General features: G+C 38.4%; 5 protein-coding genes across 7 annotated transcripts; 3 read left to right on the top strand and 2 right to left on the bottom strand.

Annotated features, from left to right (window-relative positions):
- Nucleotides 1–11,211: 11,211 nt before the first annotated feature.
- On the bottom strand, nt 11,212–28,638 carry LOC139936976 (uncharacterized). Its single transcript, XM_071931874.1, has 16 exons — nt 28,369–28,638; nt 25,054–25,223; nt 23,196–23,328; nt 22,150–22,298; nt 21,541–21,686; nt 21,101–21,214; nt 20,262–20,503; nt 19,665–19,852; nt 18,662–18,889; nt 17,865–18,288; nt 17,308–17,453; nt 16,353–16,522; nt 15,786–15,975; nt 14,966–15,119; nt 14,357–14,454; nt 11,212–13,303 (listed from the first exon to the last, which is right to left on the bottom strand). Exons 1-16 carry the CDS (start codon nt 28,402–28,404, stop codon nt 12,934–12,936), a joined length of 2,958 nt encoding a protein of 985 aa, XP_071787975.1. The 5' UTR covers nt 28,405–28,638; the 3' UTR covers nt 11,212–12,933.
- Nucleotides 28,639–31,387: 2,749 nt separating this feature from the next.
- Nucleotides 31,388–62,118, top strand: LOC139936979 (cytoplasmic dynein 1 intermediate chain 2-like). 2 transcript variants are annotated; one of them, XM_071931876.1, is made up of 17 exons: nt 31,388–31,465; nt 32,861–33,005; nt 37,699–37,813; nt 38,384–38,471; nt 41,080–41,204; nt 43,106–43,123; nt 46,557–46,646; nt 46,975–47,131; nt 47,586–47,685; nt 48,960–49,085; nt 49,701–49,847; nt 51,319–51,432; nt 52,544–52,677; nt 53,315–53,459; nt 54,265–54,405; nt 56,461–56,586; nt 58,427–62,118. In XM_071931876.1, exons 2-17 carry the CDS (start codon nt 32,907–32,909, stop codon nt 58,529–58,531), a joined length of 1,830 nt encoding a protein of 609 aa, XP_071787977.1. In that variant the 5' UTR covers nt 31,388–31,465; nt 32,861–32,906; the 3' UTR covers nt 58,532–62,118. The 2 variants fall into 2 exon arrangements, with proteins under 2 accessions (XP_071787977.1, XP_071787978.1); XM_071931877.1 differs by lacking the exon at nt 43,106–43,123.
- A 1,143-nt stretch (nt 62,119–63,261) lies between these two features.
- LOC139937449 (macrophage mannose receptor 1-like) lies at nt 63,262–100,839 on the top strand. Its single transcript, XM_071932592.1, is given in 29 exon segments — nt 63,262–63,420; nt 65,344–65,526; nt 66,560–66,726; nt 67,901–67,997; nt 68,832–69,079; nt 69,711–69,900; nt 72,279–72,527; nt 73,483–73,653; nt 75,042–75,209; nt 76,547–76,728; nt 77,980–78,085; nt 79,661–79,914; nt 80,881–81,043; nt 81,973–82,245; nt 83,195–83,374; nt 84,148–84,168; nt 85,149–85,318; nt 85,796–85,875; nt 86,542–86,633; nt 88,276–88,533; nt 89,780–89,946; nt 91,317–91,416; nt 91,850–92,094; nt 94,481–94,655; nt 95,055–95,193; nt 95,195–95,307; nt 95,909–96,082; nt 96,653–96,709; nt 97,748–100,839. Coding segments are annotated over 29 exon segments (4,773 nt in total). The 5' UTR covers nt 63,262–63,380; the 3' UTR covers nt 98,059–100,839.
- Nucleotides 100,840–101,756: 917 nt separating this feature from the next.
- Nucleotides 101,757–124,843, top strand: LOC139937068 (uncharacterized). 2 transcript variants are annotated; one of them, XM_071932055.1, is made up of 8 exons: nt 101,757–102,122; nt 105,572–105,841; nt 111,722–112,036; nt 112,836–112,892; nt 113,859–114,051; nt 115,693–115,871; nt 117,804–117,861; nt 118,928–124,843. In XM_071932055.1, exons 3-8 carry the CDS (start codon nt 111,863–111,865, stop codon nt 120,829–120,831), a joined length of 2,565 nt encoding a protein of 854 aa, XP_071788156.1. In that variant the 5' UTR covers nt 101,757–102,122; nt 105,572–105,841; nt 111,722–111,862; the 3' UTR covers nt 120,832–124,843. The 2 variants fall into 2 exon arrangements, with proteins under 2 accessions (XP_071788156.1, XP_071788155.1); XM_071932054.1 differs by lacking the exons at nt 101,757–102,122; nt 105,572–105,841 and adding an exon at nt 109,666–109,835.
- Nucleotides 124,844–131,123: 6,280 nt separating this feature from the next.
- LOC139937057 (AN1-type zinc finger protein 6-like) lies at nt 131,124–143,969 on the bottom strand. Its single transcript, XM_071932036.1, has 4 exons — nt 143,830–143,969; nt 141,767–142,021; nt 137,943–138,245; nt 131,124–137,393 (listed from the first exon to the last, which is right to left on the bottom strand). Exons 2-4 carry the CDS (start codon nt 141,981–141,983, stop codon nt 137,245–137,247), a joined length of 669 nt encoding a protein of 222 aa, XP_071788137.1. The 5' UTR covers nt 141,984–142,021; nt 143,830–143,969; the 3' UTR covers nt 131,124–137,244.
- Nucleotides 143,970–144,179: the final 210 nt, after the last annotated feature.

The following is a 144,179-nucleotide window of genomic DNA, read 5'->3' as shown; positions in this document are numbered from 1 at the left end:
GTATCAAGAAGTCTGGAAGCCGCTCTAAAACTTTGAAATTTGAATTCAGGGACATGCCTGGATGACGCCCGTATAAACTGCGTCTCTCTAGCGTTTTTAGTTCCAGAATGATTCAAAAGCATAGCTGAAAGTTTTTTCAAGTCCGGGCTTTTTTTTAACGCATATAATTGTTTTCTCCAATAATCACCACATGCCGTGTATATCATGCATTAAATGTCCCATATTTATGGGGTGTGTTGGGTCTACTCCTTGGCCTCTAGCGTCGTTTTGAGAATCCCCATAGCACTAATTTTTGTACGAGAGGAAAGCCCTTGAAATTGTCCATCCAATGGTGCTAAACTTGTTTAGATTGGGCAATGATTTTGGGTCAAATTGACCCGTTGTACTTTTGACTTTTTCTGTGCACAAAAATCCCGTAGGGAGGCTTGTTGAGTTCGTTTCGGAACACAGCCAACTACTTTTAATTTTCGGTATCAAGAAGTCTGGAAGCCGCTCTAAAACTTTAAAATTTGAATTAAGGGACACGGCAGGATGACGCAGGTACAAAATGCGTCTCTCTAGCGTTTTTAGTTCCTGGATGATTCAAAAGCATAGCTGAAAGTTTTTTCAAGTCCGGGTTTTTTTTTAACGCACATATTTGTTTTCTCCAATAATCACCACATGCCGTGTATATCATGCATTAAATGTCCCATATTTATGGGGTGTGTTGGGTCTACTCCCTGGCCTCTAGCGTCGCTTTGAGAATCCCCTTAGCACTAACTTTTGTACGAGAGGAAAGCCCCTGAAATTGTCCATCCAATGGTGCTAAACTTGTTTAGATTGAGCAATGATTTTGGGTCAAATTGACCCGTTGTACTTTTGATTTTTTCTGTGCACAAAATTCCCGTAGGGAGGCTTGTTGAGTTCGTTTCGGAGCACAGCCGCCTATTTTTAAATTTTCGGTATCAAGCAGTCTAGAAGCCGCTCTAAAACTTTGAAGTTCGAATTCAGGGACATGCCTGGATGACGCCCGTAAAAACTGCGTCTCTCTAGCGTTTTTAGTTCCAGAATGATTCAAAAGCATAGCTGAAAGTTTTTTCAAGTCCGGGCTTTTTTTTAACGCATATATTTGTTTTCTCCAATAATCACCACATGCCGTGTATATCATGCATTAAATGTCCCATATTTATGGGGTGTGTTGGGTCTACTCCCTGGCCTCTAGCGTCGTTTTGAGAATCCCCTTAGCACTAGTTTTTGTACGAGAGGAAAGCCCTTGAAATTGTCCATACAATGGTGCTAAATTTATTTAGATTGAGCAATGATTTTGGGTCAAATTGACCCGTTGTACTTTTGATTTTTTCTGTGCACAAAAATCCTGTAGGGAGGCTTGTTGAGTTCGTTTCGGAGCACAGCCGCCTACTTTTAATTTTCCGTATCAAGAAGTCTGGAAGCCGCTCTAACACTTTGAAATTTGAATTCAGGGACATGCCTGGATGACGCCCGTACAAACTGCGTCTCTCTAGCGTTTTTAGTTCCAGAATGATTCAAAAGCATAGCTGAAATTTTTTTCAAGTCCGGGCTTTTTTTTAACGCATATAATTGTTTTCTCCAATAATCACCACATGCCGTGTATATCATGCATTAAATGTCCCATATTTATGGGGTGTGTTGGGTCTACTCCCTGGTATCAAGCGTCGCTTTGAGAATCCCCTTAGCACTAATTTTTTGTACGAGAGGAAAGCCCTTGAAATTGGCCATCCAATGGTGCTAAACTTGTTTAGATTGGGCAATGATTTCGGGTCAAATTGACCCGTTGTACTTTTGATTTTTTCTGTGCACAAAAATCCCGTAGGGTGGCTTGTTGAGTTCGTTTCGGAGCACAGCCGCCTACTTTTAATTTTCGGTATCAAGAAGTCTGGAAGCCGCTCTAAAACTTTGAAATTTGAATTCAGGGACATGCCTGAATGACGCCCGTACAAACTGCGTCTCTCTAGCGTTTTTAGTTCCAGAATGATTCAAAAGCATAACTGAAAGTTTTTTCAAGTCCGGGCTTTTTTTTAACGCATATAATTGTTTTCTCCAATAACCACCACATGCCTTGTATATCATGCATTAAATATCCCATATTTATGGGGTGTGTTGGGTCTACTACCTGGCCTCTACCGTCGCTTTGAGAATCCCCTTAGCACTAATTTTTGTACGAGAGGAAAGCCCTTGAAATTGTCCATCCAATGGTGCTTAACTTGTTTAGATTGGGCAATGATTACGGGTCAAATTGACCCGTTGTACTTTTGATTTTTTTCTGTGCACAAAAGTCCCGTAGGGAGGCTTGTTGAATTCGTTTCGGAGCACAGCCGCCTACTTTAAATTTTCGGTATCAAGAAGTGTGGAAGCCGCTCTAAAACTTAAGAAATTTGAATTCAAGAACATGCCTGGATGACGCCCGTACAAACTGCGTCTCTCTAGCGTTTTTAGTTCCAGAATGATTCAAAAGCATAGCTGAAAGTTTTTTCAAGTCCGGGCTTTTTTTAACGCATATATTTGTTTTCTCCAATAATCACCACATGCCGTGTATATCATGCATTAAATGTCCCAAATTAAAGGGGTGTGTTGGGTTTACTCCCTGGCCTCTAGCGTCGCTTTGAGAATCCCCATAGCACTAATTTTTGTACGGGAGGAAAGCCCTTGAAACTGTCCATCCAATGGTGCTAAACTTGTTTAGATTGGGCAATGATTGTGGGTCAAATTGACCCGTTGTACTTTTGATTTTTTCTGTGCACAAAAATCCCGCCTACTTTTAATTTTCGGTATCAGAGTGGAGGTTTTTGAAATCGTTTCTGAGCAACCCGCAAGAGCGATAGATTGAATTTCATTTTCTCTGTCTGAATTTTATTCCCGTCTTCATTAAAAAAAACATTCAAAAGTGAATACATCAAATGTTGGGACATGCATCCAGGTAATGACAATATTCGAGTGTTTTCCATAACATTTACCTAATTGCTATAGGTAATATTTATGCGTGAAACTTTACATCAACAGTTCAGCTACGAAAGTATCCCATTCCGTGTGTACTATACATTTGTGCATTGAAACCGACTTAAACACAACCTTCAAGGAAAAACGTATTTAGGACTTAAAATGGAGGCCATATTGAATTTTGCTAGGTATATTTTAAACAGCTGGAATTTGATTTTTATTTTTTTTTTACCCGTATTCCCCTTAACCTTAAACTTTTTGGGGCGGAGCCTATAGCCCCCGCACCCCCATTAGATCCGCGCCTGTGCTGATTCAACACTTTTGTTTAAAAAAATTGTCGGCGTTTTCCACGAATTGCTTCCACTGTGGCAAGCAACCGAAACCAAGTTGAGTTTTGCCCGACATGCCTAAGTGGTGGGGTGTGCCTTGGGGTGTGTCCACAATGTTCAAAATCTTTAACACACTATTTTTCTCATGTACAAATTTACCCAATCCCCTTCTAAAATCCCCGAGAGAATTAATTTCTAAGTTCCACAGAACACAGCGAAGACAAAATATGGGGGGGGGTAACACATATTTCGATCAACGAATGGCTCTGCATTGAAGGGGTGGGGGTAATTACTATTGCTTTTACAATGAGTCGACCATTATACTGTTTCATGATTTGGTGGTGGCGTTTGACACGAAATGCCGCCACTTTGCACTGGCCGAAATTTGGCAGGAGGTGTGCCCATAATGACCTCATAAGCTAACATACTATCTACTCTTGTACAGATCTATTCACAACCTGTAAACTCATGGAAATAAATAATTATCGACATACACAGAACATAATGAAAACAAAATAAGAAGAAAGGGGGGCTTGCGATTGCTTTCACAGGGAGTCCACCACTCATGAAAATTTTGTGCTGACGTATGCCATTGAATTGCCACCACTTTGGCAAGAAACCAAACGCTGAACACTGCTGGTATGTGACAGATGGTGACCTTATGGCTCTAATTCACACTATTTCCCATTTGTACACAAAATACCAAACCCTCTAAAAAATCCTCGAAGGAGTTCATTCATGAGATCCCAAAACACAATGGAGACACGGTAGGAGGGTGTTGGGGGGTATACATACGTCTCAAACACCAAATGGCTGTGCAGTATGCCAACCTTAACAAAAGAACATTCTTGGTTCGTCATACAAAGAAATGCGAAGTTAATTTACTACAATACCTGGTCATCTTAAACCGTACTTCAGGTGGGTGAATGCTCTCGAAGTCACTGTATGTATTAAGTTCAGCTTCCCAGTTCTTTAAGACAAAGCCTTCAGTGCCGACACTAGTTTGTTTGCAATCTCCCTGGACCAGCCCGTGGGTTGACTTTTGATGGTATTCTTCGTAAAACCTGTACATTTGCGTTACGAGGAAACAAAGGCAACATCACGGTCAGAATGGCAACCCAAGTGGACAGGATTGTGATGGCCGAATGATGTGAAGTCCTTATTTCAATATTCAACTGGATCAATTTGTTTGTCTTTGGTAAGTTTCCTCTGTTCATTTGGACACAGAGCAAGCCCTTGCTTTGGCACACCAGGGACACAGTTTGCTGGGTTCAAGCTTCCTGGTCTCACTCATAGATGCTGGGACGGGCGCAGATGCTGGGTAGGGGCGCACAGATGCTGAAGGGTGCAAGTGCAATACGGCATTATGTTTTTGTACGTGAGGGCATGGCAATTGTTGCATTTTAAACTTGTTGTGCGAGTTAAAATGTCTTCATCAATGATTACACAAAGCACACAATTATGTGAGATTCTGTGAAATTTTCGAGGTGGTTCACTGCGTCTGAAAACAACTCGTCCCTGCAATTGCGCCAGAGAGCTAAGTTTGCTTTGTTTAGCTGTAAAACCAACAGATATCAAAATAGCCCATTGCCCTACCTCACCAAGCTTCTGAACACCTAAAACCATTTTAATGTCTTGCTAAGTTTTCTGGTTTTAAAGGGTTTGGGTACTTTTTGTACACAAAACACAGTGTCCACATATTCACATTAAACTTTGGTCTACAAAAAGTATAGACCCTTTAAATATATGTAGTCAAACTGTTTGTACATTTCTGCCAGGCGTTTTGTTTTTGTGATTTTTTTATCATATTATTTTCACTTTGTTATAGAAAAACAAAGCTGCACAGGAAAGATATGGGGAAACGCGCGCCGATGGGCCATAATCGGCTGTATTTTCGACTAAAAACGAAGCCCTATTAATAAGTTGAATGTTGTACTGTTGATTTAAATCACTTTTGCTGTTTGATATTTCAAGTATTCTTCTACAAAACGGGTTCTTTTGAGAGTATTGTTAGATTACGTAAATTACTGAGGTTATAGCGAGCTCACGCGCCGTGGATTTTGTGCTGTACACGGCGTGAAGTAGGGCTGGACCAATGGCCGAGACCGCAATTATTTTTAAGGCGTCCGACTCTACCCCTTCCAATTTAAAATAACTTGAGGGTGAAAATAAATGAATTTGCAGCTTCTTCAGGAGATTTGTATTTACAATATTAGCAGCAAAATCATTACAACGAGGGCAATGAAACCACGCTTTCCGTGCATAAACACATGACATCGTGTTAACATTCTCGTGGAATTTCCTACTTGGGCGACTGTTTGTTTAACCTGTTACTGGCATTGTTCAGCCATCCGTAAGGTCTCAAATAATGACAAAATCCGGAATATTCTTCGAATTGAGTCTTTATTGAGCTAGAAATTGCAACAGTAATCGTGTCTTCTTATAGCACGTTTATATGCAGTACGCCGTGTTTGTTTACATTTTACCCACTATGTCACGTGAGGCACGGAGCGCAATCGGTCTATTGATTATGACCATGAAAACACCAGTTTTTAAGCACCAACACTGTAGCGCAGTGCGTAAGGTGCTGGGACTGTTTCAGCAACTCGGATCACCCGGTCCGGGTTCGAATACCGTCTGTCTCTAATATAGATTCAAGGCTTTTTGCTGCCCCTGATGGGACAGTGTGATTGGGATCTGCCTTGTTTTCTCCCCTAAAGGGACAGGGCCCGCGTGGTGGCTAGGGTTCGAGGCAGGGGGGGATGTGCTCTGGGTCGGATGCAAATCCTGAAGGGTTCTATATGGCAAAGGGGAGGGGCCAGTGTGTGCCATTAACTGAACCGGCGCCTGAATGCCTGACACTTCCGGAGCGTAACCTTTTATATTTTCCCACCAGATTAAATTTGCATTCTTCAATTTCTTTATTGTTCATTTTGTCTTACCCGCTGCCAAAACATTAGGACTCAAACTTCCTCTAGTTATCGGGCAACGTCGGTAGCCTAGTTGACAATACACTGCTCTTGAACTTCAGGGGTCCCGGGTTCGAATCCCACCCGAGGAACATGATATTTTGATCACGGAATATGTTTTTTCACGGGACTCGGGAAAGTATCCTGAGTTTACAATGCTAACACACATCGGTGTATGGGTCAAAAACAAAATAAATTTTCTCTATAATATTTATTATTGTTGTTATTATTTATCACGCATACTGGTATAACTGGTATGTATCTGGTAATTGTTTTAAACAGTGTTTACATTAATTAACTAGGTCAGACTTGTTCTCTCTAATACGAAGGCGGGTTCACTTTTGTTTGAAAAGGAGGGAGCTACTGCCTTAGTGAAAAGACATTGTTTTCGTATCTAATCTTGTTGGAAACTCTTGGTTTTTTTGTATAGAATAGTATCCTGTTTAAAGGAACGTTACAGAATTGGTAAGAAACAAAATCGTGAAAATCACAGATTTACATAAAACTTACACGGTCTAATGATAATGATTGTTGAAAACATCCCTTGAACTATTTATGTCTGAAATCTCATATTTGATATGAAATAAATAATTTAACTTTGCGTTTGTTAATTTTTTTTTTTGCATCAATGTCATGCAAAATGTGTAATCGTTTTTTTACTATTTTCTCGTGACCCAGATGGCCGATCAGTTTGAAACTTTAACGGATTTGTCAGTTTATGTATATGGTGGATTACATAAAGTGCTTACACTGCCAGCAACTATTTTGACTTTAAGATCAAAAGGGGGCCCTTGATATTAAAAGGAACAATTTTGTTTTAATTTGTTTTAAGGATCCGTGTTGAGAATATTGAAAGAAATGCAGGATTATTGTTTGTTTGCGGAAAAAAATATACTAATTTCTGTCAAAAAACAAGGTTTGATGATGACGAAATACAGTTCATGCGTCATTAATTTATCTCTTTGGTACGAGAATAAAGCCCTTGAAAATGGCGATCCGATTGTGGTAAAATTGTTAAGATTGAGCATGAAACTGGGATCGAATTAACCCGTTGAAACTGTTTTTTTTTTTTTTGTCGGACAGCTCTGTGCACAAAACTCCCATAGGGGAGGCTGTTGAAATCGTGTCTGAGCAACCCCGCTTACTGGAGCTTTTTGTTATCATTCCTAGTTTTGTTTCTTACCAAGTTAATTTGCCTGAAAATTTGCCCACATTTTCCTCCCCTATTTTTATGCAAAATGGCGGCCATATTGAATTTTGAAATACTTTAAGTGTAAAAAAGTACCAACCTAACTTTATTAGCAAAATTTTGGCAGTCGGCTTGTTCTTTGTAGTTATGTCAATGAGAGATTTGTGTACGGTTTAAGGGGGAAAACGGCGGCCATTTTGTTTTTGACGTAAAAATGCACTTTCGCCGGGTAAAAATTGTATACACTATCTTGACTGTTGTTCAAAGTGTATAACTGCACATTTGCATGTAAAAATGAATAAAACACACCGAAAAGTTAAGGGTGCCACCCACCAAAAAATCTCCCATAGCACATTATGCAAATTGCTAAATATTCAAAAAAACACAAAAAATACTTAAAAGTCTTAAAGCCTTGAAAGGGAAAATTATTGATAGATTCTTTAAATCTGTATTCTCTGCTCAATTCTATATGGGGAGTCCCTGGGCCCGTCGAGTTATTCTCCCTCCAAGAAAAAACACCCCTTCACAAGTTTAATTTTAAAAACGTCCGAACATCAACCTTGAAAAATGTCCCTACACCTCTCTGCAAAGAGGACCACTTAGTTCAGGGCCTAAGTCATCCAACATACCTCAAGCTGGAAGTCAACAACCCCCAGGTCACAGGTCGTTTCTGAGCAACTCCGCATACTTGAGCTCTTTGCTATCAAGAAGTGTGCAAGTGACCCTAAACCTTTAAGAAATTGATGCAGGGACATGCTAGGATGACTAAGGTACAAACTGCATCTCTCTAGCATTTTTAGTTTCACAATTATTCCAGAGCATTGCTGAAAGTTTTTAATTGTCCGGGCCTATTTTTGAATGACTTATATTTTTGGTTGGATTCCAGACTGCGCCGTGTGGTTGTAATCAGTGTAGACACGCACAGTGTACGTCAATTTCTAATGGGTGTCTGCTCACGCCGTCGCATCTAGACCCGCCTTAAAAATCGTTAGAGCATTAAGTTTTGTACGAGAGGAAAGCCTTTAAACATGGCAATCCGGTGGTGGTAAAATTTTGAAGATTGAGCATGATACTGAGATCGAAATTACCCGTTGTGAATTTTGTTTTTCTCTCTGACAGCTCTGTGCACAAAACTCCCTTGAGCACCACGAACTTGTTGCGGGCTCCCCTAGATGAGCTTTGTTCTATCAAGAAGTGTGCAAATCGCCCTTAACCTTTAAAAAATGGACGCAAGGAACATGCCAGGATGCCTAAGGTACAAACTGCATCTCCCCAGCATGTATTGTTCCAAAGTTTTTCCAGAGCGTTGCTGAAAGTTTTTAATTGTCCGGGCCTATTTTTTGACTGACCCCCTTATTGTTGGTTGGAATCCGGACTGCGCCGTGTATTTGTATACGTTGTATCCACGCACAGTGTTCGTCAATTTCTAATGGGTGCCTGCTCACGCCGTCGCATCTGGCCCCGCCTTAAAAATCGTCAGAGCATTAAGTTTTGTACGAGAGGAAAGCCCTTGAACATGGCAATCCTGTGGTGGTAAAATTTGAAGATTGAGCATGATACTGGGATCGAAATTACCCGTTGTACATTTTGTTTTTTCTCTCCGAAAGCTCTGTGCACAAAACTCCAATAGTGGAGGTTTTTGAAAACGTTTCTGAGCAACCCCGCCTACTTGAACTTTGTTCTATCAAGAAGTGTACAAGTCGCCCTAAACCTTTAAAAAATGGATGCAGCAACATGCCAGTATGACTAAGGTACAAACTGCATCTCTCTACCATTTTTTTGTTCCAGAGTTATTCCAAAGCGTTGCTGAAAGTTTTTAATTGTCCGGGCCTATTTTTTAATGACTATTATTTGGTTGGCATCCTGACTGTGCCGTGTGTTTGTATACGTTGTATACACGCACAGTGTACGTCAATTTCTAATGGGTGCCTGCTCACACCGTCGCATCTGGCCCCGCCTTAAAATCGTCAGAGCATTAAGTTTTGTACGAGAGGAAAGCCCATGAACATGGCAATCCTGTGGTGGTAAAATTTGAAGATTGAGCATGATACTGGGATCGAAATTACCCGTTGTACATTTTGTTTTTTCTCTCCGAAAGCTCTGTGCACAAAACTCCAATAGTGGAGGTTTTTGAAATCGTTTCTGAGCAACCCCGCCTACTTGAGCTTTGTTCTATCAAGAAGTGTGCAAGTCGCCCTAAACCTTTACAAATGGATGCAGGGACATGTCAAGATGACTAAGGTTTAAACTGCATCTCTCTAGCATTTTTTGTTCCAGAGTTATTCCAGAGCGTTGCTGAAAGTTTTTAATTGTCCGGGCCTACTGTTTGAATGACTATTATTTTTGGTTGAATCCTGACTGCGCCGTGTGCTTACATTGTATACACGCATAGTGTAGGTAAATTTTTAAATGGGTGCCTGCTCACACCGTCGCATCTGGCCCCGCCTTTAAAATCGTCATACGAAAATGGCAATCCGGTGGTGGTAAAATTTTGAAGATTGAGCATGATGCTGGGATCGAAATTACCCCTTATAATTTTTTTTCTCTCCGACAGCTCTGTGCACAGAACTCCCATAGGTGATCTTGATTGTCGTTGTCACATTCGTCATCAAATCAAAATGGTAAGTTTTTACAATTAACTTTAACAAAATCAAGCACAATTTAAAAGTAACTTACAATCACTGTTGGATATTATGCTACTTATAAAATTGTATTCTCTCTTATCTATCTTCTGTATTTTGTGTCAGTGTGTCATGATGTTCGTCTGTACTTTTGTTTGCGTGTCTGTCTGTTTTATTTTTGGTGTTTATGTCTTGCTGTTCTCTAAAAATCTGCAGATAAAACAGCCGGCCCATACTCTTTCTTCTTACTCATATGTGGAAACAAATCATTTATGAAAACAAAATATGTATCTGGATTAAATTGAGTTGAAATGACGCCACGCACTTATAGTATAAGTGCAGTGCAGTCTGACAGTCCAAGAAAGTCAAAGAAACATGCCTTTAGAGAATTGTACTGGAAAAGGGCGACTGAAACGCATTTTGTCACATTTTGCTTTACGAATCATGGGTCCAGAACCAGACCAAGTCAATATTACCTTCAAGCAATTTTGTATCATGTTCCCTTTTACGCAGGCGCAACTTGACCATGTCTGTCAAACCAGACAAGACTCGACATGATGTCATCCAAACCTGCATGGTCAGCTCTTACCCGGATGTTCACAATCCAATCTTCAGTACACCCAACCATCAGCCAGACGTTGTTTACATAGACACACAAGACAGGATGGTAAGCGATGTTGAAGATGTGTTCAGTTATCAGCAACATATGCTAACCGTTGTACCACTTGACAATTGATGTGAGAGCAATGATATAACGCTGTTACTATAACGCTATTTCCCTAATGGAGTCAACATAGTCTCGTTCGAAAGACTACATAAACAACGAACTGTGTTTAAGTTGTTTTCATACTCAAGTTTGAAAATGTGAATGAACAGCAAATATGCATCGATAGTGCCCAAGAACGTCAAAAATAGAACGTGCTGTTGATCCAGTGCAAATGAAAATCTAAAATTCTGAAAACGATATCCGTCTTTCTATTACGTATATATAAACACCGTTGTGTCGTCTAGTAGCAACAATTATTCTGAGCGGATTTATAATACCTGAACAAAAAAAAACAATAATACGAGACACAACTACAATAAACTAACAACAGCTGGTTGCCCATTATACAAAAAACATCCAAACTATTTAATGAAACAGCAATTTGAAATCTTAATACAGCAACATGATTATAATACAAAGTAATTAATGTAAACAAAATATACAGTAACACTGTGCGTATAGATGTTTAAAATTCAGTAATATGTTGCTTTATTATGGTTTATGTTCAATTATTGGCAAATATAGTCGTATAGTTTTTATAATAGATATATACATATAGAGTTTTTTTTTTTTTTAAATCTCGTTATTAAATTTGCATATTTACAAATATCAACTTTCGAAATTATATTTTATACTTACTATATTACAGTTACTTACGTCGGAATCATTATGTGAGACTTCGGTTGTTTTTTTGGAAGAGTTCGATGATTTCAATCCCATATAAATTTGCCCATAATACAATAATACTGACCTGTAAAATCTAAGTTAATATCAAAAGATGGTAGCGTTACTGAGATATCGACAAAAAACCGTTGTGGTTATATGCATGAAGAAAAATCGGAAATTGGAATTCACAATCTGGCAGAAAAATTTCTCAATTTTCTTTACTCTGAAATGAAATGGTTTTTAAAATGGTTCATACTATCCGATAGCTACGTACTGTATGTCTTACCGAGTTGTTTTGCCATGAATTTTAAAAGTGATTGCCAAACGTACACCTTCCGTTTTACCAAAATTTATGAGTCTTACAAAAAATAACTGGGGCAATGTATAGACGATGTGACCTATGACGTCACTCGAAAACCAGAACATGATTCGCGCGCATACCGTCGGGCAAAACCTTGGTGTTTCGGCAGCCAGCTAGAAAGTGTATGCAATCTTACCATGACCACGCGTCTTTTTGCCCGGCGACACATGACGTATACAGTGTTTTTTTTTTAAACAGAGGGCGGTTTGAATGTAAACATAGGTCACATTCAGCACAATCGGTCGGTCGGGGCGTGAAAGAGTTGTTCTAGGTGTATACGCAACGCAGAGATTTGTAAACCTACCTGAGTTGTTATCGTTCCCGTTAACGATAACGTTCAAGGCAGACAGTACAAAGATCGGATACTAATAAGTCCTTCACCCTAAAAATATGAAATTTTGAGACAGTGTTAAAAAAGTGTTCCCACTTGACATCTGGGTATCATAAATCATTCACCAAGTCATTGACAGTTTTGTGACCGTTTTACTTTCATTGGGCACAAATTATAAAATTATCAAATATTTCAGGATTTTGTTACCTCAAACCCTTTTGTACACTGACGATGGATCGGTGGCAGTAGAGTTATAATCGTGTTGTACTAAAACAGAACTACAAGTTTATTGTGATATGCACGTTTCTGTACAAAATGCGCACATCATTGAGTGTTTCTGTAACAGAGGTGGGTTTCACAAAGAGTTAAGACTGAACTCGTCTCGAGTTACAGGACGAGTCTCGTCCTAACTTAGGACTAGCCTTAGGTTTTATTTTATTCCTAAATCGTTCTAGAAATAGTCCTTAAGTTAAGACTATCGTTATGAAATCGACACCAGTTATCTAATTATCGAGCTGCATGAGTTACTAACTTAGAACTACTCTTAATTTTTGTATAACGTCGAAATAGTTTTTTGCATAATAAGTTAGGACTATCTTTGTGAAGTTGACCCTAGTTATCTTATCTTATGTTGTGTATGTATTCTCAAGCTGCATGAGTTACTCGTCATAAATAGTCGTAGCATGGATGTAGAAATTTACCCCCATGTATCTTAAGTTCTATTATCAAGCAAGCTGCATGATAATTTAGTTCACGAATAAATACGGATTTTCGACGCCCGAAGCCTCTCCTGACAATGCGGGGATCTCGTCATAGATGTTACTCGCCCGTGCCTCGCCCCCCGTGGCACCAAGAAAAAACTCGGGTTCGGTGCTAGCCTCGCCCCTGTCACCACCGTAACCCTCATCGGGCTGCTGTTTGTCGAAGCAGCTCGGTATGTACGCGGGGTTGATCGAAGCTGTCATGTGTGGGTACGATGCTGTGTCTGCTGTTAGAGTAGTGAAGTCGTTAGAGTCGTTGATGCGTGTGCTGTACGTTGCATCTGGCGGATTAAGGCTTGGTAGACCGGCCGGCTGGCGTGGTGTCCTAAAAGGATTTTTCCCAAAACTGGTGGTGCTGTGATGAAATGAATGTTAGTGAACACTTTAAATAAAATACTAACAATGATTCTTTAAAAAAACTGAAAACTTAAGTGACCATTTAAAGCAGCAATTATGGTCTACCATGTGACAGATGCACCCTGAAACCATTCCTCTACCTATGGATATGTCTTGGTTTCGAGGCCTTTGCATGGACACTTCCAACATTAGGTGAGCTTCCTAGTCGCCAGCACTGATCTCATAGAGATCAGTGGTTGTCAGCCGCACCACAATAATCTCAAAAAACGAAGAACACGCCCTCTGTCGGGTTGTCACGAGTATTAAAAGATAGTTACGTTAATAAGATAGTGACGTCATGGACCTATACCACTGATTTCTGATATTGGGTGCGTTCGATTAGCTTCCCTGGGTCGACCCCGCGGTGCTCACTCGGGTGAGCCCCTAACAAGAGCTAAACGAACGATCACTCACCGCTCTCGTAGTGACGTCATGCACCTGGGCCTGCCCCAAAGTGACCCACTTCACAAGCAGGGCACAAGGGGCTGACCCGGGTGAGCCCCTATAATGACGTCAAAGCTATATGTATTCGAACGCACCGGAGGCAGACCGGGGTCGACCCAGGGGAGTTAAAGGAACACGTTGCCTTGGATCGGACGAGTTGGTCAAAACAAAAGCGTTTGTAACCGTTTTTTATAAAATGCACATGGTTGGAAAGATGTTTTAAAAGTAGAATACAATGATCCACACACGTTTGCCTCGAAATTGCGTGGTTTTCCTTCTACTGTGCGAACTAACATGGTCGGCCATTTATGGGAGTCAAAATTTTGACCCCCATAAATGGCCGACGTGTTAGTCGACGAGGTAAAAGGAAAACCACGCAATTTCGAAGCATGTTTGTGTGGATCATTGTATTCTACTTTTACAACATCTTTCTACCCATATGCATTTTATAAAAAACGGTTACAAACGCTTTCCAAAGACCAACTCGACCGATCCAAGGCAACGTGTTCCTTTAAACGAACGCACACATTGAGATCAGTGACTAGACTAATAGGTGACAAATACTCACTGTCCTCTGCGCCATGCAATGAATCCACCGACGACGACTATTCCAATAACAGCGGCAACTATCAGAAACACGTACCAATTCGACTTCGTCTCTGGATTCTGAAAGGGAAAAGAACGATCGAGAATTAAAGGGAATGATACGTTTGATAACCATATTAAGAGCGAGGAAAACTTATTTGGCTAGAAGTACGGAATATGGGCCTATTTTAACAGTTTACAAAATTTGAGAATCATGTCACTTCGAAGTAATGTGGTTAAGGAAAAAGATGGGCAGTTAAATTAAAAAAAAAAATTATGAATTATTCTTCCTACGTCAACTAAACAGCTGGATTTCGGCGATATCTCAAAAATTGTTACCGCCTTGTGAAATAAAATGTTCACAGGTAGGGTTAGTTGTGTCTGCATTTATTATGATTAAAAGAATCCAACTGTTATCTCTTACAAATCATAGAGGTATAACAAATATCTTTTGTTTCATACATTTTACGCAAAAAAAATCCTAATTAAAATCCCATCAGTCTTACCCTCTTCCATGTCAGTCTCACTATAAAATTAGTTGGGCCCCACGGAACAAGGAAACCGGGTCAAATCTTTGTTAGAGTGTGCTTACCACGCCATTGAGCGGTTCAGATTCTCCATTGAAAACCGAATACCCAAGATCTGCATCCTTCGTTGGGGCATTACCAAGCAAACCGTGTATGTAATCTTTGGAGAGGTACCCAGACTCTGTCCACGCGATGAAGGTGACCTTTGTCAGAGCATCACTGTCGGGAGGAAAAAGAAGAAGAGGGGTTTAGCATTTTTGGAGGGTGGGGGTTGAGTGCATCTGACTCAAGTTCTTTTGGCTAAGGCATAAGGGTGTTGGTTCGAATCCTGGGAGTGACACTTGTGTCCTTGAGCAAGATACTTTAATATAATTGATTCTCTTCACCCAGTTGTGTAAAATTGGTTGATTAGAGATTTTTGTTTTAAAAAGATCCATTCGGAGGACCACTGGTAGCCCAGGGCCGTAACCACCTCCGGGAAGCTGAGAGAGATCTCATGGATGTTATTGGCCCAATCTAACTTGGGCACAAAATGCAAAAACTATTAGACACTGATGATTTGTATTGTAAATTTCGCTGTATGGTGGTTGGAAAATATACCGTGCAAGTCTCGTGCATAATTAGACAAACTTAACCACTTCTGGGCTCGATTTCACAAAGCATTAAAGTTCATTGAGTTAAATTGTCAGTATTACCAAAGTAGTTTGTATTGTGACATCACACTTTGCTTAGCAACTACAATTGATTTGAGATCCATCTTAGCTCTGTGCACAGTCTTATACTGTAAGTAGTAAGCTAGGGCCTATGTATAGAAAATGAAAATTGAGTCAAGTTCAGTTTTGATCTTTTTTGGAGTAAACGACAGTCATTCCTCATTTGGCTTACCCGTTGGTAGACCCGACATAGTCCTCTGTCATAACAACTTCCACATGAACAGTATCACTATCAGTATCACGGACATGGCGTAATGAAGATGACATTAGTCTCTGCAACAAGACAGCCATTCTCAGTTGGAATTCTGACTTGTTGTCCAGTCTACCTTTTATCATTATGGAAGCACCGTTCAGTTTCATATCTTGGTGTAGAAATAGAAAAATCAAATTATCAGTCAGACAACGAGGCATAGGATCGGGCCCATGTCATGAAAGGATTTGTAAGAGTTATTGCATAATCAACCATTTGAAATTTACTGAGCAAAGTCGTAATATTATGATAACTTTTTTATGTAAAAACGTGCGTCTTTTTTCTTGATGCGAAATATTTTTAGAATGTAAAATTTAGAGTGTATAGAGGTGGTAGGCCTACTTATGTACAAGATGACTGGTTTAAAGTACATGTGAACATTGGGAGTTCCCCCCTGCCCCCAAATCAAGCATGGTATAAATTATTTACGACTTGGTGCACAAGGTATGAAACCATAATGAACCAAACATATTTCACCAACTAGCTAACCTGCGTCACAATGTTTCCCAGCGAAGCCAGGATCGCATGTGCACTCAAAGGTGATGCCACTCGGAACTGATGTTTCTTTGCACGTGCCTTGATCACACGGTGAAAAGAAACACGGGTCGTCGACCACGCTTTCGCAGTTTTTACCGGTAAACACTGGGTCGCATTCACACCTAAAGGAAAAATATGAGTGTCAAAAAAAAAAAGATTATCTGCTTTGCCTACCAAATCTGCAGCAATAATTGACTGTATACAAGTATTCAAATGAAGGGAGTCTATGAAGAGGTTTAAATCTTGTAAATCGTAGTAAGTTTTGTCTTCACTAAGGTTGAGACCAGACTAAAGTTGGAACAACAAGTGGCGGATGAAATAGTCAATTATTAGAAATAATTTCAAAATGTAATTAAAAAAACATAAATGGGAATGGGCATTTAAAATGAAGACCACGCAACTGTTTTGTATACTTTAATTCCATTGGACACTTTTGGTATACAGTATTGACCAAAGGCCCACACTTCGTGTATCACAACTTATGACATATTATAAAATGAAAAACCTGTGAAAATTTAGGCTCAATCGGTCAACGGAGTCGGGAGAAAATAACGGGAAAACCCACCCTTGTTTCCGTACGTTTCGCGCGTGTCATGACGTGTGTTTACTATAATCCGTAATTCTCGATGTCGAGAATTGATAATTGTTGTATTTTTTCTCAAAAAAGAAAGCATTTCATGGAATAATATTTTAAGAGAAGTCTTTTACCATTACCATCTGTAAACCCTGTAAGTTGTTTGTAAATCTATGAACTGTTATTATTTTTTCTATTCCGAAAGTGTATAATGGCTTTAATCCCGTGGTCTTAAACAATGTAAACATCGTCTGCTCAGCCGGCCTCCTAACTAAGTTTTCTGGATCTCAAGAATACAAACAAACCATGTAGGCCTTATTATTAACTACTTGCCTGTATGAGTTCAATGAAGGGATACACGTTCCTTGTGAGCAAGGGGAGCTACGGCAAAAATCAGTTTCCACGGTGCAGTTGTCACCCTCGTACCCAGGGTCACAGAAGCACACTCCGTCATAACAGTGCCCGTAAACACAAGATACCTACATCATCAAAAGCCAATGTGAATGTTAGAGAATATTATAGATACCGACTTGTACAATTCTGTAATTATAGGCATGCTTTAGTGTTGACAGAAGTTAAATATGATCGCAATGCATAACTATATAGTGTAGTATAGTGTCCCCAAACGGCATGATGTCAACAGGATTGATTGTGATCCGTAGGCATACTTTTAAAAAGTACAATGTCTAAAAACTGCGATGTCTTACAGGATTGTGAAACAGTAAATATTATAACATAATTATTTTATAACACAAGAGAGGTTACACCATGTGAATTATCTCTTTTGAGTAATGTTAGTTCTGAAAAAACGTTATCAAAGAGATGTTTATGTGTTACCGTAAACCTCTCTTAGTTGTACTCTCTTTGTTTTGGGGAAATTAAAAACTTACAATGCATTCGCATATGTACTCGTTGATGCCGTCCACACATCGCCCCTGTTCACACGGTGAACTCGCACACTCATCTATGTCATTCTCGCAAAGTACACCCGTGTATCCAGCTGTGCAGTTACACACAAAACCGTCTATTTGGTCATCACAAACACCGTTATCACACGGAGAACTGAGACACTCATTGGTCTCGCTGCGACACATCTCCCCAGCGAACCCCGGGGAACATAGGCAAGAGTATCCGTTCAGATGGTCGACACAGGTGCCGTGCAAGCAAGGCGAGCTTTCGCACTCGTCTGTGTCTTCATCGCAAGTCTTGCCCCCGTAGCCCGACGGACACACGCAAATAAACCCCGGGTAGTCGTCGACACATGATGCGTTGATCTGACATGGTGTGTAATCGCACTGGTTTACTCTGAGACATCTGTGAGCAAATTCAAAAATGATTGAAGCTCAGTTAGTCAAAGACTACAATTGCACCTGATGATTTCATTACTCGAAATCGAAAGTGCGATTGATTTAGCAATGTTCAACCCTAATCTGTTGGGAATGCTCTTCTCAGCTAACTACACACACCTAAAGAAAGTTGGCTCTGAGAAGAGCAAGTGTGGCCTCGACGGAGTTTCAAGTGATAAACTTTGCCGTCAGGGTGATTTTCCGTGAACAAGTTTTCTGGCTGCGTTTCAAACCAGCCATTGTGGTGTGATTGAGGTATAAACCGTACTTGTGGGGTGTTTTGACATTTTGGGGAGAGCGCAAAGATTTTAAAAAGGGACCGTAGACATTAACACCATTACCTATAACCATTGATTTCATCCATACACGTCTCGTTGGCATAGCAAGGACTCGAGACACATTCGTCTGTGTCGGTCTCGCAATGGGCACCTTCAAATCCATCTATACATAGGCACTGATACCCGTCGAACTCATCAAAGCACGTTGCGTTATTCATACACGGGGAACTAAGACACTCATCGGTCTCGGCTTCGCAGTTGTCTCCCTGGTACCCGCTCTGGCATGTGCAGCTTAATAAAAACAAAAGCAAAGAAAACACTAAGCATTGTTTTTAACTTTGACGTAAACATACAGTAGGATTTGAAACTTTTTAAGAGTTGTGGTTGTTCTGGAGAGAACAGGTCGGCCCTTCCATGGCAAAACTGCCTGCCTGGATAATGTTAGTGGTGTTGTTATAAATAGGCTAAGATCATTTCTGTGTAAATTGTGGGCGTTTTTTGTTTTCAATTTCAAAGTTTCAAAGGCGTAGTATGTATGGATATAAATATAAATATCGTATCTCGGCCTCTTGTTAAACTTCATCTCGTTTTGTATGGCGAGGTTATAACAACTGGACGTTTCGATCATACCAGAGGTATTCTGATCATAATCTTCATGGGAATTATGGACTCTGTTGCTGTATGATGCTGAATTATTGCCGATGAGGCTTAATATCTGGCATAAGCATAGAGGAGCACACTTAGCCTAAAAGTGCAAGGCTATACTATAAGCCCTGATAGTATCATTGAAATGAAAAGTCACATGGCACATGTCAGCCATGGACTGCCACTTGAGAGTAAAGATGACGGTGAGCTTGTAAAGGCGCGCATGAGTACACATCCGTCATCCTGTCTGCCATGTTGTGAGTCAAAATTAGACAAAAAGTGTGGAAATGGTACACGTGCAATTTGGTCGGGGTGAGTTCCGCTTTAATAGGGAAACTGACTCCCAAACTGGTGGGGCAACCAAGATTTCTCATGATGGTTTTACGACGTGACGTTAATTGGCTCAATATATTATGCTTACTTGTAATTTCCAATGAGGTCTTGACACGTTGAGTTGTGCATACATGGCTGACTGGCACACTCATCTATCTCCGTCTCGCAAAAGGTACCATTAAAGCCCGTCTGACACAGACAGTGAAACCCGTCTATTCGATCGACGCACGTGCCGTTGTTCTCACACGTTTTGTTGATGCAGTAGTCTACGTCAAGCTTTGAACGAAAAAATAAACAGAACTAACATCAAAGTTTCAACCCAACAAATGTATACAGTAACCATTAAACTTACAGGTCAAAATTCAGTATTTAAATTAAATATTCTTTATCCCCGATGCAATTTTAACACATAATTATTATTAAATCGCTGTTGAAGTACCCGCTGCGATTCGAACTGCCTCTAGACATGCGAACTCGTTAGTCTAGTTGGTAAGACACTAGTCTAGGCACAAGGGTCGTGGATTCGAGTCCCATCACTGGAAATATGACTGCGATTGTTTTCACAGAGCTCGGGAGTGTATACCTGGTGTAAAGTGCTCACATACATCGGTGAATTAGGTATGGGTAAAACAGCACAAAACAAAATTAAAATTTATATTTTTGTGTGACACGTCAAGCACTTTACCTCACACAAATCACCAAAGTAGCCCAACGGGCAAGTGCATTGGAAGGTGTCGATGAGATCAATGCAAGTTGCGCCATCGTGACAAGGCTGTCCTGCGCAGTCGTCATACTCGCAAAACTCGTCGGCGTACACGTGACCGGTCGGACATGAACAAGTAAAATACGCCACGTGGTCGAGGCACGTGCCGCCATTTTTGCAGGGATCTGAAACACATTCGTCAATATTCTCATCGCAGTGTGTTCCTGAAACAAAATGAATCAAATGTAATCATACTTAAAGTGGCTAAGTTGAACAATATGGAGGATTTTCCACAGACATCAACCTGTCCGAAACAAGTAATAACTAACAATTGAACCTTTAATTGATTGAGATTGAACCTTGGCTTGGTGATCATTTTGTACATTCGCTCCTTTACAATATGCGTATATTATAAGCTACAATTTCCACCATTTTGGCCGGGAGTCGATACCCTTTGTGTTATTACATTTGAATCAAAAAACGGTGGACAGGATGGCGTGTAAGTGCGCTGCAGGTTGTGCAGTAGGTCAATAGCAAACATAGTCGTCAAAAAATTACGTACAAAACTTTCCAACGTGTAATTTTTAAAACATAGAAACACAAATTTAAAACATAGGTTTACTACTTCATGCAGTTCAAAGAGTGTCCAGTTATTCACAATGGTCCTTTGCATGTGACGTCTTTGTCTAGAGATCAAAAGGACGTTATTCATTAGCTATTCATGTCCCATGTTTTTCAGGCTTATGTACAATTTTTTTGAATTTAGAAACTATTAATTTGGTCTGTGATCCTTCGTGAACTAAAACCAAAGTTTCTCTTACCTGTCCATCCGTCAGTACATGTACATTCGTATCTATTTTGAAGATTCGTACACATGGCACCGTTAGCACACGGAGAGGACTGGCACTCGTCTAAATCTAGGTTACAGTTGGTACCTGTTAAAACATAACAAAATATGTATTCATACTCTAATATCACAAACGACTTTTTATAAGACTCTCGAATAACGGAAATAGTCAATGATTAGACTCTAATGATTAGACATAATCCCATTTTGTTGTTCGTGGATGAATATTCCCCTGCTAATGACTTACAGGTTACAATAAAGGCACAACTGTTTGAACTTCTCTTCGGTTTGGAATACCGAGTAAAGACCGAGTAAGCAACCGTGCTTTAGAAAAAAAAGTTTCTAAAAGGGTGTCACGCCTAAAGCCAATACATTGTCTCTACTATTAATATGTACATGTATACCCATCCATACCTTCCCATCCACTGTAGCATAACTTCGCACCCGTACCGGGGTCGCATCGGTAATGGCCGTTCTGGTTGTCCGTAGGGTAGCAGTACACGCTACAATCCGACGAATAGTAGTTGAGGTTGCAAAACACCCTCACTTTAAAAGTAAATCTATAATGGAAAAATGGCAGTAGTGAGTTATTTATGTGAGTCGTCAACAAACTTGTCGGCTTTGGTGAAAACAAGAAAATGGGTCTCGGTTAACATTTAAGGCACTGGAAACTACTGGTAATTACTCACAATAATTGTCAGCATAAAATTAACGAGCAATGGAGAGCTGTGTATATAACACTATGGGAAACGGCTCCCTCTGAACTTGTTTTTTTAGTAAGAGATAACTTCTCACTCAAATATTAAAAGACTTCAAGCCTGAAGCCTTTTTAAGCGCATCTAAAAGCACACAAATGTTATGCAAAATGGTGGATACACCAAGTGAGATAACTAGTCTTTGAAAATATTACCAAAGGTAGGCATGCCTTTAAAATAAACGGATTTTTGTTTAAATGGGCAAGGAAAACTTATAAAAGAACATGTGTGTAATACTTGAATTCCTTTTTTTTTAAAGCATACGTACACAGACTGCTGCCCAAGCGTGTACTGCTGCCAAGTTGCACTGGACAATGTTCTGGATGCTGATTGGTCGATAGTTCGGTAATCCTCATCTACTTTGTCGTCAGCGTTGCCGTCTACATCCCAAACTTGAACTTTGACCCTCATTCCACCCTGTACAGCACAATACCAAGCAGATTGATTTGCATTTTAGGTTCAGGCATTACACTCTTAACTAAATGCAAGTCGCTCGCACTGTATACGTCTGTATACGTTTATGACTCTGAAAATTAATGGCACTAACAACTTCATTGTAAGACAGCAGCTTTAAATAGTACGAGTTTTGAGACACATTTGGAAGTGTCGTTGCCAAGCGGTTAAGAGTACCGATTTCAAACTATGGTGGTTCCTATTCAGCAGGACTGTGGGTTCGAGACTCAGTCGTGACACCTGTGTCCTTAAGCAATACACTAATAACCATTGCTTCGTCCTTTGGATGGGACATAAAGCCGTTGGTCCCGTTTGTTGTGTAACACAAGTAAAATAACTAAGTGCACTTTTCAAAAAGATTAGGGGTTCGCAGCATATTGCACCACATCACCTTGTAAACCTTTACATGGACCTTAAAGGACTAGGTATCACTTCAAAATGTACCTCTACATACCTTGCAGGACAAAATACTGAGCGCTTTGATACGCCCCTGGGGATGTGGTAAAGCGCTATATAAGAACCTAGTATTGTTACTGATTAAAGTGTCTGTATGACTCTGAAAATTAAAAGCACTACAATTTACGTTGTAGACAGCAGCTTTGGATAGCATGAGTTTTGTGATACATTTCTTTTGGAAGTTCGATTATAAGAAGCGTTCTCAGATTGTGTATTTCTATTCTTCCTGTGCGAACATGTTTGCTCCGGAGTTTCGGTGCCCCAAAACGCAAACTTACCTTTTTATTTTGAACAGAAACTTCAGACTTTTTTTACTTCAAAACGTTATTACATTTGTTTGGATTTTAATATATCACTAATCTTATGCACCCTTTAATAGAACGTATTCAAGTTTCCAGTACTTACGGACCAGCTATCCATTTGCCTGCTAATTGGGTTGGCTATTCCTGATGGAATAGTGCCAGGGAAGGTTATGCTGTCGTCATCTTGGAACACTCCCGTTGACTCGTCAGCGATGTCACACTGGTTAAAATCGGATCTGTGTAATATGTATGGATTTAAAGTTAATGCACGGTTCATTCAAAGAGGAGATTTAACCAAAAATGATGGAGACAAAGTTTACAATTTACAATATTGGCAAAACAGATTTTTATATTCTAACTTTAGAAATTAAAGCAAATAGTTGCCATTTTAAGAAGGCTACTTTGGGTCTTGAATTTCCTTTTGCTTATTTTTATAAAGAACTCTGGTAAGTACTGAGTGCTTTACAATGTATTAGGGTGAGGTGTAATTAGGCTAAAAATAGTTTTGAGTGTAAAAATTAACGATATCTGTTCAATGATAACTTGATCCTGTGAACAGTACAGTTCAATGTCAACAATGCTGTAGCTGAAAAAAAATCTTTGTTCAACTTTGCCGTCCCTTATCTTCCAACAAGAAATGTTTAAACACTCCATTCGCAGTCGGTCCTAAACAAGTGTCTTTCGTCACCCGCGAAGTGTTAACAACGAAACTTCGAAATTTTGAACGAAAACAAAACACAATTTTATTTTAAGGCAAACATGGTAAGGGTTTCGGAAGCTTTATAGGCAAGCTTCAGAGTTCAATACTGTTTGCCCCTTTTTTCACTTCGTGCAGTGTGCAAGTTGTTGAATAACCAAAACCAACACTTAAAAACCAGGGTGTGATGTACCGTGTATGGGCTTATTATGTTTAGGACCATAGGGCAAGTGGTAGAACTCGAAACGACTCTGTCAAGTTACAATGGCCCAGCCATTTTGAAGCATGGTTGTGGCATTAAAAGGCTCGCATAAGCGGTTTTTCCCCTAGGCCTACATCTGAATAGTTGGTTTTCTAACATGTAAACCCATTAATAATACACTATTTCGCTTGCTGGCTGACGTCAACCGTTGCATGGAGGCACTTTTTGACCAACCAAGCTACTGATGATGCACATGCCTATCCTTACAGTGTGAATTGGGTAACCCTGTCTTAGCCCCAGGAGTAGGTGGCAACGTGCCCCTGGTGGCAGTTGATTTGGGTCGATCGCCCGAATCAGTGAAGTGTTTCTACCACCGTGGTCAAGTGGTTTGACAGCAAAACTTGCAATCACAAAGTTGTGGGTTCGAATCCAACCAAGCTAACCGTTGATTTCACAATGATTGTCACTATATTGTCGTCTAGTTACGGAATCACAATATCTTCATTTGTGCAATTCGTAATCATATGATGAGAGAGACGGTTGTTGTCAGCTTGGTGGTTGATATCCCCTTGTGGTGGGAGTTTGCCGTGTTCCCTTGACGGGAAGATCATCCCAAACACACAAACAAACCTAAGGTTGTGTTAACACTTCAAGCCAAATAGTTGTGTGATCAGTATTTTGGACTCGCTGTTTCTTGTATTTGTATGGTAAATTTTGTTATACACAGTTATTTATGAAAAAAACAATGCACACTTTTAAAGGAAGTTAACAATTTCTGTTAAACTTTTTGACTGTGAGATATTTGAGTAAAATGCATGGTTTTAACATGAATAAAACCGAAAATATGAGCATATTTAAACCGTTTTGAAGAAATTCAGCCGTACAAACTGGAAACACCCATTTCCAATTTTGTTGAAATGTTTCCAATACTGTTCCTTACAAGTGACATGTCTGCCATGTGGTGTAAGGCGATCTTTCGTAAAAATGAGAGGTAAATTTAAGTATTTTAAGAGACTCAGTAAGGTGAAACTGCAATAACTTCGATGTAGCCTACTTGCTTACCCAGACGACGAGTCCTCATCGAGACATACAATGAACCTATTATCACAGAAGTCATCGCATCCACCCCAGATATCATCGCAACAGTCTCCATCCAGCTCTCTGTGGTTTGGGTTACTAAAAGAGTGAAGCTTGAATTGTAGTGTGGCACTAGACCTCACTGGTGGACATGCCTGTAATAAAAACAAAATATAAGGTTTACGTTTGGTAATCTGTCTTACAATTAATGGTGCTACAAACGTACTTGGTTTGTACGGCAGCTTTCAATTGTAGTCAAGCATTTTAATAATAGTGTAACAAATAAATCGTATCAGTTGTTATCCCTCAACTTTGAATCTGTGAAGTATTGTGTATAATTCGGCCAATCGGATATGAACAGGTATAGACCTAAATTGACTATAGTAAATTTGAAGAAATGAAGAAAGAGAGAGACAGAATTGGCACCCAAAAGGCAATTAGGGGTGAAAACGAAGGAGGATGAATGAGTGAAGGAAGGGTTTGGGGATAATATCTGTGGAAGATATCCCCGACCACCCCGGTGTTGTCATTTATTTTGTAGGTTTCAAGAAAGACTAAACTCAGGTTGAAACGTCAGCTCATTATAAAGACACTGGACACAATTGGTAAGTGTCAAATACCAGTTTTCTCACTTGGTGTATCTCAACATAAGCATAAAATAACAAACCTGTGAAAATTTGAGCTCAATTGGTCGTCGAAGTTTCGAGATAATAATGAAAGAAAAATCAGTACCCTTGTCACACGAAGTTGTGTGCTTTAAGATGCTTGATTTCGAGACCTAAAAATCTAATTCCAAGGTCTCCAAATCAAATTCGTGGAAAACTACTTCTTTCTCGAAAACTACGTTACTTCAGAGGGAGCCGTTTCTCACAATGTGTTATACTATCAACAGCTCCCCATTACTCGTTACCAAGTAAAGTGTTATGCTAATAATTATTTTGAATAATTATTTATACCAATAGTGTTCACTGCCTTTAACTACTTTGTGCATTTATACTATAGATAATTTTGGTTTAAGTAGTTTGCAAAAGCCAATTGTAGAACTTATCTATTTACAAACTTGTTGATTTGCAAACTTGTTGAACTGACGTCACCGACCTTGTGTGTGCCCAAGACCATAGGAACGAGATATGATAGTTACCAATAAAATGCACTTCGATGACGTACTCAATGTACTTGACCTCACCCGATATTTCCCTCCAATCTGGTATTTTATTAGTTATAATTTTATTATTTATTTTGTGTTATCATTGTTTGTAACACTGTATTTATAACCGTTGTCACTGCCAAATAGTAGAATACAGTCCTGTTTATTACGCAAATGCTAAACCATATCATTTCATGGTCATTTGTTTCGAATTGTGGTTAAGTGTCTTATGTTTGGATTTTAATCCACTCGTCAAAATGTAAGCATGTTTTATTGACTGGTTGAGTGTAAATAAAAAGTATTGAAACTATTCTGTCTTGTCGTATGGTCCATCCAAAGTTTTCAATTTTTTTTTTCATCATAGCCAGAATGGAATCTCTTTATAACACCCTGTTCTCAATGAATATTAACAATAAGGTCATTTTCAAGTTTGGCATTGAGTTCTTAACTTGGACAACTGTCCAAAATGTTCCACGATTTACGAGAGAGTTGTTTTGGTGCTTTTGTTATATACATACGATGTAACAAGAACATGCCATTTTGATATAAACAGGACAATAATATTTGGCTTGGGTAAATGTATATATATAGACACCCAAACTAAACAGTGAACTCCTATAGAGTGTCCCCTCAAAAAAGCTGATGAGCACGTTTTGGTCATTGCTCAATGGTTTAGTATTATGTATGTCGCCCACAATGTCACATCAGGAAACTTGGACCACTCTGTTGTAAACTACACTTGGTGCTTTCGTTGGCAGATAAACTTTATCTTGATTATACGACATTCTTGGTATTACACAACTAAAGTCATAAATCTTGGAGAAAATGAAGATTAACATTAGACTTGTAGAAGCGAACAAAAGGTGCTTCTTGAGTGAGCAAAATATTTACGGATTGGGCTAGATTGTAAGTTAATATGGAGACACAGCATACAAGGCCACATTTGAACTGATAGATATAACGACCCTGAGATTTCTTTTGAACTTGGAAAAAAACCTTGTATGACAAACATAATCCATAAGAGTTGTTGGTTTCATCAAGAGGTAATCGACCTTGCATATAAAGTCCTTTCATCTGTTCTTACGGTTATATGGCCTACACAAACACCATAAAACTACGATCCCGTAGGGAGTCTTTCAATACAATGCACAGTGCATGGATTTTACTTTTGTGCCGTCGGGTAATATTTGACAGTTCGGGATGGCCTTATTTCATGTAAAACACACAAACTTGGTGAGCCCAGAAAAATATTGATTGGTAAAAACAGATATCCAGTAAAAATTCATAGAGTTTCAACAACATTGTTGTGACTGGTACCCCACTCAGCTGTTGTTTCTCAGCGAAGAAACTTGCTTGCAATATTATTTTCTTCTCAACAGCTAAAAAATGTGCCCTGTGTAAAAGCACAACAAAAAGCACGGAGAAAGTTTTGTTTGCTAGAAACAAAACATTAGCAAAAGTTTCATAGATAACATTGCTGACACTGGTTCCAAATAAACTTCTAGCTTAGCAAACAAAACATGTGCTTAGCTGTATGTTCTGCTTCAGAACGTTAACCCGACAATTTTGTTTCAGAGCCATGAAAATTAGGTGTGCATTGTCGTACGCTGATGGGAGTTCCCCACGGAGTTCCCCACCGATCTCTATTGTCTAGTGAGATCAGTGGAGTTCCCCACCACTACTGTAGGGCAACGCAAAACCGAAAGTGAAAATTCGTACTTTCTCTGTACTTGTGCACATGCCCTCAATGAGTCTATAAAAGTTTTGAAGCAATAGTCACCTGTAGTTTTCTACTATTTGAAAAGCCGACGAAAAATTATTCCAAATTATGAACAGAGAAACACAAACCATTCCTGTTTCGGCACAAATTTGACACGGGTTTACTGTGTTTCCATTATGTTTGTGTCCGCCCCCATACTAATAACTATGGTGGAACAACACATAAGTTCCATGGTTATTTTGTTTTACTTTGGAACCTTACATATACCTTGAGGCTTGATCACTAGCTGTTGTATGCCAATAATTATATTGTTCATTAAGACGTTGTTTAAGGTAGCCGTGTGTATTTCTAGTAAAACTTTTACCGATGATACCTCAACATGACATATCTATTTGTAGGAATAAACATACATGTAGTGACTTCATTGACTTACCACAACTAGGAGTCCTATTAGTAAAAGAAGTCTCATCTTAAGAAACAGTTCATGTGAGATCGCAATCGGCTATCGTCCACCTTGATCACGAAAAACGGACAGAGAATTTATTATGATGTGACCACTTCAAACGACGTGTTGTGAATTGTACTGCGCACACGGACGGGAGTATTTCCTCATGTATGCTTAAAATATCTTTTGACAAATCTTTAGTAAACATAGTGTAGTAAAAAAGGCAAAGAAAATGGCTTAGTCCTTAACAATCGATGTTTACACATGCATGCACTGGCCTTCTAGGACTTGCTCATTGTGAACCAGGTACACATCATAGTGATCACAATGGCAGAAATTGCCTGTTGTATCGACTGGTGATAATCGCGTGGAACTTTTTTTGAAATTGTGAAAGAGGACTGGAACAAAAAGGAAAGTCCCCAAAAAGTTGGTGCGGCCGTAAGTAGCAAAGACGCCTGGAAAGTGTGCCTTGTCTGGTGTAACCCGCACATCATGATCCAAGATAATTGCGTGAAGAGAATAAAATAAGAAATATGGGCATACATGGTCATAAGGGAGGACATCACAAGTCACTAATATTTTTTTTCAGGAGAGACTGTGGGTCAGAATGCTTTGGGTATAGGTCCCCATCTATAGAGGTAAACATGAGTGGAAAGTTTAGGTATCATGGCGCAGTATTTAAGGACACTAATTAATATCTTCGAATTTTTTAAACAGCTGCAGCGGAAGGGTTTTATTGAAAATCAAAATCAAAGAAAAAAGTTCAACACTGTATAGCGTATGGACGGCATCACACTGATCGCAATGTGGGTTCGATGTCAAAAGACAGTTGTTGAAACATGAAGCTATAGGCGCTTCATATGCGCTGCTTGGTGTTTTGTGCTTGGTGGTGTTAAGAGGTTTTGAGAAAAAATGGTCTCTTACCCAAGAACCCAGTGACGATAAATGTGTTAAAGGAACACGTTGCCTTTGATCGGACGAGTTGGTATATAAAAAGCGTTTGAAACCGTTTTTTATAAAATGCTAATGGTTGGAAAGTTGTTTTAAAAGTAGAACACAATGATCCACACAAATTTGCCTCGAAATTGCGTGGTTTTCTTTTTGCTTAGCTAACTAACACGGTCCGGTCATTTATGGGAGTCAAAAATTGACTCCCATGAATGACCGACCGTGAGAGTCGACGAGGTAAAAGGAAAACCACGCAATTTTGAGGCATATTTGTGTAGATCATTTTATTCTACTATTAAAACATCTTTCCACCCATATGCATTTCATAACAAACGGTTTTCAAACGTTTTTTATAGACCAACTCGACCGATCCAAGGCAACGTGTTCCTTTAAGCGCCTTGATCTACCAATCCAGATATTTTGCTAATTAAATGACGAATTCTTTGAGCGGGCTTTTCGTTTCAAGGAGATAAGGGTCGGCCCTACTATTTTTATTTTATTTTGATAGAGTGGGTGAGAGGGGGGGGGGGTCGGAGAGGTGGTGTGGTGACCGCCCCCTGTTTGGGAACTTATGTACACTATGTGAAGAATAGGGAGGTGGAGATTCGTTATCAAATTTGTGAACCTTGTGTATCATGGCTAAAAATTAGACCTATTAATCCTTTTAATTTTCATTGTTAAAGTGCTGATGTGTTTTATCAGCGGAGCCCGTGCTCTTTGTCACGGCGGCACTTACTTTTTCGAGCTTCTTTCCCGTCTTACAACGTAGCCTTGAAGTTTGACAATTTTTAGGTGAGATTTAGCTCAACGTTTTAAACCCATCTCTCCATGACGGACCGTTTTTTTCTCATTAGCCATGTTAGTTGTTGATGACACCTCGAGACTTTGCCTGCCACTGTGGGCCACACCCACTCATCTATACTACTGTCAGTATACCAGTGGTCAATGCAAGTGGGCAGTGTTACTCTCAGCGAGGATGAGTACCAAACATTGTTGGAAACATTGAAGCACTCTTGAATATAACACCAGACAACCCCCCCCCCCCCGACCCACGAACCTAAAAGTGTCATTTTTAGTCGATCGAGAGAAAAATATTCCAGATAAACGAACGACTTTTTAATCTGAAACTTTCTATTCCAAAAGAGTTCTATGACCATTGATTAATGGGCATTTGTTAATCGCCCCTGTCGCATGCAATTATGTCCTCTATGCAATACTATCCGGTGGACCTTATTGCGTATGCAATAATGTCCGCCGGACGGCTTTGCATATACAATCGTGTACGGGGCGGACACGACTGCATAATGCAATTGTGTCCTCCCGGGCACATTTGCATATGCAGTTGTGTATGCCCCGTGCAAAACCGTCCGTGCAGTAAATTAAACGGAACACGACGGAACACGTTTCGCCATTTTCATACAAGCTAACTAAGTGCATGTCATGAATGACATGGGAAATGTTCGGCCGTTGGGTATTCGCTGCAATCATAAAATAGGTGAATATTCATGCTGCATGTTATAGGTTCGTGCAGCATGCACGCTCGCTTTCGCGCGCACATACATGTACAGTCATATATATGTCAACCGGACGGTTTTTGCATAGCCCCAGACATGATTGCATATGCAAAAGTGTCCGGAGCGAACAATATTGCATGGCGGACACAATTGCATCTGACAACCCCCACCACCACCCCCACCCCCCCCCCCCCCCGTCGCATCATTCCTGCACGTCGAAATCGGCACTGTCGCAGTGCTTGTCAATAGGGAATTATTTTTTTCCTCAATCAATTAGAAAAAGTAATTCTTTAAAAAAGGGAACATTTTTTAGGATGGCTAAAATATAGCCATTGTCAATTCGCACCTTGTCTAGATGCTGAAAATACTTTGACAAAATAAAAATCACCCCGCGCCCCACCCCCCTTCATTTATATCGCGTAGGACTGTTGCAAGTTTATTGTATAACACCCAATGGTCATTGGTCTGTTTTCCGCCTCCTGAACTGATTTTGCCGTGTTGTATTATACCTGATTAGGGAATAGTCTGTCCAAAATATTGGGATCCTTGCATTCGTTGACGGTATACTGTGTGTGCGTGGTGGGGGATGGTTTTGTGACAGCAGCGGTTTACGTGTGATTGTGGTGAGTAATTTTAGTAATTTTTCAAGATTTTCTTTAAATTGAAACCAACAAAATAGTCAATAAGTAATCGGTAAAATGTCCCCGTTTTGGGGGAGGCAGGGAGCCCAAATTAAATTTAGGGTTATCAGAAAGTGCCTCCATTATCATTAGTCCATATAAAAAATAAAGACTGAAAAGTCGAGCTGGATTATGTACACACACATTCACAGTCTGGACTGGACTGGCCACTCGGTTACAAACAGTTATTTACAATAATTTATCATTCAGTGCAGTAGCCGGAAAAGTTTCCGTATGGCGCCACCATTTTTTCATTCGATATGAAATAATATACTATTAGTATTGTTTTTTTCAATCAATGAGATATCCCTTTTTCTTTTTGAAAAATGAGTGAAAAAGTGGTGTCGCCATACACGTACGTTAAGTTATCGGGTCCCCTTTTTTTTAAGGCTTTATAAAAAATAATAATAAAATTGACCTAAATTAGGGCAGATAAATTAGTGACATGTTGTGAAAAGGTACAGCTACAGAGAGACGAGCTGCCAGGTTTGTTAAAAGTTAACTACTACAACAATCGCCCGGACAGTAGTGTGTCATTTCTACCTCCTTGGTTAGCCCTTGTGTGGCTAAGGCTAGCTGAGGATTCCCCTTGGCCACACAAGTGGGGCTACCTCCATGGTCAAACATCAACTGAATTGGGACGAACTGACTGTGCGCAGAAAAGAAACATACATGTCTAGACTCTACATTCTACAAGGAAGTTCATGGTCCCACTACAAACAACATCAGTCACCTGCAAGTTAAACTACATCAACATAATAAGAACATAGACTCGTACGCTCAACTCATGAACTAAATGTTTAAATCCCCCAAACAAACAAGGACTGCTACAGCTACAGACAATCTTTTTACCCATGCACTATCCCCTAATGGAACAAATTACCACCAAAAGCAAAAATGGCCCCAGATGTCCGTCCCAGCTATTAAAAGATCATGCTAGAAAGGTGCAAAATTTAGCGATGCATGTGGAACTGCACATCAGCAGCCACATCTAAGGCGATTTGTGCAGTAAAAATATCAAGAACAAGATCAAGATCACTGAGAATGTAGTTTATGTGTACACTCCAAAGGAAACATTTTTGAGTGAACATGCAACCAGTAATGGTCGTTTATTTAAATGTATCCCCTCCGCCCACCCACCACAGCCCGGGCGGACAGGCACACGAGCCGATATCATCATTCAAGAACCAGTGTTAAATGTTGGCCCTGCTGTTCTCAGCAAGTGATAGTGCTGCCCTTGTTTGTTGTTTGTTGTGTTCCAGGATTGTGCATGTATTGCTAAAGACATGTGATAATTTGTAAATCAATGAACAGCATTTTTGTCTTCCATCTTTTCAGACGCTTTCTCTCATTAGTTCTCGTAGTAGAGTACGGTTGATACAAGATGTCGGACCGAAAGGCTGAGCTTGAGCGCAAGAAGCTTCGTCTTCAACAAATCAGAGAAGAGAAAAAACGCAAAGAGGAAGAAAAGAAAAAACGAGAGGTACAGTTTATTTTTAAAATCTCTTTCTCCGGTAAAACCTACCTGGTCAACATTTTTACATTTTTACATTTTTTTTTTCTTTTTCTTTTTCAGCGCCTTGAGCATCTCATTGGATGTGCGCTATAAATTTACTCTATAAGGTCAAGTAAAAAAAAGAAATTGTTTAGCGTCCGGGTTTCGCAAAAAAAAGGAAGGAGGAGGGGCTTTTTATTTTTTATTTTCTATTTCAAGATGGCCACCATTCTTTTTTAAATGTCAAATATCCGTTGTTTTTTCTACTGCTCAAACACTTGTAAATGAAACATTTTGGAAAAGACGTTCAGACAAGACATTCAGATTGTTAAGCTGAGATTGTTTAAATAATAAATGAAAACAAATTTTAAAAAAGAAGCGGGCGGGGCACTTAACGTGTTTCTTTTTTCACTCGGCCTAATAAGTTCATTTAGACGTAAGACCATAGTAAGGCTGAGCTATGACAGACAGGCTGACATTTTTACTTTTTTTTCCTTTATATCATTTTAAATGAGATGCCCCAAGTACATACAATTGAAATGTTGACTTAAAGGTCAAACAAATGTACACTTAACTCGCATTATATTCATGTCCTGTTCCGTAAATTTTTCTTTGTTCAACCTCACTTTATTACAATCTTACCCTTTCAGATTCCCTGATGGTTATAACTTGGTATAAAAACGAATGTTTGTGTAAGACACTCAGCAAGCGTGTAGATCTGGCTTGCTAGTTAAAGGAAGAGCCATATTCCTTGCTTTTTTTTTCTCTGTTAGACAGTTAGAATGACCTGTGCATTTCATGTATTGTATTCCAAATGTTATACCTGTACTGTATTACACTGTCCAGGATGATCTTAGTGCACCCACTACACCTCCAAAGGTACACCTACCCAAGTGTGAAAAGGTAGGGTAGGGCAGAACATTGCTATTCAGGAATGGAGCAACCACACTGACACCACCCCCCCCCCCCCTCCCCCCAACCACCCCTACTCCTCAGTTTTCTGCATAAATCGTTTTAATAACAAGACTTGTAAACTGTAATGACACAAACTTCTTAGATTATGGCTAACACTCAATTAGTATTAACAGATTTGAGATAGCAGGAATGTCTGACATGTCTGAGTGCCTGAAAGGAAATTTGCTGCTGTTTATCTATGTATGTGTCAATGTTACACATTGTACGTTTGATGTTACAGTTGTTTTCCAGTAACTACTAGGTCTTGTTCCCTGTATGGAGTGTGATTATATAAGGGTCGAGTACATTTGATCTATACAAAGGGGACCATTCTTTGTCCGCATCCTTGAAGCATTCGTTTGAACTGTTAAAAAGTGGCATGTTACACCATTTAACATGACATGAGAGGTTTGTAATTTTATGTTTCCATTTTTGTAAAGATCTCTTGGAAAATGAATTTGACCTCAAAGCCCCTCTTTAAAGGCAGTGGACATTATTGGTAATTGTCAAAGACTAGCCTTCACAGTTGGTGTATCTCAACATATATATGCATAAAATAACAAACCTGTGAAAATTTGAGCTCAATCGGTCATCGAAGTTGCGAGATAATAATAAAAGAAAAAAACACCCTTGTCACACGAAGTTGTGTGCGTTTAGATGGTTGATTTCGATACTTCAAGTTCTAAATCTGAGGTCTCAAAATAAAATTTGTGGAAAATTACTTCTTTCTCGAAAACTATGGCACTTTAGAGGGAGCCGTTTCTCACAATGTTTTATACCATCAACCTCTCCCCATTACTCATCACCAAGAAAGGTCTTATGCTAATAATTATTTTGAGTAATTACCAATAGTGTCCACTGCCTTTAAGCAGTGTGTAAAATTGGCTGAAGGATGTGTCCCATTAAATACAGAAATGGATTGCTTACACGTACATGCACATATTCACTCTCTACAATGTGTATAATACCTACAGTATTAATTTTAAAGTATTGTAAATATTCCTTGTGCATGGACGCAATACACTTGTCTACTGCGTTCACATGCCAACAGGTTTATTTATACAGTCTTTGGGGGTATAGTCATTGGTAAGCTGCGTATTGAACCTAATGTTGTGAAAGCTTGTTTAATCTGCTTGTTAAATAGACAAAATTAATTCATGTAGGATAGGAAAGCTACTATTGGCCTGCCTGTGTTTTTAAACTGAACTATTCAATAACATAGATCATGTTGCTGGTCATGTCTGCATTGGAACGGCAATTTAATATCATTTCCTCTGTGGTGCTATTGTTTTCAGCTTTAAGGTTATTACACAGGATTGTTTTAAATAATGTTTAATTACAAAAGCGTCCTGAAATTAAGTTCATTGGATAAACAAATTTTTTTGTGAAATATTTCTCCATGAAATAAAGTTGTATTCCGAAAAAGCTGTGTCTTGAAACCTTTACAAAATTGCAACATTCAGCTGACTTTGATTGTTACAACAAATTTTGTACATGCTGACAATTGGGCAGGATGGTTCACTACCTTTTCCTGACTCATTTGGCCAAATTTGTATGCGATTGATCGTACAAAACATGATCTGTCTGCGACTATTTTGTCAGCTCTACCAATCCTGTATAATCATGGAGGAAGGAATAGAAGGAGCTCGAACGACCCGCAAAACCGCAGAGTAACAAAAGAATACCCTGACAATGCCCCCGCCTAACCAGTGGAAAAAGATAGGAGACCTCCAGCTGGACGGCTGATTAACGAGCAGGATTAGATTTCTTTGTACAGAACGTGCGGTACCGCCGCTCTGCACCGTTGCCTTCGTGTAAAGTTGAATCATTGGAGACAAGAATTGTGAATATATACACGTTTTCATTTACCGTTTGTGGTGTTTCACTGAAACATCATGGCATATTTTTTCATTTTTTTTACTTTCAGGTCACTAGCGGTGGTTCAAAATTTGGGTATTAGCACACGAGGGTGGTTGGTATTTGGTGAGCACAAGTGTACACAATTTTTATCAGGTCTCAAAAAAGTTGTTTTTCTGTATTATATCCATACAACATACGACACCATGGTTGAGTGAAGAACCAAGTGGGCACGCGCAAACTCACATACGCCAGGTCGCCCATTGTCTGTATAAGGTATGTCGGTGATTACGAGGTGTTGTTAAACGACCGCGGTACCGCAGGTACAACTTTTGAAGTCCCTTCGTTCGAGCTCCTTCTAGTCCTTCCTCCATGGTATAATTAACACCTTTAATATTCTAACATTGAATGGTTTACATTGTGTAAATTATGGATTCCAGTGTCATTTGGCATACTGTTTACTACAGCTGCTATAACATTAATGCATACTATGTACACAGAACTCAAATGTTTACAAAGGCCAACTTGGTCATCTCGATCTTGGGAAAACAGTCCGAGATACTTTCTGAAGGAGATGTCCCTTCTTCAGAAGGAGTGGTCTCACCCTTCGTAACAGGCATGATCATAACAGGCATGCGGATGGACACGGAATTATGAATTCTAACCCAGTGACTGCAAGTGTCGTTCATGCTGGGTGGCCATCACATCACAATAGGCTACAATGTGATGGCAAGCATGCGCTTCCACTATGTACGTAACTGGATTGGAGCTCCAGTTTCATGTACACCGACACATGTACCTGTAGTGTTATCTTAGAGGGGGGTTTTCTGGACACCCTGTTTTAAATTTTGACACCCTGTTTTATCTGTCATTTACATTTGTACATGTGTATTGTATGAACAATTTGGACCAGTTTTTAAATTTCCAGCAGATTTGGCACCCTTGTACCAAATCCAGGCTACACACTTGAGAAACAGGCCTACACCATGATGACAGTCCCCCTTTAAATCAGAATGATATTTTAGGCTTGTACAGTTAGTAAACTTGATAAATGTATTATAAAATACCGTAACATGTGGTTTTTGTTTCATAGCACTATACAGGTAGAATAGCAGGGCATTGTCCCTTGTAGTGCAATTGTTCCATCCTTAGAAATCAATATTTCAACAATGCTCTTATGGCATTTGCTTTATGCATGTAGTTGTGGCCTATAAATTATTATTGTTGTATTGACTGCAATTATAAAATTAGATCTGTCCATATTGGCAAATTGATCAGAAATACAAACTTCATTTGGTTATTTTCTGTTTTTCTTTTTAGCAGTGGTGACATCTTTCAAGTTAGAAATTCAAAATGGTTTTCTATGTCTGTGTTACTCTGAAGTAGAAGTTAACTGTTGTTTTCTTATCACCGTAAAAGAGCCAACTTTATTGTTTTCTCATTTTCTTGTATTTTTTTGGTCAATTTTTTGGGACATTATGTGGGTCACAGTGCAATAGATTTGAGGAAGTTCCTCTAAGGAACAATTTTCTGCTAACCAATGAAATACACTTGACATTGGGGCAGAATTTCCTGCTGATTCTTTGCTTATGGTAAGCAGAGACATGAAATTGGGCGGGCCTTCAAAACATTTGTACCTCTTGAAATTGCACGGTTTTTGGTTGTTGTATTTAGCCTTGTGTTTGTGGTTATGAGACTCGATTTTAAGCGTGTAAATCCTCTATGAAGAGGTGCAGTTACAGGGAGAATCCCACCAACCCGCATCACTTTGTTGTCCAAACAAGAAATTAATAAGGCTGTTATAATTTACTGCTTTTTGAAAGTCTTTATGAGCATTTCTGATGATGCGCCTCCCCCTGTTTTATTTCAGGCTACTGATGCGACTAAGGCTGTTGAAGCAGGCGGTGGTGGACAAGACAAGAATCTTGAGAGGAGACGACAAGATGCAGATGCCCTACTCCAAGAGCTAGGCTTGCCACAACCAGGTAGGTTAAAGACCTGGGCCTAATTTCATAAAACTGTAAAGCAGAATGGCTTAGCTAAAATGACCGGGGTACCAGTCGCATGCAATGTTACTTGTATGGTGTTCTGGCCGGTATCCTATCCTTAGCAAACATTTTTTTGTGCGAAGCAACTTTTGGTACCTACAGTCTTAATCAAAATTGGGCCGTGGTCCTTATTTCATAGAGCTACTTGATCACAAAAAGTAACCAAACTCAACAAAACTATGTTTACCAGTATACAGTTACCAACCAAAACACAATGTCATTCACGTACAGTCTTTGACTGGTATTCTGCTCGCTATTGCTTAGCAAAAGAAGCTAACAAGTTAAAAGCAATATGTTCTGCCAAAGCAGCTCTGTTAAGTTGGGCCTATGATTTACTGGCCCAGTACTGAAACCACTGGGCCTCTGGCCCTTTTGTCCAGCTGCCACAACATTTATAACCATTTTCAGACGGTGGCATAGCCTTGATGCTTTTTTATTGTAAGTACGTGCATGTTACTATTATAACTATTGATTTACATGCTGCACTGGAATGTTAACTCCTTTCAGGCTTAGCACCACCCTCTCCTTCAAAGTCATCTGTAAGTGAAACAGGGAGTCAGGATTCTACACCAGATGGTGCTCCTTATATACCAAGGTACATATATTTTATACGAAAATACCTGGCTATCTTTGCAGTCAAACTTGATTTGGGGCCATTCAAAATAATCAATTTCAAAAATCTTCAAAATTTAGGATGGGTCAAATTAAGTTAAAGGAACGCTACAGAATTGGTAAGAAACACAAATCGTGAAGATCACAGATTTACATAAAACTTATACGGTCTAATGATGATGATAGTAGAAAACATCCCCTTGAAATATTTCTGTCTGAAATGTCATATTTGATGAGAAACAAATAATCTAACTTCGCGTTTGGAGTGAGCGTTTTATTCATTTTTATTTTGGCATCGATGCAGTGCAAAAATTTGTAATCGGTTTGTCACTATTCTCTCGTGACCCAGATGGCCGATCAATCTCAAACTTCTACAGGTTTGTCAGTTTATGTATATGGTGGACTACACATCTGCCATCAACTGTTTTGTTAGCAAAAACCAATTCTGTAATGTTCCTTTAATGAAAATTTAAATTCAGTTAAAACTTTTTATTAATTTTTTATTATGTACAGTATATAACTTATTAACAATTAAAAGAAGAAGAAAACATATCCAGCTAGACAAAAGATGGTCAATTTCATTCCTGATTAAACCAAACTACAAATTTGTTTGTTAAAGCCAGAAAATCCACTGAAAACTTGGAGACTGTTGATCTAAAAATCTGATTTCTGTGAGGTTACATACATGTACATGTACGTGTATATTGTTCTTCAGTGTATAGATTATATTATGTAGCCATTCAAAATTCAAAAAATTTAAATTTGAGATGGGTTGGTGGGTAAAAATAATGTTGAAAAGAAAAATTTATTATACAAAATTTACTACTCTGAACTGCTGAATGGCCCCTTACCATATTGTTGTTTATGTTTTTTACCCTACAACAATGTGTGTTAAAAGCACTGTATATTCTGGACCTTTCCTGAGTCCTGTTGAATCAAATCTAAAGGCAGATTCCTTGAGTGGGATTCAAACCTTCGCCGTTCTAGAGCACCAAGCTTGCATGCTAGCTATAGGCCAGTTCAATATTAGCAGCTGTTACAACAAGGATGAATGGCAAGTAACACTGCGTAGACAGCTGTTGTCCTAACTCAAAAGTGTAGTCAGATACATGTATTGCAAATTGTTGTGTCTGTCATTCAAAGTGCTTTTCTATAAATTGCTTTCAGTTCTCTGTGCAGAGATAAACGCATACCATTCTGTATATTATCATATTATTATGATTTTGTGATTAGGAACCGAAACTCCAGAAACTCTTTGTTTTTGTGTTTTCCTTCTCTGTAATCAGTTGGTAAACATTAGCCCCGTTGCTGAATCAATTGTCATGGGTTAATCAAACCATGGTAATACATGTACATGTAGGTGGTTTGTAATGCCATGTTTAGCATAGGAGTATGACAAAGGTACAGGTGTAGATTTTTTTTTTTTTTTCATGCAAGTTGCCAGCAACACAAAGCATGAAGGCCACTTCAAGGTGTGGGCTACAAAATAAAAAGAATTCAGAGGCCGTTTCCATTTATTCCTAGGGCTGAAACAGGGTTTATCCCTTTTACAGTCCATACGGATGTAGGCTTGCTACATTATCATCAATCCGAGCCTGACCGGTAGAACAGAAAGCACTACCTCCCCAATTTTGATAAGCAGGTGTCACGACCGGGATTCGAACCCACACTCTGCTGATTAAACACCAGGGCTTACCCCCCAATTCTGCGCAGAGGATCCCCATTATCCCCTTACTGAGCAAGTGCAAAAATTCTGCGCACACAAGCAAAATTCCCATGCTAACTCATGATTATGCTTGATGTCAATGGGGAATTGTTGGCTTCCACAAGTGCCTATCTTTCTCTTGCGGAAGCAGAGACATGAAGATTAGGCTGGGCGAATTATTTGAATATCCGGTTAATGGCGAATAGGTTTTCCTATCCGTAACCGCGAATGCCTTTTTTTTCTTAACCGGATATCCGCATAGGGCGCGAATACCTATTTACAAACCGGATAATTCTGTAATTACAACCGAGTATCTTTAATATCCGAATATCCGCGGACGTCGGGCGACAACTGATATGAATGTTTTGTCTGAATCCTTATGAAACTTCTATTAAGACAGCATAAAACAGCATAAATTAAGTATTTAACTATGCTCACCTCCGTGAAGAGTTAAAACAATGACATTTCTGACGTAATTTGTTCAAAGATTACAAAAGTTTTCCTTCACGTAGAGTCAATCACGATCAAAAGAAAAAGCAAATCGCCATCTTTAAATTAGATCCGGTCATTTTTATGAATGAACCGAGTGGCACTGTCTAAAACTAATATCAATCCGCCCATAAGATCTAATTCACAAACGAACAGCGCCCTCTAGCGGCAAAAAAACTATTTGAATATCCGGTTAATTTCGGATAGTTGGCCAGCGGTATCCGAATAACAAAATTTCACTATTCGCCCAGCACTAATGAAGATGGTCTTGTGTTTTGATATGCGGCTGTGATCAACATGCTGGCTCTCAATCCATCTTGTCCATTAACAGTTTTTGGAGCCCATGACTCATATACATGTAAGTAATGCTGTGTTTGCTTTTCTTTTTATTTGACAGTGCCAGTCCAAGGCATAAGCCCAAACTGGGTTTATCAAAGCCTACTATCATGGGATTTCCACCCAAGGAACTGGTGACCTACGCTAAGGAGACACAGACTCCGACAGAGACTAGTGACAAATCAGGTTTGTATAGAATTTGTAATATTTCCCATCTCTTTCCGCTATCCTACTTTCCCATATTTTTTTTATTTTATTTTTTGTATTTAATTTTTGTTCCAACATTTGGCTTATACGTGTGAAAAGAAAGCACGCTTCACAAAGTGAAGATTTAAACCAAAAACATAATTTTGTTGGATTTTACTTCACCTTTCTTTCTGAGAAAATGTAAACCAAATGTGAAAGACGATCTTACATTAGTGATCAAACATTTAATCTACTTGGAGTTGTCAACCACTGGTTCTTCTCAGAACCAACTCTACTCACAATAGATTTACACATGGTGCTACGTTTATACTCCAACCACGCAAAATTTCAAATCCTACTACTTCAACTTCTTAGTTGTTAACACTACCAGGGCATATTTATACAAAGCACTAAGATTCATCTTTAGAGATGAGTTTTTCAGTACTGCCATAGCGATTAGTATGTTGACATCAAACTTTGCTGAGCAGTGGGAAACTTTTGAACATTATAGGTAGCAGCAGTCTTACTAGGTAAATTTCCATTGTTTATGCCGTTCTGAGCATGCTCACATTTCCAAGGACAAAAGATAAATATACCTGGTAAGTCTGCTGCCACCTACCTACGGTAGTGTCCCCAAAAGTCTCTCATTAAGATTGATATCCACTTTAAACAATGGTCATTCTTATGTAGCTCTTTGTGAAATCTAGCAATTACCAAACACAAATGATTTCCATAATTTTTACCACAAATTAGACACACTTCAATATCAGAACTGCAGTTTCAGCACCTCATTTGCCAAGTTCATTCCACAATGGGTTGGCAAGAATCCAAACATTATGTACTTTAGTCTTTGTGGTACAAATTAGTGATTGTGATTGTGTCACATCTATTTAATTGAGCCTCGCTGGATAACCTTTGATCTTTGACGGTGTTTGCACATGGCAGTCACTCTTCTCAGCTCTACGATATTGAAGTAGCTTAGAATAGTAAACTGGTAAAGGAATGAAGAGATTAGTAAACAGTGCATTGTATTATATCTATCTTTAGGAAGCTCTTGACTTTTAATAAATCAGCTCTGCAGCTATACATGTAGTTTAGCATTAGATGGTTCTGACAAGCATCACAATAGAGGGTACTGTTTTGCATATTCTGTCACATGAGCAGTTTTTCCAATGGTTGTATTTTTTGTTAGTGGGTCTGTCCACACTAATGAATCAATATGATATTTGCGGTACTGTAACTGGGAGGGTACAATACAAAAGAGGATACAATTTCCTCTGTATTTCGTTTTGGTACATTTTTCAGCTGATACTGATTGTGCTTACCAAACAGTTAAAGAAATATCTTACATGTGTATACATGTAGTATAAATAAAGAAATCACTTTGTACCATGACAGAAATTTTGTATGTGAAAGGATTGAACAGAAAAAGCTTCATTCCTTTTCGCCAATTTTTTTCTCATATTTGAATTTGAGATTTCTTACCAATTTAATAAAACTGATCAACTCAAATTATTGTCAGTTTTTATCCATTCACATATTGAAACACTTCTGAGTGGCTTCAGGTATTTAAAAAAAGTTAAAGCCATTGAAAAAAACTTGCTTACATGTATAGGATGGTACGTAGATAGTGGTACACTTTATTGTGTTTTTTTTTTTATACATACAATAATCAATTGTAGATAGCTTTTTATTGTGTTTTCTCAAGTTGTCCGTGCATGGATGTGCCCTGGCTTTCTACATGTACTCGTTCGATCAAGTAGACTATTGCCGCTGACGCAATGTGACCTATGTTGTTGTTGCATATTTTTAAAATTTAGTTCTCTCTATTATTGCTTTCTTTTTTATGCATCACTCTCTTCTTGCATCACCGTAAACAATGTGCACACTTTGATTGACAGACCAATCGGACAGCGAAGGTATACCTGCATGTAAAAACACTCTGCATGTTTTCCTTTGGATGTTTGTGGGTTTCGTTTTCCCTTTTTGTTGTTGATGTGCAGAGCTGCCAACCCTCCCTGAGTGTGCAAAAAGTTTCCCACACCAATTCTTGGGCCTTGATTTACATCTTTTAACTGGGCAAGGCCTTCTTCATTTTGCAACGGGCACTGCCACTGGAAAATCTTGAAGTTCATTTGTGAATGGGAGTCTTTTGGGAATACTACTTGTAGGTAGCAGCAGACTTACCTGGTTAATCCATTGTTCTAAATGTGCACAAGCCCAGGGTTAGATTTCACTAAGAGTTAAGGCAGTGGACACTATTGGTAATTGTCAAAGACAAGTCTTCTCACTTGGTGTATCTCAACATGTACGTATGCATAAAATAATAAACCTGTTAAATTTTGAGCTCAATTGGTCATCGAAGTTGCGAGATAATAATGAAAGAAAAACATCCTTGTCACACAAAGTTGTTTGCTTTCAGATACTGTACATACTTGATTTCAAGACCTCAAATTCTAAACTTGAGGTCTTGAAATCAAATTCGTTGAAAATTAATTCTTTCTCGAAATCTGTGTCACTTCAGGGGGAGCCATTTCTCACAATGTTTTATACTATCAACCTCTCCCTATTATTCATTACCAAGTAAGGTTTTATGCTAATAATTATTTTGAGTAATTACCAAGTGTCCACTGCCTTTAAGGCTAGTCTTATCTGGAGTTAGGACAAGTTACTCGTCCTAACGGTGAACGTAGGACTAGCCATACGTTTTTAATATCTGTTAGTCCTAACTCTTTGTGAAATCGACCCTGGCAGACTCAATGGAAATGTACACATGTACCTGTTAAGTCTGCTGCCACCTAGTGTTCAAGAGTCACCCATTTCATGTCTAAAAGTGCAACATTGCCAAGACCAGGGGCAACAGTTGGCCTCCGTGTGGTTCCAGGCCCGAGTTTCCACATTCTGATCAACAAACTTGAAAATCTCCCTGTTTGTGGACACTTTGTCGTTTGGGGATGCCAATGTTGACAGCTCTGCATTATGTGATTGTGTACGTGGAAAGGTTGTACACCAAAGTGTAAGAAAGTGTTACTTACATGTAGCTTGAATATTTTTTCAAATAAAGGAACTTGCCTTGGGTTCCAATGGTTACTGAAAAGTGCAAAAGGGCATCCAAATACAACTGCTCCACCATTTGAACACTTAGCATTTTTAGCTGTAACTTAATTTCTTTTAACAGAAACTGGCAAGAAAAATTATAGAAACAATAACTGCAGTCAAGGTGTTTTCTAGGCACCCTGCTAAATGCAAGAAAAAGTAACAGTTGAAATGAAACCCGGGCTACAAATGCAGCATCATGTAGGTAGTTCTATAACGTATCAATATGCTTTACAATAGTGCCCTGCGAGCCAAAAACACTCACTGTAATCTTTCAAAAAATGAGGCCGTCCGAAGTCACTCTCATTCGCCAAAGTCTTCCACCACAAGTCAGTTTAGAAAAGTAATTTGTGTGTACATGTGCATTTCATCTTAAGTGAAGTGGTTTAAGGAACCTAACAGAGAGGGCCATTTGATCGCTCATTTTATTCCTTATTTAAGTGCTGTATGATAAAGCAAAAATTGCAAGGCACGTCTTTGAGACTATCGAGTATGGGACTTGAATGTGGTTAAGAGGGCTATGCTAGCTGTTTAATCTTGTTGCATTTCTTTTTGACTTGGTGCCTGTGTAATGCATGTGGGTGGAAGGTAAGGACAAGGTTGAAAGTGATTGTTTATAATTTCTTCGTGAAACTCATGTGGGCTTGTGGCTTACTTTTCACTTGAAACAGTTATGAAGTTCACACAAAATATTATTTCACATGTTTTTTTTATAGGGATCATACAACTTTTGGGTAAATGCCTGATTACAAGATCCATGGTCGTAAACTATTTGTTTGGTTTGAAGGTGGATGGTTGAGGTGTTGGAAATATTTGTATGTGGACCTTTTAACATGGGGTACTGTAACTACATACAGTGTACAGTACATTCCTGTTTTCAAACCCAAAGCTTTTGCTATTTATGGCTCCAAAGCTGGCATCCGATGTGTAATTTTACAAAAGAAAATCACCCTTTTCATCTTTCATGGGCATTCCTAATGACAAACTGTTCATTCTGAGAAGACCTTGAGTCTTAAAAGAATGCATGTAAAACAAGAATTCATTATTAATTTGTTTTGCATAAACTATCAAAGAAAAATTAACTCCAGTGCAACCACTATGGGCTGCTGTTAATTGGTGGAGCCGGTTTGTATGCCGTGAACATGGCTTACAAACAGGATCCTGTGCAACTGCAATGCACCATGTTCATCAAGACTTTTATGCGATGCCCTGTGCCTTTTTGCATGTACATGTAGCCCTTCTACCACTGACTTCCTAATGACAGAACGTCTGTGCATGCACCTACATGTAGCAGTCCATGATTCATGTTATATTTGATTGAGTGTCAAGGAACTGGTGGGTTTTACACAAAAAACAACATACTTATATAGTTGTTAAATGGCTAAAACTTTGGGGTTTCATTTCATTTACTCAAGTTATCCCTACTGCATTTTATGATTCTAATAGTTAACTGCATATTTAAAGAGGAAGGAAAATGCCAAAATTTGATTTTCTGATGTACTCAGTTTCCAATAGATATTATAGTCTTTGGGTGAGTATGAAAAGAATTATATACAAGGCTCTTACCTCACATTAAAATGGTGTAAATTGTCATTGCATTCAATACCCATCCAGTGCAAAATGTTTCAACATCCAAAACATTTAATTACATCATTCTGAGAAACATGTGTCTGTACAGTTTTGCACGGGGTGGTTTGGTTCATTTCTGACTTCCAATCAACTTTAATCACAACAGCCTTGAATTTGAATTTGACTGACAAAATATTCCTCCTTAAAATGCAATAAAGTTGTATCATAAACTTCACTCTGATGTCAACCCTAAGAAATCTAAGAACTGATTCACGCATGGGAGGTTCCTCAAATTCAAATGTTTTGCGGTGAAAATTTATACAAACCATTACTTCAAAGAGAGTCCTTTCTCAAAAAAGTTTAAACTATCAACAGCAGGCCTTGAACTTCCACTGTTGAAGGGGCAAAGCCATTTCCCTCCAGTAAGGGCACTTTAATGAGGAAAAAGTAAATTTGTACAGAAACCTTGCACAGGGCACCACATCAAAAGCAAAGGGCACCAGGGCAATTGCTGTGGGTGTCGTGGATTATTTCGAGGCCGGAACAGCCACCAACTAATTTCTTCTGTTATTAAATTTTGGAGTATAAATTACCAATCTATAAATGACCCTGCCTTTAGAATTCCCAAGAATTGACCTTTAGAATTCCTGACAGATGGTTTGATTATTTTCTGGGTACGCCATTCAGATGATGAAGAGATGCCTCCTGAACCGGCTCCAGTTGCACCGGTCCCTGAAGTTGCTCCAGTTGAAGAAGAAAAGGAAGAAGAACCCAAAGGTATGTCTATATCTATGTACAAACACAAAGATGGTAACTAAGAATGCTGTAGATTCCAGGGCCCAATTTCGTACGTGTCATAGAGCCTCTTCCGCTTAAAAGTTTCTGCGGAGCTAATTGTACACGTGACATTATACAATTGTTGCATGTTGTGACGGGGTCCATATAGCTTCCTATAGCACTCATACCCGTCACTCAGTGGCGGTCAAGGCGCTTCAACAACCCACACTCTGCTGAACAGAAACACCAGAGCTTGAGTCCAGTGCGCTAATCTGCTCAACCAGCCATTATTTGTTGGCTGATAACACCCTCCTTGTTTGTCTTGCAGTGATTGAGTTGACAGAGGAAGAGAAGGAGCAGTTCTTATCATCAGAGGAGTTCTTGAGTCTGTTCAGTCACAGCACTAAGCTTGTAGAGAGGGCTCTGACTGAGGATAAAGGAATCTTCATGGACTACAGGGGCAAAGGAGACGAGGATGGAGATGGGTGAGATTATACAAATTTATGGATAGGATAATGCCCGAGGTGCGTGTCATCCGTGGGTAGGACTGTCCCGAGAGCGAAAACCAAGTTGCTCTGGTCACCATCACAGGAGACAGTTTTTAAACTTGAGAAGTTTCCAGAATAAAAAAACATCTGCCATATAGCAGTGGAATATAACACAGCAAAAAAAGTTCTCAAAGAACATAATCTACCCAGCAGGTGGATATATATGTACATGTACGTGTACATGTACATAGTCTTACCACTGATGAATACATTGATACATGTACATGTACCTCACCATGCAATAATGTATGTACCTCAAATCCCCCAAAACATAAAACAACTGCTTAGTAAGAAGAACTGCAGCTATTGATATTTTATAACCTTGTCATATTGTGGTTTTTTTTTTCCTTGATTTTTGAATGTAATGTTTTCTTCTTGTTTCTCATACCAGAGATAAGGATGCTGGGGCCAAGCTTTCGTTGAACTGCCAGTTCTTTGATGAGCGCTGGTCTCGTCATCGCACTGTGACCTCCCTAGACTGGTCAACCCAGGTACGAACAGCTCATAAAATTATGCTTACCAGACTAATGTTGCCAGCCAAAATACAGTGCTACATGTACGTGTCACTGGTATCCTGCTTATTTTGGCTCAGCAGTAAAATTCTAAGCAATATTTTCTGCTTAGGTATCTCTATGAAATTGGGACCAGAGCTTAATTTCAAAGAGCTACTTTAGCGCCAAAAGTACAATGTAGCTATGCACAACAGAATTATGCTTACAAACAAAAGTACCATCTGTGACTGGTATACTGCTCATTTCACCTTAGCAGAAAAATAGTTAAGCAAACGTTTCTGCTAAAGTAGCTCTGTGAAATTGGGCCCGAATCTTTGTCCGAATCCATGTCTGCAGTCATGATCACATACGTACTGTACATGTTGCTCGAGGGCCATACTATATGTGACCCGCTACGTGAAAATGAGTCAGATGTCGCCCAATGCATTATTAAGTTATGGACAGTTTACCATGTTTAATGTGGGGGAAAAAAAAGGTAAAACATTTTTTTTTTTTTTTACTTTTTAAGATCTTTATTTGCATGGTTGACATGGAGAACACTTACTTTTAGGCTATAAAGCTATGAATACAACAATTTAGTGATCATACTTACATGTATGTCTAATTTGTATTTTTTCGCAGCGCAATGGTAGTTTAAAACATCACTTTACCATTTACTTGTAATTCGTTTTTCAGATAAAATTATGTATTGGCTAATTTCAAATGGGAGTAACTCAGCAACGCGACACTTCCCAAAGCTTAGACATATACCAAATTACTGCTGCTGGTGTGTTCTTTCTAGCCATGCATACAACACGATTCTTGAAACTGTCAATATCTGACTAATTTTCACGTAGCGGGTCACATATTTGCCCTTACTTTTTTTATTTTTGTTTTTGTTTTAACATTGGCTCAAATACAGCTCTGGCTTTGGTCTCCATTTAATATATTGTAGCAACCATTCAAAATATACACTGCCCCAAAATAGATGCCATAAAATGGGGTGTTTTTTATTTCCCCCAATATTTATGATATAAACACCCTTTGGCTTCTTGGGTTCTTTTGGGGATTGGATAACATCATTCAAGAACAGCCCATGCTGTGTAGAGCAAACTTAAATTGTAAAGCAAATTTAAAGAGTTGTGTCTTAAGCTGGGTCTTGAGGATCTGAAGAGGGTCTAGTGTAGAGAGTCGATTTATACTTTGTGTTTAAAAAAAACCACTTCCATACTAAAGGTTTTTTAATGCTGAATGATTTTCTTTGCTTTTTGTAGTTTCCGGAGCTTGTTGTGGCCTCTTATAACAACAATGAGGAATCTCCACATGAGCCTGATGGAGTCGCTTTGGTCTGGAACAATAAATTCAAAAAGACTTCCCCTGAGTTTGTCTTCCATTTCCAGGTAAGTAACAAAGAATTTTAATTAAAATCGGTTCTTTGTCATTGCCATCAATCCTGTTTAAACGCAAGCATTTCAGTCTGTTGCTAACTGTTGGTCTCCGTGGTCCTGTGGTAAGATTGCAGGACTTGCAATCACAAGGTTGTGGGCTCAAATCCTACGAATCTAACCGCTGATTTCACGATTACTAGAATAAGAAGTGTCGTCTAGTTAATGAATCTAAATGCCGACGCTGTACCAACTCAGCTATTTAGTCTTATAACACCCCTTACCAATATTCTGCCTTTTCATTGGTTAGAACTCGTCACATGATATGTCTTAGTTTTACTAGACGACAGCCGTGTGATAGTGTGATAGTGCTCAGCTTCGCCTCGGGAAAATAGAACGCTCCGGGGATCACCTCGGGAGTCATAGTTTTAACCATAGCACTCGAAGCAGTCAATATTTGTATGCTATTATTTTGCTAATATATTTGTTCAGGGGTGCTAGTCAGAAGCTATACACCCATTAATTGCAGTGTACAAAAATATATTAACATTCCAATGAAACACAAAAACAAACCAATAACCAACAACCAAGTAAATAAACTAAGAGTATTTCTATGTTGATGATTCTCAGTCTGCAGTGATGTCCGCATCCTTTGCTCGTTTCCATCCTAACCTCGTGATAGGAGGCACCTACTCTGGCCAGATTGTGCTGTGGGATAACCGCAGTAACAAGAGGACACCAGTGCAGCGCTCTCCACTATCTGCAGCAGCTCATACGGTGAGTCTTAAGCCCGGTACATACTTCCTGCGAATGCGAATGCGAAGCAAATGTTGATGTCACAAATTTGCTACAAATATTTCGCAGCAGTTCACCTCTGCTCAACTCATTTGCTGCGGGTATTTAGCTGCGAAAAGAGAGTTGTCATGTCAAATTTGCATGAAGTAAGAACCAGGGACACCCCCATGTCATTACTCTTGTGTCCCTATAAGCAAGATGCTTTAATTGATTCTCTTCACCAAACGGTATAAATGGGAACCTGCAAGCATAGAGGTTAGCAGTATGTTTAAAAAGGCCATAGAGCATCAAGGCAGCCCAAGGCTGTACATAAATACTCCCCAGGGAGCTTAGAAAGATTAAAGCCATTGGACACTTTCGGTAAACAGTGATGTACAAGGCCCACACTTCGTGTATCACAACTTGTACATGTATATAAAATAACAAACCTGTGAAAATTTAGGTTCAATCGGTCATCGGAGTCGAGAGAAAATAACGGGAAAACCCACTCTTGTTTCTGCATGTTTCGCCGTGTCGTGACATGTGTTTAAAATAAATCCGTAATTCCCGATATCGAGAATTGATATTGTTTTAATGTTTTCTCAAAAAGTAAAGCATTTCATGAAATAATATTTCAAGAGAAGTCTTTCATCATTACCCTCTGTAAACCCTGTGAGTTATTTGTAAATCTGTGACTTTTACATTTTGTTCTGTGCCGAAAGTGTCCAATGGCTTTAAAGGAATGTTATAATGACCAAGGTGCTGATGCGGGTAGTGAATTTCACTTGTCGTCCAGGCCGCCGTATAAATAGATCAGATTAAATTAGATTAAATCTGATAAGCTCTTTTTCGTGACGAATTAGTTTGTTTTATTTGTATTTTTGGCTTTTGTATTTCTGTAATGACTGAGAAAACACTTATCCTGATTTCATTTAGAAGAACTAAACCTAATCTAATCTTGTCTAATCTTACATGATGTATTACATCCATTGTTCTAGTTGTTTTCAGACCAGGACTCAGTTTTTATTGAGACAAACCTAAGATTATCAAAGACACTGGACACTATTGGTTATTGTCAAAGACCAGTCTTCTCACTTGGTGTATCTCAACATATGCATCAAATAATAAAAATGAAAATTTTGAGCTCAGTTGGTCGTCAAAGTTGCGAGATACATGTACATGTAACTATGAAAGGAAAAACATACTTGTCACACGAAGTTGTGTGCTTTCAGATGCTAAATCTGAGGTCTCAAAATCAAATCCGTTGAAACTTACATGTACTTCTTTCTCAAAAACTACGTCACTTCAGAGGGGAGCCGTTTCTCACAATGTTTTATACTATCAACCTCTCCCATTACTTGTTACCAAGTAAGTTTTTATGCTAATAATTATTTTGAGTAATTACCAATAGTGTCTACTGCCTTTAATGTGATGGGATAACATTAATCTGTTTTGTCTTATGTTAACCCTACAGCACCCTGTGTACTGTGTGAATGTAGTAGGAACCCAGAATGCTCACAATTTGATAAGCGTATCAACTGATGGCAAGATGTGCTCATGGAGTCTAGACATGCTGTCCCAGCCACAGGTAAGCATAAACTCCATCTTGGCTCAATTTCATGGCTCTGCTTACCGCTGAATTCTGCATTTACATGTACTATAACCATTCTCCACTTACCGTGCAAGCACATGATTTTTGTCATACGTGTACATGTACATCACATGCACATGACTGCCTACACATGTGCTCAAGCAAAATTTCCCTGCTAACACATGACAGTTCCCTGCTAACAAAGCTCTGATTCTTTGCTTACGGTAAGTTGAGCCATGATATTGGGCCCAGTAGGGTCACACAGTTGAAGAAAGTTATTCTCTCTCCCTATGCTACTGGAAACCTCCAAAGCCCCTTTCACGTTACTCTATTCCCATGGGGCAACTCAGGGGTATAACTGCTGGCCCTTTCACACTTGGATCGCTTTACAATACAATACAATAATCTTTATTAGATCCCAAAAAGGGTAATTCAAATGCTTGCATACAGTGAAAACATTGACACATTAAAAACATAAACAATAAGACAATGGCTATATACAATTACAAGAAAAACCACTAAAAAGCGATTATAGAAAAATACTGGAGACTGGGCGGTAAATTTATAATTATCGTTAGTAAAATTGAGACAAATGGGCATACCCCAGGGAATATCCACCCCTGCTCTGGAGTAAGGGTTAAACACTGGGGTATTCTTGAAACATGTAGTCAAAACTCCCTGGAATAGGGTCCTACATTGTTGGCGGGAACAGTGTGAAAGTGCCAGGGGTCACTGTGGATTAAAAAAGCTTCTAGAGCCTCCTTGGGGTATAACAGATACATTGTGAAAAGGAATGAAGCTCATCCATACTTTTTAATTCTTATTTATTGATTGCCTAACTGACTGACCCAACAATCTAACTCGTTCAAAACTTAACAGTGTGTTTCCATACCGAGTTAAGAAAACATGAACCCCAGCTTTTCAATCACTCCACTGGTTTCCTGTGCGTTCTTGGATTATTTTTAGGACGATTCTCCTAACATTGATTGTTTCAAATTTTGATCTCACTCCTCTTAACCATGAAGCCACTCTTGAAGAAGAAAACTTTACCCAAAGCACAACTGTCTGTTAAATTAAATCCCTTTTCAATTTGTTCCTTGATACTCAGGACAGTATGGAGCTTCATTACAAGCAATCCAAGTCGGTAGCCGTGATGTCTATGACCTTCCCCAGCAATGATGTCAATAACTTTGTGGTCGGTAGTGAAGACGGATCTGTGTACACTGCATGCAGACACGGCAGGTAAATTCAGTACACTTTGCTTGCATTGGAAATGTCAGATTGCTATCCGAATGCAATGCTGCCCTTTAACCACTGGGCAGACGCCCAGTGGTTAAAGGGCAGCTGTATTTTCTTCATATATCAGGGTTCTCCCCTGATAAACACTAGCTTCCCAAAAATCATAAATAACCATTTAGAATGCTTCAGAATGCACATTAAGGCATTAAAGCAAAGATAAACAAAAGAAGAAAATGCTCCGAAGACCTTGTTTCAATTCAGTGCCTTTGGTCAAACTTCACATATTTGAGTCCACAATGCCCTACAGTTTTAAAAAAATCCCATGGTAAACCTTGAACAGTGCCAAGAGGCATACTTAATGTTCTTCCTAGTACAAAAAGAGCAGAGAACCATTCACTAACCATGCACATAACATGGTATTTTGGTTGTTGTCCATTTTCCAGTAATTAACAAGTAATTGTTATGCTTATTTAATTGTTATGGTTAAGCAGTTGTATAAAATAGTGCCCTGATCTCTGATCTTTACTTTTTAGAACTTACATTAAATAACTGTTCCCAAATTACTACTTGAAATCTTCAGGGGTATCCAAATGGTGGAAATACATAGAGTTTAAAAGAATCAATGTATTTTCTCCTACAGCAAAGCTGGTATCAATGAGTCGTACGAGGCACACCAGGGACCAGTCACTGGTATTGATTGTCATCATGTACAGGGACAGCTAGATTTCTCTCATCTCTTCCTATCATCATCGTTTGATTGGACCATGAAACTATGGAGTCTCAAAGTAAGTATATGTCCTGGGATCCAGTTATGATTTTCCACACTTACAGATATGATACGGCCAAAGTGTGGAAGATAGCGTTTGAAAACCCCCCCTTGTCACCATTTCTTTGATTGCCGCCATGACCTTATAAATGGAAAGGTTTACAATTGGTAGTCACTCATACTGGCAGTAAAAACTTACTTGACAAGCTTTTGATAGTGTCAAGCGTTTATGAGAATTGTTTCACTTCAGGGTAGTGTTGTTATCGAAAAAGATATCAGTTTTTAATGTTTTTAAATGTGGTTCTGAGAAGCGCTCCTGTCAGAAGCATTTCTTAGATTGTGAGAATTGCGGATTATTCTTCCTCTGTGGACATAACCGCTCTGGATTTTCGGCTTTATCTCAAAAACGCTACCACCTTTTGAAATGAAATTTGTACAGGTTACTTTTATTGCAATGCTGTAGGATAAAAACAATTGAACAATTCCAAAAACTAAAGGTATATTTTCTTCAACTATTTAAGCACAAAATGAAATGCACCATTTTGCGAACTAAATTTTTGACAAAATGCAGACCATGTAAGTTCACAAAGTAAAACACCATACAATTTTAGGGGATATTTGTGTGGATCATTTTATGCTGCTTTTAAAACATTTTTCCATCTCATTTTCATTTTACAAAGAACACTTTTTATAGCTCAAAGCACCCAATACAAAGGTAAGGTGTCCCTGTAGTGAAATCAGTGAATAATTTCTCTTTAACTTCTGTTTTCAGAACTTCCATTCTTCTTCATTGTTGTAATAATTTGTTTGTCTCTTCTCTCCAGCAATCTAAACCTCTATACTCATTTGAGGACAACAGTGATTATGTTTACGATGTGCAATGGTCACCGGTTCACCCAGCTTTGTTCGCTGCGGTGGATGGGATGGGAAAACTGGACCTGTGGAATCTTAACAATGAAACAGAGGTAGGAACAGTTGCAAATGAAAGACAAAGTGAAATAAAGACATAATGACTGACTACCGTATTTTCCTGCGGATAAGACGCGTCTTATCTGACTTTTTAGACCCCAAAAACATCGATGCGTCTTATCTTTCGGTGCGCCTTGTCTGCTGACGATTGACTTTTTTTTTTATGATCACTACGTGAAATAAAAAATACCTTCATGTCCAGTTCAAATCAACGATCTTTGTGTGAAGAATCCTTACTCAATAATGCGGTCGAACAAGGCTATTCAGACACTGTGACCGTATTTTCGTTCGAACAATGCCGCAATCCCCCAGACGGTCCAATTATTCCAACAATGCTGCAACGTGTTTATTCCCCATGACCGTGCTTTCATTCCATTAATGCCGCAATGCGTCTAGCTTTCCGTCCAACAGACGTCGGCAGTGTACAAACGTTTTTCTGTGTGGCCGGGAATTCGTTCCGAAAACGATTGACAGTCAATAACTTCATACAAACGTCATTCACCCAACCGCTATTGTGTGGTAAACTTTGAGGGTTTATTTTATTTTATTGCTTCAAAACTTCGGGTAGGAACGGTTGTTAAAATCATGGTTGCCCTTGCATGAAACTTGCCTGTAAAATCAACGATGTCCAAGTTAAGACTCGAAAATCTCTCAAAACGACACAGAAAATTAGCCCCAAAACGCAACCGTTCCGAGGTCTGTAAATTTAATCACGCAACACAAAAGCAGATATCACGCCTATAGTCGTTGTTACTGAGTGTGACAATAAATACAAGAAACATTGAACGCTAGAGGGCGTTTTGGAACATTGTAATAGCGTGAGGTTAAACGCCCTCTATTGGTAAAAATTACGTGAACCAGCAATAAACGCATTGAGACAAGACTCGACGTGTCTGGGCTAGACTGCGCCCCTGTCTTTATCCGGAAGGTCCCTGCCGCTAGATCCAGTGATTCCCTTTGGATACAATGAACGTGCAGTGATATAGATGCCCAATAGTCACTGCTCTCAAGTCCGCAATGGAATTTGACTGCGTATGTATACGTTCAGGCTATGTCTGGGCATGCTTGGGATCCGCACAGTCACGTGGGAATTTTGGCGCATTTCCAGGCAGCGCAAATGCGACGGCTTAGCGCAATCCGTCGGCGAACATCGTTCAATACGGTGCCCACATGGTCTCCAACATCTGTTGTGCAATCTCGAGATTGAGCAGCGCAATCCACTGTGTACATGTGAATATTAATATGCATGCAGCGACATCCCGGCCGGAGGATACATTACTACACCCACACGCTACGTCCGTCTGTCGTTGCAATGTATCTGTATCAGCAAGGATCCTCGTAGTTTGTGGGGAAGTCGGATGTGTCCAGGGAGGCATTGTGTTCATGTTGCAAGTAAAATTAACTGCAGACAATGCGTGGACCATGGTTTCTGCCCGCTGATTGGGCCGAACTTTATATTATTTACAATATACAGCGTTGGCTGATTGGATAAAGGTCGGTATACGTAGGTTCTCAAAGGCAACAAATTACGTCTTTGTGTCAATGTACCGACACCGGGTGGCGCCAGGTGTTCTTTTGTTTGCGGTTAAACGTGCGCCTTGTGCGGCGGTGCGCCTTGTCTGCTGACGTTTGAAATTTTTTTGGTCATTTTAGCGTCCTGCGCCTTGTCCGCCGAGCGTCTTATCCGCAGGAAAATACGGTATTAGTCGTTTTGTTTTAAGTTAAAATGGTGTGAATTGCAATCACATTTGGTACCCTTCAGGTATCCAAAACATCTGATGACATCATTCTGAGAAAGATGTGTCTTCGCATTTTTGTTTGGGAATGTTTTGATTCATGCCTGACTTTTTCACAGCAAAATTGTTCTTCTTCCATCATTTCGCGATATCTCAAAAATGTGACCAATATGATATAGGATTAAAACAATCAAAGGGTTCCAAAAACAAAATGTATCGGACCCTTTTAGGAAGCTTTCCAGTTATAACACATTCAGTTAACTACATTGTATTTTTGTTATCGTCACCTGTACTGTTACCTTTTAATTGATCCAGGTTCCTACTGCTAGTGTGACCCTTGATGGTCAGCCAGCAGCCAACCGAGTCCGATGGTCTCACAACGGTCAGCAGATAGCAGCTGGCGATGCAGAGGGTAGAGTCTTTATCTATGATGTAGGAGAGGTAAGTAGCATTATAACATTATTGCCCCTTTTTCAGTCAATAATTGCATTAGTCGTGCTGCATGGTTTACCTTGCACAAGCTAGCATATCTTGTAAAAACGTGCAGTTTGTGGATCGATGCGCTTACAATTTCTGTCAATACAAAAATCAATAAAATTCACAAACATTTTAAATAAAACCATGAAAACCATTTAAATTGTTCCAGATTGCAATGTAGAGTTTTAAAAACAAACAGGAGCATTCAAATTACAAATGTGCGTATTCACTCGTGCAGGATCGCTCTTAGTACTTCAGCGCTAAAATGTGGGTCAGTGGAATGGTTTGACGGTCCAGTGGTTTGCGGGTATCTGTCAACGAGAACTTTATTTTACGCATCTTAAAAAGCATAAACAGCTGATTATGGTTGGTAAAACCAACATTAAGGACATTGATTTATATGTACATGCACATTCTGAAAAAATTTGCATGGTTTTTCACTATTTTTTCTGACTCGCACAATGATTTACATTCGAGCCTAAAATTTTCACTAGTTTGTTGTTTTACGTACATGTATATTGTTGATGACACAAAACATTTCACACTTCTATTTTCTCAGCTCTATCAATTCTGTGTAATATCTTTAAAGAGATACTTTTTAAATTCTCTCCTCACACAAGTGGTAACACTGCATTTTCGTAAAATAACCATTTAGGACTGAACAATTACAATAACAAAGTAATGAACGCAAGCTTTGTAAAACTATGCACTGTGAAGAATGTGTAAGGAATGCTGAGTGCAAGTTATTGTCTATCTTCAAACTAAGCTTTCTGCTGTGCCCGTTCTGTTAAATTGTCGCTTCGTCTGTATGTTAATATTGCGTACATGTAAGTCCAATTTGTAAAGCGCACATTATCACAGTTGCTCCAACCACCGCTCCCGGTCCAAGATGTTTTCTCATGTCCAATGCTCCTAGCCACAGGTACTGAATATTTCGTTTTCTTCTTTCATGCCTACTAACACGTTTCAATATTAATGTACAAGAAAGAAATCACTAACAACTTTTTGTCTTTGCCTTCCCGCTTTTCTCTGTTTTTAGTTTGTTTTATTCACTAATAAATATTAATGAATAATGCTTATTTTACCCTCTTTCTACCTTTGGTTTTGCCTTTTTTTCCAACCTCTTGTTTTTACACAGCCCCTTCCCTTTATCTTCTTCTTTATTGTTAATCCTTAACCAATTGAGACTGTCTTGGGCTATAACATAAGGAGATTAACCTGTTTGGGCGATAAACTGAACGTGTAATTGACTAAAATGTGTTTACGGTCAGTAAACTTCAGTCCCACAGCACTTAGCAGGGTTTTAAATAGTGCCCTCATCACAGAGGTCACAATAAGTCAGACATTAGATTGGCTATGCATTTTAACATGGGTCACTACAGTTCCCGTCAAAAGTCAGTTGAGAATGTTTGTCTGGTTTTTTGGGGGTTTTTTTTATACTGATTATTTCATCACATTGAAAATTGAAATTGAAATTTCAATTTTTTTTATTTTATATTTTTTTTTAAATACATCACCAATTAAAAAGCCACAGACTAAAAGAATTTGGTTTACAATAGTTAGATATCATACCTACAATATACTCTCACTATACTGGTTAATGTTTATGTACAAGTCCTTTTTTGTTTTTGTCTGGGCATACATGTACATGTACCTACCACAAGCTTTGGATTTTCTGGTTATGCACCCATTTCCAATTCTCCTCAATACTGTTCTTTGTTATTGTTATTTTGATTCTCTGTTGATATGGACATAAATTTCTTGAAATGAAATGAAATGAAATGAATTTTTTTTTTCTTTACAGAGTCTTGCCACTCCAAGGCACGATGAATGGTCTCGTTTTGTCCGTACGTTAGCCGACATCAAAGCAGTCACAGCAGATGCTGATGATGACGACGTATCCAGATAGATCTGCTTCTTCACTATTGCCCAACTCCAAATACATTTCCTTTGATGACCAACATGCCTATAGACCGTATTAAATATGACGTCACCGTTTAAATATCTTCCCTACAACATGGCGTCTGTGCGGGTGTGCGTACGTTTGTGCCTGTATGTGTCGTAGAAATCAAACGGTTTGCCCTACAAGATGGCGACTCTCATAGCAAAAAAGGGTTATTCAATACGGTCTATAATCACTCAACCCTCTTCCCTCCCAATGTCACAAACTTGTTGTAGTAGTTAGTGCTAAATGTAAATGAAGTCCGCATGATTCATCTATAAATTTAACAGTAAACTGCTTAAGCACAAAAAGTAGCGAAGCAAACACAAATTGTGCTCACCAGAATGTGGTTGCCAGCCAAAGTACAATTTCCACTTGTGCCATTTTTGACTGGTATCCTGCTTAATATGTTAGCAGTAAGCAGAAAGCAAACATTTCTGCTTTAAAGGGAAGGTACACGTTTGGTAATTACTCAAAACAAGTATTAACTTAAAAACTAACTTGGTAATGAGCATTGGAGAGCTGTTGATAGTATTAAACATTGTGAGAAACAGCTCCCTCTGAAGTAACGTAGATTTTGAGAAAGAGGTAATTTCTCACTAAAATTTTTTACTTTCTGAAAGCACACAAATTCGTTCAACAAGGGTGTTTTTTCTTTCATCATTTTCTCACAACTTCGATGACCAATTGAGCTCAAAATTTCACAGGCTTGTTATTTTATGCTCATGTTGGGATACACCAAGTGAGAGGACTGGTCTTTGACAATTACCAATAGTGTCCACTGCCTTTAACAGTGCTATATGACGCACATGTAATGGATTCACAAGGGCTGTATGAGATTTATCGTGTGGGGATTTAACTGTACACTGAACCGCAGGCCCGGGGCCAGTGGTTTTAGCATCAGGCCAATAAACTCATGACTGTGGACGAGTCCGGCAGTCATGTGTTTTTGTTTAAATGTTGACTCCAGTCTGATGTAACTAATTATCCTGAGTACAAAACAAATGAGATAAATCTTTTCCTACTGCCTGCTTAATTGTAAAAAAGTTCAAACATTAAGCTGTACCGGTTTTTGTTTTTTCTCATTTCAATTCTAGTCTTGTAGAAATAATCCTGGTGGGCAGTCAACATTTTGAGCTTCAAGCCCCGTGGTCTTGTGGATTTTCAACCCAATTCAAACCCTTTTTTTTGTAACATGTACCTACACATGTAGTACACTTTGCCAGTAGTACTGTACAAATGTACCTATGTTATACACCCAGATAAATTATTGACTGTACTTCATGGCTTTGTTCAGTGTACTTTGCTCTATCCACGTGTATGCCATTGAGTGTCTGTGTAAAGCTTATCTCTTAGTTTGCTGGTGGGACACTCAAAACTTGTGCACATGTGTCACCTCTATGGGTTAAATCAACAAGTCTAACTTGGCTACTGTGTATCTTTCACACAGTCAAAAGTCAGTGCTGATTGTGTAGAGACTAGGGGCCTTATTTCATCAAGCTGTTAAGCAGAAATTACTGCATAGCAAATTTCTATGCTAAGCAACAACAAAAATGGTTGGGGCACCAATCACAACAATGTAAACTTTATTGACTTTTATCTGGTAACCAGATTTTGCTTAGCAATATTATTTGTCTGTGCTTAGCAAGTTTTTGTGCTAACAGGTTTCATAAAGTTGGGCTGTGGGCATTACTGCAGTTGGGAAAGTAGTGCACTCTTTTCCAGCCAGGCTCCTACATGTATGTAGCTTATGGTAACCCTGTTTCAGCCCCAGGAGTACAGGTGGCAATGTGTTCGTGGTGACATCAGGTTTTGGGGTAACAGCCCAAATCATTGAATTGCAGCCCTCACCTAAAAGTGGCCGTCCGGAAATAAAACTTGTGAACACCCTAAGAAAATCACTCCAATCAAAAACTGAATATTTTGAGAAGCCCCTCATCAATATCAGACACTAGAAATGCTAAAATGGAATTTAAATTAAAGACAATGGAACCATTACCCCTGATAAGATTGGGAGGTATTGTTGACACATGCTTACAATGTAAGCCCTTGTCAGGTTACATTTGAAAGCTCTCAGTGTAACTATTGTTGATGAACAAATATATCTAGTTTTGATTGTTGGCAACTATTTCCTGCTTTTGACATTAACTTCCACAATCAACAACATAAGCTGTAAATGACATTTTAAGTGTCCGAGGTGAAACTCTTTCAACACCCATATTTATGAATTTATTTGGGAATTGGGTTGTAGAATAAATTACCGCAGATGTCATAAATACTTGGAGCAACTACATGTATTTGAACTTGTTTAGATGTATGATCAGTATTTGTGTGGTGTAATAGAAGTCATGCTTTATTTATAAATTGCAAATAAAAAAGTATATATAAAACCTTTTTGCAATGGGAATCTCAGTGTGACCACATAATTTAGGGACTTCACACAGTGTACGCGTGTAAGTGACAGTGTTGAAGAATAGGATTTTTCTTTAGTGTCAAAACAAAGGAATGTCCGCAGAGTGACTGTAACACAGAGCTTACAATGTAGAATAGTGTAAATTTGACAACCTCTTTCCCTCCTTCCAAGTGGCACATAGCTTTGATAATTGTACGGGGTTGAGGGATCTAGTTCAAAGTCCATACTTTTGAGGGTTTTATTCCAAGTTCTTGCCATAATATTAGGTTGGAATAAGACACGGTGAACTTTTCCTGTTGCAGATTTCTTCAGAAATATTTGTTCAGGGTTTAACATTTTTCTAGACACTTTGGAATTTTACTGCAGTTTCTCGAAAACCAATTTTGTTAAGTTTTGCATGGAAAACATCTTTTTTTTTTGCTTAGCATTTTTTACTTTTAGAAATATTTGAACTCTACTTAGGGATAGGTGATTCATTGTAGGCCAGGGCCCATTTTCATAGAGCTGCTCGAGCACAAAAATTAGCTAAGCGCAAAATAAATTATGCTTATCAGGTTACCAGCGAAAATACCATGGTATGTGTTAAATTTTTGACTGTATCCTGCTACTGTTGCTCAGTAGAAGTATTAAACATTACTTATCGCTTTACCAGCTCTGTAAAATGGGACCCTGAGGACAAGAGGGCAAGATGTTATAGCTCCACTACAGAAAATCTGCTTAGCAGAAGAATGTTACCAGCCAAATAGCATGTTATATGCATATGACTGCCACCCTGCTGCTTACAATGAACAACAGTTTTTATTCTTGTACTGTAGTTATAAATGTCTTACATGGACAGGCTCTGTTTATAGTTACATATTATTATGAAAAATATTTGCAAAATTTATAAATTATTTGTTCCCATTTTCTTTTCTTATTATTTTGCTCTACAGAAGTGAAGGGTTTAGCATGATCATGTGCATGGCATTTTAATATAGTATCAGTGGCCATCAATTTGTTTTGTTTATCGTTTCCAAAGGTCTTGAATTGTGAATATTATTATTATCTAAGATTATGACAGCTTCTGGTGAAATGCATTTCAATGCGTTTTTTATTTTACTTTTTGTGCAAATGACACAATAAATTCTTGCTGGAAAACTTATTGTACTGTATGTTTGAGTTATATTTTATTCCAAAACATTCCTTCTGAGCTAAAATGTACATGTACATGTATGGTGCATTGTTTTCAGGTACTGTAGGAATTTGTAGAGGTTGGTTATCAATCAGAAAATTTGTTTACAAAAACATCTTCCAATTGTTTGTAGTCCCACTGCTAATAACACACATGTACATAATTTAAACTGGTCCCAATTTCATGGCTCTGCTTAACGGATGCAATTCAGAATCAGCGCTTACAGCAGAAAGGAATTCTGCGCTCACATCATGCGCTTTAAGGAGTGATCAACTGAGGGTGACTACTTAATACATATATTGACCTAATTCACCTGACGTCATTGAATAAACTTGAAACCGCCATACTGTTGGGCAATGTCACTGTGCGTTATTTAGTGAAGTGCGCATTTTAGGCAACGCACGATTACACGTAAACTTATTGACCACCTATTGACCACCAAAATGATGTGATGTGCTTGCCATGAGTAAATATCCGATATATTTGGATACTTCAAAGTTACACTTACAGGGGGTTATGATCGAAGGCATTCTTGGGGAAAATAGTGTGGCAAGATCATACACCACTGGAATGATGTTGTGAACCATCTGAAGCTTTTCTTAATGGTGCGAGATGCCAGATCTTGTCATTTTGTGAAAAAGAAAGTTTATAAAGATGGATTGGCTACAATGATTCAAATGTACAAGTTTAAAATTGTAGAATTAAGCAAGTATTTACACCCATCAAAAGACGAGCACTAAAAAAAAGGAAATACTGGTCATCATATCAAATTCATTCAAACAGTTTCCAGCATTTTTAACAATGGTTGGTTTGTTAAGTGTTTTAAAAGTAGCTTGTGACCTTTACTAAAAAAATACTTGTAGTTCAGACTTTTAGGTCATTACTTTTTCAGTACTTTGCACCAACTTTGGGTGGTGGATTGCATTATTCAATACTAAACCTATCAATTATTAATTTTATTGCCAAAGATTGGAAACTTTCTGTCAGAAGTTTTTCTTTTATCAGTCTAATGTTTAATTCAGATCAAAGTGCTTGATGAGTATCAAGGACAATCTTTGTACTTGGTCATTAGTAGCTGGTTGTTTTGTATCAGCTAGTGCTTGGGTGACAAAGTTCATGCCACTTTGCCCTGGGATGGTGGTGTAGGGTTTGGTTTTAGGGCGACACTCTCTTTGCAGTTATAGGAGTTGGTTTTTGGATCTGCTACCTTTGGGCTGGCGCTACTCAAGACAATGTTGAGACTGCTGACCGCCTCTCTGGTGCTCGCCGCTGGTAAGTCCATCTTTCAAGCCCTGATATGTTTTTGTTAAGCCTGGTTCATACTTCCTGCGGATACGATACACATTTTTCACAGAGTTGTGTTTGCAGCGAATGTTTCGCTGGAGTTCAGCACACAAGTCAACTAATGTGATTAGTCGTTTGTGACGTCAAAATTCAAATCGCCTTCGCATTCGCAGGAAGTATGAACCGGGCTGAACACTTGATGATTTGAGATTAGACTATTTCTGGTGATGTTTTACGGTAGTACCATGTGTAAATCTCTTTTGAGTAGTGTTGGTCGTTGAAAAGAACCGATGGTTGACAACTTATTGTTTCCCTAAGTATGCTCTGATCAAGATGATTGAACATGTATTTCTTTTATAAAGTGTTTGGGCATAATGCTTATTTATATTGCTGGGAAAACTTTTTTGTTTTCTTGACTGAATGTATACGGTATAAAATGGTCTTCAAATGCAGTTGAGAAAGTCACATTCCAAATTATAGTCTGTTCTAAATTGTCATTCATGAATTTTGATGATATGGCGTATAATTTGACCTTTTGACTGACACAAACAATTCCTCTGTGGTTTATCAAAGGCTTTTGATTTTGACACAGCATTTTAAAACTGGCTATAAAAGAGTAGAAGATAAAGTGTCATTAATTGTGCATCATTTTATTGGGAGGCAAGCAAGACATTATGTCTTGTCTCTGCAGAGGGATATTTTCCTGTGGTGATGTTTTCGTTTTTGTCTGTCCATCTTTCATGGAATTTGTCTGCTTGCCTGTCTGTCTTTTGTATGTTTGTATGTTGTGTATTTTGTGTATTTGTTCGCTTGTTGTTTTACTGTCTGTATGCTACATTGTTGTCTGTTTCGTCTTTTTATGATATTTGTTTTTATATTTCTTAAATATGAAGTGTTTTATTTTCAGGAACTTGTGGAAAAAAACATCTTTTCTTTGCAACAGTTTTTAATTGTTTGTACTTCAATGGACTACTCCAGGTCCAGATGTTTTATGTGCCCGGAGATTTTAAATAGAATAAAAAAAATAAAAAAATTGTTAACATCTAACTCACAAATGGCTTATTGGAGTTTGTATAGCTTCATGTGATAAAGGTTGGAGTGGGTGTGGTGTAGGTACCATGTGTGATATTCCAAAATAAGAACTGCAGTCCAGGGTACAGATCCTACTACTGTAATGATGTGTACTTTTAGCGAACCTTGGCCCCATATATTATTGGTGTTGCCAGATTTGATGTAATTTATAAAATGTTAATTGGTATTCGGACAGCAGTTCATTGTGGTGTTGTGTGCATTTGTCTTTGAATAGCTTAGGGTGTGGTAACAGATCCACATGCTAAAGTACAGCAGAAGTTAAAGTACAGCAGAAGTTAAAGATGGACCAATTTTGCCATCTTTGACTTTGCTGTTATATCAAACATCACAGATTATCAAATACAGTAATGGCTTTATGTTTCCTAAACGACTTTTAAAAACTAGTATTTTTTTATGTCTTTATCTATGGGTGTCTCAAAGGTATTATACAGGACTGATGAAGATAGATTAGACTAGCTTTAGTCTAAAAAGATTACTAATTATGAAGTTTTTACTTAAAAACAAAATTGTGAAATTCTTCCCTCTGTAAATAGACCTTATGCACAGGGCGGCCAAATCTGTGTGCCGCGCGTACAAATCTGTGCGTTTCGATTGTTTTGTCACCGTTTTTCCACTAAGATGGCCGCTGGATGACGTCAATGGTCTATAGAGTGATATTTGAAAAGGTATCTAAAAACCTTTAAAAAACGTAAACCAGGTAATTTTTTATGCTAACAATTATTTTGAGTTGTTACAAATAGTATACACTGCCTTTAAGGTATTAGACATGTATGTGGATTGTTTCTTGACTAACCTTTTGTTGTTTTGTTATGGTTGTAGTTTCAGTGGGAGTGCTGGGGGATTGTGTAAACCCTGAGTCTACGGAGTTTAATGGCAAGTGTTATGCTGTATATAATGGACTCGACTTTAGTGCTTATGGCCAAACGTATGAGAATGCAGCTGAGTTCTGTAAGACAAATAAGAGTGGGTTACTAGCATCAGTTACCAGCAGAATAATTCAGGGTGAGTATTGCTTCTGTACACACTAGCGAAAGTCTTTGTCAAACTCCCCATGTTCCCAGCAGCGACTTTTCTGTAGAATGACAAAATTAAATCCAATGGGGAGGCGTGGTAAACCTGACCTCTCATCAGCTCACCGTGATGTTGATTTAAAAACTAACAGGCCTAAAGAGGTTGTAGAAGACTTCCGCGCATATCAGCCACAGTAATGTAACAGGTCAAAAAAGTCCACTGGGAACAGCTCAATGCTGTAAACCTACATGCACCACGCGTTGTAAAACACTATGCAAACATCGCAAAATAAAAGTCCAGTTGGAGATGATGTGTTCATCAAGTTGTCTCCCCCCCCCCCCTTTACCCAAAGTTCAACAGTCTTAAAGTGAATGGTTAAAATCCAGTTATATGTGGTCTTGACAAAATGTAATGAATTCTCCCATCAACTCATTAAGAACCTGAATTCGCTGCATATACATTGTAAAAAGATACCATGAAGTGCAAGTTGGTTTATTTACAGATGGGGGGGGGGGGTTCCTGCTTTATTCCCTTACTTTTGGTCTTGAATATTCTTAAGGGTAGCGTTGAAAGGGTCAGAGCCTTGAATTTGACTTTTTGTTGTGTGCAGATACCCTGTATCTGTATATTTATGCAGTTCTGTGAACGGTTACTCCCCTTTGTTTTTACACTCCAATGTTCATACGCCCCTTCTGCCTTAGTGTATTTTCCTAACTCCAACTCTAACCCTAACCCGAATCCTAGCAAATAAATCACAGTTTTTTTTGTTTTAACATACATGTAAGGTTATTAGAACATACATGTAAGGGTGTCAGAATACAGAGCAGTCACCCTGTGAAATCGCCCACTTTGTTGGGCTGTTACATGTATGGCTCGCTTTTAACAACGGTCTAATCTCTGTGACTTTGATGAGACCAATGTTAAAAGCGAGGCATGCCCAATAAGGTGGGCTACATGTACCTGTGAACAGTTACAAGAGTTTTGTTTGCAACTTTCTTTATCTGGTTGTTTTTTCCTTTTGTAGTATTCCTGACTAGTATGCTAAAAGAAGTTCAGAATGCTCCTGGTGCATGGATAGGACTGAACGACAGAGCGACTGAGGGCACGTACGAGTGGGAAAGTGGAGACCCGTACGATGAATCTTTGAGTAACTGGGCAAAAGGCTACCCTGAAAATAGTATGCCAAATCAGGTAATGGTCAATGATTTGCTGTGAATACTGATAGAATATTCTTCAGTTCATTCTTTGTCAATAAAAAAAAATAGAAAATTGTTTTGTCCTGATACCTTACAGAGACAATAAAGGCGGCTGCCTCCATGCGACCTTATCATTACCTTGGTGCCACTGAAGTGCTCCAGCCGATATTTACAATTTCCTCATAGGGTACCCTTTACCAAGAAGAAAATGCCTCGGTGCCCTTGCCCTTTCAAAAAAAAAAAAAAAGCATAGACCTGATAATATTGATATAAAAATATACAATAAACAATACATACATACAAACAGTTTCTTTTGCGTGGTGCCGGCAGCCAGGTATGTAGCAACAGGCTGGCCATGGCTACCCAACTTTTTGCCCATGTTCAAGATTCGAGAGTTCAGACAGAATTCACTCTGTCAATTTTAAAACTTACATTGTACATTGCCCAAAACAAGTGGCTATACATGTAGTCTGGATTTTCTCATGACTGAAAAAAATTTCAAGAAACTTGGGTAAAAATGGTTGAAAAAGATGGGCAAATATGCTTTATACGCCGGGCTGTGTCTTCAGGCTGGCATGGCTGGCATTTATCGTGTTCTATGTATAGATAGAGTGCTACATGTACATTGTATGTGAAGTAAATCGGCCATCTTTACGGTCAATTTGGAACACACAGTCATGCGTTTTGCGCGAGAATGGCATGCAGCACGCACGCGTTTCACAAAACTCGTTGCCTGATTGTTAGTTAACGGCGCTGCCTGTCTACGTAAATCATTTGAGTGCTTGAGGCACCTGCAAGCCAAATTGCAATTTGCCTGTAAAAATGGCGTCTATTTGCAACCTACATGTATCTATAGTTTTGTATGGCCTCTAGTTCTTGTACTTTATGGACTTGTCCAAGGAAGCCATGTTTTTACCAGTCTGGGATTCGAACCTATGTCTGTGGACTGTGAGTCCAATGCACCAGACCATCCTGCCATTCGACAGGCAATTTTACCTAAAATTTTATGTTTAAGTCATTCTCAACGGGAAACAAATCTTCCAATGATTCACTTTCATACTGCCAATACATTAGTTTAAAAAATAATCCAGAAACATGCATGTGTCATTCATTGCTGAAACAGTTGTCACGGTATAATATTTTGTTTTGTTTTATTTTTGTATTAATAGGATTGTGTCCGAATGACGCTGGACTTTAACAATCCTGGCATGTGGAAGGATGCTCCCTGTGATGTGAGGAGCTCATTTATCTGTGAAAATGATGCTGGTGAGTATATTTATGGATAAGTTGATTTCTTCTATTTATTTACTTCTTTATTTGTTTACACATCCAACAATGCCTAGAACAGGATTGTGAATAGGAAACGAGAAGAAATGTTCTCTTTAGGATTTGGGGGGAAAATCCCAAACAGGAAAAACACATGTAATCAGGTAGGGACTGATCAAAACCCAATCCACATGCAAGTCTCAAACCAGGGAGGGATGCGAACTGGGGTCCACTGAGGTATAAAGGCAGGGAAAGAACCCACTGAGCCAACACTTGGGGCCCAATTACAAATAGCTTCTTGAGCACAAAAAGTAGCTAAGCCTAACAAAATTACCTTTATCAGAATAAGTTTACCAGCCGAAATACCATGTCATCACAAGTACAATCTGTGACTGGTGTCTTGCTAAGTTCTGCTTAAGCAGCTCTAATGAAATCAGGCCCTTATGCCCATCCTGAATATTTTTGTTTTCACTTGGATTCATTTCACACTCTTCAGAAATCTTCAGTCTCCAAAAATTATTCTAATGAAAGGTTATACACTGTCCCGTAAAATATAGTTCAATTGAAGTGCTATAAGTTCTGCACCACTTCAAGGCAGACAACATATCTGATCATGTCAATTCGGTTTCAACAGACATCAGCTGACCTTTATCCACCTGAACTTTCTATTGTGTAGCATCGTGCACAAGCATGCACCTAATGTGACACGCTTTATTTCACCTGCACTTTTAGGGACAATAGGTTCTGGAAAAATCCCTTGTAAAATCCCTTTCTGGGGATTATTGTGTAACCAAATGGTTCAAGACCTTTGTCCTTTTGTTGTTCTACCTCTAGATCCTCCTGTCCTGCCAGGACCAAAGTGCCGGATTGGTGGCTATGACGACTACTCTGCATATTACTTCTTCTGCTTCAAAGTCTTGACGACACCGATGACCTACGCTGATGCCAAATCGGCTTGTACTCTCCCCGGGTACGAAGCCTCCTTGGCTACTGTTATCGCAGGATTCCATTCGAGTTTCATCCAGAGTATGATGTTCACTGAAGGAGTATCATCTGCCTGGATTGGTCTTGAGAGCAAAGGGGTAGGTCTTGAAATCTTGTGTCTGGGAAGTCAAATTTTTCTAATATTTTTCAATCCTGTGAATTATGAAGGTTTTGTTCAGGGATGTGATTTCTCCGTTTTTAACCAGAAAGTTGGGGCTGTTTTTAAGGGGAATAAAACATAGTAAAACGGTAATAATAATAATTTAAAAAAAGTTCTTTTCAATTCTATTACTAAGATCAACGTCATGAGAAGATGAATTTAAAAGCACAATACATGTAAAACACCCCAGATTGAAGAGTAGACATGGTCACTAGAGCTTTTAACACCATGAAGATAAACAAATGTAAGAAGGCTTTGCACACGCAAGTTTTTGCGCTCCCACTTCCTTGTATTTTTGTGCTTGCAGGTTTTTTATCATCCTGGAGGTAAAGATTTCGTTCTCAAAAACATCAAATCCTATTTCGACAAAATCCCAAGATTTCCATCTTCTGAAACTGAACTTTGTGCTTTTTTGTTCATCCTGCCACCTATTATTATTATTATTATTTTTTTATTTTTTTTCTCATTAGATCCAATCCCAACACTTTGGTACAAATTGTTTGTCCATGCACATCCAGTGTTAATTCCTGTTTAATGTTTCCTTGTGCATGTTTTGTTTCGTATGACAGGGTAACACCTTTAGTTGGAATGACGGGTCACCGTATGTTTTCTCCGACTGGGGACCCAATGAGCCCAGTATGAATACCACGTCCCAGACAGAAGGCTGCGTGTCTGCTGAGATAGACTCTGACTCAAACAGTGACTGGATGAGTGGCGATTGTAATGAGAAAAAACCTGCTGTCTGTAGTCTCCTTACTGGTAAGTATTGGGGTCACCTGACCAAGTTTTTGTTCTGGTGGTTAAAGGGACACGTTGCCTTGGATCGGGTAAGTTGGTCTATAAGTGTTTGAAATCGTTTGCTATGAAATGCATTTGAACAATTGAATGGAAAGATGTTTTAAAAGTAGAATATGATGATTCACACAAGCATGCCTTGAAAATGTGTGGTTTTCCCTTTCCTTTGCGAACTAACACGGTCGGCCATTTTGCGTAGACAAAAAATTTACTCCACAAACTGGCGTGCTGTATTATTATATTGTACTTTTAAAACGTCTTTCCGACAATGTGCAATTTAGCAAATGCTTTTCATAGACCATCTCGCCCGATCAAAGGCAATTTATCCCTTTTTATACATGTAGGTCTGAAAAAAAATGTTAGCATAACAACTGACTTTGTTATGTTTTTTTTTCTTTCATCATTCTCTTGCAACTTTGATGACAATAATTGAGTCCACATTTTCCAGATTAGTGTTGATTTATGTATGTTGGGATACACCTCGTATATCTTCTCTAAATGCTCAAAATTTTTACTGGGCTGCAGACTGTGTCTTGGCAGTAAACTTACAACCAGACAAGTCCAGGTGTCTGGGATTTTGGAATAATAATAATAATAATAATAATAATAATAATAATAATAATAATAATAATAATAATAATAATAATAATAATAATAATAATAATAATAATAATAATAATAATAATAATAATAATAATAATAATAATAATAATAATAATAATAATAATAATAATAATAATAATAATAATAATAATAATAATAATAATAATAATAATAATAATAATAATAATAATAATAATAATAATAATAATAATAATAATAATAATAATAATAATAATAATAATAATAATAATAATAAGACATTTGTAAAGCGCCTAATGCAAAAGCCTCTAAGCGCATAAAAGAAACAATAAAATAAAACAATTAGAGAAAGCTACAAGATACAAATAGGCAAATTACAAAAAAGAAGCTTTAAACAAATAAGTTTTCAACAGGGACTTATAACATCACCTCAACTTACATGTACCTCACCTTTATCCCCGATGCAAATTTAACATCTACATGTATTACAAATTGCGGAGCTCGCTGCCAAAACATAGGATTCTAACTGCCTCTAGCTACCGGGCAATCTCGGTAGTCTACTTGGTAAGACACTGCTCTAGAATTGCAAGGGTCGTGGGTTTGAATTCCACCCGAAATTTTCCTGTGATATTTTGTTTTCGCAGGCCTCGGGAAAGTACTAAGTATACAGTGCTAACACATCTGTGTATGGGTAAAAACCAAAATTAATATTCTTTTTCCCCGATGCAAATTTACTTCTATTAAAGGCAGTGGACACTATTGGTAAATGTCAAAGACTAGTCTTCACAGTTGGTGTATCTCGACATATGCATAAAATAACAACCCTGTGAAAATTTGAGCTCAATCGGTCGTAAAATTTGCGAGATAATAGCGAAAGAAAAAACACCCTTGTCACACAAAGTTGTGTGCTTTCTGGTGCTTGATTTCGAGACCTCAAATTCTAAACTTGAGGTCTCGAAATCAAATTCATGTAAAATTACTTCTTTCTCAAAAACTACATGTACGTCACTTCAGAGGGAGCTGTTTCTCACAATGCTTTATACCATCCATCTCTCCCCATTACTCGTAATCAAGAAAGGTTTTATGGTGATAATTATTTTGAGTAATTACCAATAGTGTCCACTGCCTTTAATACCACACCTCGCTCATCTCAATTATTGACTTTTGGTCGAAAAAATCCTTTCCTTTCTGTTGAGTATGAAAACATTACCTGTGAGACAATAAGAATAGTCTTCTCTGAGGTGTTGTGAAGGGGAAAAAAGGTTCATCGTGACACTTTGTACACAGTGTTTGTCTCGTTTGGATTTTGATCTAAAACAAAATGTTCTGGTCTGCAGTTTTGTGGAGATTCCCCCCCAAAAAATTTAGTAGTGTTTATAGCATCTACATTGTATGTATTACATATAAGAGCCTCTTAAAATTCACTTCTCTTTATTAATCTCTGATTGTCATCATTATTTCAAATAATAAACCACAGGGGAAACTGACTGGGTAAGTTTAAATATTTCCCCGACGCAAACTCTAACAGCTATTTACACTCTTCTTGAATTTATAATTGCAAGAAATATTTTATTGGTCTGACGTTTCAACCCTAGCAGAATCTTTCTTTGGTCGCATTAGCCTTCGAGAAAGACTCTGCTATGGTCGAAACGCCAGGCCATTAACCATTTTTGCATTTATACCGTTGGGTCCTTGTGGTAAGTACATATGTAAGCCGTTTGCAGCAGCTAATTCTATTTTCTGAATTTTGATATTGACAGCACCGATTCCAAAGCCACCACTTAATGCCCGTGGACAATGTCCAGATGATTTCACCGCAGACGAATATTGGTGTTACCACAACGAAACCACACCCAAGAATTGGACAGCTGCTCAGGAACAATGCAAGGAAGTGTATTCGGACTCCTTTGTTGCTGTTCCGCATGACATCTCCCAGAACAGATTGATAGCGGTATCAAATTCATTTGCATCCGATAGCCTGTGGCTTGGAATTAGCAGAGATGAAGAAGGTACATTATTATTAATAAAGAAAAAAAAGGATAGTGACGAGGCCTTGAACTGCCGTTTAAAACCAACTGGGTCGTGGCCGTGCAATAAAGACCTGAGCTGTAGGAAATGGCCATGAAACGGCCGTTTAAGAATGAGTCGGTACTCTTTTATTCCCATTCATAGGTGGCATTTTGGTTAAAAGGGGTAATAAAGTAGGAAACTCTGTAATAAGTTATCTGTTTTCCGACGTCGTTGAGCTCTGTACATGTTGTGTATATTTATAAGACAGTTTTTGGATATGCAGTTGTGCGTGTAGTAATTCATCCTCGTATCCATGGGCTGATGGCGCGGTGAGATCAATCAGCCATGGGAAGGAGGTTGTGCGGTAACCCGCACAAATGCTATCCAAAATCAACTGATTATAAACAGCTCCAGCTGGTCATTATCAACGTTTTAAACACCCCCACATAACGCGCTATCCACCAATTGATAGGAATAGCGAAACTGTGTGGGGTAAAATTCACAGCCAAAGGCTGAATTGTGTTTTAACTACAAAGTTTTTTAGAATAGATTTGTTCCAAATTACAGAAAATCATTACAATTGAATCAGTATCTTGAATTTTGAATTGTTATGTACAACTCCTAAAAGCATGTACTCATTGGGATGCTGGTTCAAATCCCAGTCACAACACTTGTGTCCTTAAAAGCAAGACACTTAACCATTGCTTTGTCCTATGGATAGGACAGAAAGTTGTTGGTCCCGTTTTGTTTTCCACACACGGAAAATAACAAAGTGCACTTATCAAAACAAGAAGGGGGTCATAACTTCATTAACCTATCTTGGTGCCTTGAGTACCTTGTTGGTAGATACTTGCGCTAAGACTTCGATATTGATATTTTTATTTGTGTTTTTTTTGTGATTCAAAAAGTACCCAGGCCCTTTAAACTAATACCTAAAAATGTTTTTCTCTGCAGATCAAAAGTTTCAAGCTCTTGATGGTAAACCCATTGACTTTGTGTTTTGGGAAGACGGACAACCAGAAGGCATGGCCGATAATGAAAACTGCATTTCTGTGAGCAAAGATGAAACTTGGAGAGGAAGAGATTGTAGCGAGGAAAAGGAATTTATTTGTGCAGTTAAGAAAAGTAAGTACACGTACATATTTTCAGCTTCCTCAAGTATGGCATTGTGAACAAAAAACTTACAAAAAATGTGTTCTTTGCAAGAACTTTCCGTTTATTTATGATGTTTTTTGTTTTCATTGTTCTACCACCTTTTTGTCTTAATTAACTTCTGAGTCGCAAGGAACAGATTAAAATGAAATACCCAAGACTATTGACCCCTTGCGTGCACGTCACACGCGGCGACTGTGCCACGCTCACCATTTTGGTGATGGGCAATAGGTTTACGTGTAAACGCCGCATCACCTAAAATGTGCACTTCACTGAATAACCCACAGTGACATTGACCACCAGTATGGCAATCCAATATTATTCTGATGATGAGGTCAGGTGAATTGGGTCAATAGAGAATTTTGGTATGGGAAATAGTTCAGAGAAACTATCGTAAAGCAACTTCCAGCTGAGCAAACCCTTGTATTACATCCATTAAGAAATGTGTATTGTATCCCCCATTTCGAACTATGCAAAAGCTTGCCCCGAACCTAGCCCTATAATAGGACTCTTTCTCTTTACACAATTACAGAGTCCTAACTATTGAGGTTCGCTTCTGGGGCGAAAATTTTTCAAAGCTTCACATTTTACCTGCAACAATTAAGCCACTATAATTTCAACAGATTCACAATCCATGGCGGCATACATTTTTCTGCGGTGGGTTTTGATCGTCATATATTCTTCACAAATCCGTCATTTTTGTGAAATAATGCAGCTCCCAACGTTAAAAATTTGATCATTTTCTCACAGTGTTGTCTGCTGCCGTGCGTACGCGTATACATTCACGTGCAAGATGCAAGACGCATGAATTCTGACTCACCGTATCTTGACTGCACAGTGTTTAACACGCAAACGCAACGCAAGATTTGCGCGTCGGCGTCTTGCGTACACACGGCAGACTGTGAGAGTACGAACAAAAATGTGAACTTCTTAACGTTGGGAGCTGCATTTTTTCATGAAAATGACGGATTTGTGAAGAATATATGACGATCAAAACCCACCGCAGAAAAATATATGCTGCCATGGAATGTGAATCTGTTGAAATTGGTGCTTTCTTGCTGGTAAGATTTTAGTTATGAAGCTTTGAAAATTTCTGATATCCAGGACGTCACTGTAGTACAAAACGAAAGTGTAAGGCCGCCAGGGCTAGCCCTGAACCATGAAACAGCAACTGCCTTAATTTAAGCAGTAGCTTGTGACTATAAAAGCAAATCATTGTACCAATCATTCAAATCTAACTTGTAAATGAGGTATTCTCAGTTTGTTGGCTTTGGTCCTTCAAATCCCCCAGCTTTTCTAATCCCACACCTCTGCTCACCAATTCTCTATCTCACTCTCCCACTTTTTGCTTTGATGTGCAGTCAATGCTCCTATCGATCACGGAGGTTGCAGGGACGGATGGTTCAAGTTTGGGAATAAATGCTATCGGTATTTCAATGAGGAGGCAATGTTTGGAGAGGCCGCTACCAAATGTAGGAATTCGGCGATAGGTGGCAACCTGGCAGCTATTGAATCAAGAACTTTACAACGTAAGGAAGACGTGTTTGTAGCCAGAATTTGATTTACTTATTTATTTCATCTATTGATTGATTTATTTATCTATTTGTTTATATTAAAGGCAGTGGACACTATTGGTAATTACTCAAAATAATTATTAGAATAAAACCTTAATTGGTAACAAGTAATGGGGAGAGGTTGATAGTATAAAACATTGTGAGAAACGGCTCCCTCTGAAGTGCCATAGTTTTCGAGAAATAAGTAATTTTCCACAAATTTGATTTCGAGACCTCAGATTTAGAACTTGAGGTCTCCAAATCAACCATCTCAACGCACACAACTTCGTGTTACAAGAGTGTTTTTTCTTTCATTATTATCTCGCAAGTTCCATGACCGATTGCGCTCAAGTTTTCACAGGTTTGTTATTTTATGCATATGTTGAGATACACCAACTGTGAAGGCTAGTCTTTGACAGTTACCAATAGTGTCCATTGCCTTTAAATCCTTGGTTTGTATTAAACCTTGATACATACATTTGTAAAATACATAGTTACATTTACATTCTTTGATTTTCTATGGTGCACAATCACCATAGAAGTGAAAGTAACCAAACATGAGTTGAGAGTCAAATTATGGACCCCTGACGCTCCGGGCAGATACTCTAACAACTGAGCTATGAGGTCTTCATTCCAAAGAATGTAAAACCTAAGAGGGGGGCACATCACCCGTCCCACTCCCCCTACATAGCTGTGATACGGCAGTGCTAGCGTGCCTCTGTACTTTTCTCTCATATCCGCCCCCCAAAAAAGTATACTTCCAGGGGTCAATTTTACAAAGAGTTGGGACTAGTCCTAACTTAGGACTAGTCCTAGGAGATATTGAAAACTTAAGGCTAGTCCTTATAGTACATTTTAATAGGATGAGTTACTCATTTTTAGTCTTCACTCTTTGTGAAATCCACCCCTGGTTACGGGCCTGAATGTTGGTCATTTACTTTTATAATAAATGTTAAATTTTGAACGGGGATAGAATATTAATATAAAGAATATTAACTTTTGTTTTTACCAACGTATACTCAGTCTTTTCCTGAGCCCTCTGAAAAAAAATATCACAGGCATATTACTCGGGTGGGATTCAAACCCACGACCCTTGCAATTCTAGAGCAGTGTCTTACCAACTAGACTACCGAGGTTGCCGTTAGCTAGAGGCAGTTTGAATCCTATGTTTTGGCTGCGAGTATCGCAATGATGTTATATTGTTATATTTGCATCAGGGATCAAGAATATTAATTTTGGTTTTTACCCATCATGTATACTGTGCACTGATGTGTGATTAGCACTGTACTTATAGTTTGATATTCTTCTATTAGATCTGCTGGCCTTCTTAATGAACCAGTTTAGCGGCAGTGATACCCCGAGCGATGTGTGGATAGGTTTATGGGATATTTATGAAGAAGGAACCTTCTCGTGGGTGAATGGAGAAACTTTTGGATTTTTTGACAACTGGGCTCCTGGTCAACCTGATGGTTATTTACATTTCGACAACTTACCGGTAAGTATATCCAGATGGTACTTTCTTTTAAATTCCCCTTTAGAAGTGTGTCTTCGGACACATGTCTCCAGTGTTGTTGACAGAGTGGGTGATGGTGCCAGGCGGACCTGCCCAGAACTAACAAATTTAGCCTAGCACTCTTGGCAAAAGTCCCTTGACTGCTCGACACTCCTTTCCCTCAGATTGCACTTCAGCAATGAAGGCCCCATATCTAAACATGAGGGTTTGAACCGCTCGCCCTGGGCAGACTTAATTGGATTTAGAACCCACCACTAAAAATGGTCTAGCAACAACACGGCATGTCTCCAGAAATGTCTACTTGTATTAGATTTATGAATAGGGTGGGTGGCCTTAGCTTTCGATCCAAACCGGACCTTCTTCAGAGTGCTACATTTATATATATAGAAAAATGTATTTAAATGTAGGTTGCAATATGACGTAAATTGGCAATCTTTACAAGCAATTTTGAACATGTAATCATGCAGTTTGTGTGAAATCGTCGTGCAGCAATGCACACATTTCACAAAACTCATTGCACGATTGGTAAGTGAAGAATGCATCTGCACTAACATTTTGGGTGCATGAAGGGCCTGCAAGCCGAAAATTCAATTTGCCCATGAAGATGGTGTCTGTTTGGAACTATCTTTTGTGTGGATTGAGTCACAAATGGTAGACTGTGCGAGTCTTGTGCTTATTATAACTTCCGGGACCAAACGGACCAATCATAGAATTGTTTTGTTTTTCGATAGGCCTCCGTTTAGTGAAACCCCTTTGATTCAATTGTCCTAATCTCAATATGAAATGTCCAGACTCACTTTACTTTCATAACTATGAATTGTGATGTTGCATTTAAAGGGTCTTGGTTCTTTTTGTAGGACACAATGTCCACAGATTTACACCAAACTCACACAGTTTGAAAATAATGGCGATAGAAAGTTTCCCTTAAATTATTACAAGATGAAGTGCTGTAGTTTTGGAGAGCTGAGCAAAACAAGTCACAAAAATAATATTCATCTCTAAAGACAAAAACTATTTTAGCATGTGAAACGTATTTTCGTGGCATTGTATTGTTTTACTCTTTTCTCAAAAACTACAGCACCTCAGCTAGTAGTAATTTAAGGAAAGCTTTTCACCATCATTATCTTCAAGCGGTGAAGTTTAATTTAAATCTGTGTGGACATTATGGGGTTTTTTTTACAAAAAAGTACACAAATCCTTTAATGCTTGTTTGTATATTGTAAATTCTTCCAGGGTGCGGATGATTGTGTGAAAATGGTCGCTAACCCATCAATGCCTGGCCAATGGGATGATGTTGACTGCTATGTCAAACTGCCTTACCTATGTGAATGCTATCTGGGTATGTTGGAGCCTTTTGTCAAGGCGTTCTTGGTTTAGACAGTAGTGTAGAGCCGCGAGCCCAAGGGACTGGAAGGGGAGACCATGCACGCTTATGGCTTCCCCAATTGACTCACACGCGTGATCTCCCATCCCAGTCGCTCCACTGTTTATAAAGCTGTCGGAGCCACGAAGGTCTTGACCAAAGTCTAGGTTTGTTGAGACTAGGTTCGATGGCTATTTACTTGAGATCATGTTCATAGACGTCGAAAGTTAATGTGGATGTCTGGAATTACTTCAACTCTTTTACATCATCCATAATTTGTCAGGTATCATACAGGGTTAGTAGAGCAGACAAAGTTGTCAGAGATAGTATTAAAAAAAAAGAATTATAACTATGAAAAAAAAAATGTGAAAACGTAGGCCTACAATGTAATCCATTGTGAGTCAGAAAAAAATATTAAAGGCAGTGGATACTATTGGTAGTTACATACATGTAAAACCTTACTTGGAAATGAGTAATGGGGAGAGGTTGAAAGTATAAAACATTGTGAGAAACGGCTCCCTCTGAAGTGACGTAGTTTTCAGGAAAGAAGTAATTTTCCTCGAAGTTGATTTTGAGACCTCGGATTTAGAATTTGAGGTCTCGAAATCAAGCATCTGAAAGCAAACAACTTCGTGTGAAAAGGGTGTTTTTTCTTTCATTATTATCTCGCAACTTCGACGACCAATTGAGCTCAAGTTTTCACAGGTTTGTTACTTAATGCATATGTTGAGATACACTAAGTGAGAAGACTGGTCTTTGACAATTACCAATAGTGTCCAATGTCTTTAAACAACGAAGCAGAAATGTCAGCTAAATGATAACCCAAAATACGTGAACAGGTGTATGCATGGGCATTCAGGTTTGCTCATTGGTTTGGTATATCCAATTTGGAGAGATTGCCTAAAAACAATCTAATTTTACCTTTGATGGTAAGCTTGGGTATGGAAGAACATGAAAAAACTATGACTTTATTAGAAATTGCCTTTGTGCTCATCTTTGAGTGCCTTTTTCGTTTCCTGTGACATAAGATGATAAGAAAGAATGTGCCGTTGACTAAAGTCACTTTTATGGTAAGGAATTACATGTAAGGTTAATCAATTTTTTAAAATAATCCTGAATTCCTTTTACTTATCCACCACCAAATTTTGTAGTTTTAAATATTGAATACATGTAGCTTCATAATACAGTTATCATCCATCAGTGTCCATACACTAGAGTAAAAAGTATTGGCTCTAACCCAAAATGTCATATCAAAGGTCTCCCAAAATGATTTTTTCCTGGCTTAAACAAACAACTAAGTAGATAACCCTGTAGTCGGGAATAACAATGATGATCTCGGCCTGTTGGATTTTGTTTTCTCTTTTTGAAATAAAAACATTAATTTTGATTTTCAGTTTTTTTTTTTGAACCACCCACCAAGAATTTCAAAAACGAAATCAAAATTGTTCAACATTGAATATTTTAAAGGATTGTTTTTTGCTATAGTTTATAATGAAAATGCTTACAGTAGGCAACTCTATGAAATTGTTTCACCCATCTTATCTGTGATAGATCCTGACATTACACCACAACCAATAGCTCCCGGACCATCCATTTGCGGAATACCAAATTACATTCAAATCTCAAACACATGCCTGCGTCTGGAAACTGAACTTCTCACCTTCGAGGAAGCCGAAAAAAGTTGTACCAAAGAAGGGGGCCATCTTGCAACAGCGCCAGATGGTTATATTGATGGATTTCTGCAATTCCTTGTGTCAGTCAATCAAACAGTTAGTAGTGCTTGGATCGGTCTCAGCGATGTAGCGGTGAGTTTCACTTCTAATTAGGAGTAAGGTTTCAATACTATTTGTGACGGGCTCTGTGACATTGAGTAGAAGGTGTGGGGGGGGATTAACTTTTTGAGTTTTTATACCCTGCTGAAAAGAGCTTACACAACAAGCTGCATTGTGACACACTTTTGATTCTAAAGGTATGAACTTTTGAAAAAAACTCTTTTCATAATCTGGAAATGTTGTTCACCATTTGCACAGGTCGGTTAATTTCATAGGCACAACCACCCCCTCCCCCCCCCCCCCACTTCAGCGGGAAAAACCAAATCTCAACTAGCTATTGTAAAAAATCTTGTTAAACATTATGATTTGGGTGGTAATACTCTTTAATTTTCCTCCCCTCTCACCATTTGACCCCCATATCTATAGTCTAGTCATGCCGGGGACACTATGTTTATTTGGTTTTCAGACCCTAACTGACTGTGGGTCTTCCTTGAAAAAGTTATGGTTTTCCTCCCACATCGCAAATTAACAATTTCTTCCTTGTCTTCTTTACATTGGGTTTTTAGATAAGTACAATAATTTAAGTTACTTGTTGCCTTGGAGGGGACGAGTTGGTCTTTGAAAAGCGTTTGTGACAGTTTGTTATAAAATGCATATGGTTAGAAAGATGTTTTAAAAGTAGAATACAATGATCCACACAAGTTTGCCTCAAAATTGTGTGGTTTTCCTTTTACTTTGCGAACTAAGACGGTTAGCCGTTTATGGGAGTCGAACATTTGACTCCCATAAATGGCCGACTGTGTTAGTCGACGAGGTAAAAGGAAAACCACGCAATTAGGAGTGATACTTGTGTGGATCATTATATTTTACTTTTAAAACATCTTTCTAATCATATCCAAGGCAACGTGTTCCTTTAAGGAGAGTCCTCAGCTTGACAACCACAATTAGTTTGTATGACCTAATTCATAATTATTTTTAATTAATAAAAAAAAATTAAAGGGTAACGGGGAATACAACTGGACCTACCCGTCGATACCTGTCACTTATACCAACTGGGGAGCTGACTCGCCAGCGAAAGGGAAATGCGTTGCAGTAGAGCAGTCTTCAAATTGGTTGAATGACCCTTGTGATGAGAAGCACAGTTCAATCTGTGAGGCCAAATGTTAGTATATCACCTGGAACTTTTAATATTTTCTGCTTTATTATTATTTTATAAGCAGTGGATACTATTGGTAATTACTCAAAATAAATATTAGCATAAAACTTTTCTTGGTAACGGGTAATGGGGAGAGGTTGATAGTATAAAACATTGTGACAAACAGCTCCCTCTGAAGTAATGTAGTTTTCGAAAAAGAAGTAATTTTTACTCGAATTTGATTTTGAGACCTCAGATTTAGAATTTGAGGTCTCGAAATCAAGCATCTGAAAGCACACAACTGTGGTGACAAGGGTGTTTTTTCTTTCATTTATATCTCGCAACTTCGACGACCGATTGAGCTCAAATTTTCACAAGTGTGAAATGTGTTATTTATGCATACATGTTTGTTGAGATACATGTACACCAACTGTGAAGACTAGTCTTTGACAATTACCAATAATGTCCAATGTCTTTTAAGAAACACAGACTAATGAAAGAATAAAATAAATCGTTAAGCAGTCAGGGTACTTTGACAGAGAATAACCCTTACACCGATGTGTATACTCAGTACTGTTCAGAGTTTAAATCCCACCCAAGTGATTTGAGGTGGGTTTTTTTAAGAACTTTGGAAAGTGCTTAATGTACATGTACATCGGTGTAGGGGTGAAACCAAAATATATTTAACATCCACAGGTTATTTCAATACTACTTTTGGTGGGCAGTACAGTAGTTTTATGTGGGATTTGAAACTTTGCATGGTGGAAGTATAACTACATGTATGAGAGATTTGCGGGAACACCATGTGAATATCTCTTTTTGAGTAGTGTTGGAAAAAAGGTCTGTTGTATTATGTACAACCAAAGTGTCCTTTTTGCATACAGTGGAGTGGGTTGCCTCCAATTTGCCTGTAAAATTTGATCGTGTATTTATTGCAATTTTTTCTTTCCTTATAGTTCAACTACCAGAACCCCCAGAGTGGTCACCATGGCATTGTGAAGAAGGATGGATTGAATACAAAGGCAATTGTTATAACTTCGATACCTACGACGGAGGAGCTCGCTTCTATCACTCCTACGCTCAGGCCAGGCAAGCTTGCGCCAAGGATGGAGCGACCCTCGCCAGTCTCCACTCTGTAGAAGACAACCTCTGGTTCTATATCAAGGCTCGATTCCTTCTTGGGAAGAGGAAGGTGTGGCTGGGAATGCACCGGTCACCAAGTCCAAGCGGTATGTACATGTGTACACCGGGCGCGCACCAGGCGCACAAGTGTTGAGCACCTCGCGCCATTTGCTGCGGTGTCTTCAGTGCCTAGAGTATGCAAAAAAAGACACCGCTGTTGTAAATTTTTTCAATAGAGGACACTACCAACTTTGATTTGTTGGGTTGGTCTATACTCAGACCATCTCAAGGGAGGCTTTTGGTGACACTTAGGTGCCAGCAGACTTGGCAGGTAAATGTATGCACGCTTAGAGCCGTGTAAACAACAGAAATTTACTAGTTGGTTCTGCTGCCACCTAGCGTTCTAACGTCTTACCTATGGCCATTTTATATTCGATACAATTTGAAAGACTAGTTTGGGGCCAGATCTCAAACCTGTCACCCTAAAGTCTCCAATTGATTTAGGCTTCATCAAACAGTTTGAACCTTTGTACTTTTGATCACAGATCCTAACCATGGTCAAGAAATTGCATTTTGTTTTTGTTACAATTTTAAAAACCAGTTTAGGGTCAGATCCAAACCCCTTGTGACCAAATCTTGAAATAATAAACTACATTGCTGGGAAAATAATTTTTCTGTGTATTTAACACTTTTTTAAATACTACTGATTAACAGACAACCAGTTACGTAAGCTGACCCAGCCTATCAAGTGCCTCAGCAGGGTAAAAAAGGCTTTAGTGGAAGCACCACCCGCAACAGAACGAGTAAAACCTTATGATCGCAACTTACATGCGAAAATAAGCAGATGGTTTTTTTTTACACTCCCTAATTTACAGCCAAATGTTCCTTATTTTCTGTTGCATCGCATAGTGTTAGTTTTGGATCTGACCCTTTGAAGGATACCGTAACAAGTATGGAAATTGAGTTCACAAATTGGGAGTAGAAAGTTTTTATATATTAGAAAAATATTCAGTATAATAAATTGATTCATTGGTTTGATACACTGTTTTTTTATAGATCGCATGATGTGGAATGATGGCTCTGCAGTGAACTATGTCAACTGGGCTGATGATGAACCCAATGGTAGATTGGATGGCTCTGACTGTATCACAATGTACGCTGGTAATGAAGGTCTGGGAGAGTGGAGTGATACCAACTGCTTTGAGCTCAACGCTTACGCCTGCCAGAAACAAGCTAGTGAGTCAAATAAATAACTTGAGTTCAGCCAGATACATAGTCATGATCATAGTTAGAACAAGTCATTTAAACTCAAGAGTTGCAAGGGGGCGTATTTACCCCCCCCCCCCACACACCCCCAATCAAATTATTAACTTTTTGAATGATATTATGGGACAACCAATCAAATGATAGAAACTTGAATGACATTCTATGAACAACCAATCAAATGATAGACTTTTGGATGTAATGACAATCTGGGACCAACCAATCAAATGATAGACCTTTGATTGACATTCTGTGAACTACCAATCAAATGAAAGACTTTAGGAATGACATTCTGGGAACTACCAATCAAATGATAGACTTTTGGATTTAATGACAGTATGGGACCAACCAATCAAATGATAGACTTTTGATTGACATTCTGTGAACTACCAATCAAATGATAGACTTTTGGATTTAATGACATTATGGGACCAACCAATCAAATGATAGACTTTTGATTGACATTCTGTGAACCACCAATCAAATGATAGACTTTTGGACTTCATGACATTCTGGGACCAACCAATCAAATGATAAACCGTTTAGAAATGATATTCTGGAAACTACCAATCAAGTGAAAACCTCTTGGATGTTTGATATGGCACGTTTTTCCTATTATTCTGGTAAGCAACCCATTTTTCTTTCTCTCTTTATTTGGCCCTCCTACATTGTAGGACAAAATGAATCTCATTTGAAATAATATGCAAAACAAAATTAACGCTATTGTTTTGTTTCTGTCTTTTCAGTAAAAGGAAATCCCCCAATTTGTAAGTATTGATCAGTACTACATGTAGACAGTAATCATTTCATTGTAGAAACTCAAAAGTTTTTGGGGTTGCGTTGCCGAGTGGTTAGGAGCACCAGACTAAACTCTCTAGTGTTTCAGTAGAGTGTGGGTTCAATCCCAGTCAGGGCACTTATGCCCTTGAATTCAAAGTTTTGGTGGGTTTCTCGGTGTGCCTAAAGGCCGGGCAGTTAAGAGCACCAGACTCTAAGTGTTTTTAATCAGCAGAGTGTAGTTTCAGTCCCTGTCAGGGCAATTTTGAAGTTTGAATTTCATGTGTTGGCAGCAGGTAAAGCAACAATTTTATGTAAATGTTAATTACAACGGGAGTTGAAACCAACGGTTCTTTTCAGAACCACCCCAACTCATTAGAGATAGTCATTACATGGTGTTACCGCAAACCTTTCCATATCGCATTTCCACCATGCAAGGTTTCAAATCCTACTTAAATGTAAAAAAAATTCCACGGGATAAAGAATATAATTTTGTTATTTTTACCCTTTCCTGAGTTTTTGTGAAAGAAATCCACAAGACTTCATCTTTGCTAGGGTGGTCAGGTTTGCCTCACCATCGGCTTCCACCTCTTGGACCCCGGTTCGAATTCCACCAGGGGGCACGATGTGAATTGGGTTTTCAGTCCCTACCTGACTGTGTAGGAATTCCCTAAAATAATTCACTTTTCCTCCCACATAAACAAAACAGAAACTTCTTCATTCTTGTCTTTCTATAATTGGGTTCTTGGCTAATATAGTGATTATAATATGTATTCGGGCAATCACATTTACAAGCACATGTACATACATTAAAAATATTTAAGAAAAACAAAGTAAAACAACAGTGGGGTGCCCAGGAGAGCATAAAAGTTTTAAAAATTAGCAGATTATACTGCTTTTTCTGAGAGTCCTTTGGCTTCACAACCAGAATCAATAAATGAAATGATTGAAATGCTGTTGTCCGATTCAGGTGAACCCGAGTGGGAACAGGTTCTAGTGAAGTCGGTAGCTTGTCTGTACTTCAGTAGACCAGAGGATGGCCAACTGAGCTGGGTTGAGGCAGAGGCATTCTGTAACAACAAAGGAGCGCACCTTGTTAGCATCCTGGATCCCATACAAGAGAACATCTACTCATACTATGTAAGTTAATGTTCTCTCAGGTCAAAGTAAGAAGATCTTTATAAACTTCCATTTATTCTGAAAAAGGGGGATTTCTTAAGACGATGTTTTGCACTCTTAGGGACTATTTAGAATAGTGAATGTTAAAGAATATGGATAATTTCAGTTTTCCTGCCACATTAAAAAACTGAATTTTGATTCTCAGTTATTTCTATTGATCCACCTGTCCACAATTTCTAGTTATGAATGGCCCTAAATACAGGTGTAAAAACAAAATCAGGTGGCTCTATCAGAGTTGTTAACTTTCCCCTGATTCTGCAGAAAGTTCCCTGAAAATAAACCAATATTTCTCATAACTCCCGAAATGACACAACTAAGATAATGCAGTGATGATTTCAGGTGGTATTTAGGTCAATGTCGTTTTATATATCAAAACTACTATAGCAATGATCTAAATGATTCTACATGAACATGTATCTCATTCAATCTTCCTTGCAGTTGCCTAAGTACTTTGGTAGCGATTTGGAATCTTGGCCGTGGCTAGGGTACAGGTTCTACACAGGGGCTTCTGAATACACGTAAGTTCTGGATTATTATCATATGCCTCATGTTTTTTTGTATGGATTAGCGCCACTGCTCACAGGGATTGTAAATAATGAGAGACTTTGAAACGCTTAGTGGCAGCAGACTTAGCAGGTAAATTTCCATTGTTTATGAAGTTCTGAGCATGCGCACATTACCAAAAACAATGGATATTATGGTAAGTCTGCTGCCACTAAGCATTCCAAAAGCCTCCCATTGGCTGCCATAAGTTTATAAGCATGCCATGTATTATCGTGTGATACTTCTTGCTTGTTAGATGCGCCGTGGCAGAGCTGATAAGAGCACCCAACTCAAGCTCTAGTGTTTTCCGATCAGCAGAGTGTGGGTTCGAGTCAAAATCATAAGGCTTGTGATAATTCACCAAAATTGCTTTGTTCTTTGGATGGTACACTAAGCTGTAGGATTGGTTGTAAAAGACCCCTGAACACTTAGCGTGAATCTGAAGGGGTTAGCCATGTGTTTCTGGTTCACATAGCAAGCACCCTTGTTTACAAATTTCCTTGGCTTGCCAGCTATCGTGATTTAGCTCACTTGTGAGGCGTCCTAGGTCTCATCGACAGAACTATTTAATCATAGTAACACTAGATTGTTAAGATTAAGATTGATGTGGGATTTTCCCTAATTTATACATGTACGTGTAGGTGGTCCGATGGCTATCATTCAACTTTTTCAAATTGGGGAAGTGGCCAGCCAGCCGACAACGTTGGTGATTGTGCTGTCCATGAAGTTCGTGGTAAAGTATAAACTTTTTTTTTTTTTTTTTCCCCTTCAAAGTTTTTATCTACAACCCCAAGTGAAGACTAAAATGTCATAGTGTTTTCGCAAAAGGTTTTGAAACTTTTTTTTCTGACAATGCAAAGTTTGAATTAAAGAAATAGGCTTCTTATTTATACATCTTAATAACAATGTGTGCATTTGGAGGATGTGAATTTATACATTGGTAATGCAATAAGCGGTTCCAATTACAACGCATGAAAGTTTAAGGCCATGGCCTCCAATGTTCTTGGTCTTGGTCGTGGTCTTGGTGCCCCATCAAGCGTTTTCCGTATACCTTGTGATTTTCCAATGGAATTGTGCCACTTGCAAAACGAAAATGGCCTTGCCCTCTGAAAGATGAAATTCTGGGCCTGAAATTCACTTTGCTTTTGCTTTTGCTTGTGCATGAAGTATAAACCAAGTTTTAGGGGGAACCCATGGCCTGCATGCCCGTTTTAGGAAGTTTTGCATTTGTCAAATCTCATTACTGTTAAATAATTTCAAAAAGATTTTACAGAACAATCTATTCTCTAGCTCTGTGTTCTTGAGGGAGGGATATTAAAAATGGTATGACTCATCATAGAGCAAGGAACAGAAGGAGGTACAACTAGTTGTTTTCAAAGGTTCCACGTGTGTTACCGCAGGCGTATAACGACCAGCGTTAATCGACAGAAACATCTGTGGGCGCATTTCCTAACGAGCGAAGTATAAAGAACTATAGCTACCCAGTTACGCCACAGAAAAATACACAGGTTGCATTGCGTTCAAGCGTCCTTCTCAACCAATGACATACGGCAAGGATGATTTTAGCTATGGATAACAACATTTCAATGATTTTGGCAAACAAAAATGCAATAGGAGTTACCTCTTTATAGTATTCTTATTAAACAAACACAAAATCAGTTGAATAATTACGGCTCTCTCAATCTTCTTAACCAAAAATATCCTACGCGAAATTGTATAATAGTTATTAAAAAAATGTCATTTTATATTCCCCTTTTTCAGTTTGTGTCTAATTGTGGCTACCGTTCAGATGCATATCCCCCGCTAGGAAAAGCATTTGCAAGCAATCTCAATTCGTTTTCATAGGCCTGAGACCACCGACATTCTTTTCATGATAAAACAATCGATACCACATATTTCATAATTTTCCCAATCAGCAAAACCTAACAAATGTCATAATTCATCACAGGAAAGGCCGATTTGTTTGCTTCAAAATTCAGTCAAAAGCTCAAAGTCTACAGTTTCTTATGTAGCACTGTGCGCATGCAACGAAGGTGACACTGTTTACTGCGCACGCGTTTAACTTGTGTGTTACTATTTACCACTCAAATAATTATGAATGGGAAACGACGTGATACCAGCGACGGCAGCAAAAAGGCGGTAACACACATGGGGTACAAAGAGCTTGCTGCGGTCGGAATGTGTACATCCTTTTACAGGCACTGCAGTTCACATCCATAGTGTTCCCACTGGAGGTGGATGCAGCAATAACTGGATTAATTTGAGCTTCGGGGATTAAGACTGGAGTTGTAACTCCTTCTGTTCGTTGCTCTATGGACTCATCAACTCAAGAAAGAACGTCTTGAAAGAAACTTGTTTTGTGTCTTTGTTTGTAGGTTTGCACAGTTGGTTTAACATCAATTGTGGCCTTCATCGTCCCTTCGTCTGCAAGAAAAACTCCACCTCAACGGAGCCTATAATTAAACCACCCACTGAGATGCCGCCAGCTAATATGGGCTGCGCTGGCGGAACTCGCATTGGGAATGTCTGCTACAAGCTGGTCACAGAGGAAATGTCGTGGGAGGATGCTCGTCAAACCTGTGCAGCTGAGAAGAACGGTGATTTGGCTTCAATCCCTGAGTATGCTGTGCAGGGTAAGACTGCAGTGAGATAAATCCATAAATTAGCAGGGTCATTTTTATTCACCATTAAAAGTATGACAAACTCGGGTTGGTACTCACCGGTTTTGAGAAGAGCAGTTTTCCACACGATCTTTCTTATCTGATCAAAAGTTCAAGAGATTTAAACATGCGGTTTAGGGTGCAACTGCCTGTAACTGCCTGTTAATTTGCTGCCACAAATATCATTGGCACTTTTCTCACATAAATGTTATTATGATTTAATGTACAATTGTGCCAAATCTCAACAATAAACTATTTTCCCCCTGGGATAAAACAAAATAAAAATAAATAAAAATATCATAACTACATTCATGTTGGCACACTAGCTGTATTCCATTGCTAATTTAAGCATAAAGCAATCAATACATACCAGTACTAAAATCTATTTATAAATATCTCAGACAGTTTCCCTGTTCTTATTGGTGGGGAGGGCGTCACGTGAGGGTGTTTAAACCTTTGGTAATGACCAGTGTTTATGACCGGTTGTGAGCGAGACAGTTTCTTCATTCCTATTGGTCGAGAGCAACGGCTGGAACAGTTGTGCCACATCACACGATACGCGCGCCACGTGCACAGCAATCTCCTTATAAGGAGTTGTTTACCCGAGGGCCTTACCATTTTATAGCTGGAGAGGTGTTGTGTTGAAAGAAATCATTGAACAATTAAAAAATTTGCATTTATTTTATACTTTTTGACCAAAAAGTGTTGATGTTTTTTACTGAAAATGTATTTATGAATGGGAATCAAAGTGTGTTGAATTGGTTTTCAACTAGTGACTTATACCCGCCGAGGCCTGGTTCTTGATAATTTACCTCGACTTCGTCTCGGTAAAATTATCAAGAACCAGGCCTCGTTTGGTTTAAACCACTAGTTGAAAACCTCTTCACCACCATTGATTCCCTTATTATAGCACAACCATTGAGTGTTGCATGCAATACGTGTATGACTCTTTGAGACACGGAGCCCGAGGACGCAATTGGAAACAAAAACTTAGGGCTAGAAAAAGAAGAATATTTTTGCAGATTTCCTACAGTATTACGCTTTTAACAAAACATGCAAAAAGAGCATTTATGAATAGGAGTAAAAAAGTAGTAACTCGACTTTCTTAAACAGCTGTTTCCTACTCATTGGCTACCAACCTACCAGTTGCCATTTGAGACCTCATCGCCTACGCTTTTATTCCATTGTAGTTATTTTGATCTTTTATTTTTGTGTCCAGTATTAATAACAACACTTCTGACCCTGGTTGAGCAGAAGGACATCTGGATTGGAATGTCATCTAAGATGCCTGGCAGTAACTACATTAGAGAGTTCCATTGGGTTGATGGGAATACAGTAGCGTTTACCAACTGGGCATCTGGTCAACCAAATCTACCTTTAGATAAGGTAATATTTCCAAATCTACCTTTAGATAAGGTAATATTTCAGTACTTTGGCTTGTTTTAAAGAAGGGTCATGGATTGGTTGTTGTTGTTTTTCTGACTAAATGTTTTCGGTTGAACAAAAGTGAAGCCTTTCTCAAAATAGTTCAATATCTATCAACAAGTTACTATCAACTTGCTTCTTCTCACCAAGTAGGTTTTTGTTGTCATTAATTTTTTAAGTATGTTCCAAACCTTTAATTAATTGAGCAGAATGATTTTTAAAACAAAAATATTAGAAGAACAGTTTTTAATTTAATATTTTTATCTGGCTTCGTGAGATGTTAGGGATGGAAAGTTGCATCGTAAACAAGTGACAATTCTAATCAGTGACGGTTGATTTTTGTACGTGTTGGGTTTTTCTGCTTCAGTCATTGCTGATGTCTGCATAGTTCAGGATGGATTACATACAGAATTAAGACTAGTCTTATCTTGATGAGTTAGGATGAGTTACTCGTCCAAATTTGCTTATGACTAGCCTTAAAGGAACACGTTGCCTTGGATCGGTCGAGTTGGTCTTTGAAAAGCGTTTGTAACCGTTTGTTATAAAATGCATATGGGTAGAAAGATGTTGTAAAAGTAGAATACAATGATCCACACAAACATACCTCTAAATTGCACGGTTTTCCTTTGACCTCGTCGACTAACACGGTCGGCTATTTATGGGAGTCAAATTTTTGACTCCCATAAATGGCCGACCGTGTTAGTTCGCACAGTAAAAGAAAAACCACGCAATTTCGAGGCAAATTTGTGTGGATCAATGTATTTAAAACATCTTTCCAGCCATTTGCATTTTTTAAAAAACGGTTACAAACCCTTTTTATAGACCAACTCGTCCGATCCAAGGCAGCGTGTTCCTTTAAGTTTTAATAACTCCTAAAGAGTCAAAGGACTAATCCTAAGTGAGAACTATCTTTGTAAAAATCAACCCCTGGTCTCATTTTGCTTTGGTTTTCTGCTGTGTTGTATTTGGGGTAACATTGTGTTGTGATAAAAACAAAATATTGATTTGTTGGTTTGTTTCAGAGTTGACGACTGAGTAGAGCTTGGGATAATGAAACTAACACAAATATTAACATCTCTGGTCACTCATTCTCAGAATAAGAACAGTTATTATTACTGGTTTTTTTATTTTCCAGAGGAGACAATTGGGCAGTGATAGGGAAACGAAACTAACAACAGTTGTAAAACATATTGTTTATTCTCAGGATAATTATACTATTCAAAGCAAATTATTTTTCTAATTTTTTTTCTTTCTCAGAGTTGATGATTGAGTAGTGATAGGGAAATGAAACTTACAAAAATTTTGTAAAACTGTTGTGACTTTATTCTCAGGATCATTGTGTGAAAATGCTGAATGATCCAGACGTTCCTGGTCAGTGGTATGATGACTTGTGCGATCAGAAATATCCTTCCATCTGTCAATACGACTTAAGTAAGTACTGCATGGGTCATCTACGTTAATAATGGCGTCTTATATAAAGCGCTCAAATCGTCACTCGGTGCTGCTCGTGGCGCTCATTCATAATTACCCAGGGTCACAGGGCCATTAATTTCATTCCTGCAAGTACTTTTTGTAACAAATTAAACTTAACCGTTTGAAGAAAAAGATAGTAGAAAGCTGATGAAGTGCTGTAGTCTTTTTTAGAAATGAGTAAAACATTGTCACGAAAATCAATTCATATGCTAAAATAATTTTCAAGTTATCTTAAATGGTGTGCGTTTCATGTAAACTTGTGTACATTGTGTTTTGTGCCCTACAAAAAGTACCCCAACCCCTTAAACCAGAGTAAACATATAAATCTTAAATGTGTACTATTTTTATGAGGTCTGAAATGTTGCAATACTTTCCTTCTCATTATTGACAGCTGTGGGCGGAGTCAAACCTCCTCCAGACCTTGGTACGGAGTGCCCAGATGGCTTTGAAGGTCTGAAACCAGCTTGCTTTAAGATTGACACAGTACCCCGGAGCTACTCAAGCGCCTTATCATTCTGTGAGGATCAGGATACAATCTTGGCTCCAGTTGAGAATGGCTATGAAGATGCCTTCATCGAGTTGATGATGTTTTCTTATGGTGTTTCGTCTGCTTGGATTGGACTGAGATCAAACGAGGTAAACATGTGTAAATCAAGACGTCTCTGCTCTAGAAGGCAGGGGTGTCGTGGTCGAGTGGATAAGAGCACCGAACTCAAGCTCTGATGCTTCTGTTCAGCAGAGTGTGGGTTCGAATCCAGGTCGTGACACTTGTGTCCCTGAGCAAGACACTTAACTATAATTGCTTCTCTCCACCCAGGGGTAAATGGGTACCTGTGAGGCAGAGATGGCTCTTGTGATTGGTTTAGCCATGTAGCCCATATAATTGTCGCACAGGCTGTATACTCCCCAGGGAGCTGAGATGGTTCAAGGAATGATTTAAGGCCCAGTGACCAGGGGTAATAATGTCGAAAGTGCTTTGAGACACCCCGTGAAAAAGCGCTATATGAAAACTGTGTAGTATTATTAATATTATTATTATTATAATTATTATTATTATTATTATTATTATTATTATTATTATTAGGGGTTGAATGGTGGTTGAGTTGGCTTAATCCGAGTTGTGGGCTAAGGCTACTGCTGTTGCTAAGGGTGTTGCTCAGGACACCCTTAACTGCAGCACATGGCAGTGTCATGGACGAGCGGCTAAGAGCACCGGATTCAAGCACTGGTGTTTGATCAGCAGGGTGTGGGTTCGGATCCCAGTCATGACACTTGCTACATAAAATTGGGGAGGTAGTGCTTTCTGCTCTACCGGCTAGGCTTCGAATTGAAGATACCCAAGCCTACATCCGTATGGACTGTGAAAGGGGTAACCCTGTTTCAGCCCTAGGAGTAGGTGGCAATGGCCTCTGGAAAAAATAATTGTAGCCCACACCTTGAAGTGGCCTTCAGGCCTTGTGTGTCAGGCGACTTGCATAAAAAAAATTAAATAATAAAAAATTTAAAAAATGACGTACCTCGCCTTTCATCTCTAGGACACCAATTCTAATCATGCAGGGGACACAGCCCTTTTCATACTGTCTTAATCCTTGTGGAATACAACCCTGTGGAGACCCTGGGAGTTTTGTTACCCTACTCTGGCGCACTTTCACACTGCCCCTGTCTATACATGTATGGTCCCTATTCCTTGGGGTTCCGGTTGCTCGTTTGGAATACCTCAAGATTGTACCGCTTACCTACTCCAGAGCAGGGTTGGATATTCGCTGGGGAATTCCCTTTTGATCCAAAAAAGTGTAAAATAATAATAATATCAAAGTCTTATACCAAACAAGGTACTCAAGGCGCTGAGTATATACAAACTTTCAGAAAGTTAGGTTATTGCAGAGATGAACTGAGACCCAACTATGCAGCACCTTATAAGGGTTTACAAGATGCTACGGCGCATACAGCAGCCACAGCCAGGCCATTATTCCCTGGGATTCCCACAGGGAATTGAATAGTGTAAAAAGGGGGTAATGTAGATTGGGTTTTCAATGTGCCACCTTTCCTTGCCTTCCACCTCTAAACGCCAACTTCATATCACACTGGGGCACTATGTGGATTGAGTTTTTCAGTCCCTGCGTGATCTGCATGGGTTTTCTCTTGAATAATTCTCTGGGGTTTTCCTCCCACATTTAAAACTGAAACTTCCTTCCTTGTTTTCTCTTCATTTGGGTTATTGGCTAGTACAGTGATTAAGCTCACTTTTTAAGAGTCCTTGGATTTTCAACCAGAATAAATAAACTGAAATTACAGTTTGTTTTTAGTAACCCACATGGCAAGTTGAGAAGTGGTGTTTACTCGCCCGTAGAAGTTTTTTCTAGACAATGTACATGTATGTCAGGCTAGTAATAAGGGCCAGCCCTATTTATTATTGTTAATTCATAAATACACCTCAGACAGTTTCAATTTTCCTATTGGTGGAGAGTGCGTTACGTGGGTGTGGATAAACCTTTGTTAATGACCAGTAAAAAGTGTTGAAACATCAGCGTGACACGCGAACTTGCACCTGTGCTTATAAGAGAGTTTCTTCATTCCTATTGGTAGAGAGCAACAGCTGGAACAGTTGTGCCACACCACGCGATAGGCGCGACGCGCACAGCATTCCCTTATAAGGAGTTGTTTACCCGAGGGCCTAACCATTTCATAGCTGGAGGGGTGTTGTGTTGAAAGAAATCATTGAACAACTAAAATGTTTGCATTTATTTTACTTTTTGACTAAAAAGTGTTGATGTTTTTTGTTCGAAAAGGTATTTATGAATGGAAATCAAAGTGTGTTGAATCGGTTTTCAACTAGTGGTTTAAACCCTCCGAGCTCTGGTTCTTGATAATTTACCTCGACGTTGTCTCGGTAAAAATTATCAAGAACCAGGCCTCATTGGGTTTAAACCACTAGTTGAAAACCTCTTCACCACACATTGGTTCCCGTAGTGTTGAAAAAGCTTTTTTGAGATTGATGGCAATGTCCTCTGTGTTGTTAAAGGAAACATCTGGATCCTACAAATGGTCGGCTGACAATTGGCCTTTGACCTTTACCAACTTGGGAGACCAGGAACCATCGAGTGAGAAAGGATGCGTCGCGTCAGTCTTCTCCAAGGGCTGGCAGTCAGTGGACTGTTTTAATCCCATCAGGGCAACCATATGCAGATCTAAGGAAGGTATGTGAACTTTTTCATTCAGCCTTTTTGAAACATGATGGACTCAAAGGAGGGTGTTGTTTGGTTTGGTTGGATACAAAAATGTTTACACAAATCAAATTGGACCCTTGTAATATTCTGTCCACCGCGTTAATACACAAAAAGGCTTATGCATTGTAAATGTATAATGGTGATATTAAAACTTTTTTTTTTAAAGTGAAGTATCTTACTGAAAAACATTTTTTTCCATTGTACATTTTCTTATCCACATTTGCATTTTCTTATCCACATTTGCATTTGCTTATCCAGCTCCCCATTCCAAGTGCCTCAAGACCGGTAAAATGTTATTACAAAATAAGGATTGACCACCAACCATTCGTCTTAAAGTAAAAGTTACTTTTATATTACAATTCCTTTCAGATACACCTCCAAGTTCAGCACCAGTTGATCCGGACCTCCGCTGCCCAGAGACATGGTATCCGTTAGGTGACCAATGCTTCCTCATCGATACCGGCTTCGAGAGCGACAACGTCTTGAACGCCTTCTTCAAGTGCAGCTCCTCGGTGGTTTGCCTCTAGTGTTCATAGTAGAGATGAGAATCTTTTCGTCAGGAACACTGTGCTGAATGAACTCAGTGGGCGGTATGTGTGGCTGGGACTTGTACTCAGTGAAGGTAAGACGTGTGTTTTGATTACAGGTGAAGTCTCTTTTATAATCTAAAAATCATCGGTCAAAACTTATCAAAATTCTTTTTCAGTGCGATTTGTACTCTCCAAGATTTTTTTGTACAGAGCCATATGAAACTCCACATTGGGCATCTCGGATCTTTTCAACTTGAATTCGAAGAGATGGCATGATATCAACTTTGTATTATTTTACTGTCATTGGAAAGATCAGAGCTCACTCTTTTCAATTAGGGTAAGCTCAGGTCTTTTACAAATGGCCTTTGTGCTCAGGCTCAAGTGTTAAATTTTTCTCTTTTTTTGTAAACTTGGTCGACTAAATTCAGCGAATGGTAAGGAACTGTAAGAGGGGGCTCGAGTGCAGTCAACTTCGACTGTGGTATGGAAGAGGGCTTCAAGTGCATTCAATTAAAGTTGCCTATGTATCGTAATTAATTTCATCCAACTGTCTTGAGCACCTTTAAACAACTTTGGTTAATTTTTGCCCTATATAAATTCCCTCGGATTGATTGGTAGTAAAGAATTAAGATTAAGTATCAGATGGAACAACACTAGTCAAAATTAAACCTTCTTTGATTTGACCTTCCCAAGGTAAATATAAGTGGATGGACGAATCTCCTGTAGAGTACACCAACTGGAAGGAGGGTGAAGACACATCCTTAGATGATGGGAAGGATTGTGTTGTGATGGCAGTTGAACTTGATGGCAAGTGGGAACGAAGGGCTTGTACTGAACAATCCCAAGTTATCTGCAAACGACCCCCAGGTAAAGAAGGGAACCACATTACATTTAATAGCTACTTGGTGAAAGACGCTCTCTTATTGATCGGTCACATCTTTCCCCACGAGAGGTTGCTTTTTTCCTCGAACCACTCTCACAAGAAAAGGTCTTAGGAAACTTGCCATCTTCAAGTCATGTGTGTCCATAGTGTTTAGCTTAATATATTGAATACGGAAACAAATGTTACATCAGGCCATTAACAATTTTTTTCTAACAAATATTATATCATAAGGTGTTGTGTTGTGAATTTTTAAAAACATTTGAGAAAGACTGCCGGGGTTGAAATATTGGGCTATTTTACACTTTGTCCCTGATTTTTGTTTGTAAAATCAAATTTTGTGCTGTAACTTTTGATTTCTGTGCTTGCTTTTGTTTCCAAGTGTAACTTGTTTTCCAGAAAGAGTGAGGGTTTAGGTAGTGGTGACTGATAGGTGCATAAAGCTCTCTAATCTTAATGAATTTTAGCCAAAATTGAAACTTTAAAATCAAAGAGGGATAATATAATTCCAATTGTTTCCTGAAGCGTAAACTTTTTTATTGCATTTCATTTTCAAGGTGTTCGTACAACAAACGTTCCAGCTACAACAAATTTCTGGATGGTAACATATCAAGGTAAGTAATTTGTGTTTTTGTCGTTTTTTGTAACCTCTTTGATCAAAGTAAAATGTTGTTTAATTAAATTGCCTTGTTGTTGGACAAGAGGATGAAGCCATTTGATGATGTCAGGAGTAACCAAAATTAAGTAGGGGAAAAGTGCCATGTCTTTGAGAAAGTAATAACTAAATGTACAGGCCTTTTTGTGAAGTTGCCCTGCAGGATAGTAGACTGTGCATTTTACTTTGCCCCTTGAAGTTTCGGTTTAAGAATATTGTCATAAATGCATCTTTGTTTTGTCATATTTAATTTATGTTTCTGATATGTTTTTGATAGTGATTACAGCCACTTAAACAGTCTTGTCCATAATACAAATGCTTGGACTGCCCTGTCCTTCAAAAAGGGTCTTAAGACACACCTGTTCTCCAATTTGTAGCTGGTTGTCTTCATTACATTTGGTCTTTCTCCCTAAAGTGCCTTGCATCCTTTAGTAATTTGGCACTATATCAGGGGGAGGTGTATGCATTCTGTATTTTGTGCTTTGCTAATGCCTGCTGTATGTTTTTAATGTGTTACTGTCTCCTTCTCTGAATTTGTTATATTATATATTTTTTGGCACTTTTTTGGGTTTATACATAATTATAGAATGGTGTGTAAAAATGTGGTTTTATGTATTTTTGATATATATATTTTGATGTACACTTTTCACACCAGGAATTTCTTGTCATAAAATATTGAATTGAATTGAGTTATTAATTTTTGTCATAATTTGTTTTACAAGTAGGATTTGAAACTTTGCATGGTGGAAATACATTATAATAAAAGTTTGCAACAACAAACCAATCTCGCTATGAGTTGGGGTGGTTCTGAAAAGAACCGCTTGTTTCAACTCATGAAATTATGTTTCGATCAGTATGCTCTGATCATCTTCTTGAGAAAGCTGGACTCTGATGCTGCATGTTGATTAAGTTCTGATGATGCAGATTCGCTTGGGGATGCAGGAAGGCCGGAACTTTAATTCAACATATAAAATGTGATTTATGTTTCCAATTGTAGCCAATACAGGTATTGGAGTCGGTCCTCTGGTTGGCATCATCGTTGCAGGAGCAGTTGGCTTGATAGTCTTGCTGGTCGGAGCTTGCTACCTCTGCGACAAAAAAAAGGAGGAAAATTGGAGTGGTGACGACCCAGAAGGTCCTCGCAACGTAAGGCTCAGCACAGACGTTGAGCTTCGAATCAAAGGACCGGCCGAAGAAAAGGGTGAAGGGTCCGGAAACCGTAAGAGTGATTCCGACAGCCGTAAGAGTGAATCCAGCAGCCTTAAGAGCGATTCGGATAGCAAGAGTGGGGACGGCGTTTCCTTGTAGCTGGTTTCTGGCTGTTCTTGAAAGCTTGGTTTGCTCAAGGTTCGTTGCTGGATGTGCTGTGTGAGATCATTGACAGTCTAAAATAACTATAGTATCTGAAGCCTTCTTCAATAGCATCCCGCAGTAATTCTAAAAAAAGAAGCTACATGTAAGTACCCGGATCTCAGACAAAAGTGTCAAATTTCACGGACACGCACGTACATTAAAATTATAAGTTTACTATAATAGTAATAACAATAATTGTGGCTTCTTATATAGCGCATAGCGCACATGTCCGTCACTCAGTGACGCTCCTGGCGCTGTAACATACAGTATTTCCTGCAAGATGTGGGACTACAATACTCCTCGCAACTAACTACACTTCTACTGCAGTTTGATGTATCGAGGACGCAGTGATCGAGGTGGTGTAGCATGTTTGTCTGACAGCCGGGTATTTTAACAAAAGAGACATCATTAATGCGGACTGCTATTCCACTTGGATTTATTTACAGCAAAATTCCACAGGCCACGCCTTATTATTAACACTCGGCTTATGGAATAAAATAAAGCAATTCTGGGCTCCTTTTTGGGTTCATACAACACCCTGTCTGCATCAGCAACAATTTACGTTTCACTTTTACTGGGTCTGACACCCATCCTTATGTAAGTACTCAACCAGTAAGTAATCAACCAGGCACTTGGTTTTCTGTCAATCAATGTCTTTTAATCAAGAGATTTGAGCAGACACAGATGTTGGGACGTCACAGGTTGTTGCAACAACAAAAATATGTAAAATAATGTTAATTTTGTAATGTTGATGTTGCTCAACCTACAGTTAAAGACAATGGACAGTATTGGTAAATGTCAATGACCAGTCTTCTCACTTTGTGTATCTCAACATATGCATTAAATAACAAACCTGTGAAAATTTGAGCTCGATTGGTCGTCAAAGTTGCGAGATAACTATAAAAGAAAAAAACACCCGTGTCACACCAAGTTGTATGCTTTCAGATGCTTGATTTCGAGACCTCAAATTCTAAACTCAAAAAACTCAAAATCAAATTCATGGAAAATTACTTCTTTCTCGAAAACCACGTCACTTCAGAGGGAGCTGTTTCTCACACTGTTTTGTACTATCAACCTCCCCCCATTACTCATTACCAAGTGAATTTTTTTGCTGATAATTATTTTGAGTAATTACCAATAGTGTCCAATGCTTTTAATTATGTAGTGATTCAGTTTTTAATTACTTAAAGAAAATAACAGTAAAAAATCCCATTCAGTTGTTAAATCCCATTCAGTTGTTAAAGCACATGGTACCTCTATAAAGATTGAATTTTTGAACTACAAAAAAAAAAAAATTTGGACAATACCCCACGCCCACCAGCTATGTACACACCACTGTGCATTGTACATATTTTTGTACATTGTCTTTGGCCAGGATTAACAATCTTATGTATGTATTTTGTTTGATACATATGTCCAAATTTGTTGTAGAGAAAAAAAGCTTGAAACAAACTATCAGGAGTATTCGGGCCATGCAACTCCAACTAATATTGCTGGTCAAAGAATAGTTAGTACATTGTAGCTAAATGCCATGAAGTGTACATGGATTGTGACTGGACGATTATTGTAAAACTGTTGCTTTCAAATGAAGTCATTCTGCCAAGCAATTTTATAAAATTTGCTTTTAACAACTTAATGAAATTATGCAAAGGCCATAACTTGAACAGTGTATCTTTTGTGCACACAGAAGGCTAGTAAGTAATATCAATGCTTTGAGCTCGACAGGGGGAGACCGTAATTTAAAAGTAATTTTTACGTTGATCTTGTTGCTGTGATGTATAACAATTTTGTGTTTATTTGTTCCTTTGTAGGTAAATTTTTTTTTTTACAATGATTGTGCTGTTTTCATTACATGCAGGCAAGCTTTTTTTTATATTTAAAACAATTTTAGTAATCATTGTCTTCTCTTGGATTTTTTGACAACACTTTTTGACAACTTTACTTTGCTTTTGGAGGAAAAAAGCCTGTATCCTGCCACCCGGCAGTGTCATGGCCGAGCGGTTAAGAGCACCGGATTCAAGCACTGGTGTTTGATCAGCAGGGTGTGGGTTCGGATCCCGATCGTGACACTAGCTACATAAAATTGGGGAGGTAGTGCTTTCTGCTCTACCGGCCAGGCTTCGAATTGATGATACCCAAGCCTACATTTGTATGGACTGTACATGGGGTAACCCTGTTTCAGCCCTAGGAGTAAGTGGCAACGGCCTCTGGAAAATATAATTGTAGCCCACACCTTGAAGTGGCCTTCAGGCCTTGTGTGTCAGGCGACTTGCATAAAAAGAAAAAATATTAAAAAAAAACTATTAAACAAAAACGCTTCTTCATTTATATATAGTATCAAATTTAAATCCAACTTACTCAAATGAGATATTACTTTTGGTAAAAATGAAGTGAACAAGTGGTGGCAGGATGCGGATATTTTTCACTTTTATAAACCATAATGCTATTATACTTAGTATTTAAAGGTTTGCTTATTAATATCTTGAACATTAAATTCAATCAAAGTTTCTTTCTTTTTTTTGAAATAGTCACTAGTTGTAGCTGTCTTAAATTATACGCAAGTTATTATTCTGCAAACTGGTTCAAGAATTGTTTGCATATTTAGAATGAAGTTTTGTTGTACTTGTTATGCCTTTTTCAGGTGTCAGGAGGGGGGTTAGAGGGAAGTTTTTAAGTTTTACAAACATTATTATGTCAACAATTCTGGAAATAAACTTGTGACATCTTGAACCTTCATACTTTTTAGGACACTCATTATTGAAGCTTTCAGCATATATTTGTTGTTGCTTTTTCCTTGATATATTTTAGTTGTGGCATTTATTCTTACTCATTTGTCCCTAAATTCAACTCATCAATTCAGCTCTATTATCTTTATCACAAATTTGAAATGAAATTTTGTTTTCTTGGTATACATGCACTTTCATTCATATTCAATTACTATACTAAGGTAGTCCTACGTCAGGCCATTAACTTTTTTTGCATTATACTAAAGGCCAACCTTTTTGTTTCACCAGCTCATTCTGTTGTTTCATTTGGAAAAAAAATAAGTTGAAAACATGAATAGCACTGGGTAAAACAAAATAGAGGCTGAACTGGTTTGTACAAGTAGAAAGAGAATATGGAACAAGTTGGGTCCTGGGCCCAATTTCATGGCTCTGCTTATTGCTGAATTCTGTGCTTACGATCATGATTCCCCGCTTACATGCAAGCGTCCCATTTTCCGCACTAGCCTTGTAAGCGTAGAATGCTTAGTAACGCAGAGTACGCAAGAGCGCAGAAGCCAAAATTCGCCGCTAATCGTGAAATACGCTTGCCGTAAGCACATAATTCCCTGCTTCCTTAAGCGCCAACTGTGTGCTTACGGTAAGCAGAGCCATGAACTTTCACCCCCGCCCCCCCCCCCCCCCCTGGTGGTGTACACCACATCATCTGGTGCATGCCTTGTATTGAATTTGTATTGAAACAAGCAATTGATTTTCCAATTAAAATTACTTGATAGCAAGTCTAAAATAGTACTTGACAACCAGTCATTAACAAAATACTAGAAGGACTGGTACAAAATACAAGTTTAGTTTGGAGCGCCACCCAGACTTCCCGTGTGTATAATGGATACACAAATGACTTGAGCCCATTCTATGAACAGTTGGCGGAGATGAAACTGAAAGTGGTAGATTCAAATGTTGTGCTCCACGAAACCTTCTCAAAATCATGAAATACATTTTGTTTGACGTGTAAGCTCCTAGGAAGTTCCTTGCAATGAAGGATTTACAGATGTAGTAAAAGCTGATGTTGTAAGAATTAGTGAATGAGGAAAAAGCTGCCCATTATGGTATTTTCTACTCTAACTTTCAAACTTGAACCACGGGTACAGTCGGTGATGTTTCAACGGCCGTTTTCGACTGATACGGTGACTGATGATAGTGCAGTGATGGTGATCCCGCTGATTGCTGTAGTAAACCAACGTTTCTGATCCTTGTGACCCGACAAGTTGGATCCTTGTTTATCCTAAATCGTCATCGGTAAGTATCTTGTACTAAATTTCGAATGTTTTGACTATTTATTTTTAATTTCGTAAATTTTGTGGAAGAAAAAAAGGTTGTTGACCCTTCTTGATAATTCAATAATTTTTGAAGATACAATAAAAAAATAATAAATTACACCAATGCGGTTACACGAATTGCTCACAAAAATAAAACGGATGACAAACTATTATTGATGAGGCCAATAAAGAACGACATGTTTTAAAGAGTAATTTTTATGCACTAAAATAAAAAAATTGCTAAAATGGACCTAGTCGGTCTACCAACTAATTGTTAAAATATTTATCGTCTGTGTCAAAGGTTTTTTTCCCCGCAAAGTTTGCTACGTTTTCAAAAAGTACAACAAAAGTGTTGATCTGCATAATCAATTTAAACCACTTTTCTGATTCAACGTATATTAAAAAACTAAAAGTCACCTGGAAATAAACTTTTTTTTCTTTCAAACATAAGAGTATATATGCTTATGAACAATAAAACAATTTTTTTAGTAATTGTTTGTCACGATTTTTATGTTTAAAAAGTAGATTAAGTTAATTGGGGGGCTGACTCCGCCTACCCCTTTTGTGACATCAATCGAGGCAGACTTTGCCTGCAATGCGTAGAGTAAACACAAGTACAAGTACGGTCCAAATCGAGAGTTTGTACCTTTTTGCATTTTTGCGGCAATGCCGCCCAGGTGTATTACTGCTGGATGCAGCAAAACATCTAAAGATGGGGGTTGCATGTGTTTCCTGCAGATCCCAATGATGGGCGGTTGTGTGCCGCGAAAGTCAGACTCACAAGAGCAATAGTGGTCCGGTCCGACGTCTTTTTCAGCGCTGTGCAGCAAACACTTCAAGCCGTCGTGCTTCAAATCGGGAATACACCACACATTTGACATGAAGAGAAAAGTTATTCTAAAACATGATGCCATCCCAACAAGTTTTCCAAAGTGGAAAGTCAAAGAAGGTACCTGAAAGACGTGCCGAACCTAGAGTAGCGTATGCCAAATGTAATACATTTGGGTCAGTTTGAACTTTGAGGGTAATCCGAGTGGACTGTCCGCACAGTTGCCGTAGTGCCTGCAGTTCTGCTCCGTGACCGTAGTTCTGTAAAATTATAAGCATCATATCGATCAGGTACCCAGACGTAGTTCTCTTCAAATATTGCGCCTCGATTGATGTCACGAACAGCGCCCTCTCGTGTCGAGGCTTACTCTTAAATTTGTAAATAAGATAAGAACAAATTGTTTTGAACCTTATATATTTTAAGTATGTTACATTATTCAATAAGTTTGTAAGTATTATAAACCCTTACAGAATGTAGGTATGTAATATATTAAAAACGGGTTGGAAACCGTTATAGAATGTAGGTATGTAAGTATTAAAACGGGGCTGGAAACCGTTATAGTTTGTAGGTATGTTAACAGGCCGGGCAGTTACAGTATGTAAATATGAAAGTATTATAACGGGGCTGGAAACCGTTATAGTATGTTAGTATGTAGGTATCATTACAGTATGTAATATATTTAAGTATTCTAACGGGGCTGGAAACCGTTACAGTTTTAATGTAAATATTTCAAGTATGTAACAGTATTCAATAAGTATGTAAGTATTATGAACCCTTACAGAATGTAGGTATGTATAAATATTATAACGGGGCTGGAAACCGTTATAGTTTTTTAAGTATGTTAGTATATTAACGGGGATGGAAACCGTTATAGTTTTTTAAGTATGAAAGTATTATAACGGGGCTGGAAACCGTTTAAGTATGTTAGTATGTATGTATCGTTACAGTATGTAATGTATTTAATAACGGGGCTGGAAACTGTTACAGTTTTAATTATATATTTTAAGTATGTTACAGTATTCAATAAGTTTGTAAGTATTATAAACCCTTACAGAATGTAGGTATGTAAATATTAAAAACGGGTTGGAAACCGTTACTGAATGTAGGTATGTAAGTATTAAAACGGGTCTGGAAACCGTTATAGTTTTTTAAGTATTTAAGTTTTAAAACGGGGCTGGAAACCGTTTTAGTTATCAAGTATGTTAGTATTATGACGGGGCTGGAAACCGTTACAGTATGTAAGTTTGTAAGTATTATAACAAGCCTGGCAGTAACAGTATGTAAGTATGAAAGTATTGTAACAGGGCTGGAAACCGTTTCAGTATGTTAGTATGTAGGTATCGTTACAGTTTGTAATGTATTAAAGTTTGACATAACTGGGCTGGAAACCGTTACAGTTTTAATGGATATAATTTGAGTGTGTTACAGTATACAGTATTCAGTAAGTATGAAAGTATTATAACGGGGCCAGAAACCGTTGCAGTTTTATTGTAAGTAATTTGAGTATGTTACAGTATTCAATAAGTATGAAAGTATTAAAACGGGGCTGGAAACCGTTACAGTATCGAAGTATGTAAGTACTATAACAGGGCTGGAAACTATTTCAGTATGTTAGTATGTAAGTATTATAATTGGACTGGAAACCGTTACAGTATGTAAGTAGGCAAGTATGTTACAAGTATTATAACTGGGCTGGAAACTATTTCAGTATGTTAGTATGTATAGTATTATAATTGGACTGGAAACCGTTACAGTATGTAAGTAGGCAAGTATGTTACAAGTATTATAACTGGGCTGGAAACTATTTCAGTATGTTAGTATGTATAGTATTATAATTGGACTGGAAACCGTTACAGTATGTAAGTAGGCAAGTATGTTACAAGTATTATAACTGGGCTGGAAACTATTTCAGTATGTTAGTATGTATAGTATTATAATTGGACTGGAAACCATTACAGTATGTAAGTAGGCAAGTATGTTACAAGTATTATAACTGGGCTGGAAACTATTTCAGTATGTTAGTATGTATAGTATTATAATTGGACTGGAAACCGTTACAGTATGTAAGTAGGCAAGTATGTTACAAGTATTATAACTGGGCTGGAAACCGTTTCAGTATATGTTGGTATGTAGGTATCGTTACAGTATGCAATGTAGTTAAGTATTATAACGGGGCTGGAACCGTTTCAGTATGTTAGTATGTAGGTATCGTTACAGTATGTAACGTAGTTAAGTATTATAACGGGGCTTGAAACCGTTACAGTATGTTAGTGTTTAGGTATCGTTACAGTATGTAATGTAGTTAAGTATTATAAACGGGCTGGTAACCGTTACAGTATACAAGTATGTAAATATTATAACAAGGCTGGAATTACTTGGGGTGGAATTTTAGCTTGAATATGAAGGCCTAATTCAAATCATTTGCTTGATGGCATAGTGGGCCTTAGTCAACTGCAGACTTATAATTAATAGTTGTGTTGCAGTTGCAGGGTTTTACTCACTAATAAAAGTCACTTTAAAGAGAACAATAAGGAGATTAGTACATTTTTTTAAATTGTACTGATCGGCTTATTGTTCTCTTTTAACAATTAACTTTTCAGATTGTGTAGATGAAATCAACAATCACAAAGAGTCTGTTCCTCACAATGAGGATGTTCTTGCTGATGTTCTGGATGGCGATTTATACGAACAGCAATGTGATGGCTCCATCTTCAAAGGGACTGATCAGGATGCAAGACAGAGAGAGTTCCACATTTCACTCCAGATGAACATGGATGGGGGGTCCGTCTTTCTTTCGGTCTTCAACGTACATGTATACATGCAGTCTGGCCAGTGTATCTTACCAGTAACGAATCGGGGTCGACATTAAGGTGATTGATTATTTTAGTTTGATATTTTTCTTCGTATATTTTTGTTGATCATCGAAGATTTAATACACAAGTATTCGTGCACCCCTTGAAGTAACCCACAGCAGCACCCACAGCAGTTGCCGTGGTGCCTTGTGCTTTTTGCTGTGGTGCCCTTTGCAAAGTTCCACTACTACATGTAATTTAGATTTACATGTGCATGCCTTATATACTTCATCTATCTGCAAATGTGAGGGACCCAGGGCTGGCTTGGGGTCACTCATGTTTCTTCCTTGAGGATCTTAATAAAGACCTTTTGAGTATTGTTTCATGGAACACAGAGTGTGGCTAATCAAATTATACAGGCTGTCTCCCCTGTCGGTCAAAAAATCCCAAAGATGGTTTGGGTCAGCTTCAAAAAGGATCAAAGGCACATGGCTTTTATGAGCAAACGCAAAGTCGTCAACAACTAAAATAGGCGAGGGAATCCTTGCAACTATGTAGGGTGCTAAAATGTTGTACTGTAAAAGGTGATTTATATGATAATATTGTAAATACGGTAGTTTGACAAATTGACATTTCATAAATTTGAGAGATTAATGTTGAGCAACATATTGTACTTCATTCCAGTGTATACAAGGTAGTTGCCTGACGATATAGTTACGCTGTAGTTTTTAAATCAAATAACAAACGTTTGTTGGGTCAGATCCAGCTTACAGTAGGTCAGACAAATAATGTTTGTATGTTGCAGTCATTGATGTGTTGGACACAAACACTTCGTTCGGCTTGACAGTAGACACTTGGCTGTGGTGTCATTGACGACCTCGCCTTGTGGTGCCAGTTGACTCCATTCTTGACACGTGCATTTTTCTCCCATTCACTGGTGAGGGAGTAAATTTAGTTGCCTTGTGTCTAAATTCGGATTTGAACATGAATAACTTTGTTTGGTCATATATTTAATTTATGTTTTTATCTTTTGATTTTGTTTAAAGAAAGACACTGGACACTATCACTATTCCTAATTGTCAAAGACCATGCATTCTCACTTAGTGTATCTCAACATGCATACAAAAACAACTGTGAAAATTTGAGCTCCATATTGGTCGTTGAAGTTGCAAGACAATAATGAAAGAAAAAACACCCAGCTGTCTGAGGTCTCCAAAAGCAAACAACCTCTCCCCACCACTCGTTACCAAGTAAGGTTCTATGCCAACAAATATTTTGAGTAATTACCAACAATGTCCACTGCCTTTAAATGTTCAGATTAGAGATTCAGTTTTTGTCAACTACAAAACCATAATGTTGATGTCATTTCACCTGGTTCAGGGTTTTATTTTGTCCAATGTTATAACTTGGACAAAATAAAACCCTTATTATATAAAGCTCAGAGTTTAGCCCTCTCATGTGATGCATGGATTGTTTATTTCTAATGTGTGGTTCAGGAGTTATGAATATTTAAAACATAAACAGATTTTTGCGTACATAATTGCGCCACCAGACTGAAGTGAGAAAAGGAGAGAGGGGAAGATAGATTTTATGGGGGTTGCCAATAATATTGATCTATAACAGCGATGCACGGACCAGTACCATTTTCCTTGTATGTTTCTGTTGTCTTTGTCTTTAAAGGAAAAGAATTTCATACATGCCCATCCGTCGATTTCACAAAGAGTTAGGACTCGTCTTATCTCAAGTTAGGACGAGTAACTCGTCTTAAAGGAACACGTTGCCTTGGATCGGACGAGTTGGTCAACACAAAAGCGTTTGTAACCGTTTTTTATAAAATGCATCTGGTTGGAAAGATGTTTTAAAAGTAGAATACAATGATCCACACAAGTTTGCCTCGAAATTGCTTGGTTTTCCTTCTACTGTGCGAACTAACATGGTCGGCCTTTTATGGGAGTCAAAATTTTGACCCCCATAAATGGCCGACGTGTTAGTCGACGAGGTAAAAGGAAAACCACGCAATTTCTAGGCATGTTTGTGTGGATCATTGTATTCTACTTTTACAACATCTTTCTACCCATATGTATTTTATAAAAAACGGTTACAAACGCTTTTCAAAGACCAACTTGACCGATAACTTAGGATTAATCTTAAGGTCTGCATGCTACAGTGCAGGGTTGGGACTCGTCTTAAGTCCTAAGATTAGTCTTAAGTTAGGAAGAGTTTTGTGAAATCGACAGCTGGTCACATAATTATCTATTATGATTCAATAGCTATAGAGCTGCAAGTCTTCATTCATACAGCAAGTTACAGGGGATGCTTAACTGAGAAATGTTATGACACTTTGTGTTGAAGGATGTTGACATGAAATAAATGTGTCTAAAATGAAAATGAAAACAAAATTCACTTGTACTTGAGGGAGAAAATGGTTATACAGATTTTATAAACCCTACATGTGAAGAATAGCTGCAGTATGGACTTGTGGACAAGTCGTTTTGGAGATAGTCGAATTGCAGCGAAGCTCTCCTCGCGAACTGCTGGTTGCGCGACTACTGCGCGCTGCCCGACTTTTAGAAGTCGGCGCGAGAGCGGTGACAACTCGACTATCTCGCCGCGTGGGAACATTAACGACTTGTCCACAAGTCTATAGCTGCAGTGGCCTGAGCAATAGGGCAACTGATTTGAATATAGTGCTTTCAGCTTTGTAAAAAGCAATATGTATACAAATATGATTATTATTAAAATATCACATCGTCATCTTTCTCTCTTAGACCTACATGTAGCAGCCATTAAATCTTCAGGTATAATTGGTGCCATATGTGTACAGTGATACAATCAGCATCTGCAGTGCTGGAACATTTTTGTTTTATAAGTACATTTGGTGCTTTATTGGTGTAGTCTTTCGAAGAGGAATTTGTAAAGTATAATTGCACCAGATCAAATGGCAAAGGGAAATTGGTGCCCTATTGGTGTAGCTTGATTTAAGCTATGTGTATCGATTTATTGGAGCCAGCTGAAAATAAACAATATTATTTGCTGTATTGGTGCTCTTTTGGTGTTTATTGGTGTGATTTTTTTTTCTGGTGCACTTTTGGTGCAGGCAAAACTACACCCGAAAGGCAATAAAACCGCTAGTGTACACTGGCTAAGGGGGTGGTAAGATATAGGCCCTTGTATGTAAAGAACTGTATTTGGGTCATAGGGTTTATTGCAAATAGCAAAATATCAAGAGAGGGCGCTGTTTAATCCACACACAGAGACATAATGCAACAACATACACCGCGGTGTCAAATGCCCCCTCTGCCTACCCATAACGCATTGCGGTTCTCATTCGCGATAAACTTTATGGTTCCAATTTCATCAAGTTGCCCGATGTTGAATTTTTGTTATGCACTTTTCACGTGCCCTTTGTAAAGTGCTAGCATGTAACTTTATTTTATTTGTACATATCAATAATTTGGGGGCTAATCATCCTTACTCGCAGCTAAGAGCTGAATTGCGAAGGACGCGGCTACAAGGTGTTTGAGAAGCTGGCATTCAAGCGCGCCTTTGGCTGCCAGCCACCAACCCATTATGACCACGGAGCACAGCCAAGATCAATAGTGTTTGAATTTTTTACATGGTGATCATAACGTGCTTATTACACATTGGTGCAATTGTGATATCATTACTCTTTGGTTTGGGACCAGTTTGTCTCCACAACCCTAGATGATAATCGGTTCATTAAACCCCTTTCTTTGGGCTTCATCTAACCACGCCCCTCCCTCCCAAGCACACCTTCACCAAAAAATGTTATAGCGCCACCGCGCGGTCAAACTACTCTTAGTTGATTGCTAGGAACGCGCAGAGAGAGAGCATACTGCATGCATTTTATATGCTGCATAGCACAACCACACACAAAAAAATACTAATGTTCAACAGCTGCAGTTTGTAACGGTCCGATGTCACCGGAGGTAAATTCCGTACGAATTCATTAATGCATTTTTTATATGATGGTCGAAAATAACTCATGCAAAAATGGACACTTTTCCGTCGATATGAGAAATAACTTGGGCAGTTGGGAGACGATAATACCGTAAGTATTATTAGGCCAGCCTATTGCTAGATAATAAGATAGGGAAAGGACACTTTTGTGTGGTTATTTTATTTTCCTAAACAGTAACAGTAACACACGCAACAATGTGTACGATATGATGACTAACGATTTGAAGAATGCTCTCGATTGTACACACCCAGTTACTGAAAGTGAAAACTTTAAAAGGGTCTCTGTCTTCTCTGTAGAATAAGTTGTGTATAAAACGTTAACATTTTGACTCAATGACTGTATAGTCAAATTACCAACTCTTGATTTTAGTGGTCACTTTTCAAAATTGAAACAAAATGCTTCAAATTCAAATCCAAAATAGGCCCTATTTCATTGAATTTGAATCATGTTAAAAAAAACAACTTACTGTCGGTTGACCAGTGCAGCTCACAGGATTCACATTGTTTTTCTTAAACATGTTAAACATTCATAATCTTGGCGATGGCATGTTGCTTAAATTCTCTCGATTCAAATTTGAAAGATGTGAGAATACAGAGTTTTACTACAGCATTTTTCAGCCAACATTTTGTGTTTTTTAAATTTACAATCTAGTACTCAAGTTAAGCAGACCCAGTAAATAACCACGTAAATGGGGCGCTGTGTTAGTGTATGGTGTCAGGTCACTTTGTTGCCACTTCGTACCCTTGACACTTCGTTCGTACCTTTGCAAGGTACATGAAGTGACTGTGGACACTTGGTACCTTCTTACAAAAACAAGACACTTGGTACCTTCTTACACAAGACAATTCGTACCTTCTATTATACTACTAAATCGGGATTTCTTCACCGTTTGTTATTATTCTGGATTTCTGTGCTTTGTGATCAGATGATTACGAAATAAAAGCAAATCAAACCAATCAGTCATTAAGTACTGTTTTGTATCTTAACAAACATTAACTTATTAAACATTTTAAAGGAACACACATTTTAATGGAGGTATGATTTATGAAGTGACTCAGCTGATGGTCATTTCGTGCCCTGCCCACGGTACGAAGTGACCAATTTGGTTAAGGTACGAAGTGTCCCGAAGGTACGAATACCAGGGTATGAAGTGGCAAAGGGTACGCATATCTGACATCTCTGTGTACTGATGGCACTATTTATGAGGATGTGTACAATTTATTCCAAGAACTGTATGTGAGGTTCTATGTTGTAATTGTTATATCAGCATTGTACATTTCTGTTGTCATTATAATTATTATTATTATTATTATTATTTTCTTTTTTTTTTTTTTGCTGAATTTTTTTTGGGATATATGTTGTATACATTTTTTTATTTATTTGTTGTTTTAATTTACATGTTTCTAGTTGCAATTTTCAATTCTATTTAGGCCTTACTTATGAATTTAGTTTTAGTATGTAGATTTAAAAAATAATTTATAGTTTTGTTTCTCCCTTTCCTGTAATTGGCGGTCCGTGCGGTGTTTGGTTTGGAGTTTTTGTTATACATTAACAATAATACAATCAAGAACATGGTCAGTGTATTAATAACCCTTGAGTACACAATATGCCGATGAGTTTTTTTCTTTGCAGGTTTAGGAGACCACTAAGTGTCAATGCCTAAGTGTCGATTTCACCCAAGTCTTCCTAACTTAGGGTTAATCTTAGGCGAGTTCAGTTCCGTATCTGAAGACGTAAGACTCCTTGAACCCATCCTAAGTTAGGACAGGTTACTCGTCCTAACTCGAGATAGGATTAATCCTAGCATTTCGTGAAATCGGCTGCAGTGCATATACATACATGTGTATTACACCTGTAGGGTACAAATTATTTAACAATGAAGGTCTATACCAAATTTTGACTTTGCACATGGAATAGGCCTGCAATGTATTTCACTAGTTTTGCATTCATTTATTTTGTATATTTTTCTTTTTCAGAACCCAAATTACAGAGTCCAATGCAGAGTCATGGCAGCTGCTGCAGATATAAAAGCTCATTCCTCCTAAGAACCAAAGGCTAGTCTACATGCCAGCATGCAAGTTTGAACCCACAGGTCATAGGTCAAACGAGAGGTCACCATGGCAATGAAGAGGTTCGTCTGCACAGACAGCCTTCTGATGCTGCCCATCTCAGGGGCGTTTGTTTGTTTGTTGGGTGTGGTCTTACTGATCCTGTACATTGTGGCCAGAGGGCTGACGGCATCACTGTACCACATTGAGGGCAGTGTGCCCACATATGTAGCTGCTACCTTGGTAAGAATTCTGTAAATTTTAAAGTTGTTGTATACAGGAACAGTCGAGTTTATTGTTTGTGTTCGGTTATGAATTATACATTATGAATTTGATATTGAATAACTTCTTTTTCATCTTCATAATGACAAACATTAGTGCCGGAACATGCATTGTTCTAGTTGCTTATATATAACCTCACAAGTTGTGTGATGTCTTTGCTCATATTTTATTGCATTAAATACTAACTTTGCATAAAATCCAAATATGGTTTTACCCTGACACTGATGTGTGTTAGGATTAGGATTGGAACTGCTTTTAGCTACCTGGCAATCCCAGTTGGTAAAACATCTGCTCTAGAGCAGTAGAAATATGCTTGCGATTTTTTTCTCAGAGTTCAAGAAAGTACTGAGTATAAAACTGCTTACACACATCAGCGTAAGGGTACACCACAATTGATTCTTTATCCCCGATGTAAATTTAAAATCGTACTAAATTAATGGGTTCTTATGAATGTGCTCAAAGCTGACTTGCTTTATATTTTATTTTTAATCATTTGAACTGTTTCTTATTACTTTGATATCTCTTGAAGCATAAGAAAAGCATGGTTTTGTGATCCGTCTGATTTTTTTACAGAGATGAGTTTCGTGTTTGTGCTACTATAGAACTACATTACATTTTGTATACAAGTAAAATGTATTTATTTGTTACTAACCATTTTTTATGATTTTTTATATATATTTTTTTTTAAAGGAAATAACGGCTGAAAATGTGTCATTTGTCATACATGTTCTAAAGTCTTTTTGTTATTACTTGTTTGCAGCTTATTTTAACAGGAACGCTAATGGCTGTTTTGCTCAAAAAACGACCAAACCTTCTGGTAAGTTCTCTAAGCAAACTTGCTCTAGTAAAATTATGGGGGAAAAAATCTCTGGAAATTGCAAGATGTTTTAAAATGCAGCAAACTTGTTTTTGAGCAGGTCTTGAGTAACACTTTTTAGGTACTGTAAAAGTACTGCGTTACTTAAAGGCTCTATGTAACTTTTGTAGGACAAAAAACACAATGTCCACAGATTTACACTAAACTTACACAGTTTGAAGATAATGATAGTAGAAAGCTTCCCTGAAAATACTACGTGCTGAGGTGCTGTAGTTTTGGGGAAATGAGTAAATCAATATCATTAAAATAATGTTCATCTCATGAGACGAAAATTATTTTAATCATTTACGAAAGGATTTTCATGACATTGTATTACTCAATTCTCAAAAACTACAGCACCTTTGTAAGTAAGATTTGAAGGGAAGCTTTCCACTATCATTATCTTCAAACCCTGTATGTTTTAAGTAAATCTATGGACATTTTGAAAAAGTACCCAAATCCTTTAATACCCTAAAATAGCAAGAAAATTACAGACTTGAGAGATCATGTTATTGAGTCGGTGAAAAAATGTCATATTGTACATGTACATGCGCTGGTTATTTGGCATTTTTATCCTCCTATTTATGTACATTGTTTTGTGTATCTGCAGGTGCTTCAGTGTATTTCATCATGTATTTGTTTTTATTGTGCTATTTTATTTATTTTTTGTTGTATTTTATCGATTGTTTCTAAGTGTTCTCTGTTTCTTACGAGAAGTGGTTTTCAACTTGGTTTTTATTAACTTGACATGATTTGTGTAAATTGTTTATTTGGTTTGCATATTTGCACGTATATACATGTACTGTATGGCACCCAAACTCGCAGGTATCAGCAAGGCCAGGTGCACTAACCTGTGCATGGAAACAACCCAGCTCAGACATATCCAGACAATACAACTAATTAATTGCGTTTATTTGTATTATTCAGATCTACTTAGCTATTGCAGTCAACTGTCTGACGTTCTGTGTGTGTGCTCTACAAGCCGTCTCAGTGGGTATAGTATCAATCCCATTTCTAGGTAGTTTCAGCGCCTGTGTGTACCACACCTCTCTGTCTGAATGCCAGTGTTATATCCTAACGGCTAAAGAGAACAACAGTACAGGAATCATCGTGCCTGGAGGTGAGAATCACAATTTGGGTGTTAGGTTTTCTCTGGGCTGCACCTACAATGTTATTTATCTAGACTATATTTTAAAGGCACTGGACACTATTGGTTATTACTCAAAATAATTGTTAGCATAAAAACTTACTTGGTAATAAGCAATGGAGAGCTGTTGAATATGATTCCGAGACCTCAGAATTAGATTTTGAGGTCCCGAAATCAAGCATCTGAAAGCCCACCACTTCGTCTGACATGGGTGGTTTTTTCTTCCATTATTATTATGCAACTTCGATACCAATTGAGTTCAAGGTTTATTATTTTGTGCATGTTGAGATACACCATGTGAGAAGACTGATCTTTGACAATTTCCAATAGTGTCCAGTGTCTTTAACAACTGAAATTGAATTGAGCTGCTTTTCAGTTTATTTTTTCCTTTCTTTAGAATGTCTCGAAGTTTCGCCTGTCTGTACTTCAAATTTGTTATCTGGGCTACTCTCTTGCCTAACTGTTGTTAAAATAATTTTATGCAAAACTGTTCCCTCCTAAACCAGTTTGATTTTCCCCATTTAGAATTGTGTAATGTTATCATCTTTTTGCATTTTGTATTCACTGAATATTTCCCTGTGGTTCAACCCTTGTCCTAAGTTGTTGGTGTTTTATATTTACATGGGCATGGATGTTTTCTTTTGCTCATGTTCAGAAATATGCTTTAAAAATTGTAATACAGTGTCAGCCTTTTGGTTGTGTTATGATTCTAAGAAAGGCCATAGAAAATATTTGTTTACATGATTAATAATACATGTAGCTGTAATGTTAGCCATATTGGATTACAATAAATGCACTTTTTGTCAACTAAAATATGTTTATCTTGTTGTCAGTCTCTAGGCCTACAGATCACAAGCAATGTGTGGACTCTTATTGTTATTTTAGAGAGAAAAAATTGTGAGTTTTGTACTGTCACAAAAGAGCATTGCTTTATTTCTAAATAACTATTTTTCATTTTCGTGTGTTTTTGTAGTATAGGCCTACTGCTAATGCTTTTAATAATTGTTTAATGACTGTTTTTGTAAACTGTACATTTCGACTTTAATAACTTTAATACTTAAAGGCTGTGGACACTATTGGTAATTACTCAAAATAATTATTGGCATAAAACCTTTCTTGGTGACAAGTAATGGGGAGAGGTTGATGGTATCAAACATTGTGAGAAACGGCTCCCTCTGAAGTGCCATAGTTTTCGAGAAAGAAGTAATTTTCTACGAATTTGATTTTCAGACCTCAGATTTAGAACTTGAGGTCTTGAAATCAACCATCTAAACGCACACAACTTCGTGTGACAATGGTGTTTTTTTCTTTCATTAATATCTCGCAAGTTGAGCTCAAATTTTCACAAGTTTCTTATTTTATGCATATGTTGAGATACACCAACTGTGAAGGCTAGATTTTGACAATTACCAATAGTGTCCACTGCCTTTAATAACTATTTTTCATTTCCGTGTGTTTTTGTAGTATACATGTAGGCCTACTGCTAATGCTTTTAATAATTTGTAATGACCGATTTTGTAAACTGTTAATACATTTCGACTGTTAATAACATTTAAAATTTATATATTTTTTTTTACTTTCCTTCCCTTTTTCCTTGTTTTTATTTGATTGTAGCTGACAGTGAGAAGGTTACCTTCCAGGATGTGCGTAGCTGTGGCGTCATAGAGCATAACATGATCGACTTTCTCTACATCTTATGTATCATCTATGGCTTTGCTGGTATTGCTACCTTAGTGACAGACACCCTGCTGTTCATGCTGGTGTGTTCTCAAAGAAGGGCTACCAAGGAAGCGGTTAGTAGCCTTTGTATCTCATTATTAAAAAAAAAAAAAAAAGTGTGTTCATTTCAGATACATTTATTTCATGTCAACATCAATCAATACATAGTGTGATAATATTGTTCAGAAAACATAATAACTTGTACAAATGAAAACTTGATCCAGTTAATGAACACTAAATCAACAATAATGTAAAGTTAACATGCCGGCAAAGGGAGAAAAAAATGCGTTGTTCCCCCTTCCCTAAAGACAAAGACAAAACAAACAAATACGTAGACAAACAAAAGGGACATGGACATCATGCATGAGTGAGACTAATGAATAATGAACATGATGTGTATTGGCGGAGTGATTTAGTGCATCAGACTCAAGTTCTGGTGGTTAGGTCATGAGCATATTGGTTCGAATCTTGATCATGACACTTGTGTCTATTGACTATCACGTTTGTTTGTTTGTTTGTTTGTTTGTTTGTTTGTTTCACCCAGTGGTAATTTTGTACCTGTGAAGGCAGATATGGTTGGTGTGATGGTTTACTTGGTGCATTTTATATAATGTGGCAGTGCAGGCTGTGTACTAAGGAATTAAATAAATCACCTGTAACCTAGTGGTTGTGGATTTATGGTTCCCTTAAAGGGTATATATGTACTTTTTCCTAACAAAAAAACACAATGTCCGCAGATTTACGTTAAACTTACACAGTTTGAAGATTATGATAGTAGAAAGCTTCTCTTGAAATTTTACGTATTTTCATCTCTGTTTTAGCATGTAAAAACGTATTAACCAGTTATGCTATGGTTTTGGTATAATATCATAACTTGTTAGGGGGATTTTACATGCTAAAATAATTTTTGGTCTCATGAGACCAAAATCATTTTGTGACTTGTTTTACTCATTTCTCAAAAACTACACAACCGTAGATAGTAATATTTGAAGAGAAGCTTTCCACTATCATCTTCAAACTCTGTAAGTTTAATGTTAAGCTGTGGACATTTTGATTAAATCCTTTAAACAATATATTGAATGCAGTTTGGTCACATATTGTCGCAATGTAATCACCCGGTGAAACCTTTTTTTTTTTTTTTTTTTTTTTTTTACCTACTCGGCTTCATCTGGTCCAGATGTCACCATGTGATAATAATCTGTTACAAAGCAGCCACATTCACCCAATATTTGTTTAACATTAAGTATACTAGACATGCTAGACCATGGTGTGTCTGTTGCATAAAATGTGCACAACAACACTGCATGCTATCTTCATGCTAGAAATTATGATTTAATCAAAACACACAAGTCGTTGGCTTAGTGCTACCCACAAGGTTATTCACTGCATTTTCACATATTGATCAAAAGGTAATTTAAAAAAAAAATGCGTACAGGTTTGAAAAATAAATCAAAACAAACAATTGTTTAGTTTGGAGAATAATGTTTCCTTCTTGTCATAGAAATACTATGAAGACCACTTTTGATCAATAAACTCCATTTACCAGGAGCTCATTATAGGCACTTTTCAGAAATTCATACAAATTGTATTAAAGGCAGTAGCTCTATCAGTAATTACTCAAAATAAAAATAAGTATTTGCATAAAACCTTACTTGGTAACGATTTATGGGGAGCTGTTGATAGTATAAAACATTGTGAAAAACGGCTCCCTCTGAAGTAACGTAGCTCGAAATCAAGCATCTGAAAGCACGCAACTTCATGTGGCGAGGGTGTTTTTTTTTTTCATTATTATCTTGCAACTTCGACAACCAATTGAGCTTAAATTTTCACAGGTTTGTTATTTTATGCATATGTTGAGATACACCAAGTTAGAAGACTGGACTTTGACAATTACCAATAGTGCACCTTGTCTTTAATGACCTTGTGAGCTAAAGAGTTGTACTAATTAGAACACCTACATCTTTTTCACTGTTATTATTATTATTATTATTATTTCTCCCTTACAGCATGGGTTACCATCAGTGGGATTTATCGGTCAAAGAAGGACACCCTCAAATAATCAAGGTAAGGCATTATAAATAAATTAACAAAAGAATTAATCATCTAACTGACTTTTTGAGCCCTGATAACTATAAAGTCTTTTGATGTTTTGTATACCATGTGTATAACTAATCATCAATACCTTAGACGGGTTATCTGTTCCGATTGGTTGAGAGAGAATCAGGTGACTATGTTTAAACAGGTGATAAACATGTATACATAGTTAGGACTATTGTACGCAAGCGCGGTTGCTAATTTCAGTGTAAAATCTAAATGTATTCATGTTTTAGAAAACTGAACCTTTGTTTAAACAGGTGATAAACATGTATACATAGTTAGGACTGTTGTACGCAGGCGCGGTTGCTAATTTCAGTGTAAAATCTAAATGTATTCATGTTTTAGAAAACTGAACCTTGGTTTACATTTTGCTTGTTTCTGAAAAAAAATTCTTTTCTTCTGTGTATTTGTGTACATTTATTTTCCTCTGTGTGTCTGTGTGTTTTTTTCACACAGATACCCCCCTTTTTCCACAGACCCCCCCCCCCTCTATTTCTCTCTCTCTTCATTTCCATCCACTCGACTGCTTTCTGTTACACTTTGTTCTTGCTTAAATGTGTTTTGTGTTTTCATTTGCTCTTCAGATTCTAGGGTCAAAACATTAGGCCATTAACCGTTTGTTTTGCATATTTATCTTTTCCCCCCATAATTTTACTATTACAAAATTGTAAATTGCCATGTTATGTGATCTTTGTGTTTATATGTGATATTGTTAATAATTTTAATATGTACCAATATACCACCGCTCTTTGTTTGCTAATAATATATAATTTGATTTGAGAAAGTTTACATGTTTTCTTGATTCTTGACAAATATTATTGCTTTTTCTATGTTTGTTTTTATTTTAGCTGAAAAGTTGACGTTGCGAATTTGTGACGTCAAAATTTGCATCACATTCGCAGGAAGTATGAACCCGGCTTTATACTTTTTGTGTAAACAAACCAAATTATGCATTCTTGATTGCCTTGCTGCTTATGACCGAGTCTGTCTTCACTAAGTGAAATAATAAATCTTGTTTTTATCTCACTCTCAGGGGAAGTGCGCAGCAGTAACAGAGAAAATGGCCAACGATCAAACCCAGATCCATCTCATTCAACATCAGCCACCACGACGGGGGTTTATAATGAAGCCCCGAATCGTAGGGCAACAATAGGTCACCACGATGCCAGGAACCAGCGTCCACGTGTAGTTCAGAGATCATCAAGCACCAGCGCAACACATGGGAGGCAACCAGCAAGACATACCTCTGCCAATGCTAGCGGTGATGGACATGCTAATAATGCGCCGACAGGGAGGGGCGCCTCTGCACCCTCACACGTGACCCCGAGACAGGGTAGACCCCCTGCGCTTATTCGAGGAGGTTATCTTCAGAGTCATGTGAATGGGCCGTCGATACCCGTCTATATTGTCCCTGGTAGTAGTAATGAGGCTTACATTGCTTTGACTGATCTCCCATCACTCCATTTATCATCACTGGACACAGTGCCTTCGTACGTTTCTGAAATCAGCGACTTGTATCCTAATGATCAACCCCCACCTTACAGTCCTACTCCTGATGAGCGCCACCCCTCCTCATTCTCAGTCATCATGGAATCACCACAGACCACCCCTATAAATGAAAATAGAAGAGCCCAGTCTCACACACATGCCTCACACCAGGATGATTCCATTCAACAATCTAGTGTAGAGCAGGCGGGTCGTGACAATGTGAACACAGATACAGGAGGGGCGGTTGCTACAACCGAATCTGTTGGTGCTTTAGAGAATGCATCAACACAAAACAACAGTTTACTGTCAGACCACACAGAAGTGGTTGAAACTGATACGGTTCCTGAAGTGCAGGCTCAGGCTGCTCAGCTTAATACAATCCCTGCTAATGCTCCTCGACAATCACCAAATGAACATACAACAAGGGTTGAAACAATCCAAGAAGAATCTTCGCTCACTGAGCAATCCCACCAGAGCAACTCACTGGAAAGGAGTGGACTCTCAAACGGGGATACCTCATCCCCAATAGTTACTGAAGTACCAGCAGTTCAACAAGTGCTTCCAACTGTCCCATCTGGTCAAAGCTCAGGGAGCCAACCTCAAGAGTCTCAACATACATCAGGACGAGAGAGGCAAGGTCCTAGCGAAGCTGAGTCAAGAAGTCATAATGCAGCCCAAAATCTTGCTCAAGGTGCTAGGCCAAAGCATAGACAACCTAAACATCGTTCAGGAGAGGAAGCTCATGCCGCTCATACGAGAAGCTCCTCTCCACCTAGAAGGTCATCACCAAGCCGTAGGTCAACTTCTCCGAACAGGAGGCAAAATGTGGCTCCTGTCACCGAAAGAGAAAATCTTTCAAGACATCCTGTTCGAGAGAATCCTGCTACGAGCAGGGACACTGCAAGGGCAAGATCAAATTCAAGAGGTAGACAACGACATCTCCCAGACATTCTTCCTAGAATAGACCACCTCCAAGATACCGAGATCAAGAACTCGCCAAACTCTGCTCGCCAGCCGCCAGTAGAGAGTTCATCCACCAGAGCGAGACCACATCAGAAGAAACACAAGCAGCAGTCCTCAGACAAGAAGAGGGAACCCAGTCCCCAACGGTCTTCACGGCAAGATGCAAACTCGCAGAGGCCACCGAAGAATCCTCTAAACCCCTTGTCACAAACCACCCCTAAAACAAAATCTAAAGAAAGACAATCCAAGCACAAGGATCCGGCCAGGAAAGACCGCAAGCACCAAGGCGAGTCGAGCTCAAGAAAGTCTGGTAAACCCACTATTGTAATGAACATCCCACCTAATCCCAATAGCTCAAGCACTGAGAGCTTAGCCAACATCTTGACGTTGGTGGAATCGGTGCATTCATCAGTCAAGATGAAACCCAAGAAAGAGAGGAAGAGTCACAGGGAAATGAAGGCCAACTTGATTGACAGCAGGGTGTGACCATCTCTTGCCAATTATGGATGTCAAGATGAAACTTGGCGAACATACATATACAGAGTATTCAGATAAAAATTGCATAGTCGGGATTTTACTTTAAATATGGTGTAGCGACTTTGGCTATTGCTACATGAATGGCCTAAAGGCAGCAGCGACAAAATTGATGATTAAACATGTCAGCAACCTGGACATAGCCATTGCTGAAGCTATTCTAGGACGCATTCCAACCAGGACGTGTCATGGCTGAGCGGTCAAACGTACTGGACTCGAGCTCTGGGCCCAATTTCATAAAGCCTGTTTATGTTAGCACAAAAAAATTGCTAAGCAAAAGCAAATCTGCTTAGCAAAAATAGATTACAAGCTGTAATACCCTACAGTTACCATTGCTGTGACTGGTGCCCCACTCATTTCTTGCTTTTTAGCGAAGAAATTTGCTCAGCAGCATTTTCTACTTTAAAAACAGCTTTATGAAGGTTGGTTGGAGTTCTGGGTGTGCAACTGGGATGGATTTCACAAAGAGTTAAAACTAGTCTAATCTCGAGTTTAGGACGAGTTACTCGTCTAACTCTTCATGGACCCCTGTGTCCTTTAAAAGCAAGGCACTTTAAAACCTTTATAGCTTCATCATCTGTGAATGGGAATTTTAAAGCCGTATTGCCGGTGTGTTTGCCACGCGAAAGAACCCAGTGCACTATCGGGAAAAAGAAGGGGTTTGCCCCCGGTGTTTCTGGCAGTGGCTGCTGATTGCGCTGCAGCACCTCGTATACCATTAGAAGGTGCTTCATAAATTGTTCTCATAATTGAAAAACCCTGTTAAACAAACAAGTATTAAATGAGTGCCTTGATAAGCCCCTAGGATGTGATAAAGTGCTATAAGAATACAGTATTGTTATTATTCAGATTATTATTATTATTAAAGCGAGGCTGAATGGTGAAAATGGTCTGATCCCATTTCAGATCAGTTTTTCACCACATGAATACTGGGTGCGTTAGTTTAGCTTCCCTGGGTCGACCCCGGTCTGCCCCCCCACCCCCCCCCGGTACGCTTGACTAGCTTTGACGTCATTCCAGGGGCTCACTTGGTCAGCCCCCAGTGTCCTGCTTGTGTAGTGGGTCACTTGGGGGTGACCGAGGTGCACAACGTTACCACCAGAGGGCAAGTGTGTTCGTTCGATTAGCTCTTGTCAGGGGCTCACCCAAGTGAGCACCGCAGGGTTGACCCAGGGAAGCTAATTGAACGCACCAAATGTTATTGCATGCAGGACATGTTACTACAATTGCCACTGCATGCTTAGTTGCTGTGCCTTATTCGGAAAAACATATTTGGTTGAGAACATACATTGTGTACCTTCGTACAATGTGAAAGTTTGAAAGAGGTCAGGGCTTGAAATAACATGAGACTGCAGGCCTGAGGTCAGTGACTCAAGCACTTGGCCAGTAAAGTTATGACCGGACTAGTACAGTGGTCGAGTGTTTGAGTTTTTAAATTTTGACTTTCAGGGTGGATATGTGCATATTACAAGTCTTATTATTATTATTATTATTATTATTATTATTTCAGTCTGATAGATGTACAGTGTATGTTTATATGGAACAATACTTATCCCTAAAACAAAATGAGATCATTCTTCTTTTAGTTTTTTTTTCTTTCGTTTGTTCAAATTCAAAACAGTTCAGTTGTCAGATGCAGGCATTTTTTTCTTTTAAATTCTGGTTTTGTATACAAAATTCTGGTCCAGTAAATACACATATTTGAGCTTTGAGCCCTGCAGTCTTGTGGGTTTTTCCGTCCAAATTTGAGCCCTGGAGGTGTTCATTAGCCCCGGTACAGTAGGGAAATACAAACCAGTGGGATGGACAGGGGAGTGGAACCCAGGGTCTGTTTCTATTTTTCTAGTATAGCTATTTGAGAAAAGGATTTTTGTGGTGGTGTATTCAATGTGTATCACAGGGTATTAAGTTCACCAAACACATTTGATTTGGTCTTGAATTGGTTCAACAGGTTTTGTGCGGCTAGTGTTTTATTTTTGGTAGTTTTTTCTTGCCAAGCTCAAAGGTGAATCCCATGAACATCACATATTTATTAGTCAAAAGCCTAATATGCATCTCCCTATGCGCATGATCAGTGTGGAACGGATTCTGGGTGAAATGTGAGTCTAACCAACACTGGCAACTATCATGTCGTGCTGATTTTGAAGTCTTGATGCAGTACACACAACTTTAAAACCTGGCAAAGATACTACATGTACATGTATGTACATGGTACATGTATGTACATGTACATGTAAACTATTGTCAATGCGTACTAAACGTCATACAAGCACCACATAAGTGCTCAAAAGTGTTTAACAAGCTTGCGCGCAAAGTAGTCGCCCTTGGGAGCCAATCAGTGTTGTTTCTCGGGACATCCGTTCCTGGGGTACATTTTCACTGTCGTAACCAATAATTGCCCATTGGTTTAAAGGCAGTGGACTCCTTTCTTGGTAATTTTTAAAGACCAGCATTCTCACTTGGTGTATCTCAACATACATGTAGTGTAGAAAAAAACAAAGCTGTGAACATTTGAACTCAATTGTTCATTGAAGTTGCAAGAGAATAATGAAAGAAAAAAAACTTTGTTGCACTGACGTGCTTTCAGATGCCCAATAAAACTAAAAGGCTTGAGTGAGAAATTACATGTACCTCTTTCTCAAAAAGTACAATACTTCAGAGGGAGCTGTTTCTCACAATGTTTATCATCAGCTCTCCATTACTCGCTAACAATAATTTTGAGTAATTACCAATAGTTTCCCGTTCCTTTAACCACTGGCCAGATACAAAGACAGTTTCTGGTTACAGCTGCAAAACTGCATCCTAGGGGAGAATGACGATACATGTAGGTATCGCAGAGCATGCTTGCTACCCATGGTAACGAGTTCTTGAGTTTCCCCAAGATGCATTGCGTTTTATTTTTAAGATGGCGCTAGTTAGTGCATATGGCTTATTGTACTTCAGACATTATTTGTGTGCTATTATTTGCTTGTATTTGTATTCATTAAGTGTGGCCTTTCTATTTAACCAAGTACAAAACATTGAAATACTTGTACTATATATTTTTTGTAAGTACTATAAACAGATTTCTAGAAAAAGTTTTTTTTTTATATATGCTTATAACCAAGGTACTGCTTTTGTCACTTTCTTACTTTTAATACTATCCTACATGTACAAATGTACTCTAAGAAAGCTTGCAGGATACTTGACAACTTCAACTTTATTAATATCAAGTAATGACTGTTGGATCATTTAGATATTGGTAAAGGGGAAAGATTAAAGTAGATCTCCAATCATAATGTTCTTGGTTTAAAAAACTGTAGGATTTATACAATTATTGTTAAGACCCCTTGCATATGATGCCACACAGTGTGGGGTAATGAAGTTCTTATCTTACACTCTCAACAATTGCGCTATCCCTGTCGCACATCATTGGACGCAAGCTGTTCTTTGTCCATTGAAAATTTGCGCGTGACCTCAGCCTACCTGGTAGTGTTTAGCCTTATGTAAGGTCTGTTGATTTATTTAAGACCTTACACAGAGGGAACTGGAAAGCACCTCTGACCAATTTGTGTCTACCATTTGCATCCTTTTTGGGGGATCAAATCTTTTGTGCAATCTTTTTGCATGATTTTGACTCCCAAAATGGCGGGCCATGTGTGAGTGCGCTGGGCACTATGCAAGGGGGCAACTGAAGAGAATGCCAGCCTTGTGCAATGCTCAAAGTCTTCCCAAAAGAAGTTACAAGTTAGACCATGTCTTAATTTACAGCTACGGCTACAACTAGATTACACGTTGTCATGCTTTCAAGTATAGGATGTCCTTAGCGACAGCCAAAGCTGTAGCCATCAAAACTGATTCAGCCTAATAACTTTAAGCACATTAGCAACGAATTATTTACTATAAAGTTTGTGGAAGACATTGGTTAAGAGTGAAAATTGCATACCACTCAGAGAAGTGTAGGGCCATCTGATGCATGGTGTTACTCACAAAATTGGTAAGGTTAAAAATAATAGATGGCATATTCTTACATGTCTCTGTTTGCACATGGTCACATGATCACATGGTCACATGACGCATGTGCGTGGTGTGAGATGTTGTGTTCTTGACAACCTCTGTAGGCAGACAGCACTACGAATGTGGATGTCCCATACGTTGAGTAAATACATGTAGTGTTGTTTTTAGTTTGATACACATTAAAGCCATTGGACCCTTTCGGTTCAGAAAAAAAAAAAAAGTTCACAGATTTACAAATAACTTACAGGGTTTACAAAAGGCAATGGTGAAAGACTTCTCTTGAAATATTATTCCATGAAATGCTTTACTTTTTGAGAAAACAGCAAAACAATATAAATTCTCGTTAACGAGAATTACGGATTTACTTTAAACACATGCCATGACATGGCGAAATACGCGGAAACAAGGGTGGGTTTTTCCGTTGTTTTCTCCCGATTCCGATGACCGATTGAGCCTAAATTTTCACAGGTTTGTTTTTTGATATAGAAGTTGTGGTACACAAAGTGTGGGCCTTGGACAACACTGTTTACCGAAAGGGTCCAATGGCTTTAATGATGTACAGTTTATAGTACATGTATACTCTTGATGGTGTTACTCTGGTCTTTTTCTGATTGATAACTGTCACCTGCTATGAGCAAGTACGAGAGAGAAAACCCCGACTTCCTCATCTTCTGTTATAAAACTATTGTACATCTGCAGTTCTGATGTCTTAAAGGCACTGTACACCTTTGGTAATTGTCAAAGACCAGTGTTGTCACTTGGTGTATCCCAACATAAACATAAAATAACAAGCCTGTGAAAATTTGGGCTCAATTGGTCATCGAAGTTGCAATAAAATGATGAAAGTACACCCTTGTTGGACGAATTTGTGTGCTTTCAGCTAGGAATAAGAAGTCTTTTAATATTTTAGTGAGCAATTACCTTTTCCTCAAAAACTACATTACTTCAGAGGGAGTTGTTTTCCACAATGTTTTAAACTATTAACAGCTCTCCATTGCTCGTTACCAATTCAGTTTTTAAGTTAATATTTGTTTTGAGTAATTACCAAACGTGTACCTTCCTTTAAATTTATCGCGTAACAATTGCTAACTATAAGCCATTTATCAATTTGCATGAGAGGTGATTGAATTCTATCATTTTTTTTAATGTAAGATTGGCCTGAAGGACACCAAAATATGTACTGCATAAATCAGTTATTGTACGATTTACAAGGGTACTATATTTAAAAGCATTAAGATCACAGTATTGTTTAATAGATGTTATTAATTGTTATACCAGAGACAAGTCTCTTCTCCTGAAATCGTCTCAAAGTGTGTTTTATGTAGGTTCTCTAGAGAGATCCAATACCAATGGTGAAAATGGGAGACAGGCTAGCTACACTTTATACCGGAGAGAGAGGGCCTAGAGTTTTTTACCCCCCCCCCCCCCACCCCTGCCAGGTATTACAATTGAACACCAAAAACAATCGAACATGTACGATTTATTTTATGTATTCCAGAAGCAGTATGTGCAACCCATCGAGAGGGCATTTTCAAGAAATACTATTGACTTTGGCATGTACATATAAAGGCAACACAAATCAGCAATATCCCTTTTTTTTCATGCAGAATTTCAAAAAAGCTTAAAAAAGATAGGCATTTATAATGTACATGTACATATGGTTCAAAACGCAAACAAAAATTAGGCTCTGAGAGAGTTTAAAATGGCTAGTGGAAACCAGGGGCAAAATAAATATACTTTTTTTCATCAAGTGAAAACAAAAGTCACAAGAGAAAAGAATCACAAACAGCTCAAAACATGGCTCAGAATGCACCTGTTATTTTCAAGAACCCGACCCATCCTTTTGTGGCTACAAGTGTGACATATTCATTTCAAAGGGAAAAACCTATACTTAGTTTTATACTAAAATATAAAGTTTCAAAGTATTATATTTTAAACTTGCCTATTGTATTGTGAAGCAGAAAGTGTCCTTATTGAATGTTTGTCGGAATTAAAGGACTTTATTTAGAAGGAAAAGGAAACTTGTGTACAGTCTACCTATACATGAAATTACAGTTTACCTATTTAATGTTATAGATGTATCATTGTGGTACACGCTGCCTCTAGCTACCGGGCAATCTCGGTGGTCTAGTTGGAATGACACTGCTCTAGAGTTACAAAGGTCTTGGGTTCAAATCCCACTCCAGTAATATGCCTGTGATTTGTTTTCACAGAACTCGGGGAAAGTACTGAGTAATGCAGTGTTATGGGTAAAACAAAAATGTATATTACATGTAGTTTACCTATTTTTTTATACTTTTTGCATGATTATTTGGGGCCAATAAACTTTGTTGATAATGTAGCAAGAGAAATTGTTTACCCTGACTGTGCTTTTAATGTTCAACTGCAGAAATATAAGATGATTGGGCAATTGACTTTGGATTTTGAAAATTGTTCTTTCTTGTCTCAATTGTTTTGAAGTATGATGATGTAATTCCATATTAAGACTAGCCTTGATGAATGCGCTCCAGCCGGCCGCAACCGGCATAGTGCGAGTCCCCACTGAATTCCGCCAGCGCACCGAAACAAAACGCAAAGCGTGTATATACATGTACGTGTACAGCGTATTTACACTGAATGTACCATACGGTGTACATTACGAGGGTATAAAGACACGATCACACTAGATACTTTGCACTGTTCTCACCGTACAGTGTACTGTACATAATGTATCTGTTGTTCGTGTATGCACTGCATGCAGCAATTGTTGCCGAATCGTGCCGCAGCAGGGGCACACTACATGTACGCCAACAGCCTTGAATCAGGGCCCATGTGCCAGGTTTTTCACGCAGGAAAAATGACCCATCGGGGTTACGAGAAAATTATCAAGCAGAAAAGTTTCTCAGATGGAATTTTGTTCAAATCGCTCTCTCTAAAACCACATTCCTTATAAGAGAATTGGTTTTCGATCAACATCTTCCCAAGTAAACTTGTATGGTTAATCTTTGTAATAATTATAACCAATGGTACAGTATAACCTATCTTCCCTTTAATTTACACACAAACGTATGCCAGCTTGGCAGCCAGAAGCAGCAGAAAACTTTTGGCATGCAGCAGATGGCGCCATTATACAGGAACTATCAATACAATGATACAACCCTGGGAGCTTCAACACCTTCCTTTACACTAGCAGCCAACATCTTGGATGCATTCCCTGCCTCAATCATTGTCAGTGTATAACATCCCCTGAAGCTACTGTGCATATAACTCATCTACCCCATCCTGACCACTTTCCTGTCGGGTGTAACTTGTTCGTTATGACTGCCTCCTGTGTATGCATCGTACTGTCTTCATTATAAACCTGCGACTCGCAGATGGTGGACTATTGGTCCACTGAGTCACTCAATGGGATGCGGAAATGTGGTGACGTTTTGGTTGTGTTCAAGCATAGCGGGACTGTTAAGGTTCCTTGAAGTTCTCAAGTTTTGATTTTACTTGTGATGAATAGAGTCGCTAATAATGAGTAATCACGGATAAGACATCAACTATAGTTTATTTGTTCGTTTTTTCCTTACTTTTTCCAAATATCTTTCAAGTAGTGAAATAACTTTATCTTGTCATTCAAATGCAAGTTTTGGTGTTTTCTGGTATTCCAATAGGTACGCCATTCCCAGATTGTTCTGTCACTCAATATGTTTTGTACCAAGTTTCATGATGATAATGTTAGTATAAGGTAGCCATGTTTGATCTGTAGTTTTTCCAGTTCTTAAGCTAAAAGCAATTTCATGGTTCTATATTGTTGTGACGCTGGAACTTACTGATTTTGTTAAAGTTATTGTTAAAAAAGTCAGTCCAATCTTTCGTAGGATTAGAAACTTTGCATGCTTGGAGCTATAATTAGGTGAAGTTTGGGGTAGCGAAATGTGTAAAATCTTTTTTGAGTAGTGTTGGCTCTGGTTGTTGACAACTCAGCGTTTTGATCATCGAATGCTCTGATTGTCTTCTTTTGGTTAAATTTGTTGGTACAGCACACCATGTTTATATTCCCCCCATCTGGAGTATAAGTTAAAAAACTTTGCGTGACCTGGGCCAGGATCTGAGTCAAACAGAAGACAGAGAACCCTCTTCCAAGTATTTCCCTTTTCCCTTCAAACAGATGAGTCAGTGAACGGTGCCAGCTGTAGGAACCTGGCCTTCATTAGAATAAGTCATTCTGCCCAAAAAATGCTGGCAGCGTTCATCGCCACCTGAGAAAGATTTGCTTGTGTTTCTGTTGAGAAAAGGTTAAAAAGCTAACTCTCAATTTATAAAGAGCACTGATACAAAGAGGTTCTGCTTATAAAAAAGCAAATTTGAAGTACTGAATCTCATTTCTACGTTTTGTTTTTGGATTGTTGTTTTTTGCTGTCCTCTTTTACTAGTGCAACCTTCCTGTTTATAAAGGGGTTAGTCTCTGCAACCCTAAACGACGAGAGTCTATATACTGTGATACACCTTTTGACAAACTTAACATCCAGGGGTTGATGTGGAAATCCAAAGGTTCCAGGGAAGTCACAACATGTTCTTTCTTTGGAAATCTGAAATAATTGTGGAGAAATTGAGGGTATAATTCTGTGTGTAATAAGCCAATGTTCAAAATGGCTGCTGCGGCTATGGCTGAAAGCTACAAAGTAGCTGTTACTATGGACATCCTTGCTCCAACACACTTGTTCCCATGGTGTTCAAAGCCGCAGTTACTAAGTCAAGCACTGCTTTATTCTGTTGTGTGACATGGCCGAGTGGTTTTGAGCATTGCAAGTTCCTTTAAGCCAATAGGTTGTGGGTTCGAATCCCAGTCCTGGCACTGGAGTCCCTGAGCAAGATGCTTTACTGTACTTCTCTTCACCCAGGGGTATGATTGGGTACCTGCAAGGGTAGAGGTTGATATTGTTTTTGAAAAAGCCTTCAATGCAGCTCAGAGCTGTATACTCCACAGGTAGCTGAGACAGTAAAAGGAATGTTATTAGCCCAATGACCTGGGCACTAATGTAAAGCGCATTGTTACGTTATTGCAAAAGGTGCTGTATAAGATCTTTGTTTAATTCTAAGATGCTTTATAGGCCAAGTACCACACTGTGTCTGAGTTGGTATTTGGTCTGCATGGTTGCATTCTTTCATGGTTGACAAACGATGGCTGCCCGCACTGACTGGAGGTCTTATGAAATTGATTCACGGATTTGAGATGACTGGAAGATCATCCACAGACTTTCAGGTTGATTTATTAGTAATTAAGGTGGTGCTACTTGTTCAGGATGTGGGAATGGGTTCACGATGAGGTGAAACTAATGATGGACGGACACTATATACAGCAATAAGACTGTAGGAAGTACCTGTACTGCAGTAAGCACTGGACATGTTTGGTAGTTGCAAAAGACCAGTGTGCTCACTTGGTATATCTCAACATATGCATAAAATAACACTTAGTCGTGAAATTACAAGAAAATAACAAGAAAAGGGGCCCTTGTTACACAAACTTGAGAAAGGCTTCAGGCCTGATTTATTTTTTAGAGTCAAAAATTTAAGAGGGAAATTACCTCTTTCTCAAAAACTATGTTACTTGAGGGGAGTTGTTTCTCTACAATGTTTTACACCATCAACAACTTCCCTTTGCTCTTTAACAAGTAAGTTGTTTTGCTAATAAAAATTTTGAGTAATTGAGTAATTACCAAAAGTGTCCAGTAACTATGTTTTCTAGAACTAAGTTGTTGGACAGGTGACTGGGTGTACCAATGTTTTCTTGGGGGACTTTTAACCAAGTAAATCTGGAAGTTTCGACTTGCATTCATGTTAAGCAATCCCCTTTTCAGCGCTCTTGTGCCATTTACTATTTGTTATACCAAGATTGGTTCGAGTGTGAAGCCTAATGTTGTCTGCCTGTAAATGTACTGGTTTGACAACATTGATATTGTCACACTACGTCAGCCTGTATTTAACACCTTACTCTGGTAATTTAAAATTTCAAAAGTCCAGATTTCATATTGGAGAGGGCTCTTTAGTTATTCCACTGCCTGTATTATTTAAATTTTGTTTGGTTTCATTTCCAAACCAATGTACTTTCTGTAGCTCACAAGCATAAGTCATCAGCCTGACATAATCTGTGCAGAGTGACTTCGTAGTTCACAAAATTGATGAGATGTACATGTTGCGTAAATATTTACAGAAAGTCATTAAGCATATTCAATACACATTACTTTATATTCTATTAAATTTATGACAAAAACCATATCGAGTTATTATCATATTTATCAATTTATTAAGATTTGTATATTATGTGATAGCCTGATGCATTGAACATACATTAGTAAATAAAAATTAAAACCATTTTCATAATGAATGCACAATTTACTACAGCTGTTTAAAAACTATAAACGGCAACAACAACAAAACAGGAAAAAAGTATCACATCAAGTTTGATGCACAATAGGTTATACAGGGTTGAAGAGCGACATACACATGTAGTAACACAAACAGAAAACAATAAATAAAGCAAACAATACAAGCTAATTCCTTTCAAAAAATTTAAATCATTACGGTAAAACTTTCCTGACTTGAGTTTGAGAAGTATCTCCTTCCACCCAACTTAAACCAACTGCAGGCCAAATGACATTATTTTCTGTCTCAAATAAGTAAGGGAACAAAAATTTACCTTTCAAAAATTGATTTAATAGGCCTCGGTGCAGATTTTCTGTAATGTTTTGATCATGTAGCCATAGAAAGTATTGTTTCAAACTGAATCCAGATTCATGTTATTTCCAAATAACTGAGAAAATTGGTTTTCTGTAATTTTGTTTAGTTCCAACATATATTCTGTACCATTAAAGCCAAAATCATCATCAAATATAACATCAATTAAATCCTGTCTAATGTGAACACACTCAACTTCCCAAACAAAATTCTCAACATATTTGTCAGGAATTTACTTTCAAACAACATCTTGGAAACCTTGTAGTAATATCAGAGGAAAGGGGTCATATTCAACCGTGGTTCATACCATACCATGATCCATGTTATGTTCATAGAATCATACCATCATACTTCTACGTACTCATTTTTTAAACAACAATCTGAAATATAAACTTGGCTTAAGGTCACTCAGTAGGCCTTATAAGCAGAAAGTAAAACATTGCTTATTTTTTGGTGATTTGGTTTAAATTACCCAGTGTATTATGCTGTGGTTGTAGTACTGTGATGCATTTGTAACAACATCAACTGTGAGATGCGAGTCACTGCTGACATAAACAGTCCGCAGCGAGGACCCAAAGTCATAGAGCAGCTTAAGCACAAAGAATGGCTACAAAATACTAAGACGCGTACAATTTCTGACTGGTATCCTGCTCATTTCTGCCATGTTACTTCAGAGGGGCCGCTTCTCACAATGTTTTATACTATCAAAAAGCTCCCCATTACTTGTTACCAAGTAAGGTTTTATGCTAATAATTATGAGTAATGAGCAATAGTGTCCACTGCCTTTAACAAAATAACTGTTACAGCCAATGGCCAGTGATTGACCAATGGCACATTCAACCTGAACAGTTAATGGTCACATAAACGTGAAAACACAACCTGATGTAAATTCTAAGGAGCTTTCGGGAGAAGCGCTAGAGAAGTAGATCAAACAGCCTGACTTATTTAATTATTTATTTTATTTTGTCTGTAAAGTCTGAATTCAAAGTCTGAAAGTTCTCATTCCCTGATGTACATCCAGCTTTCCGCCCACAAACTCTTTAACAAATTTACAATTGCAGCACAGTAAAATAATACTTTAAAAACCTATGTGTTACACCATGCATTGTGCAAATGTAATGAACTATCCACTCATTTTAATAATCCCTTTAACCGTGGAAGCTCTTGCTTTTTAGGTAAGTTGAGAACAAAATATCGAGACATACACGTGTACATAGAATGTAAGGAGGCCGTCAATAAGATTACAAATGGTAGGCCCGACACTGATTTTAAGAGATTGAGTTTTTCTTACGTTTGTTTTTTTAATATTTAACTGCTACTCATACAATGTTATTTTTTATTTTAATATTATTATTTTGTTTTGCTATAAGACTTCTTTACTCTGATTACATTTGTAGTTTCTCCACTGAAACTATTTTTTGGTTTTTTTTATCAACACTACTATGAACGACACATCAAACAGTTTGTTTTTCCAAGATTCGATCTTCATTCATGCAGTAAAAAAGAAACTGAATTGTTGAAGAAAAAATAATAAATAAATAAATTAACAAAACCATCCAATACAGTGCCAATCTAACATGAGAAATATTTCAACATCAAAAATGAATTTCTACAAAGAAAGTTTTCCATCTTTTCAAAAATTGTGATTAACATTTAATGATGGAAGTTCCGATTAAGGTTGCCGCCAAGTAATCCATGCCTATTGTGTGAGAAGCATAGTTCATTGTGTATAGATTAAAGTGTACTTTGTGTATTTAGAACTGGGAAAGTAGTGCATTCTGCTCTACCAGCCAGACTTCCTAGTTGATGATACCCAAGCCTACATCCTTACAGACTGTAAAGGGGGTAACCCCGTTACAGCCCCAGGAGTAGGTGGCAACATGCCCCTTGTGGTAGTACATGTACAATAGGTTGACAACCCACAATCAGTGTAGCCCTCACCTCAACATGGCCATTCGGCCCCGAGATTTTAGGCGATATCTCATGAACTAAAACCTCACACACAACTTGGACGCACACATTCTTAGCCTTACACAGTTGTGTTGGGGGGTTTGAAAGTAATTGTCTTTGGTGCAATTAACCGCCAGGGCCCAATTTCATGGCTCTGCCAACCGTAGGCAAAGAATCGGCGCTTACTGAAGCCATGATTTCTGTGCTTTCATCAAGCATCTTTCTCTTTCACAGGTTAGCAGGGAATTTTTGCTTGTGCACGTGCATACTCCACATAACTAGGCATTCTACGCTTACACAGCTAGGGCAGAAATTCGGTGCTTGCAGTTAAGCGACGAATTGCGACCATAAGCGCAGAATTTCGGCGGTAAGCAAAGCCATGAAATTGGGCTCAGTTAACACACTTCCTTACTGGCCAAAATGCAGTCAGTTATGAAATACCTTTTTTGAGTCAGTGGATGAACATCTAAGTGCATTTATACACTACATTATGGGTTATTGTAAACTTGCGTTACATGTGCGCGGAGTTTGCAGCTTACTGTAGTGTAGTACAGAAACAAATCAAATATGTTTTAGAAATTCAGATGAGGTCTAAATTTATGGCTATAATATGAACCAAAGTGATTAAGAGGCTTGCACAAACGTATGTATAATGGTCTGAGGAGGGAGTTTGCTGCTCAAAGCTGGATTAAAAAATACTGCATAGTACATGAACTGATGCCTGGAAGCTTATAAATTGAGAGCTCACTAGTAACCATGAAATTGCGCCCAGATCCATTGTGTGGCTATTTTACATCAAATTTTAATCAGACATCTTAAATATGAGAGCAGTTTAGAATATGGATGAATGACCGAAAAACTAACATACTCTTAAAGTGTTTCCCATCCTTTCATTATTGTGTATGTACTTTAATTATTACCAGGTAAAAAGAAGAAAAAAGTAAAACCATTTAGCTAGACGTATTAATAAATTTGTATAATTTGCATGATTCTAGACTAGCATAATATACCACTGTTAAACTTTTTTATGTAAATTGAACTCTGTTCCTTTAAATACCACAATTGCATGCAGTCAAAGTGATTGTTAAAATTAAAAATTTTCAAATAGGAAATAGTATAATACACATCTAGAGTACTGCCTAATAGGTTAATATCCACCCGGGACCCAATTCCATGGAGTTGCTAAGCAGTAAACATATAACTTAAAAAAACAAAAATTATTTGCTTGGCAAAAAAAAAGTGGTTTGGGGCAACCAATCACACATAAAATAAACGACGTGGCAATGTGGCTGGTAACCGCTGAGCAATTTGTTTGTTGAGCTTAGCAACAATTGTGAGCTTAGCATCTCTATGAAAATGGCCCCCAAAAGGAGGAAGGGGCTGTATTTTTTTTTTAAAGAATTGTAAAACATCTTGCTTATTTGTTATTATTACTATCTTTTTTTTACACATCTGATATTGACGTTTATGGTCAATATGCTTTACAGTGATTATCAAAGTTGGCATCCAGAAATATAGACTGGTCCCCCGTCTTTATCCGTAAAGATAGACACAGGCACTGGTCTTACAAATCAAAAGATTTGATTGGCTAGTAGAAACATGATGCAGCAATGATGCAAATAACTACCAGACTGTTCCGATACTGTAGGAAATGAGAGTAATACACAGTATTGTCGTGGCAGGTTAGGTCAAAGGTACATCGGGCAGGTAACTGCTAAACGCAAGTCACTAGCATTATTTGCGAGCCTCAAGATGTCAAAATAGAAATGTTGCTACTTCAGTTAGCTGGTTCAATGAGGATACAGTTAGGTTTTTAGAAGTGCCGCTTGAATGTTTGACCAGTGCACACTGCTTACCAAAGAGAAAAAAAAACAGAATCCAAGAATGGGCACAAAGTAACGCAGAGTAATGTTTTCTAATGTGAAGAATTGTACATAACGGTGACATCAGTTACGTGGCAGGACAGTTCAGTGTTGGCCATCAAACCAACACTTACATAAATGGTGATGCTTCTCAGTTTTGTCTTTTAATGGTTTGTAGAAATTGTGATAATGGATAGAACATTGTCATTTCTGCTTTCCTCTACATACAATGCATAACCACCAACAAAATCCAACTCTCCTACTATATCAGTGTGTTTCTCAAGACAACCAACCCCACACCCCAATATCTGTGACATTTTGAGGCACACACACATAAGCCTACTGATGTAGAGAGTAGAGCTATAACCCATGGTGCTTTAATGAGAGTGGTAACCAGGAGAAGCCGCTAGATTTGCTCAATTTGCAATGGAGTCTAGGCCACTGTTGGAAGAGATAAGGTTCTTAACCGTGGTCAATTTATTTTCACGTACGTAGGTATACACGATTGGCGAGTACCAAACATCCCCCATTGACAATGCTCCTGCTTTAAACAGAGCATAGATAAATTTGTCCATGTTCAGACTTTTCCCCTCCCCATTTGTAACAAACAAACAATGCATCAAGAAAATACTTGCATTTACCTTGAAATAACATTACACGGTTAGTTGTTACATTAACTTCACTTAAATGGGTGGACAATGCTTGGGCAATTAATGTTTTGACATCAATTTTGTTTGACAGAATCAAATACTTGTAAAGATCAAAACCAACACAACTTGTGGTGATGACAGATTTTAGCGAAAGAAAACGATTAAAAAAAAAAAAGATGTAGTAAATAGTGTTAATAAGCTACAAACCGACATATAACAAGCATAACAGACACATAGTTTTTAAATATATTAAGGAAAAATGCATTTTGTCTCAATTATAACATTTTCAGAAAGAAAAAAAAAATTGGAAAGGTTGTCCAAAACCTGTGGTTTCTGGTGTCCTCCGCTAAAGAAATGATTGACTGATATTTCAAGTTTAATTTTCAATCTATCTAAACTGGTACTATTGACTGGGCGTTGTTGTTTTCTTCTCATGATTTTTTTGCTGCTTACATTACCCAGTATTACCATGTTTAATTACCATGTTATTTTTGTTGACACAATCACTATTGATTTCAGCAAGAGCATAAACCAAACTTTGAAATTGAAATACGTGGACTGTGTAAACAAGTTTTTCTTTGCTCAACTAGGTTTTGTGCTTTTAGTTTATGGAGTGTGGTTCTGAGCGCAGTCATGCCTGGTCTTAATCATAAACCACTGTACTGTTTCAATAATCTCCCCATGTCCTGAGACTTCTCGTGAAAATCTCTTTCACATGGAACAACACCTTGGTCTGATCTGTGGTAACGCTACCGAAAGGCAGACTGTCCATCACTACTGACTCACAGCTTAAAGGTTATTGTCCAAGCATTGCACAAACAGACAAGTTTACAACATCTAAGACCAAACCATGGTATTTGCTTCTCTGCCAACAGAAAAAAGAAAATCTAAAAACCTACTCTTTTTCTCTAATCTGCTTCTCAACTCAACGACATCGCAGACATGTTGAAACCCCTCGGCTGGCTTTAAATGCTGAGTCTGTTTATGAGATTTAATTGATCTACAGATGACGATTGAGCTGATGAAAAAACCACAACAATGACGATAAAAAAATGACAACAAGGAGGAAATTTCTCTCTGATAAAAGGGTGCTGGGAGTCCCTTTTGGAGAGACGTACAATTTTTGATCTATCAAAAACACTGTGTAAAGTCCACAGTCGAAGGGATATATTGTATTATCTATAATATACATATATCTGCAAAGATTACAGTTTTTGGATTTTCTCGCCGACGATGACGGGATTGTTTTTCCTTATTTCCTCTTGGCCGTGCAACCGGTAATCAAATTTACAATCGTGCTTGTCGGAGTAGCGATGTATACTGCAAAAGAGGCCTCCACACCGACATTCAAAACCTGACAACAGAAAGACCAAACAAAGAAAAACGTGTCAATCTTTACAATCATAAAATTGAGTACATCTTACAGAAATACCCCCAGATGATCTTGGACTTTGATGAGAGCTACTTGTAAAGCTTAAAAACTTTGTTCTTGAAAAGCACTGCAACTTCTCAAACCCTTCAGAGATCATGGCGGTCACAAGCAGCTCGAGCCAAAATGCCAAGGTTTGACCAACTTCACTTCACTTAAAGAGGTCAAATTAAAGCTGCATGATTTCTCTTTCTTTCTTTGGTTAAGGCTTGACTTCCGAGTGCTCAAGAATATCCTGCAATCAGTCCCCCAAAAACCCGAGTAATGAAATTGCTGTTTGACACCTCTGTTGATCTAAGTAGGATTTGTAACTTTGAATGGTGGGAGTATAGTCATTGAGGCTTGCAGTAGCAACATGTGTGAATGTAATTTGTTGGGCAGTGTTTGTTCTGAGGAGAATCAGTGGTTGATAACTCAAAGTTTCGATCAGTATGTTTTGATCATCTTCAAGAGTTGATCTTGATCTTGTCTTACCTGTGAGTCCAACTTTCTTGCGGCAAGTCACACATCTATTCTTTTTCTTTTTGCCCTTGTCCGGGCTGTCAGACCCATCCGGGGAATCTGAGGAGCTAGTGCTCGGCGACGGACATGATGGCAGCTCGATCTCGTCCACGGTACTCTTTGCTGTGGCGCCCTCTACCTCCGGCGCTCCTTGCACTCTCTCGTTGGCATTACTGGCTGGATTGCTGAGGGCCGTTGTTGCTGTGTTTGTAATTGAGGAGGTGGATAGTAGAGAGCTAGTGTCTGTGTTGCTGGTGCGGATGAGGCTAGATGAGGCTGTTCAAAGACAAATAAAGATTGCAAATATTGAAAACTTGACGAAAAATGAAAATGAAAAGCAAAAAAACAGACATCTTGAAAACAAATCTTTCAAATCCATATCTCCAACTCAGTGCTATACAATAAGGTCGCCAGTTGCAGTTTAAAATACGTACAGATCAAAAGGATTAAGTCAAAAATGTGTGTAAAATCAACAAATATATATCAAAATCCACATTTTTAGAAACTAAATTCTTTCTTTTTGGAGACCACTCTTTTAAAACCAAAACAAAACAATAAACTACATTCACGAGGAGCTCCAAAACATACAATTTCTCAAGCAACTTTATTAAATCCTTACAAAATCCAAAGGACCTTGCTGACGATAAGTACATTTTTTTTAAAGCCAACAAAGCTCTGAACATCGTTTAATTGAAATAAGTTTAGCTCTCATGATACCAGCATAAGTTCAGAAATTTACTACACATTGTTTGTTCTGTATCCATTGTTAACACTACCACTCTATTAGCATTAACTGCAACTAGGGCATGAAATACGTACTTGTACATGTAACATCAACCGTGCACATGTTCCCACTGTGGATTGGAGTGAACACTGACCAACAACACAGATTTCCATATTGGTTTTTAAAATGGTTCAATATTCTTTGTTCGTCCTGATCAGCTGCCAACATAGTTTGTATGTATGTAAGCACTCTAGCAAACATACACAACATGTAAACCATGTGCTTTGTCTGACCCATTGGTCTGACCATGTTGGCATTGTGCATGACCCAAATACATTCTACACACAAACTTGTGTTGTCATATAAATCATTATTGTTATGGACTGATATTCAAGATATTCATTTAACATACAGGGTACGTACGTATATGTAACAAGGTTGTAGTGTCCAAATTTGCCAAGAATTTTAAAACTGGGTATCCAAACTGTATTCACTTACAGTACAATACAAAGTTACATAAATTTACATTGCATAACATGACAATGTACATGTACACCGTACAACAGGGTGTCCAAAAGACCCACAGACACCCCTCTGGCTAACACTACATGTATACACATTGTACATTAATTTGCATTTATTTTGGTCATTGCTTTACAATTTTCTAACATCTGCATAATACCAGCAAATTGTTATACATTGTATTGTATGTACATGTATCTAGTGTATTCACCATTGGTACATGGTCAGTCACACGTGTACACACCAGCTGTGTAGCGTGCACACATGTGTAAACTACACTCCATCCTTACAAAATGTTGTACATGTACATATTCATTTGTATACATCCAGTTCAGCATAATTTACATACATGTGTAATTGAAAACGAATACGTCACACACATGTCATACAATTCAAAGGTCATCCTGTTTACCATAACACATGGACAACCATGCCTTGAAGGTTGATTCAATGATCCAAACCAACAAAATGTGACCCTGAACTAATATGGTTACAATGCATTGTACTTTTTGTGGATTAAGCGAGGGTGTCATACGAACTCTTTTAATTCAGGCTATTTGTGTACATGTGAACATATACATGTATGTGTACACTCATAGGGAGAGCTGCCAACATTTGCATCTTGCAATCAGGTCATAGGCTTACAAAGCCTTTAAATTCAAGCTATTTGTGTACCCATACACTCATAACCTGCCAACATTTGCATCCTTACAATCAGGGAGAAAGTGTAAACAGTGAATTTATGGAAATTTTATTTTTAGACACAGGAAAACTCATACATCATAGTGTGTGAAAAATATGGTGTAATCTTGACTGAACGAACAACGGTTTTGGAAGAAAATTCGGTGGGTCTTGCATTCTTTAACAACCAACTGTACCACCGATGTAAATGTAAAATTAGTTGACTCCAGTGAAGTTCAGTTATTTGTGCTGTGAACTGTTTCAAAACTATGGTTTTGAACCATGGTTTTGACTTGGGCTATACCTTCTAAAGGCTGTTGTTATTTGTTTTGGAAGTATGCTTTAGAACTGTGGCTTCTATCAGGCGTCATGCTTTAGAATCATGGCTTCTATCAGGCGAACTGAGCCTATGTAAGCTGGACTCAAAGCCCATGCCATGGTTTTAAACAACGTCTACCGATGATTATTCTGCAGAGTAAAAAGGAGTCACTCATTTCATTGTAGTCTGGCTTGTAGAGAAATGTTTGTGTGTGGATTTTTTTAGCTGCCATTTTGCCAATCTGTTGAACAGATTCAATGTAACACGCACATCACATCTTTGGAACATTTCCAAAATGTCATACAATGTTTGTGTGAAACACACTGTGATTATTTGTAGATGAATAACACTACCACTTAGGAACCGGGGCCCAATATCAAAGAGCTGCTTATGGAGCAGAAAATGTTGCTTGAAAAATGTGTGCTTAGCCGAAACGAGCAGGAATACCAGTCACAGTCACAAAGTGAACATGTGACATGGCAGTTTGGCTGGCAACCTTTTTTCTGTTAGCCACATTTTGTTGACGAGTAACACCCACTCTTTGTGCTTATGAAAAGCAGCTCATGAAATTGGGTCAAGTTCACTAAGGCCCTTTTCGAAACCTTGGCTTTGGCTCCAGATTCGGCTCAGGCTAGCTTGGTCCCTGCGGTTGTTTTGACAAGTGCACGCTTTGCGTACGTGCTAAGGGCTTCAGTTGAGAGAACGGAGCCTGAAGCTGAATCAAAGCCCCAAGCTTGAAAAGGGCCAGTATGACAACTGATCATAACGATAACCAGTTCATTCTCCCTATACCAGTGGTCCACCAGTCAGATGCCAGTTATGAACACCTGAGGACCTGTCAACATTCACTCCCAGTGATCTGGCTGGCTAGTTTATGCAGGCGTTAGTTTGAAGCCAGAACCCAACCTCCTTACGTCATCACCTTTCTCCACCTGAGCCAATTACATATAGGGTCAGGATTTCACAACCACTTCACTCTATCAGCAAATGTGTACTGTTAGTCAAAGCTTCACCCTTTGAATTATCTTCATACATACATGTAGGTGAAGCTTCACTTTTTCAGTTTTTCAGAAGTACATGTACGTTCGCGAACGCTAGCCTGAACATCTGACATCTTTCCTTGCTGATAGGGACAGGGGACCAGTCTAAGTTGCCTCGTTGCAACACTTCCACAAAAATCCAAGACTATGACTTTGGTTCTGGCTCTCCCTGTCCATACCAAAACCACACATTTTCAGAATAACTAATGGGTCCTGAAGAGGAAACCAAGCAGAATGTGATGTTTCTAAAAAGAGCTTTAGAGTCTTGCTCTCTCCTCCATGTTCCATACATCATCTGTAGGCGAGTGGGGAAACACCAAACTCAAATTTCCAGGGGTTGGAACACACATTATGGAGTCTAATCTCAATCTCTTTCGGTTACATTTCATGCAAACTATTATAACCGCGTACTCTTAACATATCGCCCAACTATTCTATAGTATTTGTGACCACACACTATGGATATTAAGCCTAAAACTCAGTTTAAAAAGTCTAGTACTAAAAGCCGTACCTTTGTCATTTTCCTTGCCGTGAAAACCTTGAAATGATAAGCTGGTACTTTGATGTGACGCATGAGCTAGTGGTTGCACGGGTGAATTCTGCTTCTTTCTCTGATGATCTTTAAAACATTTTGAACACATTCCCTCGGTAGCAGCACTACCATAGAACCCGCAGCCGTTCCTACATTGGTTGGGCGAGACCTCGTCACTCCCTTTGCTACTGTCCATCTTGACTTGCTGTAATGTTAACAACCTAATCACAGCACCTGGAGTAGGAAGAAAAAAAAGTGAGCAATTTGAGTTTAGACCTCTGAAAATGCATCGCATCACGACAGCAAAAGTTACCTTGACATTTCTTTTTTCATCGAACACATGTAACACAAGACTACTTTCTCTGAGACACATTTTTAAAAACGTTTTAGAATTGTGGGATTCATTTTTGTAACTGCCAGTGCCAATGCCAGAAACACTGGGGCACACCCCTTCTCTTGGCGATCAGTGTAACTGGGTTCATTTATGGCATACGTAATACCACTACACACGAAACTAACGTCTTTCTTCCTATCCGAAGGACAAAGCAAAAACAGTTACTTTAGTCTCTTGCACAATGTCCGGGACTCGAACCCACACTCCGCTGATCAGAAACACTAGAGTTTGAGTCCTGTGTACTTGACCACAACTCCAACAAAATTGAAGACTGACAAGTTCATTACAGTTGTGTAGGTTCGATCTTCATAATCACAGCTTCCTAGTTGGACTGGAGAAAGTATGCTGCAACTGTATCATGACACCATCAAGGGCATCTCACATGCTCGATGGAAAAACCAACAGCATGTGAACTTATTCAGCTGACACCAAATACCTCGAAGCCAAATGTTGCCTGTCCCAGATTGACTTCTGCATTGCAGTGCATGCAACAGAGCTAAGGGCTCAAAATTAAAGTCAATGATTCGTCGTCAGTCACCTACAGATCCAAATAGCGTTCCAGTTTAGCTGTGTAAAAATTCCTTGGTAGAATTTTTAAGAAGTCAGTGAGATTTAAGACAGTAGTAAAATGTATCACAGCAATTTAATCAATGCGAAAATCTTATTTTTCAAATAAATGGACGACTGATTTCCACATGTTTAGTCTCAATTTTTAGCATGTAAAAACATATTAACAAGTTATGGTATTTTACCATAGCTGTATTTTACCATAACTGATTCATATATTTGTATTGTACAAGCTAAAATAATTTTGTTTACTCACTGAGAAGAAAAAAATTTGTTGTGGCTTATTTTACTCATTTCTCAAAAACATATAGCACCAGCAAGTAGCCTAATAGTTTAAGGGAAGATTTCTACCAATCTTCAAACTGAGTAAGTTTAATGTTTAACTGTGGACAATTTGTTTTGTGTTACAAAAAGTACCCAAATCGTTTATAAAGTCAGTTTAACCACATCCATAAACAGGTTACTTTTAGTTTTAGGTTAAGGTATTTAATTTAATATTCCTTTTATTTTTTATTTAGGTTGAACTTGGCATGTTGGATACACTTTTAAAACCAACTGATATTCATATATTATTCTGTGGCCGTTGGCAATGTACAGTCATTCAAATCCTAGTAGAACACTTCTTGTTAGAATACACAAACAGCACGACCAGTCAGTCACCGATAGGTGATGAACAATGAATCATTTTTAAAAACAAAAAAAATAGAGGTCAGTAACCATGTCGAATAACAGCAAGGAAATTGTCCCGAAAAATTAACTTTCAAACTTAAATTCCACAAAAATAATGTAAAACTAATATCAATGGGAAAAAGATGAATAACTACTTGATAAGTCCAGATGCTATTTTGTGAAAATAAAACTGTAATATTGAATGAAACAAAACTTTGATTTGTTGTGTACGCGTTGAAGATGGCACGGTTATGTAGCACACCGTCACCGTACACAGGGAAATGCCAATGCATAACAAGTACATTGGCCTTCATCACGGTAAAAATGGCGACTATCCGACTACAAACATGAGCAAAACACACTATAAAAACAGTTCTATAAGTCACACAAACAAACCATTCAGTATACTTACTACGAAAATGTACACTCTTCTCGAAATGTGAAAATCACAAAGAAAAACACACCAGAATAAATCAAAATTTACAAAATAAAATTACGATGACTTCGCTTTCTACGGTCCGTTGTTTCTGCTGATGTCCAGTATGACCGTCGCTGCCAGTCATGTGACACAATACAAAGCAGCTGATTGGTTTGTGGTGCCACGGCTCGGGAAACCTTTGATGACGTCACCCTGTTGACTCCCTTTAGGTCTGGTCACAAACTCTCAAAATAGCACAGGTTCGAGTTGCTCTACCAGCTGAGTACAGACTATCGGAGATAAACACCGGATATCGGTTTTGTTTACAATTAAAAAACACAACA

Source organism: Asterias amurensis, chromosome 5 (assembly GCF_032118995.1).
Source record: "Asterias amurensis chromosome 5, ASM3211899v1".
Classification (NCBI taxonomy): Eukaryota; Metazoa; Echinodermata; class Asteroidea; order Forcipulatida; family Asteriidae; genus Asterias; species Asterias amurensis.
The sequence above is the reverse complement of the archived record's forward strand: the minus strand, read 5'-3'. Positions and strand labels throughout refer to the sequence as shown.

What these genes read in the sequence shown, in the direction of transcription:
- LOC139936979 (XM_071931876.1), top strand. Translation starts at nt 32,907, where the DNA reads ATGTCGGACCGAAAGGCTGAGCTTGAGCGCAAGAAGCTTCGTCTTCAA. An exon ending in AAGAAAAGAAAAAACGAGAG is followed by an intron (nt 33,006 to 37,698) that starts GTACAGTTTATT and finishes GTTTTATTTCAG; the next exon opens with GCTACTGATGCGACTAAGGC. An exon ending in TTATCTATGATGTAGGAGAG is followed by an intron (nt 56,587 to 58,426) that starts GTAAGTAGCATT and finishes TTTTCTTTACAG; the next exon opens with AGTCTTGCCACTCCAAGGCA.
- LOC139936976 (XM_071931874.1), bottom strand. Translation starts at nt 28,404, where the DNA reads ATGAGACTTCTTTTACTAATAGGACTCCTAGTTGTG. An exon ending in CCTTCATTGAACTCATACAG is followed by an intron (nt 16,523 to 17,307) that starts GCAAGTAGTTAA and finishes TTTTTCCTTTAG; the next exon opens with GTGTGAATGCGACCCAGTGT. An exon ending in CTGAACCGCTCAATGGCGTG is followed by an intron (nt 14,455 to 14,965) that starts GTAAGCACACTC and finishes TTTCCCTTTCAG; the next exon opens with AATCCAGAGACGAAGTCGAA.
- LOC139937057 (XM_071932036.1), bottom strand. Translation starts at nt 141,983, where the DNA reads ATGGACAGTAGCAAAGGGAGTGACGAGGTCTCGCCCAACCAATGTAGG. An exon ending in CGGCAAGGAAAATGACAAAG is followed by an intron (nt 138,246 to 141,766) that starts GTACGGCTTTTA and finishes GTCTTTGAACAG; the next exon opens with CCTCATCTAGCCTCATCCGC. An exon ending in CAAGAAAGTTGGACTCACAG is followed by an intron (nt 137,394 to 137,942) that starts GTAAGACAAGAT and finishes TTCTGTTGTCAG; the next exon opens with GTTTTGAATGTCGGTGTGGA.
- LOC139937068 (XM_071932055.1), top strand. Translation starts at nt 111,863, where the DNA reads ATGGCAATGAAGAGGTTCGTCTGCACAGACAGCCTTCTGATGCTGCCC. An exon ending in AAAAACGACCAAACCTTCTG is followed by an intron (nt 112,893 to 113,858) that starts GTAAGTTCTCTA and finishes TGTATTATTCAG; the next exon opens with ATCTACTTAGCTATTGCAGT. An exon ending in GACACCCTCAAATAATCAAG is followed by an intron (nt 117,862 to 118,927) that starts GTAAGGCATTAT and finishes TCTCACTCTCAG; the next exon opens with GGGAAGTGCGCAGCAGTAAC.